Raw genomic sequence first — 129,865 nt, 5'->3', positions numbered from 1 at the left:
ATTTATTATAATATTTATTGTTGTAACATGCTGCCTCTTCTTGGAGGTGCTGACACAGCAGCAAAGGGCGGGGAGGACCCCAGGTCCAAAATGTGTGTGGCAGAGCAGGGAGGGCAGGACCTGCTCCTGTCCCCAGGGCTGGCACTGGCACTGCCAGCTCCAGGGGCTTTTCCAGCCCTGGGGAGCGGTGGGCAGAGCAGTGCATCCCTCCTTGGAGTTTCTGCCATTCCTTCCAGCCTGGAAGAGGCCACACAGCTCCAGCTGCTCCAGCCACATCCCACGGGACCTGCAGAGCCCCCATCTGTGTGCAGGAAGGGGCTGCTGGGAATGCAGCCCTGAAGGAGCTGTGCTCCCTCCCCAGGCACTGAGGGATGTTCCACAGCAGCTCCCAGAGACCTCCTCCCAACACAGTTTGTGCCAGCAGGGCACTGCCAGGCTCACCACACCCCACGGTGTGTGCAGCCACTGCCTGGCTCCAAAGGGTGGCCCCAGGGCTGAGGCTGCCCAGGGACCTGCCAGGACAAGGTGCCCAGGCCAGGCTGTGGCCACACTTGGCCACTGGCATCAGCCCAATGCCACGTGCCCACCCCGGGCTCAGCCCCCCCAAGAGCAGGCACTTCTGGGGGTGGGGGGCCCTGCAGGACCCCAGCTCCCATCGACACCCAGAGCAGACCCAAGCAAAGCAGCCTGAGGATTTGTCTTGCTGGAACATGAGTCACTCTGGGGATGAAGGCTCCCAGGGCAGCTCTGACCCTGCAAAGGAGCCAGCTGCAGATGGAGGCTGCCTCCACACGATTTCCCCTAAAAAACCCTATTTCGTGAGCAAGGCAGGGGCCCATTTCTCCATCAGCCATTCCAGCAGCCCCTCTGCAGCCTTGCCTGCAGCCTTCCCCAAGAGCAGCCAGGACACAGTGGCACGGTGACACTGCTGGCCTGAGCCAGCCTTGGGCAGCCACACCCCCGGGTGTTTATGCATCCTTCAGAGAACTTAAAAAGAAAAGAAGCAGGGAAGGATCATGTGAGCTGCCCTCGAGGAGGGCTGGCACTGCCCAGCACTGCCAGGGACATCACCTAGGGCAAGGTCACTGGGCCCCTCCAGTCCACCCAGTAACTCTGCCCTGCTCACCCCAACAGAGCTGCAGCTCCTGGGGCCCCATGGAACCATCAGCATCCGAGGGGTGCAGCTGCCTGAGCAATTCTCTCTGAAGATATCTGGTGCTGTGCTGTGCCTCGGAGAGGAGGGGGCCTGTTCTCCATCTGGGCCCTGGATAGAGCTGAGAGGAGCTGAAAAGAGCTGAGGAGGAGGAGGAATGGAAAATCCCTTCACTGGGACAAGGAGACCTCTCCAGATCCGAGCAGCAGCTTTGCCCACCTGGAATGAAGCAGGATCTTGGCAAGCAGGGGCTGGAGCTGCTGCCCAGGACTCAGCAGGAGGTTGGAGCTGGAGCATCCAAGGCAGGGTGCCTTGGCCTTTGCTCAGCGCTGGCCCCACGGCTTTGCCATCAGGGCTCTGTTCTGCACGAACACCCCCACGTGTGTGCAAACCCCTCACTCCCAGGTGAGCACGGCCCCCCCTTTATCCCAGCCCTTGTCTGAGGCTCACCCCTCGCCGTGCCCCCCTCCCTGGCACTGGGGCACACATTCTGTGCCATCTGGAGCGTGCCACGGCGGCAGCAAGTCCAGTTCGTGAGCCAGAGGATTGCCAAACACATCTGGCTGTGTCAGGTCACCCCGCACCGCTGGCGCTGTCACACGGATCCGGGACAAAGCCTCGCCTTTGTTTGCTGCTCTTTGGGCATCACAGCGGCCTGGGCACTGGGGGGTGGCAGCTCGGGAGCGTGAGCTCACCGTAGGCTCGGTTTGTCTTCATGCTAAACCCTTCCTGGAGATGTCAGCTGCCAGAACGTGTCATTTCTGCTTCATGGCGCTGCCCCAGCGCCGCGCGGGTGTGACAGAGTGACAAACAGCAGCATCCTCGAAGGTCTGGATGGCTCTTGTGTGAAACAAGCGGGAGCTGGGCTGGGCTGAGCCGCTCACGGTGACTCTGGAGGTGGCCGTGGTGGGGGGGCCGGCTGTGAGCTTTCCTGACGCAGCCTCGGTCACTGGGACGTGCTCCCACATCCAAAAGCAAGGCTGGGGCTGTCACAGCTCGGTGTCACACCCGGCAAGTGCGGCGGGATCCTGCCCTGCCACCCTCCTGGGATGCTTCCTGCCCCTCTCCACATCCCGGGTGCTCCCTGTCCTGCTCCACATCCCGGGTGCTCCCTGTCCTGCTCCTCATCCCGGGATGCTCCCTTCTCATCTCCACATCCCGGGGTGCTCCCTGCCCTCTCCACATCCCGGGGTGCTCCTTGCTCCCCTCCAGATCCCGGGGTGCTCTCTGTACTCCTCCATATCCCAGGATGCTCCCTGTCCCCCTCCAGAATCTGGGATGCTCCTTCTCACCTCCACATCCCGGGATGCTCCCTGTCCCCCTTCACATCCCGGGATGCTTCCTGCCCCTCTCCACATCCTGGGATGCTCCCTTCTCACCTCCACATCCCGGGATTCTCCCTGCCCCCCTCCACATCCCGGGGTGCTCCCTGCCCCTCTCCACATCCCGGGGTGCTCCCTTCTGATTTCCACATCCCGGGGTGCTCCCTGCCCCTCTCCATATCCCGGGGTGCTCCCTTCTCATCTCCACATCCCGGGGTGCTCCCTGTCCTGCTCCACATCCCGGGTGCTCCCTGTCCTGCTCCTCATCCCGGGATGCTCCCTTCTCATCTCCACATCCCGGGGTGCTCCCTGCCCCTCTCCATATCCCGGGATGCTCCCTTCTCACCTGCGCATCCCCGGGGTGCTCCCTGTCCCCTTCCCGGGCTCCAGTGACTCACAGCACATTGCCCTGGGAAGCAGGATGGTACTGGAAGGGACTGGGTTGCTCCTCTCCGTGCAATGGGCAGGCTGGAATGGCAGAGTCAGCTCTGGGAAATGAAATCCTGGGGGGTTCTATCTCTTGTATCTGTATTTATGGTGCTCATGGGGTTCTTTCTCCCTGTCCATGCCAAGAAAGTGCTTCCCCAGTGTGAGCCTGCCCCCAGAGCCCCCAGCACAGCCCCTGTTTCTGGAATCACAGGCTGGTTCGGGTGGGAAGGAATCTCAAAGTTCATCTAGATCCAGCCCTCTGCCAAGGGCAGGAACACCTTCTGCAGACCAGGTTTCTCCTGGAATTTGCCTCTCTGATCCTCCCTAAGCTGGAGCAGATTTCCCAGAGGTGCCAGTGCTGAGTGTGGACCAGGGAACCAGTACAGAGCTGGTCCAGCAGGTCACCCCTCCTGCCCCCAGCAGGTCTGAGGGATCAGACATCACTGAGGGATGTTGGGGGGCACTGAGGAATATTGAGGGGCAGTGGGGTCCAGCTCCTGGGGACATGTCTCCACTGCAGCCCAGAGAGCAGCTGGCATTTTGCAGGTTTACACTTTTACCTACAGAGAAGCTGCTCCTGGAGGGGGGGACACAGCAGTGCTTTGCCCTCCTTGCCTCAGTTTACCTTGTGAAGACAAATCTCAGCTCTGTGCCCATGCAGAGGTTTACCCTTGCTCTCGCAGAGGTTCTTAGCAGCTCCCTGCCCAGCCTGCAGCACTCGGCCAGAGGGATGGAGCTCAGGAACTCGAGCTGTGGATTGATTGTTGATTTTCCCTTCCCACATTCCTGCTGTGAGAGCAGAAGGAACTTGGCCAGCACCAGCACCAGCAGCCACATCCATCAGCACTGGGTAAATACAGCCAATTGTTCCCAGCCCTGCAGGAAGGGACAGGAGGGGAGCACAGAAGCACCCACACGGGTCACTGCACGAGGAAAACACTGCAGGGACATTGGGAGGGCCTGGCTGACCCGTGGCCCCGCTTGGGACATGGGAAGAGGTATCCAGGTCCTGGTGTTAGAGCAGCATCCCCTCCCCTCGTGGTGCCACTTGGGGCCATGCTGGTCTTGACAGAAATGAGACCCGAATTTGAGCACGAAGCAGCTGCACAGGGTAACTCACCCCAGCCAGTTCTCTCTGTTTCACACCACTGCTGCAGAAGGCTGATGGAAGTGCACATCATTCCCATCTTCAGAGCCAGGGAAGAGCCACAGAGCTGTGCTCAGGCACCTGGGAACAGCTCTGATGCAGCTCGCAGCCATTCCCTCCAGCCCTGCAGGGAGGGGACACTGAGCCCCCATTTCCTGCCATGTCCCCAGGCTGGCAATGTCCCCTGCTCTCCAACCCCCTCCTGCAATTTTACTCTGGGTTCTTCATCTTTTAGTCCCAGAACATCACCTGCTCAACCTGATCTAGTGGGTGGCCATGGCAGGAGGTTGGAACGAGATGATCTGTAAGGTTCCTACCCACCCAACCCATTCTGTAACCCCATGGTTCTGTGATTCCGTGGTCCTGTGATTCTGTGGTCACCTCTGGCTCAGCTGACAGCCTGTCCTGCTGGGGACAGTCCCCAATGTCTCTGCTCACAGAGGGACGCCCTTGCTCAGTTCCCAGTCACGGGAGGGGACTGGTGCAGGTTTACAGGTGACTGCAGTGTCCTGCAAACCTGAGACATGGCACAGCTCATCCTTCAGGGCAGGGAGAGCCCCAGCCCCAGGCAGGCAGGGCAAGGTGCCATTTATGGCTCACCAGCACCACTTTGATTCCTCCCAAGCAAAAACCTGGGGAAACCAAAAGCTCCAGAGCTGTGTGCATGCCAGAAGTCGGGAGCCAGCTTGGAGCCGGGCTCAGCAGGGTGGTGCCCCTGGGCACGGCCAGGCCTGGCTGCTGCTGATCCTCCCCGACAGGAAATATGTCACAAACATGAGATGTCCTGACAGGCGGCGGCTGCGCCGGAGCCCCCGGCAGAGGCTGCGGAGCCGCGACGGCGCTGCCCGAGCGGGGCTGTCAGGAGCTCTTAGGGTGACAGTGGCTCCACTGAGGGGCTGGTGGGGACTGGGGGTGGGCAGAGACTTTCTCCTCTGAACCCAAAAGAGGAGAGGTTTTGGGGGTGGGCAGAGGTTTCTTCCTCTGAACCCAAAAGAGGAGAGGTTTTGGGGGCAGCCAGACCAAAATGCTGAGACTCCACAGCTGAAGGAGCTGTCAAGGACCTGCCACCCTGTCCCCCACACTGTGGGGCCTGGCACATTCACAGGGAGCATCAAACTTGCTGTAAAATGAATGCAAGCCTCATTTTATTTTAACCTTGCTTTTGGCTAGAGCCGTCCTTTGCTCCTGCCCTGAGAAGGAAGGAGCAGTTTGACCATGAATGTGTCTACGGCAATAATCGGCTCAGATCCAGGACAGACTGAGGTCACTTCTGCCCCATCATGTGAAGTTTATTTGGTTATTTAAGGACAAGAAGTCACTGGGGAAAGAGTTGGGAGCTATGCATGAAAGCCCAGGGAGTCAAGGCCATGCAGTGAGTGGGGAAGGGCCCCACGGGCAGTGACAGGCAGCCCTGGGCAGGCAGAGCACTGGGGGATGTTTACAAAATGACATTTTCATACACTCTGGAAAGGGAAAAAAACAAACAAACAAAAAAAAAAAAAAAAAACAAACCAGCAGTTTGTTTTCAGGGTGAGAGCATTGTGTCTGCCTGGCTTTGCATGGCATGGAGCAGTGCTCCCAGCAGGACACGGGCAGGGGAGGCTCGGCTGCCAGCACTGCCCTGGGCAGGGGCACAGCCCGGCTGCTGGGAGCTGGGCTGGGCCATGGGGATGGGAGCAGTGTCCCTGACAGCCTCGGTGACAGCCTGGCAGAGAGGGATCCTGGCTCAGTCCGGGCTGCAGAGTACCTTGGATGAGTGAAGAACCACTTCTGTGCTCCTGTCTCCCAAATCTGGGGTGCTGGGCATCTCCTGCCAGCACCAGACTCCCCCCCTGCACCTTCTGTTAATGCTGTGGATCTGCTGAAGGTCCCATCTCCATCTGACACTGCCATGAGAAGACACACACCCACTCCTGGCCCCCCAAATCCCTCCCAGCCATCCCTCGAGGGTGCCAGGCTTTCTCTGAGCCTTGGAGTAGCTCCTCTCCTGTCTTCGTATTTAAGTTTCTTGGACCCCATAGTGTATGTCAGGGATGTTCTTACCTAATTTGCCTTTTTTTTTTTTTCCTCCTGGAAATCCCTTGCCTTTAGGACTTGCATCAGTCATCCAGAGATGCATGGCCAAGTGCATCCTGCACCCCTGCCCTAGTGAAAGCTGTTACACTTTGCACATTTCTTTTCATGCCTCTCACATTCAGCCCCACTGATCCATCAGCATCCCTGTTCCCCTGCCTGCTCCTGGCTCTCCTCCCTCCCCTCTCCTGTCCTGAAGCCTGGACAGCAAGGTCTTGATTTGGGATTTTCATGCCTACAGTAGCACCAGCCAGACAGCCCAGAGCCTCCTGTCCCTGCCTGCACTGATTTAATCTCAGTGGCCAAGGGTGAATGGAGGGGTGCAGCACTGCCTAGGGGCTGCAGCCCCACAAGGAGGAGGCTCAGGTTTAAATCCCCCATGGAGGAGGCTCAATCCCACATGGAGGAGGCTCAGGGTTCAATCCCAAGTGGAGGAGGCTCAATCTGGCTTGGAGCAGCGTGCAGAAAAACAGCTAAAACTGGCTGTCCGTGTACCTGGTAACATCCCATCAGTCTTTACTGGCTCTACTGGCTCTCCGAGCAGATCAGCACTAATATTTAACCTTATCTTGTGCCTGGAGAGGTTAAGGCACCTGTCAGGTCTGGGCTTCCCTCCTCGATGCCGCTGCAGTGGGCAAAGCCAGGCAGAGCCAGGCACTGGGACCAGTGCAGCCTGCTGCAGAGTGGGGTGCTCTGGGGCTCTGCTCCCCCTTGGCACTCAGGGCTGCAGGAGACCTCGGCATCACACATTTCATCTCCTGATGGCTTGAGAGCTCTCTCTGTCACCCCATGTCACCCAAGGAAAAGCTGTGCTGGTGGCCTGAAGAGAGAGCTCTTTTCTCCAGCCAATAATCCAGCCAGAGCGAGATAAGAGATGTTATAGGAACTCCTCTGAGCCTGAGAACAGCTACACTAAATCCCTTTAGTCCCTGGCAGGATATTTGTTTACGGGGAGACCGGGTTCTGTTACCCGAGGTGGTTCAGTACAGGCTGTCCGTGGTTCCCTGCCCTCCCCCGGGGCTGTGACAGGGGCTGGGGTCAGGGAAGGGTTCCAAACCCCAGATGGCATGGAAGAGGTCATCTGGAGGAGGGAAGAGGGGCAGAGCACCCATGCCAGGGTCAGCTCCCAGTGCCCCTATGCCTAAAAGTGGGTGCCACAGCTGTGACCCCGGGGTCTGAGCTCCCGTGCTGGTGGCAGCACAGGTGACACTGATCTCCATGAGCACACCAGCAGGATGTGCCGTGAGGATTCAGTTCCCCGAAGTGATGAGTGATGCCAGCAGGGATCTCCTCCCACATCTCCCTTCAAGGAGGACCCCAAACCCAGCCCCACTCTCCTCCCTCCCCACTGACACCAAACCTCAGCCCTCACCTCTCACAACCAGCTGCTCCGAGCCCAGCTGGCACTGGGCTCACCAGGCAGGAGTTTGTGTGGCCCTCTCTAGGGCCGGCAGCCCCGGTGCCCCCCGAGCGGGGCTGTCCCCCCTCACAGTGGCAGGTGGCCCTTGCTGGGAACAGGAACAGGTCCGCGCTGTTCCAGACAGGAGCGGCATGTATGGCTGGTCCATCCGTGCATCCGGGAGGGCTGCGGGCCCCTCCGAGGGGGGGGCAGCCATGGGGCTCGGATTTCTCCTCTCACCTGTCGCTGAATCAAAGGCCATTTGGATTTAATCTCCGGAGAGGCAGGTTTAACCCTCTCGGGTGCAGATTGTCCCCACGCCAGGGGAGGACCTGCCTCGCTGACCCTGTCTCCTCCTCTGCCTCACACAGCCCAGGCTGGCCCTTTGCTCTCCCACACCAGGCAGCAGCTTCTCCTCCTCTCCTGTTTTCACCTGGCTCCCACCCAGGGCTCATTCCAGGCGGGAGAAGCCATGATCCACCCCACAGCTGCTGCTTGGCCACGGCCTGCGGTGAGGGGCAGCAGCTGGGGGCACAGCAGCAGTGCAGGTGGGGTTCCCATTGCTGCCACTTCCTTCCCGGCACCTCAGCTGGGAAACCCAGCTGGAAACACAGCCAGCCTCACGTCCACCATGAATTCATGGCTGCTGAGGAGCTTGGAGCACAAGCCCTGTGAGGAACGACTGAGGGAGCTGGGGGTGTTCAGCCAGGAGAAAAGGAGACTCAGAGGTGACCTCATCGCTCTCTGCAGCTCCTGAAAGGTGGCTGTGCTCAGCTGGGGTTGGGCTCTTTCTCCAGGAACTGACAGAACCAGAGGACACAGTCTCAAGTGGCATCAAAGGAAATAGAGGCTGGATATTAGGAAGAAGTTTTTTACAGAAAGGTGATAAAGTTCTGGAATGGCTGCCCGGGGAGGTGGTGCAGTCACCATCCCTGGGTATGTTTAACACAGACTGGATGTGGCACTGGGTGCCAGGGTTTAGTTGAGGTGCTGGGGCTGGGTTGGACTCGATGGTCTTGAAGGTCTCTTCCAGTCTAGTGATTCTGTGAATTCTGTGAATTCTCTAAGGAGAGAAGCAGAGGCAGGGGCACGAGTGGGGTGGGGTGGGAGCATCCACCCAGGCTGTGCTCACTGCCTGTGTGCTGCTGTGGGGTGCAAAGGCTGCTGAGGCACTGCAGCAGGACTCATGGCAGGACTCAGCCCTGCAGCAGCTCCAGAAGCTGGCTCAGGCTCCTGGGAACGCCCCATGGTGCTGCAGACTGCTCAGCAGCACACTCACAGTGATGCTTCACTGCCTGCGAGCAATGGGCCAGGCCAGGGCTCTGTCACCCCGTGTGTGACCAGCAGTGCTGATCTGGGGCACCGTGTCCAGGGCTGGAGCAGTGCCCAGCACCAGCAGCTCTGTGCTGAGAACATCAGAGCTGCTGTTCCCTCTGAGCCAGGACAGCTGGGCACCGAGGAGGAGCTCCCCAGAGCACATCCAGGCACAGCACGGGCTGTTCCTGAGGGTGCAAATTGTCTGGGAGCAGCAGCAGAGCTGGGGAGCACTTGGCCCGTGGGAAGGGGTGCTGTGCTCTGCTGGCTTTCCCCTCACTCAGTCACTTTCAGGCACCAGACATGAGCTGAAAAGCGAGACAAAATGAATGTTTGTAAAAGATGTCGCAAACCTTGTCAGGACATCAGGGTGTTTGTTGGGAGAGCTTCACTCACACCTCTCCAGCTCTGTGGGCTGGTTCAGGGACAGAAGAGGCACCACACTGTTCCACATTCCCGCTGGCAAACAGCCCTGTGAGGGGAGCAGATCCAGGGCTTCTCCTGGACGGAGTGCTGCTGGCTTTTCCCAGGAGCAGGGGTTCAGCCCCTTCCTCTGTGCCCGTGCTCCCTGGCCCCTGCACCAGCTCTCTCCCAGCAGCACATGGTGGGAAGCAGCAGCCCACACGCCATTTCCCAGCGTTCTGACCCAAACTGCCTTCTCCTGACTGCCAAAGGCTGCCCAGCCCACGGGGGCTTCGCTCAGGCAGGAACCATCCAGCACCCCAGGCTTGGCTGACGGCTCTGCCTGAGCCCTGGCACTGACTGGGACCCTGGGGACCATCCCTCTCCTCCCAAGGGGTACCCTCCTGCTCCACGGCTGTCAGCCCTGCAGAGGGTTGGCTTTTTTGGGGTAAGGATGACCACAGGCACCCCTTGCTCCAGACCTGCCTGTGAACATTGGGGGTGTGACTCCACCTGCCCCAAACCCACCCCACGTCTGACCCCTGCTCCATCCCAGCTCCTGCCCAACTCTGCTGTCATCCCTCCACCCTTCCTCCTGCTGCCTGCCCTCCTCCCTGCCCTGCTCAGGGCTCCTTCCCCACCCTGCTCCCTTGCAGGCAGGTTGCTGCCTCCCTCCCTCATTCCCTCTGTCCCTGGGGCATCACGGTCCCCTCTCCCTTGGGGACAGCCCAGGGCATGCTCTGGCTCAGCACTGGCAGAGGCTTTGCCCCTGGCATGCTCCAGTTCCTGTGGGTGCAGTATGTGCCCTGGCTGCAGGATCCAAACTCCACCTGGATTACAAAATGCCACAGATGGATCCTGGGCACTCCCAGAGCCATCTCAGCCCCACTGGGCAGGATACAGGGCTCTTCTGTGTGCTCATCCATCACTGTCCCCATCTCCAAGTGCCCATAAGTGCCATAAAGTCTTTCCCTGGGGGAAACACAGACTGAAATGATTTTTTTTTTTGGGGGGGGGGGGGGGGGGGGCAATACCTGACCCAAGCTGGCCAGCCTTGGAAAATTCAGAATTTAGGGACATTTCTGTGAGCACAAAGGGCCGCAGTGGAAAACAAGTCACTGTGTTCATCCTTCCCTGCTCAGTCCCCCGTGCTTTGCTTTCCCTGCTGTCAGGGGCCATAAGCTCATAGGGAACGAGCTATCCATGCAAAAGGCCTTTGGAAATATTCATTGCTCATCTCCTAACAAGATTACCCTGAAATCCTCCATTGCTCTGAGGGAGATTTAAAACCTCTCAGGCTCTCGGTAACCATAGCAGCACAGATGTGAGAACCGAGGGGAGACAAGTGATGTGAAAAATCATGGGGGCTGCAGAGCCTGGCTCTGTGTGACTGTGTGTGACTCTGGGTGTGACTCTGTGCCCACAGTGCCACGCTCTTTGTCTCAGAGCCCAGGCTGGCCCTTCACCCTGCCCACACCTGGCAGGACACTTCCACCTCTGCAGGAATGACCCAGACCAAGGACAGCAGTCGTGATGTGACCCAGTCCTGGCTCCCACAGTGCCAGGGTCCCCTTCCCAAGCCCAGCTTTGGAAGCCCTCCATGGATGGCATTGCTGCCTGGCATCCTTCCCTGGATGCCAGCAATAAAGGGGACGGTTTAGAGTCAGGATGGGGTGCTTGGAGCCTGGGGATCCCATTCCCTCCTGCCATGGGTTCCTCCTTCAACCTGGGCATCATTTCTGCAGCTGTGAGAGATGCTGGGTGTTGTGAGATTGAACAGATCCATGTTTTGAGGTCCTTTGGAATGAAATGCTGGGAAAACGAGCAGCAGCAAGGGCACCACAGCCCCCCAGCACACCCTGAGAGCCTGCAGAGTTTTGCTGTAGCAGCTGGGAGGGATTGTGGAAAACCCTTTTCATCTCTCTTGAAAACCAAACACAAAGAGGAATTAACCAAATTCTTTCCTATTAAAAAAAAATAGGGGTTTGGCTTTAAACAGCTTCGAAGGGCTGGCTTGAGATTACTTGTCCTGCCCTGCTGCCTTCAGTTCCTCGTTTCCACTGGCACCAAACCCCCATCACTGCTTCCTTCATGCACCCTCTGCTCCTACTTCTGGTTTTCAGCCTGCCATCAATCCTTCTGCGTCCCCAGCTCCTTCCAGCTCCCACAGCTCAGTCCTTGACATTTGGGATCTCCTCATGGCTCAGGAAGTGTCCCCAGAGAGAGCTTCATGTTGGTGAGGGAAGGTGCATCACCAGGGGATGCTGTGGGGCACTGGACACCAATCCCACTGTCAGTCCTGCTGGGGACCCAACCTTTCCCTTCTCCCAGGGCAGGACTCTGCTCTTCCTCATGTAATCTCTTGGCTCTCTTGATAATAAGATTAGCTGGGAAAGCTCCTAACATGGCTAAAATGTACAATAACTGGAGAATTAAAAGGCAGGAATAATTCCAGTGAAAAGGGTTTTGGAATCAACAGAACAAATTCATCCAGAACTAAATTCTAGAACTGGTACTTGGCTATGGAAGGAAAACCTGTGTTAAAAGCTCCAAAAACCCACAGATCCACAAATTTAGGTTAGAAACTTATTTGAACTTCTGTGCAAGTTCCCTTTGTGTTTGCACTTTGCATGAATCACCTTCTGAGACAGCTCCAGCACGGGATGGAAGGTGAGTGCTGAGCAAACACACCTGGATGGGGCAGCCTGCACCTCCAGAGCAACCCCGCTCCTGGGTCAGGGCCGTTGCTCCCCGTGGCTCCCGGCATCTGCTCCCGGAGAGCGCCGTGCATCGTCTTCATGGAGATTTTATTTCCCCCTGTGGTTAAATATTTCACAAAAATCACTGGTAACTGACAGCTGAATGAGGAGGTTATGACAGACGGGAGAGCTTATTTTCCCCCTCCAGCCAAATATTTCATCGCTTCACTGGAGACTTGGGCACGTTCGCAGCGACCCCGTCTGCAAACGAGTGCCCAGCCCCGGGCAGGCGCAGGAAACACCGCGGGTGCCACTGTCCAGCCCCTGGCCACGAGCCACGCCACGGGTGGGGATGGCCACTGAGTGTCCCCCTGCCAGCGAGCCCCCGCCAAGCAGCTCCCGTGGCTCTGTGGGGAGCTGGCGGTGCCGCACGGCCGCGGTGCCGGCGGCTCCCCGCGCTACCGGCAGCAATGCAGCGCTGCTGCTGCAACTCCAGGGCTGGAGTGGCTTCCCAGGACTGAACTCTGCGGATTGGCCCGGAGCACCCCGCTCTCCTCCCTCCCTGCCCTCCCTCCTCCAGCACCCACAACCCACAGAGATTGGACAGCTTGGTGCCACATGGCAGAGAGGAACCACGATAAAAAAATGAGCCGGACTTGGGGATTGTAGAGTCCACGGCAAAGCAGGCGGGAGAAGTTTGCGGAGCGGTGGCACCAACGTTCCCTGGCTGCGCTGAGTCAGTGCAGGGAGGACGGACAAACGGACACACCGGGGCTGCAGTCACCCAGGGACACCTGCGGGGTGAGCACCGGCTGCGGAGCATCCTGTCCCCTCCGTGCCAGCCATGTCCCTGGTGGTGAAGGAGAAGAACCACGTCCGGTTGGTTTTCCTGGGAGCTGCCGGCGTGGGCAAGACCTCGCTCATCCGCCGCTTCCTGATGGACACCTTCGAGCCCAAGCACCGGCGCACGGTGGAGGAGCTGCACAGCAAGGAGTACGAGGTGTGCGGGGCCACGGTCAAGGTGGAGATCCTGGACACCAGTGGCAGCTACTCCTTCCCGGCCATGAGGAAGCTCTCGATCCAGAACAGCGACGCCTTCGCCCTGGTCTACGCCGTGGATGATGCCGAGTCCTTCGAGAGCGTCAAGAGCCTGCGGGAGGAGATCCTGGAGGTGAAGGAGGACAAGTTCCCTCCCATCGTGGTGGTCGGCAACAAGGCGGAGAGCGGCGGCGAGCGGCAGGTGCCGGTGGAGGACGCGCTGTCGCTGGTGGAGCTGGACTGGAACAGCCGCTTCGTGGAGACGTCGGCCAAGGACAACGAGAACGTCCTGGAGGTGTTCAGGGAGCTGCTGCAGCAGGTCAACCTGCCCAGCAGGCTCAGCCCCGCGCTCTGCAAGAGGAGGGAGACGCTGCCCAAGGAGCAGGCGCTCAGGCCGCCCATGAACAAGACCAACAGCTGCTCCGTGTGCTGAGCCAGCCGCCCGGGGCCCCGGGGAAGGCACCGGCACCGGCTGGAAACTCAGGTGGGCTGGGTGGGAGAGGCACTGCCTCGGCCAAAACCTCCCCTGCTGCCTCCCACCCCTTCCCTCCTCTTCCCCACCCAGCCCACAGGAGGGTTGACAAGAAGGTGGGATGCTGGAAGGGATGCTGGTTGCTGGATGGGTGTGGGGAATTCCCAAAAAAGCAGGAGGCTCACCTGGGGAGCAGCCGTGGGTCAGCCGGGGCACTGAGGGGGAGCTGGCAGGCACGGGCAGGGGGGACAAACGCCAGGGCTCTGACAGATGTGGGCACCAGCCCTGCCAGTGCCACTGTCCCAGGGCACTCAGGTCCGGTGTCACCTCGTCCCAAGAACCTCCAACCTCCTGGCATGGCTCTGGCACCCACAGCACATCCAGTGTCCGAGCAGTCCTGAGTCTGTACCTGGTGTAGAGCATGTGATAGGGTGGTCTGTGCATCAGTTTGGTTTTCTCTGTTCTCTTTCTGTTTGGGGTTTTTTTTAAGCATTCCCAATAAATTGTTGCAAAGTGGAGCTGGAAAATGTCTCGGTTTCTTTCTCCTGTATTTCAGGTGCTGCAGTGCCTGCCATCAGTGTTTTATGCTCTTATCACTGCATTTTGTCTTCCCTCCTTTGTGCTCCAGCCTCATGTGGAGTGTCCTGGCACTGGAGGAGCTTCCCCTGGCAGTGCCAGGACATTCAGGGTTATAATTTTACTAATAATTTACCCACACTGAAGTTTTTACCAAGCAGCAGAGACCAACAATAAAACACCTTCTCACCTCTGAGTACAGAAAATAACACCCAGCCATTAAAAGACAGCTGATCCACTGAAATAAAAACACAAACATGTTAAAAGGAGATAATAAATGGCACAGGGGGAGGCACAGAAGAGCCGTGTTTGCTGTTCCGAGTGTGCCCTGAACTGATTTACCCTCCCCTCACACAGCCCAGCCTGGCTGTAATGAGCACTTAACCTCAGCAGCCACACACACACACCAGAAATAGAGATATCAAAGCTTGATGGATTAAAGAGCCACCCCCCAGATCCAGACCCAAGGGGGACGAGCACTTTGGAGTCTGCAGCCTTCAGAAGCCCAGCCCTACAGGATGGTGGGTCCCTGATCAGCTGGGGAGGCACCTGGGGATTCCAGCCCCTTCCCAGAGGAGCAGGTGCCAGCAGGGAGAGCCCATCCTCCCCGTGGGCATCACTTGCTGGGACACCCTGCTGCCACCTCTCCCGTGGGCACTGGAGCCACGACAGCGACCTCCAGGCAGGCAAAACCCTCCTCCTGGGGTCTGGCGTGGGACGAGGCTGGGGACAGCCAGTGCAGGGACAGGTCAGGGGGGACAGGCAGCAGAGGGGACAGGCAGGTGCCACCAGGACCTGCTGTGGTGGCTCAGGTTGCCCTCACCTCTGTCTCAGAGCCGTGTACCTCGTGCTTCCACCATGACTCTGCCCAGGTGTGTGGCTGTCCCTGCCCAGTGTCTCAAGGACACGCAGAGCTGCTCAGGATGGAGCCTTTCCTGGGGAAAGGGGGCTCCTGCCTGTGGGAATGAACAGCAGCAGCTCACTCTGGGCAGCTGACCCGGCGTGGTGCCCCCCGCCCGCAGCGGGGCTGGGCTGTCCCTGCCAGCCCCGGCCAGGGGTGCCACAGCCACGCCGTGAGCCCACCTCTGACTGACCAGCCGGCCCTGCAGCAGTCCCGCACCTCCCAGGCCGGGTTTTGGTTCGGGTGATACACAATCAGGAGCACAGGGCCCTTCGGTTCACAGCATTGTGCTGGAAACAGAAGGAAAATCTCTCTGCAGGGTGAAAAGAGGAAGCTGGGATGGGCAAGGCTGGCTGCCAGCCCCTCCTGTGAGGTCCATGGTATGGCCTGGAAACTGCTCCTCTTGGGGGTCCCAGCGGCCTCCCCGGGCTCAGGCTGGCAGAGCCCCCCGAGCTTCTCCCCTGTGCCCCATCTCTGCCTCCCCTGGGCACAGCAGGAACCCCCGGGGGCTCCAGGACCCCAACTCCCAGCCAGCCCCAGCCCAAGACCTGCAGGGTACAGCAGCCACTGCTCTGCAGATGGGATCCTGACCGAGATGCTGCAGCTGCAACAGATGCAGCAACAGGGACGCTGGAGGTGCGGGAGATGCACAGGGAGGTGCAGGAGGTGTCGGAGCTGCAGAAGGAGGTGGTGGAGCTGCTGATGAAGGCGCAGGAGCTGCAGAGGGACATGCAGGACATGCTGGAGGTGCAGAGGGACACGCACGAGGCGCAGGAGCTTCGCACGCAGGTACTGGACCCTCTCCACGGGCCCACCTCCTGCCCCGCAGCGCCGGGCTCCAGCAAAGAGCGGAGCCATTGGAGGAGCTCTCCAGCGCCCATTGCCCCTCGCCCAATGCCTGCCAGCCTTGTACAGCCCCTCCCGCCCGCTCCCGGGCCCCCCAGGGCCGCCCCCAGCCCCATTTCCTCCGGCCGGGCACGGGCTCGGGGCAGCGCACGGGGACGGTGCAGGGATAAAGGGACGGTGTAGGGATGGTGTAGGGACACAGGGATGGTGCAGGGGTGGTGCAGGGACAGTGTAGGGATAAAGGGACGGTGCAGGGACACAGGGACGATGCAGGGATGGTGTAGGGACACAGGGATGGTGCAGGGATGGTGGAGGGACACAGGGATGGTGCAGGGATGGTGCAGGGATGGTGCAGGGACACAGGGATGGTGCAGGGATGGTGCAGGGACACAGGGATGGTGCAGGGATGGTGGAGGGACACAGGGATGGTGTAGGGACACAGGGACGGTGCAGGGGTATAGAGATGATGCAGGGATGGTGCAGGGCTGCAGGGGGAATGGGGTGCAGGGATCCCCAGCCCTTCAGCCCCCACCTGCACAGCCCCTCTCTGGGCACTGTGGGTTTGGGAGAGGGGGTTTCATCACTCCCGTGAAACGCTGTGGCAGGGGTGGCTCTGCTGGGGTTGTGCTCACCTTGCTTGGACCTTGGGTCAGGCAGCTCTGGCCGCGCAGGGCCGTGGTGTGGGGCTGGGGTTGGCCATGGCAGGACAGGACCCTCGGGATGCCTCGTCCCCAAGGCTCTGTGTGAGGTGCAGGGTGAGGCTGGGCTGCAGGGGGCTTGGAGAGCAGCTCCAATATCACAATGCCCCCAGAGCAGTGCCTGGGGCCCATCCCAGAGGATCTGTGCCAGGCTCAGCGAGTGTGAGCCCTGTCCCAGCCTCTGTCTGTGCCCATCGCACTGCTGGGGCTCCTTCTCTTGGCAAGAGGTGGCCCTGCGGAGTGGGGTTAAAATCAGGCAGGTCCAATGTCTCCTGGCCCGAGGGGTCTGTGTGTGACCTGTGCTCAGGCTCTGCTTTAGCAGGAAAGTGCAGATGAGGGAGGCCCTGGGGTGACAGGGAGGGTAAATCCCCTCTGGTGTGTGGAGCCAGCTGTGCTGTGTGTCTGTCCTGGAGTGTGCTGAAGGGCTGAACACCTGCAGTTCCTGTTTCCACAAATGGCAACAGGTGAAATGGCTTTTCCTTCCCAGACACAGAACCCAGCACAGCTGCAACCCAGGGCATGGAGGGGTGGCAGCTGAGCCCTGCACTCACAGCTGTGCCTGCTGACATCACACAGCCACAGGCCTAAGAGAGGAGCAATATTTGCCCTTCTGCTTGCCCCAGGAGGAGAGGGCAGCTGGGATTTTGGGGGAAAGCCTGGGGAGGGCAGGATCCATCCAGACACCCAGCCAGGCTCCCCCTGGCTCAGCTCTGCCCTGAAGCACTCGGTTGTCCAGAGGAGTTCTCTGTAACCCTGGGTGCTCAGGGTTACAGATAACCCAGGGGCATTCCCCTGGGGTCTCTCCAAGTTTTGGAGGACGCAGCCTCCTTTTTATCCCAATTTCCCAGCTGCATTTCCCTTCTCTCTTTCCCCATCGCCTGAGGTACTTGAGAGGTTCAGACTTCCTTAAATGCCTGATACCAGAGATTTCCCTTTAATGTATAACCCTCCCTTTTAATTGTTAATTTTTATGGAATTTAGGGTTTCCCCCATTGTTTCTTTCATTTTACAGTATCCAAATTGGCTTCCCAGAACACCCGATGCCAAAGATTTCCCTCTAATGTATAACCCTCCCTTTAAATTTTTAATTCTTATGGAATTTATGGGTTTTCCCCATTGTTTCTTTCATCTTTCAATATCCAATCCCATTTATCAGCAAACCTACAGTTTGTTTGTAAAGCCAAATATCTTTTTTTCCATTCATCACTCAGTGGAATCCTTCCCGCTGTTTCTTTTATCTCTCCGTGCTGGTTTTATCTAGCAGCTTGTTTGTGGAGACGGATCCCTCATTCCTCTCAACGTCGTGTAGCACATCCCATCGAAGGGCCGCGAGATGCTCGCGCTTCATTTGTGTGCACAAACAATCGTGGGGACGGGGCCGGGCCCGGCCGAGGCAGGGAGCAGCTGCCGCCCGGGCTCTGCCCGCTGCACTTTGCTCAGCCCCTGATTGATGGGCGGCCTCGGCACCGACACCCACGCCGAGGACACCCGAGGGCAGAGCAAAACATTTTAAAGCCCAAAGCGGCACTTACTCGTTGAGGGGGTGATTAAGGGTGTTTGTCTTCAGGAGATTTGGCCGAGCGAGGCGCAGCGCCGGGGAAACGCTGAGTGCTCTGCAGAGAGCAAACCTCATCACATGAGCCCCATTAGGGCTCTCCCGGCGGGCTGGGATTCGGGGAATTGTGGAGTTGTTTAGGTTGGAAAAGGCCTGGAAGGTCGCCGAGTTCCCTGCGCTGGAGGGGGCAGCGGGAGCATCCCGAGCTGCAGCCCGGACATGCAGCACCTCCCGGCTTCAGCCTGGGAAACGCCTCCGAAGAGGCTGGGGCCGGGGGAATCGGCCTCTTCTGCCAGGTAACAAGTGAAGGATGAGAGGGAACAGCCTCAAGTTTCTCCAGCGGAGGATTGCTCACCTCAATTCTGAATTTTAGGTGGGGTATTGGGGAAAATTTCTCCTCCAAAAGGTTTGTCCAGCCCTGGCACAGCTGCCCAGGGCAGCGGTGGAGTCACCATGGCCGGAGGGATTTAAAGGATGGGTGGATGTGGCACTTGGGGACACGGGTTAGAGGTGGGTTTGGCAGGGCTGGGTTGACCGTTGGATTTCATGGCCTTGGAGGTCTTTTCCAGCTCTGATTCCATGAGTGGATCCAAACGCGGCTCACGGCCCGGGCTTGCCCCACTCTCCTCAGCTCGCCCTCTGCTTGCCGTGGAACCAGCCCGGAGCAGCGCGGCCCCAGCACCCCCTGCTCTGCACCCCTGCGGCAGAGCAGCCTCCAGCACACGGAACTCCCCCGAACCCAGCCCGGGACACAGAATCCACCCGGAATTGTGTCCAAGCGAAGAATTTTATAAAGAACCGCCCCAAAAACCGGGCCGGGGCTCGGAGCGGCTCCCTGGCACCACCCTGTGGGCACACCGGGAATTGCAGCCGGGGACAGCGGCGGGGGCGGGACTCGGTGACCCCGCGGGCCTCGCGACAGTGGCTCCTGTGACCACCGAGCCCTGCGGCCACCGAGCCCTGCGACAGTGGCTCCTGTGACCACCGAGCCCTGCGGCCACCGAGCCCTGCGACAGTGGCTCCTGTGACCACCGAGCCTGTGACAGTGGGCTTCTGTGACCACCGAGCCTCGCGACAGTGGCTCCTGTGACCACTGAACCCTCTGTGGCCACCAAGCCCTGCGACAGTGGGCTCCTGTGACCACCAAGCCCTGTGACCCCTGACCTCTGTGACCACTGATCCCTGGTACTCCTGACCCTTGCCACCATCAATCCCCTGGGACCACTGACCCCTGGGACCACTGACCCCTCTCATCAATGACCCCTGCCACCACTGACCACAAGATCATCAATCCCCTATGACCACCGACCCATGTGACCACTGATCCTTGTGGCCCCTCTGACCGCCAACCCCTGTGACCACTGATCCCTGTGAACACTGATCCCGTGAACACCAGCCCCTCTGACTGACTCCTGTGACTGCCAGCCCCTCTGACCACCAGCCCCTGTGACCACTGACCACTGTGACCACTGACCCCTGTGACGTGCCTCAGGCCTGGGGCCACTGCAGATTTCTTCCCCAGACAGAACAGATTGCAGGAGCTCAGGGAACCACCCACTGCAGGGCTCGAAGTGTTTGCAAAGAGGATTTACAGTCCTTTGCCTTTTAATTGACAGCTCAAAGCTCAGCATGCTGAGCTTTGCTTGACACAAAGGCTTTTCAAAACCAAGAGGCTCCAGTGAGGAGCCCCAGCTGCTCTGCAAACACCTGTGCTCATGCCCTGCATCCTTCAGAATATCCAGGCAGCCCTCAGGAGAGCTCTGGTCCTGTAGCTCATGGTTGTGCCTTCGTAGAACAGGGCTGCTGCAGAGAAAGAGAGGAAAAGTGAGGTTTGTTCCCCTGGTACAAAGCTGTGCCTTGAGCTGTGGAAGGGCAGTGCCCCTCTGAGCCTCAGTGGGCAGAGTGGCTCCTGGGGCTGGGCAACACCACCAAAACCACAGGAATCTCCACTCCAAGCAGTGACTGCCCAGCTTTTCACTGCAGAGCTGCTCATCCCCATTCTGGCTCTGGCCTTAATCCCAGGGCAGCAGAATCCAGCATTGTCTGCGCTGTAGAAACCCTGATGTCCCTCATGCTGCAGCCTTGGAACCCACGGGACATGCCAAGGTGCTGGTAACCATTTCTTGTTTTGCAGTCCATGAACTTTCAGAGATTTCCATGACAAATATGTAAAAGTAAAAGACTTGCTAAACCCTCTGATTTGGTATTTCTGCTCTCAGGTCCCACACAGGACAGCAGCAGGACACACAGCTGATCCCTCTGTGGTGACAATGAAACCAGCAGAGTACTTTTAGGAATGCATCAACTCTTGCTATGCCAGGGCAATGCTGCACTTTAGATGTCTTGTATTGACAAGAACTCTAGGAATAACCCCATTTGAAAAATGTGGTATTTGGCCTCCTAACTTTGTTGAAGGTCCAAATAGAAAAGGAGGCTTCAACCAATTCCCTTTAGACTCACTTCAGAAAGTTTTCCTTTCTCATCTAAAGACGGTGCCCACAGTGGGTTCCAATGTCCTAGAATACCTGAATTCTCTAAAACAGATCAAAAATCAGTGTTTGAGCTGCAAGGGCATAAGGATCACTATCTCTGCTGTGAGATGTCTGTACTTGATGAAACAACCTCTCACCTTTGTACCGGGTCCTGTTATTTTTTAATAACTTTGCTTTTCCTTCTGTCCTGCCCCAATTAAGGACAGAAGCAAAAATTACCTACACTGTGTCTTAAATTTTGTATTAGGAGGGTTTGGTGTTTTGTGCTTAACTCCCACTAAATAAAAAAAAAATAGTTTTGTGCGGCAGACAGAGTTTTAAAGCTTTATTCTCCATTAAACCCAGTTTGAGTCTCTGAATGTCTGTGCTCAAAAGCAGCACCAAGGGGTGTCCAAAGACTTCTCCTAGGCTGCATTCACTGCTGGTCCCAAGTGCCCAACTTTGTGTCTTGTGTTTCAGAAGAGCCCCCAGAAAAGGGATTTTTCCAAGAAAGGTGCTGAAGCAGCCTGGGGAAATGATTTTGAAACTACTCCCAGCTGTGCTCCCAGCCAGGTTACTGTGGAACCCATCATTCACAAACCAAGAGGCACAGAAAGCTGAGGAGCAAGAAATAAAGGACGAGAGTCCAACACAGTGAGCTGGACACAGCTCCAGCACCACCTCACTGCATGCTCATGTTTACATTGTGATACTGTAGGGAAATGCATCACTCAGCCAACAGGGAAACAAATGCTTTTGTTTTCTTGTGGGTTTTGCTGTTTTGTTTTGTGTTTTTTTTTTTTTTTTTTTTTTTAATTTGAGTAATTTTTAATTCTTTCAGAAATGAGACTTCCCTATAAATCAGGCAATCCCTGTGCAGTTCCCTCCAGCCCTGCCCCTGGGCTCTGCATCCCCCTTTGGATGCTGCAGGCTCAGGCAGCTGGGGAAGTGTGCTGGGAAACCCAATCCTGGCAGTTTTTTGGAAAATACTCATCAATAAAGGCATCACAGGGTGATCAGAGCTATTTGCAATCTTTTCCTTTAGGATTTGTGATTATCCCAGCAAAGACCTGAGGGTTGCTGAGCTGTGGGGGCTGATCTCAGTCCCCTCCTCTGTCTTTCAGGTATTTTCTGCTTCTGCTCAATCTCCCACTGGGATTACAGTTCTAATTAGGCAACTTCCAGACTTCACACAGGCAGAAGCTGCCATTCTTTACCTGTGGAATAATCACCTCCTCTGCCTTTATCAGAAGTTCCCTGGCACCTGTAGGTAGGGAAGAGATGGGAGGGAGAGAGACAAGTGACAGGAAAAGGCAGAAAAGTGGGTCCCGCTTGAAATGGGATAAAATAATGAAAAAACGTGAGCTTTTCCTGCCCTTGTGGGGTATTCCTGTGAGTAAAACATAATTGTAAAGCCTGAATATTGCAACCACAACAAGGAGGCCTACTGCAAAAATGGAAAGAGGATCTGCTCTTTTCTAACAGTCACACAAGTCTGCAGCCTGCCTGAATATGTTTTCAGTATAAAGGATGAATAAATTCAGATAAATTAAGAAGTGGACAAAGGATGCAGGAGGTGGAACAACAGAAAAATTACAGAGGAATCTGCCACAGTTGTAAATATTATCAAGACCGTCCCTTGAACAAAATGAACATTTAAAATCATGAAGTATTGACTCAGGACAGACAGACGGGACACACACACCTCTCCCAGGAGTCAGCAGCCCCACAGGTAGGTCAAGGCACACCCCTTTACTAACAACCACATTTATTGAAAGCAAAGCAGCTTATCATGTTTTATACCATTTTAATAACCCTGAAATCATGACTGCACCGGGACCACGTTTCCATTTACAAGCGACTCGTTTCCAACGCATGGGACAGCAAAGAACGAACACGGGGGGCACACACAGGACACAAATCGTCTCCTCTCGATGGAGCATCCTCCCGCAGAGCGGGGCCGGTGCGGGCACCGCGGGCTGTCCGTGCTGGGGCCGGGGCTGGCACAGAAACCTGAGCGATCGGTGCCACCGCGGGGAGGGAAAACACCTGGAGCCCGCTGGAACATGGGCGTGAGTCCGTCCTCCCTCAGCGGAGCTGCGGCGGGTGGTGCTGGGTCTCTCCCGAGCTGCGGGCCACACGGAGGGCGTTCCTGGCAGCGGGCTCGGGCAGGGGGAGCTGAGGGCACAGCACAGCTCCCGCAGGTGAGCTTTCACGGAGGCGACACAAGGACGAGGGGTGACAGTCCCGGCGCCCGCGGGGAGCTGCCGGTGCCGCGGGAGCCGCGGGCGCTTCCAGCGCTGCCGCAGCCGCGGTGGCCCCGGGCGGGTGACACCGGGTGGGTGACACCGGGCGGGTGACACCGGGCGGGTGACACCGAGAGGTCCTCGAGCTCCGCTCTGCAGAGCTGCCCGGCCCCGGAGCGGACATTCAGAGCAGCACAGCCGCACGGGGCTCGGCAGCAGCTCAGGTGCGACATCGGGGGATGCTCGGCTCACCTCGCCTCCGCTGGCACAGGTGAGCTCCGCGCTGTAGCTGCCCACAACCCAAATCCTAAAATGTTTTCCAATTCCATTTCCAGACTCTTCCAACTCCAGTAATTCTTAACATATACAGATAGCCATATACATTTTTTTTTTTGTTGTTTTTAATTAAAAAGCTCCTTCACATACACAATCATATATTGAATTAGCAAGAACAATAATATATTTCTTGGAGAATAGCAAAACATCTGCTCTGCCAGTGCCACCCACAAACTAGACAAAGAACTAAGAAATCTGACAGTTTCAGATCACTTAGAAAAGAGAAATTCTCTTGGCCTAAAGACAGGGAGCCATGCGGTGAAGGTGCCATGGAGGGTACAGCAGATGCAATATACAGAAAACCACAAAGTGTTAAAAATATTTTCTGGTAAAGATTCTGCAGCCAGAGGGAGAATCCTGATCATCAGGAGCTTTCTTTACAGTTTAAATTTAAGAAATACTGGATAGCATTGAAGCAGAAGAATGACACTGAAAAAAATAGAGCTACACAAACACTGAAGGATTGATTTTGGCCAGAAGCTGAAATTTCCTCTAATGTGTCAGGAGGGGGTTTCTGAATTTTAAGAGTGCATCTGGTTTAAAAAAGCTTGTTGCTGCCAACCTCATGGAAGAATAAAACATCTGACTCTGTAAGGGACTTTGTCTTGGCAACAAAGCCCAGAGACACCAAAACTGAAAGCCCTCCTTGCCAAGGACAACATGCCCAACAAAACACAAACCCAAGAAAGAATCCGAGAAGGAAAAGAAAAGGCAACTCTCTTTTAAGTTTCATTACAAACACCTGGAAGAAAGGGAAAAAAAAAAAAAAAAAAAGAGGTGGGAGGGGAAGCAGCTTCCAGTAAAAAACAGCTGTGTGATTTTGGGGCCAGATCAATCCAATTGGCAGAGCAGGCTCCAGACTGGGAGTTTTTGCTGTTTCCACAACTGAAATTACCACCAAAGCTGGATTGGAGTATTTTAACTGTATTATATCAGCCAGCACAACTCAGACCCAACTGCCCACTGGGTCTTTCCTATGGAATTCCAGCTCATGGACAATCCCAGTAACAGTTTTTAATTTAATCCCAGTAACAGTGTGGGTGGTGCTCCAGGGCTGGAACAACTCTCAGTAACCCAGCTGTTCATGCCAGATTCTCCTTCCCAAATGGATGGGGGGGAATGAGCTCCTCTGGACAACCTCACACCCCTGAGACCTGTGGCCAGCCCTGCTGAGCATCACCCCCAGCACCAGCGGCCCCAGTGCCAGCGAGGGCTCAGGGACTGGTCTGGGGGAGGCAGGAAAACCCAGGGAATGGAGCAAGGCTGGGATCTCTCCATGAACCCACAGCCCTGCGCCTCCTGTGCCTCAGCTTGGCATCTCTGGGGTAAAAGAACCTTCTAGTGGTGAACATCTTCCTAAACTCAAACCCTGCAAGGCCAAACATTAAAACATTTTGCTGTTTCTCTCCTTTTTAAGGGCTATTGCTCACCTCAAAAAGATCAGTGAACTGGCACTTTAGAAACTGGCCAGAAACTGGGGTGGGGCTGGGGGAGCCCCCAGCCTGGCTGGAAGGGGTAACAAACTCACCCACTATGTTACTGAAGACATGGATAAATGAGAAAAAAAAAACAGAATCTGAAGGCAAAAATGGGTTCTGCTGCTCCTGGATGAGATGTGCAAAGCGTTGATGGAAAGCTCATGAGTGTCACCAGCAGAGAGCAGAGGGGTGACCACAACAGGAGGGGCTTGCCTGTCTGTACACGGCAATTCTCATTCAAAATTAAAATCCTTCCATGAAATAGCTTCACAGATTTAACAATATATATATATATTTAGTATCCCCTGCATAAAAGAAAAATACACATTATTTCAACAGCCAAGAAAAAACTGCAATTTATTAAGTTTCAAAGAATCTTCGTACTCTTGAAAGCAACTTTCGGTGCATGTTCTTTTAACAATCACATTCTATGAGGAGAATAAACATTAAAAGCCACAATTGTTGGTTTTCTTTTTAATCTCAGAGTTACAGACATCTTTAATTCAAAAGGAAAGGCAAAAAAAAAAAAAGCCCCTAAAAACAAAACCCACCCTTTCCCCACCCCCCCAACCCCTCCAACAGAAATTTTCATTCCCAATTTGAAAATATCAGGAGTTTTTCTACAACTCAATGCTAAACTTCAGCATGGAAAATTGTATGTAAACACGCACATACACACATACATATTTTATATAAGTGTGTGTGTGTATATATATGTATATATAAAATATATATGTAGGAGGCGTGTAATGGCAATGAGATGCAATTACTCTGAGGAAAGGTTATTCAGCTAAATACACTACTAAAACTTGAGGAAAAAAAAAAAAACAAAAACAAGTCTTGAACCCAGTTTGTGCATAGTTCATGATCCTCTATAAAACCAGCTTTTGTTAATTTGCAATCTTGCAGGACCCTTTAAATCTGATAAAACCATTAAAAAGCTAATCTTCCAAAAAAAAAAAAAAATGTAATGCACAAGTTTCCTGATCCAAGCAGGCAGGGAGCACAATGTTCATATAATTTTTAAAACATACTTGAAGTGTATGTTATTCCATTGTCTTTCTTCCTTTCAAAACAATCAAAAACATTGATCTTTTTTTAAACATAAAGCGATTTTTTAATATATAAAGCACTCTTCAAACATCTATTTCTTTTGAGTCCATTATTTGGTAAATATGTAACTGCTACACATTAGATTAGGTATTTTCTTCTTTCTTACTGTCTTTTTTTTTTTTTTTTATTTTGTTTTTTAATAATATCTTCAGTGCTAGGAGTTGGGTTTTAAAAATACATGAAATGGTGTGGAGTTGCTCCTCGGGAAACCCGGCTTTCCTGAGACATCTTCCACCATGTGCAAGATAGTGATCACAAAGTTTTCGCCACTTTGACGAAGAGGAGGAAAACAACAACAAAAATAGTACACAGCAATGGCCAAAGAAAAGGATAATACAACAACACTGTTCAATCCCAGAGCTCTGAAGTAGCATATCTTCATTCTGAAAATAGTTTTCTTTACGATGGAAGTCTTTTTTTTTTTTTTTTTTTTTTTTTCTTTTTTTTTTTTTTAATTCCTTTTTTTATTTTAAAGTTTGAAGGAGAAAAAAAGGTCTGTAAACAGGTGGGAGCCAAAACTCCTGGCTCCTCCAAAAGCAGTCAAAACTTATGTCCAAGTGCTTGTTTCTGTTCCTGCTTGCAAGGGAACTATCAACTCTTTACAATTATCTATGGCCACAGTTCAACAAGAGTATTTTTTTTTTAAACTTTATATTCCGAATGGAAAAATGGTGCAATACTCCGGTAATAATTTTCTTGCATTAGTCCACAATAAAAAGCCGCTAAAGGTAGATATACATATTATTCTCCAGAGATACACACTGTAATTTTTAAAATGCAATAAGAGTCCTTGAGTAAACATTTACACGTGAATTGTCGCCGGCCCCTTCTATCAGTTTCTTTCCTTTTTTTTTTTTTCCTTTTTTTTTTTTCTTTTTTTTGTTTTTTGTGTGTTTTTACCATTACAGGATTAGCTACAAGAAGGGCTGCGGACACTCAGTGCAAAGTTAGAAGCTAATAACAATTAAACATTTGACCAATGAGCAAATAAAAAGCATATACTGAACCAAAGGAAACAACTTCACACGTTGAGTTAAACCACACGTGGGCACACGCACGCACACACGCACACACACACTCACATCTGTCCCAACAAAAACATAGAGTCTGAACTTTTAAAAGACAAAATTCTTAGAGCCTGTTTTTTGTGTACTGATGCTGACCTGGAAGTGTAATAATTCAACTTAGAAAGTGTTCACATTTTGTTATTGGCCTGCTGGATTCAAGTATTTGCATGTTGATATGGTTTGTTGCTTTTTTTTTTTTAAAGTATTTTTTTTCTTTCTTTGTTGATTTTTTTTTTTTTTTTTTTTTTTTTTTTACTTTTTATATTTTTTGGGATTAAAAAAATGACATGAAAAAGTAATGAAACAAGGGTAATGTGCATAGGCAGATCCATGGGAGTAGTGGACACAGAGATACCCCAACCCTGCCCTCCCTCCCCCCCTCTCAACCTGTACAGTCCAGAGTTGCCACTCGGAATCGTCACTTTTCTGTACCAATGGTAAAATATCACACTTCACCCTTTCTGATTATTGGGTCCGCCTCTGTAATGTGCATAATAGTCACAGGCTCATTTAAATAGGCTTTCATTTCCCCTTCCCACCCCCCCCAGTCGATAAAATAACCCTTTCCAGCCCAAATTCTGAAAAGTGCCCTTCATGATAGACCTATTCTAAGCAGCTTTTATACTTGGTTTTGAAAAATCACAATACAAACATAAAAAGACGACACAAAACAAAACAAAAAAAAAAAAAAAGCCATGAAAAAAGTAAAACCTGTCATTAGCATGTGACACTGACCAAAGGAGCCCCTACTGTTTCAGGAACAGTTCACAAGGACTTCTGCAGTTTCAGATTCAATATTGGACAGAGGTACTAAGGAGGGCTGCCAGTCTCATGGGTTAAAGCTGGATTCTTCATCAAGCCCGGGACTGGAAAGGGTTACCGTTCGTTTTTTTTTTTTTTTAATTTTTTTTTTTTTTTAATTTTTTGTTATCCTTTAGTGCTGATGATTGTTACTTCCACTGTGTCTCCTAGATGGACTCCCCGCTGAGCAGATCCCCCGGCAGGAGGGTGTTGAGGGGCGTGGGGCTCCCGATGACTCTGCCGTCGTCGGCGCTGGGGGGTCCCCAAAGGCTGCTGGAGTACTGGGGCACCCCCCCCCAGAGCAGGTCGCTGCTGCCCTTGCCCCCCAGGCACGGGGGGTTCCAGTGGCCGGCGTCGGGGCGCACCAGCCCGTGGGAGCTGCCCGAGGAGCCCAGGCGGCTCGGGGTGGATCCAGTGTTGGACTGCCAGCTGGAGGTGGGCGGCAGCGCCTGCCCCTGCGCCAGGAAACGGTTCACCTCCTCCTCACCAGCAAACTCCGCCAGGATGGTGGTGTTGCCCAGGACGCACCTGAGGGCACGAGCAAGATGTGAGGTGTGGGGTGTAAAGGGTGGCTTTTGGTGGGTGTTGTGTCAGGGAAGGCTGAGGGAACTGGGATTGGCCAGCCTGACCTAACTGCAGCCTTCCAGTGCCTGAAGGAGCCTCCAGAGAACGTGGACAGAGACTATGGACAAAGGGGGATGGCTTCAGCCTGACACAGAGCAGGGTTAGGTGGGGTATGAGGAAAATATTCTTCACTGTCAGGGTGGGGAGGGCCTGCCTGGCACAGGGTGCCCAGAGAAGCTGTGGCTGCCCCTGGATCCCTGGAAGTGTCCAAGGTCAGGCTGGATGGGGCTTGGAGCAGCCTGGGATAGTGGGAGGTGTCCCTGTCCACGGCAGAGGTGGCACTGGATGGGCTTTAGCATCCTTCCCAACCCAAGCAATTCTGTGACAGGGATCCACCTCCCCCCAAGCGGCAATCAAGGTGAACATTTCCACCACATCCACTCACTTTGAGCAATCCCCATCTCTTCAACCAAGCCTGCTCTGTCCTGCTGTCTATCCACCTTTCTACATCCCCACATGTGGAGACCACCTCCCCTAACTGACACATCCTGGAGCCTCAATTCTCTTCAGGAATAAGGACAGAAGCTCTCCACCCAAATGATGCCCCCGCTGCCTCAGTACTTTCATTATGCTCATGCTATAACCTCTTGATAAAGGGAATTGCTTTCCAACTCTAAATACCCAAGTAATTCTCCTGAAACATCCCTCTCTGTATTCTTCATCCTGCCCAGTGGCACTGATTTTACCACTTATGCCCTTATGCCAATTAGTCCCACTGATTTTAAAGCTCCTAAAAAGCAGATTTTGTTCTCATACACTTCTCTCATAACTCCTTTAAAAAAAAAAGTTATCCACCATGAACACATTCCTTATTTAGCATTTAGCATAGAGTTTTACCCTCTCTGTTTCTCTCTAAAGCTAAAACCTTGTCCTGTGCTCTCCCTGAGCTTCCTTTGGAATCCTTATCAAGTCCTACAACTTCTTTGTGGCCTTACAGGTGACATGTCCTAACTGAGGATATTATTTATGCTGAATAAAGTTTTCTAATGCCCTCTTATTCAATATCTACCCACAGTCAACTTTTTCCTCTCTCATTAGGTAATCTTGAAAATCAAGACTGAAGTAACTAGTGGTCAGTTATGCATAAGAAAATATTTTCTGAGCTAGAACTGGCTTTGTAACAAAAGAAAGAGGGAGCAGGAACGTACATGTGCAGAGACTTCTGGGCCTTGGCTGCTTCCTCCTTGGAACTGTATCGGACCACAGCATTCCCTTGGGTCAGGTTCAAGTGGAATGTGATGAGAGGGCCGTGCTGCAAACACAGTGTCCGCAGTGTGGAACCATCGATCTGCGAGGAGGCAAGGGCAGCAAAGGTTACCTGTGCTGCTGTCATCTTACCTTAAATGCTTCCTTAACAACTGTTCAAAAGCTAAAGAGTGAGCACAAGTGAAAGGAAAAAAGAAGTACTTAATGACACACTTATTGCTGTCTTCATTGAGGGAGATATCCTGTCTTTTTAAGAATTCCCTACAGTCCAGAGCACAGATTTTCTCCATTTAGGTTATACAAATTATATTTATCATTAGACATTCATAGAAATCAAGAAATAAGTCAAAGGGAAAACACACTTCATAAATGTAATTATATTTTCCCCAAGATTAATTTGGATGTCTGCATCCAAGGCTTTGTGGCTAATGCTCTTCCTTTGGAATGACACTGTAGAGGACAAGTAGAGGATGTGACAGACACATGAGAAGAACCCAAAAAACCCATAGGAAAATCAGATTTTACATCTCTGTCTGTGCTTTACAACATCATTCACCTCCAAACCTCCACACACAGAAATGGTGCCCACCAAATGACTAATTACAGGCTTGAAAGTTCACACTTGATTTGACAGCACTTTGAAAGCTTAGCAAATTCCCTGTAGAAGACAGATACTTGCAATAAATGCAGAATACTTATTCTTCTTTCAAATGAATCAAATGGCCAAGGCTGCTAAATGTTGTTCTCGTCATCTCTTAAATTCAAGTGTTTTTTCCTGCCCAGTTTTGTACAACTGCAGTTACCTGGGGGGTGAGGTTCCGAAGAACCAGCCAGCTGCTTGTTCTCCCTGAGCTGTCAGTACTCCATGCAGAACCTGCAACACAAATTCCACAACAAAACATTTGATCACAGTCTCTGGAGAGCGCCTTACAGGCAAATTTATCTGGAATCACGACACACTAACAAGCCTCAGTGCTGCTGAAAACAAATCCTACAGCAGTTTCCTCACATCTTGATTTACTGCCTCCCTTGGAAGGAAAGGTTGCTGAATGAAAAGCTGCTCTTGTTACATTTCAAAGATCTGTGGCATTTTTCATACTCCCACAGTAACTATTAGGGGACTGACAGATGCAGGTATGGCACTGCAACAACCTGGATCCTCAGGATGCATTAGAATTAATCTGGAAGACACATTTTCAAAGCAGTTCTGATGTCCAAGCTCAGACTGCTGCCTGCTAATAAAGATTTTTATAGCACTGCAGCACTCTGCTCTCTTGTCAGTGACAGATTAATGTGTATGACTTATTCAAAACAGGTATTTCTGCACCGACAGTGTCCTGATTGAAGATACAAGGACATAACCAACAAAACCTGCCCTAACAACCTCAGCCTGGTGGTTTACAGTAAGAAGCTGCACAAGCTTGGTATTTGTGAGTGGCATTTGAGAATCACAGTGCATCCTGAGTGCTCCAGAGAGAATCCTGGGAGCAGCTTTATCTGCCCTCCCAGGAGGGGGTTTGGTGAAGAAACAGTCAAAATAAATGGCAGGAAGAGGGAAGAACATTTAATTCTCAACTTAGTGTAAGCAGATTATAAAAACAGCTTTGTAAAAAAGCAGTACTATCTGCATATATATATATCTATATTTATACTGATAGAGATATCTAAATATAGATATATATATATTTAGCCAGATCCATGGCTTCTCATATTTGTATTAAAGCAAACAAAAGCATATGAAAAAATGGGCCTGCATGAAAAAATTCAGGCATTCCCTGAGGACCCTGCAATGCCATCACATCCTTAATGCTTCACATCCATGTGTTCCATATTAAATTCCATGGGCTCCTTTTGGAGTCTTAGATCACACCACAGAACAGGACACATGTTTGAAAGACATTTTTAGAAATTAAGGAACTGGGGAAAAAAATCCTAGTTGGGAGTTAAAGAAATTGGGCAATTCCTATGTAAAATCACTACCATGACCAGCTGAAAGATGCTTCATTTACTACTTATTGAAAGTGAAATAAAGACACAGGAGATGCATCCCCAGCACAGAACCATTCCAGCTGTGTTAAAGCTCTGGTTTCTGGAGCCTCACAGGCAGAGTGGAAGCAAACAATGCTGAAAAGAAAGCAGAAGAGAGAGCTGTGAGTACCAGAGGAGTAAGAGCTGGTCCAGCCCAGGGGACTGGCACCCCACGTGGAGGATGGCTTGGTGTTGGTTAAGCCTGGAGGAGGTCTGGTCGGAGCTGTAGTGTTTCTGGGTACCTTCCAGAGCTCGTGGGACAGAGAGGCTTGGGTGTGAGAGATCGGGCCAGAGGACCACGTGGACTTGATGTCTGACAGTTTACCTGCAACAGAAAAGCAGTACATTTGGGTGTTCTTCACTAATGGGCATCATGGGCTACATCCTCCCAGCTTCTCAGGAGGAAAAGAACAACTTTCTGTACCACCCAGTGCTATAAATCCTACATTCTTTGAACCTACTTAAACTACTGTTCACAATTTTCAGTACATTTGTGTTTAGTGAACCTCACACTACCTGCTACATACAAGTTCCCTTTTGAAAATCTACTGTTTTGTTTTCTTGTAAAAGATGATACATGGAAAGAAGTCCAGAAAATGGACGTAGGTATTTGAAATCTGATTTCACCAAGATTATAATGAAACACTTCAAGATTGTCTCTCTCAAAGGTTTAACACTCCTTCTTGCACAACTCATTTTACCTAATATAAAGAATTCAGTATATCCATATGTTCTTCTGATGTATTATTAAAATTCTAAAGATCAAAGACCAAGAAAAACTTTATTTCTGAATATTTGAAGTAACCTATATTCTTTTTTCCAAGTATCTTTGAGAAAAACTAAGTCTTCAGAAGATCAGACCACACCACAACCCTTCAGTCTTTATAACTTTCTGCTGTTGCTTGTTCTTTCCCTGATCAGTTTTCAAACTCTTACTGCTGTTCCAGCCAATTCAAAGTTTTATACAATAACACAAACCCAAGAACAGCAGACATATTACAGCATTCAGAGGGGAAGACTGAATTGATTTAAATAATGCATAACAAAACAAATCTTCATTCACCTTTAGCCTTTCCCCTTGATACCAGCATGTGCTGTGCAATTAGAGCCCAATTTCCCAGTCACAGCTGCTGCTGTTACCAACACTGGCAGCACAGGGAGGGCTGGAATGGACTGAAAGGGACACAGTCCTGCATCTGCTGCCTCAGCAAATGATGCTGTGACTGTGCTGCCCTAATGTTTTAATGCCGATTGCAGAGAATAAGAAAACATTTGGTCTGATAAAGTCCAAGATGCAAAGATCTTGTGAGTTTTTCTAAAACTAGAACTGGCAGATTTAAGTTTATACTGGAGCAGTGCTTTAAGACATCAGGCAGGCACTGAGTGATTTTATGAGTCCCAAAGCCAAATTTACCAGTTGCAAAATCCCAGACTCAGTTACATACACACACATTCCCCAAATTGCCTCCATTTATCTAAATCATTTAACTCAATTATTTCATATTGAATCATAGCAACTTATGTGAAAGGGCAACCACTCTCCCATCTTCTGGCAGATTGTAGCAACAAAAATAATTTGACAATGACAATATTAATGAGTGTAAAATGCTGAGAAGAGAGGAGGAAGTCTGAGTTAGAGAGCTCAGAGCAGCCCAGCCTGTGATAGGGCACCCAATGCAGGCACAGAACCACAGGCCAGGTGTTGCTATATCACTGCTTCTCATGGGGGTAACACAAACATTAGATGACACTGCAAAAACAACAACAACAAAAAGGCAGAAAATAAAGCAGAAATGCATGGCAGATAAAGAAAAGCAGGCCACTCCTTTCTTTTCCTTTCACTGGAGGAAAACATCCCAAACAAGTCCTTTTCGTTTTGCATTCTGCAGCCTTACCCAGAGGCTGCACCTTCAGAGGAGTGGAGGAGTTTCAGTGGATCAGCATTTTCTTATCTAATCCACCTATACAGCCCAACACAATTTTATAATGGGACAAACTGCATATTTAGGCAACTAGTTTTCAAGCAAAGTTTCCATGTTTTGCAAAAAGAAGCTCCAGAATTTAGAGCTCAGTAAAGAAAATGGGGTAATTATTTAGCTCACCCACAAGCTCAGCCATATAGGGGAGCATGAGGCTTTGGCTTGACTATTAAAAGACACTGAAGAGCCCCAAACCCAACCCCCAGAGCCATGCAAAAAGTACCCCTTGGAGGTCCTACTGAAGCTTTTTCTGAGCTGAAGGTGTTTCACTTTTAACAGTGAGTACTTTTACACAAATTTCACATCAGCTCTTCCTAGAAGGGTCTGTTCCTGCTGAGGTCCTGGAAAGTGTTCCTCCCCCAAAGATCTCGATGCCAGCATTGAGTGACACCAAGTGGAATAAATCCATTTTTCCTCAGCACAATCCCAGGCTCACCATCCACCACTCCCCACCGCAGAGCTGCCAGGAGAGCTGCCACCTAGCACAGGGCTCCAAACGCACTTCTGCCTGGGGCAGCACTCCTGGAAGCACTGGGAGAGCACTCCCTAGGGCCTTTTCCTGGGAATGCAGAAGCTGTGGAAGCAGAAAGGCCGTACCTGCAATGCTAGGTGCAGATGCAATGCTGCTGAAAGAGCTACTGTAGCCGGAGGCACTAAGCGGCCAGGCACTCGATGAAGGCAGCGTGGCATTCTGAGATGATGTTGGGGATGACCCTGCAGAACCAGCAGAGAAGCAACTAAGAAAGATGGGCATAATGATGTTTGGTGTGACATAAGCAAATCTGTTATGTGCAAATACAAACCATGCAAGGCATTCTCCTTAATTAGCCTGGTCTCTGAAGTCTAGGAATGAAATGTTGCTGCAAGAGTGATAAAGTGAGGCAGAAGTCTTTAGAAGGAAAGAGAAGAAAGCTGGCACAGGAACAATTGTAGTGCAGGAGGTAAATTCTGCATTTCCTTTAAGATACATGACTCAAAAAGTCAGTGTTAAAGTGTTTAGTCTCAGAGGAACAGGCTTAATTTATAAAGGTTCTCTGCCAGCTGACTTAGGCAATGGCAACTGTAGATGAGCAGAGATGTGTATGATAAACTAACCTCTTACCACGGGTGATCTGTCCTAAATTACTCAAGGTAAACACTTCCCCTACATCCTAATGCCCACAAGTATCTTTAAATTTTTGCAGACTTTCAGTAAAAGCAAGGATATATTTCAGCAATCTCTTCTCAAACTGATAACATAAATGAAATAGCACAAAACCACCTCAGTAAATCATTTACAATCTGAGCAGCTATCTAAGCACACGTACAATTTCCTTACTGGCAGCAAATGAAAGAAACTGAACATAAAATCAAAAATCTTCATTGCAAAGACCAGGAGAGCTGGAAATATTCTCTCTAGCCACCAACAAAATTAAGCGTGTATCCTGGGTGATTTATCATTCCTGACACACAGCGATGGGCTGTGATACTGAAACATCTTTAACTGACTAATAAAAACAGGTGAGCTCTGTAGCAAAGAGCACTGTGTTGAGCTAGAAGGGAGGAAGTAAAAGGACAATCTCATCCCTCACAGCTCAATAAAAAACACAGGCTTTGTTTTCAGCTGGAACAACAACCAACCAAACTTCACCTTAACCAGACTCCCTGTGCTCCAAGGGACACTGATACTGACATCAGTTTCGAGCAACACAACTCTCTATCAGGCCCTGTCTGGAAATAATCTATTCCCCAGGCAGGAAATATGGAATTATAGCAGATTCAAAAGCCCACAGAACTGAAGATGGTCCTGATTCCTCATGGCTACAGCTCTCAGCTCATAGAAGCTGACCCTCCAAAACTTCATTAGCAAACAGGGTAAAGCAAAAATTGTCCCTAAAGCTTAAGTTTTACCTGCTTTTAAGTGCACAGGGCAATGACAGCACACCCCACAGCCTGACCCTCTACCTGGGGAGCAGCTGTGTCTGTCAGCACAAGCTCTATGCTTCAGGCTGCAGTTATACAAGCATAAAGAAACAGATTCTGCAACTATAGTTTTTATTAAAATTCTATTATTACCAAGCTAAAAAACTAATGAGGAAAAGAAGCACACACTGACCCCCACAGGCACTGCTTTTCAGAAGATCTGACCTCTTGAGAGCCTGTTTACTTAGGCTAAAATCATCTCTGCAGACCTTCTCTAAGGAGAGGAGTTATTCCTTCATTCCACAGGCAGATTATGCACCAACAGAGCTAATGTTCCTTCTCTAAAGCAGCAAGACCTGTAGTGGATATCATCTGATTTTACAGGTAGAGCCCTGGAGGTTTAGGCTCCTGGCCTGAGGAGTATTTATTGTGTGCACTGGATCTGAAGTGTCACTGAATTACATCTTACAGCTCTTCTTTTTATAACTTCAAACCTGCCTGTCACCTTGGAAGCACTTTGGAGTCACTAGAAGTTAATTCAACCTTACTCATTACCCAAATACTTCATGTTTCAGCTGAAAGAAAAGCTACTTCTTGCTAAGAGACAACTAAAATCACTGCAGGCAATCAGCACTCTGCATTCCTTTCCCTTATGTTTCACATCCCTTACCTGAGGTAACAATCCCAGAGCTGGACCCCCACTTCAAGGATAGCCCTGATTTACAATCTGTGCCGGTATCACAGATGTAACTGTTAAAACAAACTCCACATTTTTAATCCTGACAGGTCCTTCTGGACAGCCTGGTAGTGCTATTCCTGTGCCAACTGCAGTGCTATGGCAGAGTGCAGATAACTTGGCTATTTTGGCACTCAGATCACAATTAACCAAGCCACCTTTCCCTTGATCCACTTCCAGCACGTGTAGCTAACAAGCAGCACAGTCAGAATGCTTTCTTGTTTTACAGACTTCCCTTTTTGTTCTGAAGTAAGCACTGCTGAGACAAAAGGAATGGAAATAGCACTGGGAAATAGTACTTTACTAGTCAATTCCCGATTTTTTTCTGTTATGGTTTTGGAGATAAACTAGTTCTAATTTATTTTGCTTATTGATCTTCTAACAAAGCTACAATTAATTAGTGTGCCAGAAGCCTGCTGTCTCAGCAACAACTGTGGAACTCTTGCATTCAGTCTTCTGAGAATTTTATGAAGTGTATGGAGGAGGGTGGGCAGTGTGGAGAGCAAAATCTTGTTCAAAACCTTATGATACAGGTCAGAAAAACTTCCAGTGACCGAAGAAGTTTAGATTACATCTCACAGCCTTTTCCAATATAAAAGTATTTACATTCCCATGGAAAACAAGACACTTCTTAATCCCTTCTTTTAAAACAATTATTTCTTGATATTCAGTGACAGTTCTGAGCAGATACATTATTAGATTAGGAGCACATGAAAAAAAATATATCTGTAATAAATGAGGTCAACCTTTTTTGGAAGGGAAAAGAAAGAATGCACAGATGTGGAAGCAGTTTGTGTGTTTACCTCCACTCTTGAGCAGATAGCGATTCACATCCTGGATTGTGGTGTTTATGGTAGGCCCAGTTGGAACACTGCCAGGAGTAACATCGGGGTCATTTTCAGGATCAATATTCTGCAGTCCTTTCCATGGCACTCCTGGGTGAAACTCTGTTTCCAACACAATAAAGAGGGAAGTGTGTGAGGTCGTAATTCTCCAAAGCTCCTGTGCATCAGAAGGACTCAACAACGCGTTTGAGGGAAACCAGCCCAACACCAAGGCTTTGAGGGACACCAGCCCAACACCCAGGCTTTGAGGTAACACCAAGGCTTTGAGGAACACCAGCCCAACACCAAGGCTTTGAGGTAACACCAGTCCAACACCAAGGCTTTGAGGTAACACCAGTCCAACACCAAGGCTTTGAGGTAACACCAGCCCAACACCAAGGCTCTGAGGGACACCAGCCCAACACCCAAGCTTTGAGGAACACCAGCCCAACACCAAGGCTTTGAGGGACACCAGCCCAACACCCAGGCTTTGAGGAACACCAGTCCAACACCAAGGCTTTGCAGTGAGTTACCTGGTGGCCAGTTGATGCTGGAGCCATTTGAAATCTTATCACTATCGGATTTGGCACGTGACCAGCTGTGAGGAACAGCTACGGGTGGGCTGGCAGGAGACTCGCTGTTCTGGATCAGATCATAGCGGCCGTAGGAGTCATCGAGGGAGGACTTTCCCGGAGGACCAATACTCAAACCTCCAGGGATAGCACCTGCAAGCAGTGAAATGGGGATTGTGGGGTTGGAATTTCAGCACGATGTATTTTGTTATTATTTGCCTTTTTTTTTTTCTTTCTGTATTACAAAGATAAAAAGAAAACTAAAATGCAAACACAGTAAGCCAAGCTTCCTGGCATCTGAAGCCTTAGCAGGTATTACAGCTGAGAGACACGTTGCTGGTACAATCTAGACACTCAAGTTAAAGCATTCTGCATTAAATTCCTGCCAAAAAGAGACTGAGTAATTCAAATCATCACACTGTTGGTAAATGGGAACTTGCTGAGACAGCATACCAAGGAATATCCCTCATCTCATCCTGCCCATGGCATTCAGTGCTGACAGGATGGATGATTTGAAATGGCTGCTCTCATGTTCCTACAAACTATCAAACAACAATTTGGCATCAGCAGTGCAGCTACTTGCAGAATAAAAACTGGCTGTAGAAGAAGTAATTCATGCTGCTCAGAATAAAATCCAGGATATAATAAAGTTAACAGAGCCCCATGTTCTAACAGAATAAATTTGATACAGGAGATAAAGGAATAACTGGCTCAGGATACTGGATAGGGATAAAGGTGTTCAAACAGATTAGCAATCACTTCTGGAAAAGTAAGAAGTTTTTGCCCCTAACTCCAGGCTGAGTAACTGTGTAATCCATCATACCTTTGTACAGGGAGAGGTTGATGATACTGGAAAAATTGTGGGAGAAAGCCAATGTAAAGTTTTTTTGGATTGAAGGCATGCAGGTCTGGAATAAGGGGAAGATTGTGGGACTTGTTTTGCCAACACTAAAGGCTTGTTTTACTTGAACTCCATGTTCTTAGCAACAAAATCCAACACATGAAAAAACATTCCTACACTGCATGCAGGGAGTGACAGCTGCAAGCCCTTCATTGCAGAAATCACCTATAAAATCTCACGGGCTCAGAGGTGCTCGGAACCAACCATTTGTGAGCACTTACACAAAAAAGGAACATGAGAAAAATAACTGCAATTGCACTGTGGCTGGAATCACCAAAAGCCAGGCAGGCAGGGCGTGCCAGGGGACATTACCGTGCTTGCTGGAGTTCTGGTCAAGAGAAGAAGCAGCACTAGACAGATTATCCATTGAGTTGGGGTGTGTCCACTGAGGAAGGCGAGACTGGGACTGAGAAGTGTCCTTCACTGACAAACCACCAGTAATGTCCATGTTATTTACATTCATGTTCGGGTTCAGTCCAGCTGTGGGGGGAAAGAGATTCTTAGATATCCATCATATATTGAGGGATTGAAAAGCTGGGTTTGAAATCCAGCCACAGGAATTACTCAACATTGATTTTCAGGTATCTGTATGCATGTGTGGCATTTTCAATGCACATTTTCAAGAACTTTTGCTTTTATGGAACACCAATAGAACTCCCATGAATTCAGAAAAAGTTAAAACCTTGCTAAAAAAGGGGGGAAACAAGATATAGGGATAATATTTTAAAGCTGTCAGTGTTTCTACTTGCAGTCTCTTCACTTGTCTCAGAAGAATGCACTGGAATGTTGAGTTTAAACCAGTTTGCACTATTCCATGGCTAAGCCAAAATATTTCTAATGTCTTCCCAGCACCCCCCAACGATGTCTGCCACTTCATTTTGCTAAAAATCCCCCTAAAAAGGAACCAATTAAAGGTCAGACAAACAGCTGCTGTTTATCAGAGCAGGTTCTGCACTAACTGGGCTTCTATTTTGTATACACAGAACACAATCACTCATACTGTTATTAAGGGAATGATTTTGAAATGCTTCTGTGACATGAATCTGGGTTTTTCTTGATATATAATCCTGAATGTTAGCAGATCACAGAAAGCTGAGATATCATAAGAACCTCTCAGACATAGGCCTTTAATTCACAAATTTTTTTGCATTCTAATGCTCCCAGCCACAACAGCTCACCACAGCAGTCAGAATTACCTTCTTAACTGCTGCATGGCAGATAAAGCTTGGCAATACTATTGTATTCAGCATAAAGAGAGTCACAAAGAGATTAAATTAATTCTTTTATGTCAGAAAGGAAGCCTGTAGCATATATCAAACAATCACAGAGCAAACAGGTCTGAAAGGTTGCTCTGTTCACACTGTATCCAGGCCCAATCAATTATTTTGAGTTCAATCATATTTGACAGATCTATGTCTCACCTACCATAAAATGCTGGTGAAGATTTCAGGAACTTCCTAGGTAATTTATTCCAGTACTCTACTCTGCTTAAGCCAAGTGATCCTTAATGCCTAACTAGATCTTTTAATAAACTTAAGTTTATTACCTCTTGCATTAGGAAATGCAAAAAAAGCCTTCCTAGCTCTCCTTTACATTTTTGAAGATTCCTGCATGTGTCTTAAATCTTCTCTTTAGACTGCTGAGCAGAGGATTTCACTTCTTCCTTACCAGTTGTATTTTTGAAACGTTTAATCACCCCTACAATCTTTCTGCACTCCTTCAAACCGATCCACATATTTCTTGAAATACATTGACCAAAACTGATGTCTCACCAGTGCTGATTACAGCAGAAAGATGACTTTGCACAACTTTTACCAGATGATATTCCTGTTTATCAATAGGACATTTGTGAATTTTACAACATGACACTGTTTATATTTCATTCATAAACAGCAGCATACATAAATAGTTAATGAGGCAAATTTGTTCTGATGTTTGTAGGCAGAACACAGGTGAGTAGGTAGGTACAGCTACCAGATAGGCACGATTTTGTTCTGTGATTTCAGCACTATTTAATACATAAACAAACAAATATATAGATATAAAATAATTATAATTATATATGTTTCTCTCTCTCGATATCTATATATATATAGAGAGAGAGAGAGAGAGATATTAGATATATATATACATATATCTGTATTTGTTACACTGTGGAGCAAAATATTGAGGTGTGAATCAAGGAGATGGACTCCCTGTGTGGAGCTGCTGCAGGAGGACACTCACCAAGAGGGTAAGGAGCAAAGGTGTTCGGTGAAGACTGTTGCTCTTTGGTCTGCAGGTCAGGAAGGCCGGGAGCCTGGGGATGGGGTGAAAAGCTATCCATGGCTGATTTGCCTGCAGAGGGGTGCAAAGATAGATGTGGAGGGGGAGGCTGCTGCTTCATAAGCAGGGCCTGGGCCAGCTGGCGCTGGTGCTGCTGGATCTGCTGCTGCATGTTATTGATTGTACGTGCAACCTGCAGGGAGAGAGCCAACACACACCTGTCAGTGGTCAATCCACAGAAACACACTGCATTTCTCTGCCTTTCTCACAGTGAAACAACACACTGCATCTCCTTACAAGTACAAATTGACTGTGTAAAGGGCTGAAGAGCATTCCTCCAGCAAGGCTGTGGATCAGCTTTATTTTTTATTTTATTTTTACTCAGCACCTTCCCTGTCCAGACCTCAACCCATGCACCGCATTCCTGATTTAAGGATGCTTCAGCTGCTTTGCTGTAATTTCGCTGAGCCTCTCCAAGCTACTGAAACCAAACCCTAAAGCAGAGATTGAGCTGGCAGGGACACCTACTTGCTGCTCCTGTTGTCTCATGGGTCCGGAAACGTTACGCTGAGCCTGTAACATCTGCTGCTGGATTTGTAAACGTTGGTACGCCTGCGGGGACAGGGACAGTCAGACACAGCACACACAGCAAGCTCAACATGCTCCTTCAACTGCTCTGCTGCACCACAACACAGAAAAAGCCAGCACTGCAGTGTTCTGAAAACACTCCACGAAACAACAGTAATAATCCTGTTGCAAATGGACTTTATAATACATTTGCTTAAGTCCCATGTTAATTTAAAAAAAAAAAAAACAGTACTACCTCCACGTGGCAAAAAGTGGTCATTAATAAAAGATAGGAACCTACTTTTTTTCTGAAATAACTGTAACATAATGCAAAAATTAAAATAGAAGTTTGTGATATCATACAAATACTATAAATACCAATTGTTATTTTTGGTTTGGCCATTTTGAGTTCTGCCAACACTTTCTAGTTAAATCACTTGTGCTGCTTTATTCCTGCAAACAAAAATCCACATTTTTCAAGTAGCTGGCTCGACAGCAAATTCTTTTGCCAGGTAAGTTTCTCTGAAACACTTTGATGAATTCATCAACATTTGGATGAATTCAAAATCCAAATACAGGTATTTTTCAAGTAGCTGGGTATCGTTCAATTATTATGAGAATAATGTTGTGCTCCTCAAAACTATAGAAAATAATCAGAAATAAGTAATAGTATCAAACACTGAATAAAAAGAGTTTGACTAGCACACTGAGATCAGCAACTGAACTAATCTGTCATTTGTAATTTTATGTTTAACCCTGGCCAAAACTGAGTTCACAGTATTTCTTTTTAAAATACTCTTAAAATCCAACTAAGTATTTTCATATACATTAAAATTATAGATGCAAAATTTGCAAGCACAGCAAAAGTACACAGAAGAAAGCAGTTCTTATCACATGATGTGTTTAATATGCACCCCATTAATTAAAGGAAATTCACCCTACACTTTATTTTTCAGTGAGGCAAGTGAAGATGTTCTGTAGGTAACTCAGGTGACCAGCACTGCCAAGATCCCTCTGTTTCTGTTGTGACACGTGTCCAGTTTAATCTTTACTGACATATAACACACAGGCCAGTGCTGTTTGAGAACACCAAACAGCATGTTATTCATACCAGTATGAAGACAGCTGATTTTTAGTTCCACTGATCAGCTGTAAAGGATAATTATTCCACAAATGATTATTTATAAAGCCCGAGGCAAAAAAAAAAAAAAAAAAAAGACTGTGTTTCTTTAAAAAGAAACTTTATCAAAGAAATCAGCGGCTGATTGTTTTGAAGATCTGTCATGTCATTTAAAAATTTAGTCATTCTCCTATTTTATCTTCATGCCTTCAATTCTGATTTAGAGCTTATCTGCCACGTCTTTTAACTTACCAGCTGCAGCTGATAGAGCTGGTTCAACATCGTCATATGCTGAGGATTATTAATTGGCGAGGTTAACTGTGCAGGGCTGAGACCAATGTTTTTTGCTGCAAACTGCAAAAGCTGTGCTTGAACCTAAAGAGGAGAAGAGTGTTAAACACTGTACATTTACTTTTAACAGTGGCAACTGTGTGAGCCATTAATAAGAGTCACATCAGCTGGAAAATGTTATTATCACCAGAAGTAATACCATGAACTATCAAAAAAATTAGCAAGAGGCTTTAATAAAATCATAATAACTGTACTCAAGTGTTCATTTATAAAAAAAGAGATGAGAACAAACGCCTCAGAAACACCATTGTGCAAAAAGGAGCACAAGAACGTGCTCCCAGAGGTAATTATATGATATGCATGTGAGAACACCTCAGCCATGCCACATCTTCCTGCCTAGGAAACAAACAAATAACACAGACACAGCCAGGCAGCAGCAGCTGCAAAGCCTCAGGAGCATGACAGAGCACATGGGAAGAGTTCCAGGGAAAGGGAAAACGTATGAGTGAGGTGTTGTCTGACCTGAGGGGATAGAAACTGAGGCACTTGAGCACGAAGACTAGGCTGGGATGAATTAAGAGGTTGCACTGGCGGTTGCTGCGGCTGTTGCATGGTCCTGGCTTGTGCTGCTCCGCTATTGCCAAACATACCCAGATTGCCACTCGGTATCTGCAGCAGGACAAGAGTGACACAGGCACTTGGTGACACCCCTCAGCACATAAACTGCGTGTTACCTGTCTCTGCAGGCTTTATTCTTAGTGATTATGACAGGCACAAATCAAGAGACCAGCACATGCAAAGTTTAGAATTGGGCAGGGCAAAGATTGCCGTGTACCCAACATCCCACACCCCCCAAACTTTGTAGAGTTGCCTGAACAAAAGGCAGCTGAAGTTGAAGATGGCTTTTATAAGGATGCAGAACCCTAGAGGGTCACAAGAGGAACAATCAAAAGTACTTGCCAAAAATGTTTGCATTTGTATAGCAAGGGACAGCAGAATGGATGCATTAAACTCCCAGTAACCCCATCCTCCAGCTGGCTAAGCAGTTTTTTTACTTAGTCATTTTACAAAGCTACTGATAATGGACATGCTATTAGTGGAGACTGCTTTGGAAAGATGTGCTTAATGGGCTGTAAGTGCTGGACAAGTATTGCCTTAAGAAAACTGACTTTAAAAGAATATACATAATAAAGAGCCACAACAGAATGATGAAGTTTTTCTGTGTTGTTATTTCGTATCTTTGCTGGGACTTCAGTTTGATGGCAAAAATAACCTTGCCACAATCAACAGTATTTAATGGCTTCTCACTCTCATGGTGGTTATCAGTTATCACCCCCCTTCATCTCTTCTCCTTTTCTTTCCCTCTCAGCCTGTTCTACACAGGGGCCAAAACACCCCCTCAATGGGATGCTCTACCTGACCCAGGTGCTGGAAGCCCAGTTTCTTTCTTGCCACTTGTTAAAACTCTGAGATGCTTTGACACTTGGGGCAGGAATAAAACAGCCCCCATCACTTCTCCTCCATCTCATCACAGAATAATTATACCAGCCAGGAAAGATGAATTAGAGCAATCTCACTGCCTTACAGTCTGGGACAATTAGCAATGCCTCAGAAAAAGAGATTTCTCATCAATGAAGGCAGAGCCACACCAGGGTTCAGGGGTATAAATCCACAACACTACAGTTTCTCTGGATGGATTTGTGTCATCAGCAGGCTAATTACAACTACACAGTTCTTTTATGTCCTGTAAGGTGAAATGTTTACACAGCAGATACTCGTCTGATATTTCACATGAACAAAGCTGTTGCACTTCCAGTTTAAACCAGCTTTTCCTGGGGAAGAGGCTGACAGGCACTAGCAGCTACTCCAAGAGAGCCAAATTCCCCTCGGGATCTCCCCCAACAGCCTTACCTGTCTAGAAGAATTCAAGTTTTGCATGCCCAGCCCTGAGGCAATCCCGCCCAGGGTCTGATTAGGGAGTGCACTGTTTGAAAGGGGGAGCTTCAGGCTTGGTGAAGGCAAAAATGGTGAAGTAGTGGGCTCTTCCACTAGGCCGCCATCCTGATTGGAGAAAGAAAGGGTGAGCTGCGTGCGGTGCCAGGAGCCCACAGCCACAACACAGAGTCCCATGGAGACAGAGAAGGGTGTGGATGAGTAAAAAGAGAGATATAAAAAAAGGGATGAATAACAGGGAATGGAAAGCATGGAGTGAAGGGAGAAGAAAGAGAGAAACAGGATTAAGGTACTGTTTTTGGCAACTTTGTTGTACTTAATCCCCAAATGCACAATCACCCTCACCCATCTTTCCAGAGGAAAGGAAGGATTTTAGCAGCTGACTGCAGAGCTATCATGTGGCCACTGCCTCCTCCCCACTTAGATTTTCTCCTTTCTTCTCCACCAGACTGAAAGGTGGAAGGGGGAGAGGCCCAGCACATTTCAGGGAAGCCCCTCTGTCTGTCTGGAAAACTCCAGCAGCAGAGCACAGACATAAACCAGCACTTTAACAAACCCAAAACTTGGGAAAGGCCACATCAGCTTATTTGACACCAGTCTGGATTTGGTTCCACATCATAGCTCTGCTCTTAAAAAAGCATTTTTGCATTAGTCCCCTTTCCTAACTGAGACACACAAGCCTCTTTTAATATTCACATAGCGCTGAGTTATTAATACCCCGCTCTGAAACATTACACTGCAAGGCAGCCAATGAACACAAACCATCAAAGCCAGTAATGACAATATCAGCTGGGCAGCCTTGCTGAACATCCCCAGGAGGAGGCAGATTTTAGCAAGGCAGGAGGAGCCCTCTCTGCTAACTGGGCTGTGAGGAAGCACAGCTGAGCGTGGATCTGCTGCACAGGAGGCAGCTCCCACGGGGGGCAAACAGCAAGGCAGAAAATAAAATAAATTAGAGAACCCCCAACCAAACAGGTAGATCTCTGCTCATGTTTCAGTGGGGCACTGAGTTCTATCTCAAACTGTGCTTTGATGTCTGGGAAGCCTGTGGTAAGCATGATCAAATAACACTGTGCACAAAGTAGGGCTCCAAAAAAACAGGCAGAGAGAAAAAGCTTTAATTTGCAATGTGCTGGGTTGGTGTTTTTCAGGCAGTATGATCATTGTAAGGAAAGGTTTTTTAAAGAGATGATGAGGAGCTAGGTTATTTCAACCAATAAATTCAGTACCCCAAAAGACTATGAGATATTGGTGAACCTCCTTTGTTGAAAAAGAAGCCCAGTCTGCTTGCCACATACCCAAACAGATGACCTAATGCAGCAAGCATGCTCAGTGAATTGTAAGTTTTAAGTCAATCCTGAAAAATGCATTTTCTACAGCTCTCCTTTGATTCAAAGGAAAAGTTTCTTTACCATCAGGCAAAGTGACACTTGACATCCTATCTGACTGTCCTGAGGGGGACATATATCTAATGATATCCCCAAGGCCTTTCAGCTTGAGATATTTTACATTCTACTGGACATCAGTCACACTCCACAAACAACTGCAGCTTGCATGACAGTAACAGGTTCAAGGATTTCTCTTTAGATCACAGACACATGTTTACAATTCTACCCTTCCCCCTTCAAAGTGAAAATAATTTCAAGCTTGGTGCTCACTCTCCCCTTCAGATGCCATTGTTCCCTATGTGAACAGACCTTCTGACCATGAAAGACCCTCCCTGCCCCCAAATTTATTCAAGTCTTGCCTTACAGACACTATTTTTTCTCAATTTGGAAATAGGCAGTGCCAAGGATGGTGAAGGACAAGCACACTGGAGACTCAGGCATTTCATTTCCAGACTCCTTCACAAGTGTGTTCCTTGGCTGAATTGCATCAAATGGCTTTGTGTAAGTTTGTAACATTTTATTCATATTCACCTGGTTCTATTTCATTTAATTTGAACTTGTTGCACTGTGCTGCACAAATCCGTGCTCTGTAACTGAACTGCTCTATAACTGAACTAAAATCAATTCATCTAACATGAAATATTTCAGCTGGTCAAATTAAAGCACCCTTCAGCCATTTTCAAGCCAGACTAGAGGACAATTTTACTGCTCACAGTGGTTTCTGACCCATCATTTCTCAGGATCTTTTATGTAATAATTGTTTCCTGAAGAACAATCTTTTCTACCTAACCTTCCCTCTTCAGTTATTTTCTTACAAATTTATGTTACACTTCTTCCTCAGGCTACTCAATTAAAAATTGAATCATAACATTAATGCTCAATCCAGCACTGCTTTCAACTTTTTTGAAGGGACTTGACACACCCATAAAATCCTACTGGTAGCAGTGTTTCCTACTACAGTCATCTTACTCTAAGCACCACACTGGTGTTTTTTAGGATTTTGGGAAGTCTCTCACAATAGTCTCACATATCAAATGTGACAGAATACAAGTGGAATTACTCAAAGGTTTTTAGTTCTATGAGATATGGACAATTTAGCAGAGGATGCCTGGACACTTTGGCAGTCACCTGCCAACAACTGCCACTTCATGAATCAAAATGTCTCAACGGGCAGATGAGAGGCTGATGAATCTGCCAGATTCTTTGTATAAAGACAAAATCAGTTACAGAACTACCTGGCAGAAAATACACACTGACTTTTTAAAAAAAAGATTGAAAAAAATTCCTTTCCTAAAATAGGAAGTTAAAGTAATAAAATCTCATCTAAAAAAAGTTATCTTCAAGTCAAACAGGAATTAGGCAAAAGAAACCTGGAGGAAGTGCAATACTCAAAGAAGTGCTCATCATACAAGGGGTGATGAAAATGGTTTCAGTCATTGGATCACAGGTGGCAGAGGTGGAGGAAAGAAGAATTTTAAAGATAACTTTAAAATCCTAGTGATCATTATCTAATTGTAACATCTAAAAAAAAAATTCTCCATATTAATACAATATTCTCCTTGTTGTCCCAAAGAAGAAAACCAATCTCAGCCTCCAGAGATTACTGGGCTCAGAATGTGAAGGAAGAGGCTGAAAAAACCCAACACACACTACGTTCAAATCAGGACCAAGGAAAAGTTCTAGTGAGAAGATTTTTGGAAGAACAGGATTGGAGCTAAGAGGAATCAAGGCTTGTAGAGCTGGATTTTGCAGTAGTAGAGAAGAGGAGCTGATCACTGACTATGGGGGTAGGGGGAAAGGACACTTCCTTTGCAAAGTGAGAATTTCAGAGTCCCAGGCAACTCTACACTTGAATAAAAGATCCCTTCTCTAGGCTTATTTCTGGTATTTTAAGGATGCTTAAAGGAAAATCTGACATGTTTTTCTAACAAATCTGATGGCTCCAAAAGGCACCAGGTAACATCTTCAGGCAAACCTGACACCTAAGCACAGCATGTCTGCCACCAAGTGTGACATAATGTGGCTGAGATCACGTATCAGGGCTGCATCTTTATTCCCTCAAGGCCACTGGATATTCTCCCTTGTCCTTTTATGGTGCTACAGGTCAAGATAACATCCTGAGAAATAATAAATTAACAAAGCACCGAGTGCTGAAGATTGACTCAAGAGTGACATGGAATAAAGAGCACCTGCAGCAAGCAGAGAAAGCAAACACTCAAAGGTGATGTTGAATTGCACAGACCATTCCTGATGCAGAGAGAACAGGGAGTTCAGTGGGTCCAGAGGCAAATGTCAGGGTTGGGAAATTTCCCTCCTCAAATATATAAAGTTAAAAAAATATTAAGTACTGGCTTTAGCTGTTTAGAGAAAAATGATGGTGTCTCAATGCAGGCGAGCTGAGAGTGTGGAAACAATGAGCACACCACCTCAAACTACAACTTCATGAAGAGGAACCTTGCAGAACTTATTGAACACTCAGCAAAGCCAGCAAAAGGATGATTACTTACTGCTATAAAGCAGTAAGTAAAACAAGGAATGCTGGCTGGAGTGCTCTGTCCAGCCGTGTGGAGAGCTTGTTCCTCACTGAGGATGACCTAAGCAGAAACAAGACAGCTCCAGACTCATGCCCTGAAACAGCACCTCAAAGGGCAAAAAGGTTTTGGAAGAATTGCTTAATTAGCATGAGCTGTAAATCTGGAAAGAATTTCTTTGGAGGAATAAAAACTCTGTGTTCTTAGAGTAGAAACTATATTTATTTAATTCACTTAGCAAGTTGCTCAACACTGTGATAGCTAACAAATACAGTGTGGGATTATTTCCTTTGTTAGAGCCAAGTCACTGTGACAGATTATGCCTAGACTGATAGATTTTACTTACTGTATGAATATTAATGATTTTAGTACTCCCTTCTCAATAGTTGTGTTTAACATATGTTTCCAGAATTATGCATCATGCTGCACATAATGCACCTCTCTCTCTGGCAAGAATTTTACTGCTGAAGGTATTGTTTTCCAAGAAAAGGAAAGGTTAACTGGCATGCATGCATCTTTTGTGGCCTTCAATTAACACATTCTTTAAAGTCTGCCATGGCAAAAAATGAGCTTTATATGAGTGGATATCATTACTGCCTCACAACCTGTACACAGCTCATGTGAAATGAATTGGTTTCAGCACAGTTTCAAAGCACTGATTTCTGTGGTCAGAATCCTCCACCACCCATCTGTATGAACCTTTAAATACCCTGTGAAATACAGAATGACATCTGAGATTCTTCTTTACTTATCAATAATTTTCAGGGGGATTCTTAGGTGATTTAGTAAGTTTCTGCAGGATTTTTTGTCAAGGCTGTAAATCTCATTTCCTATTGAAGATTTGGCTGCACTTTTCCATATATTCTTTTCTTTAGTCACGTTGAATCCTGGACATCACAAACTTCTGGAGCCTTTTCCTCAGTCATTAAATAGTGCTGGAAAATTTGTCATATGTGATCACAGAAAGGGAAGCTCTTTGGAGAAGCTATTTATGACTGCATGTCTGCTCTGAGACTTAACAAAAATACCTGAACTCCTCCTTTGTATTTAGGTACTGAACTTCCACTGAAATTTCTTAGAAGCTCAAAACTAGAAGAAGAGAACTTAAGAGCCTAATTCTTGGAAGATTTTGGCCTTGGTCCTGCCTGATTGTGAATTTGGGCAAGGGTCACTGGCTGCACTCTCACAGATTGCTGTGCTTAATTTTTTTTCTCTTTTTTTTTTTCCATTTCTAGTTCCACTGTGTTACTGATTCCTTAGAAAGTTTTCAAGTGTAAAACTGGGGATGATCATTCTTTATTTCTATGTGAGAATCAAATCATTGCTCCTTTCCACAAGGACTGAAATCCTCACAAGACTGAAAAAATACAAGCAAAGGAACAAAGCCATATCCATCACATTTCCTTCTACACTTTCTAAGCAGACAGTGAAAATCATCAGCATTTCTACACTGTGCACACTCTGACTTGTGCACCATGCTCCTGTTGCTGAACTCACCTTGTCAAGGAAGGTGGGGCGGTCCATGGAAGACTCTTTGGAGATTGGTGGTGGGCGGCAGCCAAGGGGTTTGGTGACCATTCCATTATAGTCGGTCACTCCCATTCCACGCTTGTCCATTTCCACCTTCTTTTCCAGCAGAGCACCTGCACAGAAAAGGGAAATATATTGGAAAAGGTGAGGCAGAGGGAGTAAAGTTGCCAACAGCAGTTCAGAGAAATTCATCTTGCTTACAAAAGCAAGGCAAGAAAATAAGTATTATCCAACTGGTCTGAGTATAATCAAATGCTTATAATCATGCAGGGTTCCTGTGTTGCTTTAAAGACAAAAAAGTTACTTACACAGATACTTACTCATGGCCTGATCAAGATTCATACTGTTGCTCTTCAAGGCCTCTTCCGCTGGCTCTCTCTGTCAAAAACAAGAATTATGTTAAGAGGAAAAGTAATCACATTCATGTGATTTCAAAGTAACCTGAGAAAACAGACACATCTCTTAAATCCTGGGTTTAATGTTTACTCAGCAGCCTAAGTAATGTCTTTGTGTGTTTTTTTCTGCTCTCAGCAATCCCCACAATTCAGGTGTTTCAGTTTGTCAAGGAAGTACTGGCTCTACAAGGTGAAACACATTGTTCTGTTTAAACATCTTCCTGTTTTCCATTAACAACTCAAATATCACAATGATAAGACTTTCTCTAAGACACAACCCAGCTATACTCTCATTTCACCTGTTTAATGAAAAAAGAGGAATGGGAGGGAATTATTACTGCAGTTCAAAGTAATACCTGTTGTTATAAAACTATGAATGTCAAAATATTATCCCAATTAATCTCAGAGCATTCTATAGGTTTAGAGCAGATTTCTGAAATCACAGTATGTGTTCAAATGCTGGTTAGAGCTACTTCTTGGCCTGGAGACTGAAGATCTTGGTGTAGCTACAGTCTGAAACAGCCACAGTCAGAAATACAAGCTAAAAGCTAAGGCACAGTGTGCTGGCTGAGCACTACTCACAGGGAAGCCCATGTCTGTGAGCTGTTTTATCAGACGGTTCATGATCCAGGCCTCATCCTGCTTGCTAGATGTCTTCATGCCCTTAGTAAATAAATGGGAGATTCCATTAATGGGCTGGTTGCCACGTTCATTGTAGTGAGATGTACATAAAAGAAATGGTAAGTGGTTTTTATTAATAGCACATGCTACTGAAAGATGTATTAGTACATTAATTCAGAAAGTATTGAAGAACCCTCCGAGCAACGCAACTACGATTCTCTTCCCCCAAAAGTGTAAAAATTTATCTCAGCTGAATAGGTGTTCAGTGTACTATTTAGTATTTGATTTGCTGGCCACTGAATTAAAGCCACCTTTGAATTTACGTATTTCATTTTAATCCTTGGCAGAAAAATTATAATGAAATAAAGCTGAAATAGTACAACACTTCCTGAAAAACATTCCCAAAAACAAGTTTGCAACCTTGAAGTTAAGAATGTTACTCAGTGTATTTTCTTAAAAACAAACAAGAGCGTCTAGATAAACACCTTTAAAAGATCTCTGTGCAGCTTTTCTATCACAAAATCCTTAAGAAGTCTCTTCCTTTCAGTTCTCCAGAAAGTACCAAGGGACAAGCGCGGATTTGTTTTGGGCTGCGGACAGTACAAGAAACAACCATACTTGATCAAATCACCGGCCTAACTGTTGGCTAATGGATTAACAAACAAAGTGGCTAAATGCATTCCCAATTCCTTTAAGTTACAGCCTGGCCTTGTCCTGAAATAAAGACTGTGCAATGGAAAATTTCCTCACACAATTGCCTAGGTTCTTGGTTGAGTGCAGCATTAACACAAGTTCGCTTTGTTCTCACACACACACACACACCGTCCTCATAAATAGAAAACAGCTTTTTGTGTTAAACAACTCCATCACAAACTACTGTTTGCTTTTCCACCACCATGGGAAGTGTCTGAAAGCCCCCTTAACACCTTCTTCTCTTTCTGTTAATACATTATCATTTCTTTAGAGTACATGGAAGCTTATAAAATTTAGAGAAAACAAAGGCAATAACAACAAAACTCCCGAAGCTTCTGACATGCCTAAATTCAAAGATCTCCCATTTTCCCCTGGAAACAAGGTAGGCTGTACTTGAACCACTGTAGTGGCAAGCTGTGCTTGTGTTCAGGCGTCAGAGGTTTAATTTCAGGTGTAATGCACCAGCAAATTTGTGACAACTTATTCTACAAATGTTATGCTAATTCCACTCTTGCTGGAGAGTGTCTTTATTTTTGTATTACCTTTTGAAGTCCTTTCTTCGGGGCATTCCCCCAGGAATTACAGGAGGAGCTGCTCTCTTGTGAAGCAGTATTATTCCACATATCTCCTTCTTCATCTTCCCACTGACTAGTACTGAGATTCACTTCATCCCCACCACTGCCCCAGCCTTCTTGCATAGATTTTGAAGCTGGAGAGAAAGTGGGAGAAGAAAAATCTTACTCAGTTTCCTGCAAATTTTACAGAAATAGCCTTTAGTGCCATATCTAGTATGCTAACATGAGTATTTTCAAGAGATAAAGAGGTTCATCAAATATCTTAATTGACATTAAAATGGTAAGAATGTCTTCTTTGAAGCTAGTAAAAAAAAAAGGCAAGTTCTCTAAATACTCAGAGACGAAAATATCCAGCAACTTCCAAGTCCTGCTTTTCCCAGAACCAGTAAGACCTGTGGTCATGGCCAATCCACTCTCGTAGGAACAAGGAACCAAAGTATGAGCACACGTTTGTTAAGTGCTTTACCTACCACATTCTTCCATGAACAAACCAAATTTCAAAGTCATTAATGCTCAGACACTCATTCCTATCTTGAAGAATCGAATCTGAAAGGAGCTCGTGGGCTGCAGGGAATGCTTCATACTCAGTGATGAGGTTGTGTCACCTCAGTCTGTTTTACTCTGTTAGCTCTGCTTGAAGCTGGGATTACTCATCTTAAGAGCTCTCACTCCCCCTTGTATGTTTTCTGGGACTTCTAACAACATCTCACAATGGTATTTTGCAGGAGTGAATCTCTAGGCAACCTCCACAGCCAAGAGGAGAGTCTAAAGCAATCACAGTGGCCCTCAGGACATTCAGAGATGGAGGATATTTATTAAATACTATGAGTTAGAAATCACGAAGCGGGAAGTAGTTCAGAATGTTCCTGAACCTGGCAACAGTTTTAATGGCTGAAGAAAACACCCACCCACTCAGTTTAATCCAACATGAGGTTGTTATGCTTATTGGTTCTCAGGTGTTGCTTTTCCCACCAGAATCAATTCTATCTTGACTGTTCTCCACTGCTTCTCATCCCACTACAGGTTTCCTTTAGACACCAAGGGTTGAAGTCCTAGTCACGTTCTTCTGCATTTTCACAGTTTCCTGCACCTCTGCTATGCTGCTTTTCAAACACACAAAACTACTCTCCTTTAAATTTCCAGATGGATGCACTATATTCATATTTTTGAATTAACTGGGTATTTGGATTAACGTGGCCTTGTGACAGCTAACACAGTTTTGAGAACGAAATCACGAAGGCCGCCTGTGAGTGAAACGCACGGAAAAGCAGAAGAGGCAGAAGCAAACCCCCTCCCCTGCCAGCACAGTGGCAGCCCTGTGTGTACCTGGTTTGCACAGTGCTGGGGCAGCAGCTGGAGCATTTGTTCTTCCATAGGTCCCTGCTGGCTCGGCAGGATTCTCTCCCCACCCGGTGCCACTGCTGGGGGGCTTCCCCCAGGCCGAAGTGCCATTATCAACTGCAGCAGAAGGGGAGGAGGGCTCTCCCCAGGAAGCTTCGCTCTTGGTGTGGACAGCAGGCATCTCTCCCCAGCCTGCTGGAGCAAGGCAAGGAGAACAGTGATGAGAGAAAAGGTTTCTTCATCAAATCATTCCAAAAAGCTTTAAATTTTACTCCAGAGTTTCTCTGGAAAGAGCATGAATCAGTAAGTACATACAGTGATTGCAGTTAAGTGTGTTTAAAACAATCCCTTAAATTTGATCTCAAGGGTTCTTCCTTAATTCAGTACTAAAGCCAAGTTGTCAACACAGAAAGAGGATTTTTCTCCACAGCAGGAGCAACCAGGCTGCCAAGTGAGCACCACTTGTCCCAAGAGCTGCCCAGGACCAGCATTCTGGAGACCAGGACTCCAGTCTGAGTTGGGCCTTGCTTCACTGTAAGATCTTAACCTATTTTAATTCCTTTTCAGTGTTTACAAACTATAAAATCTCTTTTTTCAAGCCCTAGCAGTAAGATGCTGTTTGATTGTTCCCACTTTGAGTGAAGATTATCTGTGCTGAATGTATTCCTTAGAACTTTTATTACAATTCATGGTTACCTACCTATCCCTCATCACTGACCCTCTACATTATAATAAATATTATTTTAAGGGGAATTAATCAAGACTGCAATTAGGATCCATAATCAAACCACGGGGAATGGCAGGTGGAAGCCATTGTTTTCCTACAGAGTATTACATGAACTCACTGGAAGACGTAAGCTACTCCAAAGAAACAGCCTTAGTCTGGCTGGGCTTGAATGTAATGCTCTTAAATCCATCTGACAGGATTTTAGCCCTGCAGCTGAATGTGGGAGCAACAGCCACAGGGCTCCTGAGCCTACAGAGCAACACTGACCAACACAGCAAAAGGGTAAACTGAATTTACAGCCATTGTTACCAGAGATTTTCTGGAGAGAGGACTTGGATCACAGATGGAGTTCAAGGTACTTTGTAAACAAGCACAAAGAGAGGCACAACAGGCAAGAAAACAAAATTCTTACAGACAACTGACACTAACCTATTTTTCTACAATTGTAAAAAAAAAATTACATCCCACTACATGACAGCTGAAATTTTCACAAATGTTGTAGAATTCGGTCTGCTTAAAACTTCCACTGGTAATTAGGCTGCTAAATCAGGAACTTGTTCTCTTTTCATTGGAGATGAATGTTATTGAGTATTTTGTAAGTGAATGACCAGATGCTGCTTTGCCACAGCATTATTTCCTTTTTTTGCTCCACAACGGTATCTGTAAAAATACTGTGGAAAGGTTGCAAAAAGCAGGAACAACATTTTCTCCATAAACTGACATCCAGAATAGGTAGGCAATGGCAAGGGAGTGTCTAAAAGTACCTTGAAATGCACTGGAATAACCAAACAATAGTGGTTCACTGAGCAACAAGCCCTTGCAGAACTCACTGAATTCTACAGAATTCTTGTCACCTGAAACTGCAGCAACACCCATTGCCAGTAACAACTCAAACATTGCCTGGCAGAGAGAACAATCAAATAGATGGGCCCAGAGCTGTGCATTGCTCCCGTGTTCCTGCATTATACATTTATTTTAGGCTCTATTCCTTACAGCCACTGCAGCTCTCTCAGACACTGATACAAATGCAGATGGCACAGTGAGTGTCAAACTCTCCACTGGTGTGTTGCAGCTTCATAAAACTTCTCTACCAGCAAGAGACACTGAATTTAAAGCAAGGTCCTGCAACAACCCAAAATGTCACTCTTTCGTTCAAGTTATTTCCATTTGAAACAAAAATACCATGGTTAGGCCCAATCAATGTACCTTACATTTCTGGTTATTTTAAGGTGTGTAAAGAAGATAAACTGCAAGATCCACAGATGTACCTAAATGAACCTGTACTTAACATGACAGCTTCCTTGGTGTTGCACCTGAAATGCTTATTTCAAGGTTCCTGCTTGTATGTTCAAGCCAACTTTATTTAAGGGAGGCTTTATTTGAGTTTCTGCCTCACTGCTCAGGAGGCAACTGGCAGACAACTGCGTGTATTAAATCATATTGGCAGCTGAAAAAGATTAACTGCAGGCAAATGAAACAGAAAACAAAACATCTCCACAGCACCAACCAGACTGCAAACAGGGACAGTGCAGAGTATCAACATGTCCCTGACTTCATGCAACCTCTACTGGAAACTCTATCTAATTCAGTTTATGAAATCACCCTTAAAACATAATTAATGTATTAAAAAGCCAAAGTGTGCTACGTTATAGAATAAAAACCTCAAAAAAAAAACTGGTTCCTCTGTTGCTCTTAAAAATTCAACAACTTCAACTAAAGGCCACAGATGTGTCATGTCCAAATTATTTATAAGTGCTTTTAAATGCACTGAGCAGGAAATAATATGGGATTACAAATAATGGGGGAACTGCCTTTACTAATAGAAAATAGTACAAGTACATAAAAGCAAACAAAATAAATCAACAAAAAGTTTTCCAAACTATCTTAACAGATAAAATTAAGTGCAGGAAATTAGTAAATAGAACCTGAAGGCTGCTGGAAAAATAAACTTTACACTGCAAAAACTACCCTGTCTGTGAATTCTGGAGCACTTCTCAATTGCAAACCTGTTTCCCCTCTGTGTAAACACTGCTGTCCCAATGCTACTGTCTCTGTAGCATTCCTATGACTCCAAATGATTCTGTTTTAGAAAGTTTAAAGGTGAATAAAGTTACATTTTTGAATGAATGATGCAAAACTCCCCATGGCTGTTGGGAAGGCAAACCAAGATGTTTGAGTAGTCTCAAAACCTGAACCTGCCAAACATTTTCAAAAGTTCTGCTTGAAGAAAACTTCCTATTTTCTGATGAAAATGATACAGATTTAGGCTCTCCTGGTAAAAAGCTCCTTAAAACCCACCCAGATCTGCACAAATGTTGTTTCACAACAGAACATGCTTCATTTAAAGGCTTCTTTGGCAAGAAAGAGAGGTTTTAGTACTTAAGTTTTTAAACATTGTTAGAATTGCAAGAAATTAAAAGATCACAGTGAGTGATAAACATGGACACATTGGCAGAGCTTTGTTTTATAGAAATAAAAACATAATTAACATTGGGCCAGAGCCAACAGGAAATCCTCAAGGGAAAGTGAAATGTTAACTAAGCTGTGGCAGGATGCAGTTGTTTTCCCTCAAAATAACCCTATAGCTATTTGGATGGCAGAAATTGTTTTCCTTCAAGTTGTTGGTCTGTGATAAATACCAGAGCACATGAGCACAATACAGGCAAACCAAAAGTTAGAACCTAGATTTAAAAAAGAAGATATTAGGCAGAAAGAACTTGTTTACTAATTACACACTAGTTATTCTGGGTTTTATATATACATTTAACAGCCACCTACAAGCCTCAGTCTTTCAAATCCTCATTTTCTGAAAGAGATTCCAGTTCATCACTGAGCATTCAGAAAGCTCCAGTCTGGGTTTCAGCAGTGGCATCACCCTTGTGTGAAAATTGAGAGCATCACTTGGCTGTCCCCAAAAGCTGGCTGTTCATGGGCTGAGCACCCACCAGAGGGTTTTAGGTTTTCACATGAGCACCCTAAAGGAGCCCAAAGCTGAGTTGCTTTCAAATCCATTCTGATGGAAGTTCAAAGGAAGAAAAACACTGCCATGTGAGCTGCCACTTAGTGGCACAGGATTATAAAATGAACAGAGATGTTTGGAGCTTTCAGAACTTAGACCCACTTCAGGTTTTTCAAACTTAAACTCCTCATTCTCTAGTAACCAAAAAGACTTTAATTTGTGACCTACAATCCCCACAGGGAAACCTGTGTTATCTTCTGTTGTTTCTTTTCTCAGCTGGAGGATGCTGGAACCCTGCCAGGCTCTCCTGATGTAACAAGAACAGCAAGGCATTAAACCCACTCCTCAGCACTTGGAGGGAGGATCTGATGCTGTTTGGGAACCAAAAATCTCTTTAAATCATTTCTGTTTGCAAAACCTTTTCTCACTTCTTATTCCTCTCATATCAAAGCTGCATGAGTTAGAAACGCTAGGAAGAATTATGCACAAGTAATTTAGATTAAACCCCAAGCTAACTCAAACCCACCAGCTTTCTGCTCCTCTTTCTAAGTAATTCACCAGTGCCTTGAGAACAAGCTCCTATAGCCAGCAAGGACTGTATCTATCACATTATCTATCCCATTCCCCACTCTTTTTTCCCCCTTCTTTTCCAATGGAAAATGAAACTCCTTAGAGCATTCTTCATTTTCATCAAGTGTTTACCAACATCTGCTTCCCATCAATGGCTTTTAAGTTCTGCCTTCAAAGGATCTGGAGAACTTCTGGGGATGGGTGACAACTTGAATAACAAGACTGTAACTTGGCCTCTATTTCCAAACTAATAAAGCATACACTTCAATCCCAAAAGGAACTGTTAATCCTTTGTGAACCCCTAACTAGGGCTGTGCAGAAAAATTAAAATCCACTTCTTTGCTTGCAGGACACGTGACTGTGACAACTTCAATTTGCACCACTCCTCCCTACTTACATAGGAATGGAATCCATGATTCCTGATTAATTGTATTCCCTGAAAGTGACTGGCAGAGCCCGTCATGACCCACGCAGGTGACAAAATGCCCATGGTTACTACAGAGTTCAAGAGTGGCAGGTTTTTAGATGAGCACTAACTGTGCCCTGTGGCACAGGCTCTAATAACACAATCATGCTTTGCATGGAAAAGAACTGCTGCTGGATGAACTTTTGGTTGTGGATTGCAGAAGTCTCCTGGTTACAGGGCTCTCTGCAGAGGCTGGAAATGCACAGCTGAGTGGAGAGGGAATTGGAGTAGGAAAAAGAGTTAAACAGCACAACTCCAAAGTGCAGGGCCCTGTCTGCGTGGGAGGCAGGTCACTCACTGCTTGCTTCCCATGTTTTGGCTGTCCCAGATGGGAGATATCTGTAGATGTCTCAGGTCTGTGTACAATTCCACCCAGAGCACGAGGACGCTGCTGTGCAGCTGCCACGTGCTGCCTGCGCTGGGAAAAGGGGGCCTCCTGCACTCCTGCCTGCAGGGAAGTCACTGGGATCCCTTGGAAGTGCACTGCTGCTCTGTGTGTGAGAGAAGCACAGCAATGGTCCCTCTCTGGCACGGCCACAAGTAAACACAGCAGAGCTCAAGACACAAGGGACTGCTCCTCGTTTCCATTTAGACAAAAATCCTTCAAAGTATTTCCATGTTTGACCTTTATACTTGTACTGTACTAAGTGTATGGAGCGAAAATACAAAACATAAGGCTTAATTTATGCCTGCTACAACTTGATCTAAATTTTAATGGCAGAACTATATTTTAAATTGTCTTCACTGTTACTCATTTTGTACTTTCTTGCACACTGACTTAAGTATATTCTGAGAGCTGGCTTTAGTTATCTTGGAAAATTAAAAAAAGAGAGATGATCAAAGATTTGTTTATCTTAAAAGATCTTAGAATCTTTCTAGCTCACATTTTTCAAGCAGCCCAACACTCACTTTAACCTGGTCGGGGGCAGCATGAGCAGGTTGGTTACGTGTTCATAGGCAGCTTTCTGAATACGTAAAGATGCTGCTTCAAAGAAACCCTTCCTTTGCTGCTATCCATGCTCCAAAGGAATCACTGCAGATTAACACCAGCTTTTAAATTCCATTTTCAAAATCTGAAGGGCTCAGGACTGTTAAGTTTTCCTCTATAAGGTGTTAATTATGTGAATAACATTAACAATGCATTGCTGTGTATGAACAATTTCACAAGCACCAATGTAATCACCCAAAAATCACCTTAATGAAAAACAAAACCTCACCCAAACCCAACCAAAAATCCACTTTCATGATACTTTTATTACAATTCAGGAATCTGAATTCTTGTTTCATGGGTAAAGTTTTAAATATGGATTAAATAAGTTAGTCACATATGTTGGGCTGACCATATACAAAGCCATTTAAAGATTTCTCCTTCTGAAGCACGTTATTTTATTAAAATAGGTACCCTCTACTGTTAACATATTTGACCAGAGTGGGGAACGTAAGACTATTTTTATACAGACATTAAAGCAAATTTGAATCATTCTGAAACATCAAAGAGAAATAATGGGAATGGGAGAACAAATCCCACTTGGAGAAAAACGTGGTTAAAAAGTCAGTATTTAGCCATGACCATGATGAAACAAAAACTTGGAAACAAAACTCAGATGGAGGATTTGAAAGAGAACTGCATGATTAGATTTATTTTGGAGAGGTCAGTGGTCATGATATAGCTATAAGGCTGCTAGTGTAGCTCTTATTTAAATATCTCTCTTTTAAGCATTTTTCCCATTTTTCATGCATTTTCATTCCTTGCTGCTTGTCTACAACAGCACCTTGCCTTTGATTAGAAAAATTCCTAAATGCCTAAAACCTTGTCTTTGAAACACAGCTGAAGTTAGGATAACCTAACTTCAGCCACCCTGAATATTAACACCTTGAATCAGTCCTGCTTTTTGAGAACCACATAAAATCCAGGATGCTGCCTGTGCCCGACCCCTGAGAAGAGAATCATTTCTTCATAAAAGACAACAAACTGGACAGAGAAACAGCAGCTGCCTAAATTCATTCAATTGTTAACAAACATCTGTTGCCAAGAGATGCTTTGCAGAAAAGAAACAGATGCAGACTCTCTAAGCACACCGAGCCTGCGCAGTGGGGACAGCAGACAAATAACAGAAGAAAGGTTTGCCAAAAGCCCCCAGCCTCTCAAATGGCTGAATTAAAAGGTGTTAAATAACTGTGGAAGAGATGGTAAAGTAAACATGGATCCACAATCTAAGAACCTACCACGCTATTGACCAAATATTGTTTCAAGCCTTTCTTACATTCATTTCAATCATGGAAATTTGTGTCAGGTTCCATGGATTCCTCCCTCAAGACAAGACAGCTTCAGAGTAAAGGAATAAACCTCTTCTGGACATAAACACAGGATTTCTACCCAACACACCGACAGAACAGACAGCATTCAGCAATTGGTACTGGTATAACGTATCTCTTAAACCTGTTTTATGAAGTATTTCACAAAACTGTTGTCATACCTGGGCCAAGCAGCGGGGACCGGTTCGGCTGGGCACTTGACTGGTGCGATGGCTGAGGTTCAACCATGTTGGTGTTGATAATGGTGCTAGTGGTGGTGGTGTTGGTTGTGGTACTGCTCTGAATTATAGGATTATTTCTATCCCACATGTTTACAGTCTTGTTGTTGTTGTAATTTGGGTCGCCCCAAGCTGAGGTACCATCATCGATTTCCATCTTGCGGCGAATGGACGGTGGAGATGGCTCTTCCCAGCCAGTTGCCTCACAGTTCTCTTTTTGTTTGGCTGGCACTGGCCCACCAACCCACCCTGACCCCGTCTGTTTTACAGAAGCAGCTCCTCCCCAGTTACTCACATTGTTGTCCTGGGGTTTATTAGCCCAATTTTGTTGGGGGCCTGGTTTTAAAGATTCCCCCCAACTTGTACCTGTATTAGCCTTGCTGTTTGTGCCATTCCCCCACCCACTGGTCCCAGACTTTGTGGAATCATTCCAGCCAGACCCCGATCTATTATCAGAATCCCATCCAGATCCATTCTTCTTCCCATCACCCAAGTGTCCAGGAACAGATGATGAATCTGTCCAGTCTCCACCTCCTGAAGTCCAGCTTGGATTTGATTTCTGTCCATCTCCCCAGTTTTGAGATTTGGGTTTCTGAGGTTCACCCCAGGTAGGTGATTTGTCCTCCTGATTTGCGGTCCCACTCCAAGCGTGGCCGCTTTTGGCAGCAGCAGCATTATTAACAGTAGTAGAGCTTGCTGACTCTCCCCACCCCCCTGGGCCATTTGGTGCTTTGTTGTTATTGTCTCCCCAACCTGTATTTGTTGGAACAGCTGCCGGTGGAGAGTTGACCCACCCAGATACTGAAGAGGTATTTGTACTGTTCATGATGGACCCATCGTTCTTCCCCCCTGAGTTTGAAGATTGAGTAGCTGCACAACCCCAGGCCTCAGTTCCATTGTCATTCTTCCGTTCAGACCTTGGGGACTCTTCAAATTCCCAGGCAGTGTTTTGCTTCACAGGGGTCTGTCCCCACCCTGTATTGGACAGGACCCTGGGGTCAAGGTCATTTCTTGGCAACTGAACTTGCCCTTGGTCTATCATCCCTTTGTCTCTCCTCCTGCCCTCTCCAGCCCCCTCCCTCCCAGTACTGCCTTCATTTTGACTCCCACCGCTGTCGTTGCTTCCTTCACTAGCCGTGGTGCCAGATGCTGCAGCTTTGGCCCAAGAGTTCATTTGTTCATTGCCCTGCTGCATGGCAGGATTCGGACTGGCAACACTCGAGCTATCCCACCCTGTTGATCCTTTCCCATTGATGTCACTATTGGAATGCTGGTTTGGGGGTTTGCCCCACTCCCCGTTGACACCGTTGCTGGCGCTGCGGTTGGGGTGGCCCCAGGCTCCAGAATGCACACTGCCAACCCCGCCGCCACCCCTGCCCCATGCCAGGACCCCGGGGCCGGAGGGAGGCCCCGAGTCCCATGCGTTCGCTCCGTTTCCTTCCTTTTGCACAGCACTGCTGGATCCGTTTTGTTTAGCACTTAATGCTGAGTTCACAGTGTCTCCATTCCCCTGACTGAACCCAGAATTGCTGTTTCCTGCGGCAGGATTACCTGGGGACATGCCCCATACTGAACTGCCCATTCCTTCACCACTGCCCCCGCTGACTTGAGAAACCGCTGTTCCGTTAGCACCAGGAAGGCCTTGCAGGTGGGGCGGGATGATGGCCCCCATGCCCACGGCCATCCCCCAGTTCGGCAGTCCGTTTGTCTGCATTGCATTGATAGGGTTTGGTGAAGAGTTCATGGGGTTAGTGTTATTTGGTCCATCAGTGTTAAGGTTCTGAGGTTGTACGCTGAAAGACACATTCTGAGAAGTGGACGTTTGTGGTTCTGTGCTCTCTTGCGGCAGCAAGTTTCCCCAAGCACCTAAGGTGCCTGTTGGGTTCCCATTCTGGTTGCCCATGTTCTGACCTATGGCACTGACTGGACTGCAAATACTGGAAGGGTTGCCTGCTCCCACAGTTCCTTCATGTCCAAGTACAGGCCAGGCAGCTGGATTGGCATTAGGGTTAAGGTTAAGATTAATGCCAGCATTCGAGTTGGAAGCACCCCAGCAGTTCTGACTTCTACCGTCTCCCATCATGTTGTCCATCTTTCCATCCCCACCACTGGCAGAGCAGTGAGCTAGGCCAGAGCTGGAGCCCGCAGCCACCCCCCACACCCTGGCCGAGCCGCCGTTGCCGTTTGCTCCACCAGCTCCAAGGGCACTCTGGTTAGAAGTGCTTTGGACGAGTGCTCCGTTGGCGCCATTATTGCCATTAGTTTTCTTTGTATGTCCAGTGAAGTTGCCTTGGGCACTCCCTGTAGCCATGCTACTGTTCTCTGAGCCACAGTTGGAGGCAGAGTCAGTGTCTGTAGTACATTCTGAGGCAGACTCAGTCTCAGCTCCGGTAATGGAAGGCCACGCTTCCTTGTCAGTCCTGTCTATTATCACTTTATCCCAGCTGCAGTTGCCTTCACTCCTGAAAGCGGGCTGCTGTCCCCAGTGGGAATTCTCATAATGGTCTCCCAATCCACTGTGGCTGAGATCTGAAAGGATCCAAGGTTAAAAATGAGTCCACTGTTCAAGCACCGCAAAAGTCCTCTATTAAAAGCACTGTTTTACATCACTAGTTACAACACTACATTCTGCTAAAATTTAGAGTACATTCTCTAACATAATACAGCAATTTTCCTCACTACAATGGAGCACAATGCTCGTATTAACTTGTTTGGTTGCTTTTTTTTTTTTTTTAATCTGGCAAAACTCTCAATTAAAATAACTGAACAATTTCATTTTAGAATACAGCAAGTGTTTTGTAGCCCCCAGTGTACCAGTAAAAATAATAAGCAGGCAATAAATAAGAAGAGCAAATATACTAATCTCTGTGAAAAGTCTAAAAAGCAAATTTGGAAAAAACACAGAAGAGTACCTAGCAGACTTTTACCATTTATTTTGACTCAATTTTCATTCTTCAGAGAAACACAATGAAAGAGCATCCAATAAAAAAATGTAAAATGTCAGCCTGCCCTGAGATATTACATACACACACATATCACAACACACTGAATTCATACTGCATTTAGGTTTGCAACTCTTCCTGGAAACAAAGAAACAAATACAGACAGCAACCTTTACTGTTAGGTGCCAATTATAAACACCACCAATGTATATTTTAGCAGAGAACTTGGGCATCTTGAAAAAACTGACAGTTTTGTCAGGAAACTTACCTCTCACAGGCTTTACTTGTGGTTTATACATCATTTTGCATTTGTACACACAATCCCCTGTGTCCCCAGGCCAATGAAAAGTGATGCTGTGCCTTTTCAGCACTGTCACATCCTCAAGCACAAACACTAACCCAAAAAATTAACCAAAAGCTCTCGAGCACCTGCTTGCTCACCAGGGTATGACAATAAACTGGAAAGCACAACACGTCTCACGTTAAGAACTCAAGCTTTGGTCAAGGTTTTGCTTTTCCTTTCCATCCCAAATGCTCTGTACAAGATTATTTATCTTTCTTTTGATGGGAATTGGATAACAAGTATTTCAGTCTGATGCAAGAGGTCTGTATGGGAGACAATCTGCAGAAGAACTCCTCTTAACTGCTTGCACATATCAAAGTAACCAATTTTGGATGTCAATTATTTTTACTTGCTTTAAATCTGCTGAAACATGGCTTCTACTCTTTGTGATTTGTGAATAAAATGAATATTTTTGTGGGGAAGATGGATGCAACAAATCCCCCAAACAAGTTGTTAACAACAAATGCCTACTATGAATTAATTTAAATCACAGATATGTTGGTGTGATTAGCTCCTCTAATTAGATGTGTTCTGATACTGCCAGAATTACTCCCAAGATTAGAAAAAGCTCTCTCTCTCTGACAAAGTCTTGTTCACACATTTTACCTGTAGCTTTTTAAGGTGATGACTTGGTTGCCTTATGAAGATTTTGCAAGATGAAGAAATAACATGCTAAACCAACCCAAATTGCTTTTTTAAAAAAATTAAATTAATTGCAGTAGAAGAAAGGATTTTAGAGAAAGGAAAAACACTCTTAGTTCATCACCTATCTTCTCATGATACCAGGAAAAAACCTGTATCAGAAAAAGACCTAAATAATCAAAGAAAATAAAATTGCTTGGGTTTGAAGGGACCTTAAAAATCATCTCATTCCACCCTCTGCCATGGGCAGGGACACCTCCCACTGTCCCAGGCTGCTCCAAGCCCTGTCCAACCTGGCCTTGGACACTTCCAGGGATCCAGGGGCAGCCACAGCTGCTCTGGGCACCCTGTGCCTTTCCACCCTCACAGGGAAGAATTTCCTCCATAACTGGACAAGCACATGACAAATGTGAAAGAATGTGAACAGAACCACTTGGATTTACCTGGATTCCTTCCTCTACATGCAATGGCTGGAAAGGAAGAAAGCATCCTGTTATTCCTGGGTACAGCCACTGCTACAGCACAGAGCTGAGGGAGCACATTGAACATTTACCTGATCTAGATTTGCTACACAGGTGTTAAACAGAGACCAGAATCCCAGATAAGACACTGAAGGGGAAGGCAGGCTGTGCAAGGACTTAATAAGGGTCAGCAGGGTCAGAGAAATGAGCCGAGGAACATTCTTAGCAGAGCAGGAATGAACAAAGGGAAAAAAGCAGCAGCAGGCCAGGCCAGAAGATAAGAAGTTGAGGCAACCAAGGAATCAGATAAGAGGAGTTATAAGAGATTTTTTTCAACCCTGTGGGTGGTGCGACTCGGGGCTGCATTTGAGCCTTGACAGAAGGATTTGAAAGTGGCTGGAAATACAATTTTCCAATGAAAGGTCTCCTCAAAGCTGAAAACTCAGCTCTGTGTGTGGGTGCTGCCTGAGCAGAGCCCGGCAGGGCAGGCTGGGGAAGGAGGATCAGGAGAGCGCCCAGGATGTCTCCACACTCACAGCAACAGCACCACGGCTCACAAGATGAGATGAAAGGGAGCTGCTTGTTTAATCAGTTCCCTTCTCCTCTCCCCCAAAGACGGTGGTTAAAGCAGTGCTCAAATTTGAGAGCACTTAGGAGACAAAATAAAGGGAAGGGGTGGGATTGAAGATGAAAAAATAGCTTAGAATGATTGCTGAGAGTAGGGAGCAAAACAATTTGTTAAATAAGAGACCAGATCCTCAGGAGCAGTAAGAGAAGCCAAGAAGAAAAGAAAATTATGATGGAGAAGAACTGTAAAACCCAACAGATGTCCATATTAAGAGTAGAAAATGGCCAAGTCCCTGGGCTTGGCCAAGCACAGCTTGGCAGGATCCCACCAGGAATGTGCAGCTCCAACCCCTGGGCTTCCCAAGGCTTTGCAAATCCAAGTGCTCCCTTTCCTGTCTCATCAGCACAGTCGTTCTTCCCAAGGTTCAGATGATTCCCTCAACAGTAACCAGTGGCTAATCTGGAAGTGATGACTTTGGTGGGGTTGCAGTAATTCCATGGAGGGGATGTGAACTCAGCGATCCCCTGCGGAGCAGCAGCTCCTGGTGCTGCGCCTTCCCTGCTCCGCGGGGAGCAGGATCCTGCTGGCACCTTCCACAAGTCATGGTTCAAAAATCAGAGATGAAACTATGCAGTAACCTCAGAGTGTCCAACAACACCCACTGGAACAATCGGTCGTAACACCAAGGCTGCTGTCATAAAGCTCGCAAGAAAAAGGACAGATGAAGAAAATGGGAAAAAAAAATTCACAGCATGAACAGAAACCCACAAAAAATGGGGCTTAGCTGTCAGACCAACCAGGAGTTTGAATACGGATCTTGAGGAGAGTAAGTTTTATATTCTTGCCTCTAGAAGCAATAACAAATAGGTGTCTTTCCATTTTCTTTTAACTAAAAGGGGCTTGTTGCTATGAAATAAATAATGAGTAGCACAGTCTTACTTAATCTGTAACCACCTTAAACATTTGGGAAAAATAATGAATGCAAAATATTTCATATGATTAAAGCCAGAGAACTTTTCTGTTTGTTTGTTTTTTTTTTTTTTTTTTTGAAAATGCAGATTTCCTCCAACTTTCTAGGAAACTAACTCTTCACAGAAATTCACAGTATTTTCTTTTCAAAGTTGTTAAGATTGAAATGGGAAACCCGTTTCAAAAATTCTTAAGAATCGGTTCCTCTTTATATATGCAAAGATGTGAAATTAAAACACCGAGTCCACCAGAAGCATTTCCATCCCTCCTCTGTGAGCTGAGCAAAGACTGTAAACAAGGCACAAGGAACAGGAACCACAGGTATTCCATGTTAGCAAATCCTAGTGCTGAGACACCACAAAGTGAAAACTATTCTTAAATTAATACTTTGTGTTTCAATATCTTAATTATGCATATTTTATAAAATATCGTTCCCCTGATCAACAACATTTCCTTAGCCATCAGGAAGGAAATATTAACTTGAGGATAATTGCTCAAATTTGTTTTTAACAAGCACAGAACTTCTGTCCAACTGCAACCATACACATGCCCTGGAAAATGCACAGCTCTGAGCAGTATAACCAATAGCACGAGGGGGTTGTTTTGTTTTGGACTGCTGTGTTTTTACATAATATCCTTAATGGGGTGGGAGGAGATTGCTGGTGTTATTACGTACTGTAGCCAACATACTTGACCAGCTTCAATTCAGTACTTATTAAAAACAGAAAACATTTTTGGCTGTGTTGGGTAATGAATAATTAGTTGCAAAATCAGTTTTAATATTTACATAGATTACAAATGCAAAATATGAGTAGAGTGAAATGGGAGAAGCTGTTGCATGCATTTCTTAGAAAAGCAAAATAATTTGCCTGCACAAGCAGTGGACCCCAAACTTTCTTCCTCCTCTAAAAATCTCATTTACAATCATTCAATTTTTTTTTATTCAGGTGAGTTGAAAGTAACTGTGTCTTCATAGCTTCCATTGCAATAATTAGTTCAAGTGCTGTGCAGTAAAACCCTGTCTCCCCAACTATAACACAACATTCAGCTGACTTTGGAACCAAAGTACGGACAGGGTACGAAATGGCAAAGCCTGGGATAAACTTTTAATGGAACATTACTAATAAATTGTGCTCACCCCATTTTAAATCAGATCTAACAGCGACTCTTCTCTTATTACTCGTTTTATTTTTCAGTCCACGTTCGTCACGTAACAACAACCAGACCCCCTGGCCCGCCCTGTGCTGCCCAAAGGACAGATGACAGACGGTGCTCCCTGCTCTGACATGCAGAACACAGAAAAATCCCAAGGGCCACTGACAGTCCCACTGGGGATTTTCCTTGGCTCACAAAGGTTAGTGATCCTGAGTCAGAATATGAGGAAAAAATGGGCAAATTACTTTCTCTCCCCCCATCAAAATATAGTTTTCAATTCAACATGAGCAGATCTTTAAAATACTATAAATGAGTTTTTCCAAATCTGAATTAAATAGGAATTGCCAGGAACATTTTAAGTCCTAAATCAAATGTAGCCTAATTTCATAAGGAAAACATGACATAAGCATCTGTTCTGAAGCACAAAATATAATAAAGCAGAAAATTTGGGCATTGTAGTGCTACCATTTCAGGTTACCTGCTATGTCTCTAGGCATAGAGACAGATTCGAAAACTGGCATCTATCTGAAACCTCTAAAAAGCTCACTCACAAGTCTCATGGATTGAGGAAGCTGAAATCTTGCACAGCACACATAATGTGGAAAGGCAGAAAAGAGATGGAAGCATTGAATAAAGCAGCTTTATTTATTTTAAAACTAAACCATAGCTAAGCCCACACGGGGGAAAGCCTGTTATCCCCTTTTCATTTTCTGCACTACGACATTCAAACGTAGTTCCTTCCCTCTGATGCTGAAAGCTTTCAAATGCATTAAGAAAACAAGCAAAAATAAACAAGATTTTTCATTATTAGTAGAGATTCCACTAAATGCTACCTCTCTGACACAAAAGCAGCAGTAGAAAACACCAAATCATTGCATTTTTCTGCTCAGTGCAACATATCTTTACAAGCAGCTCGCTGCAAAGACGCCATTTTATCAAACCTGAAACGCAGCCAAAAGCTCAGGACGCTGTGCTGCTGCTCTCTCGCTGAAATGTTATGTAATAAATTGATTTAACAGAAGCAGATGCTATTTTCTCAGGGTTAGGGTTACTTTCTCTCTTTTTTTGGCTCTAAAAAGGGCTGATGGGTAATAAAATACCTGAAGAAAGGAGCCGCCCAACCATCCTAGGAGACGCTACATTGTGTGCAGAGCTGTTTCTACTCCTGCCTCTACGTTCTCCAGGGCTCCCGGCTTCAATATGTCGGCTGTGTACAGTGTAAGCCTCATCCTGTAGAGCTGCCAAGAAAATCTCTCTGTGCGAGCGCGCGCCCAGACAACCTGCGAGCTCGGCCGGGCCTCGGCTGCACTGGCTATGGAAATGCCCTTTCCACGCACAGCCCTCCTCCCCCTTCGCCGAGCTCCGCTCCCCGGCTCTAGGTGAAGGTATCAACAGAGCAGGATTTTTAAGCTTTGATTATCTAATTGCAGCTGACACTAAACCGATCTTCCTTCCTCTTTAAATTCTTTCAACTGTCACAAAACATTTTCACTTCGGGACCCAGCTACAATTAGCGCCCGTAGCTGCTTTTCTGCCGCTTTTGAAAGTCAGCCAAGAGAAGACGCGGGCGCTGCCGAACGCCTGCCCCGGCTCCTGCCTCCTGCCCAGTGTCCTCCTCCTTCCTCCTGCCCCAGCTCCTGCCCAGTGTCCTCCTCCTTCCTCCTGCCCAGTGCCTTCCTCCCTCTCCCAGTTCCATCTCCTGCCTCTTGCCCAGTGTCTTCCTCCTTTTCCCAGCCCCATCTGTGCTTCCTGCCCAGTGCCTTCCTCCTTCTCCCAGCTCCATCTCCTGCCCATCACCCTCCTCCCTGCTCCAGTACCAGCTCCTGCCTCATCGTTCTCCTCCCTGCCCCGGCTCTTTCCTGTGCCAAGCGTCCTCTCCCCTGCCCCAGCTCCCGCCCGCCGCCCTCCTCCCTGCCCCAGCGGCAGCTCCCAAGTCCCAGATGTACCCTGGACTGCTGCCAAGCCCTTAATGACTTCCCTGCCTCTATCTAAACCAGCTCTAAGTGGCAAATGCGAGCGCATTAATCAGCAGCGCAGTTGTTTATAGAGGCAGGGAAGAGCTGCCCGAACAATGCGGCAGCAGCGGGCGCTGGCTGCGCTTGCACAGCGGGACCGACCATCTTGGAACACCCTGGGCTGGGAGCCTCGGCTCCCTCCAAGGCACGGGAACACACAGAGTGAGCAGAATGGGGTCAGCTTTACATTTTTAGGGCCTAGAGATCATCATAAATGCTGAGATTGCACGTAGAGGGCTGTTATCAGTGCCCACATGCAAATCTCGAAGGCTAATTCACACAAACTTCCCAGCATGTCCAATACACTCCTTTATGATTATCTCCCCTCCTACCTGCCCCAAATACATATTAATGATGTGGTAAATGGGGCACGTTTCAACTTTGCTGTTTCAGCTCCTGCCAGGGGCTCATCGGAGCGGTGTTGCCCCTCTGTCCTGGACCTCACCACAATGGCTCTTTAGAGCTTTGGCCACACTCTCAGGGTCGCTGCCACTTCACCACCGAGGCACAATCGCTGCTGCTATTCTTGGCTCGAGAAGTTCTCCACTGAAGGACTCCTGAAAATAGTTGGTTTCCTCCTCAGTGACTGTTCTTTTTTTAACACATTAATCAAGTTTACCCTGTGACCAGCCCCGTTTTTGCATTGTGAGATCCACACGTGTATTTGGGTACAGAGTTGCTCTGGCCAAAATAAAGAAACTTTCATATTTTTTTATTTCTTACCCAATTACACAGTAGTGTCACCACTATTCCATACTGTAATTTTGCCTTTCTATTCCCTAGCACTCCTCTCCAGTTGGTCTCGATCTAAAATTTATTGAAGGCTGTTGTTTAACTAACCCCTTTGGCATAACCTGCTCTCCACAAACCCCAGTGACTCTGCATTTCTCTCCTGAAAAGTTCAACATGCACAGAAATGGCTGCTTTGGGGTTTTTTTCCCTAGGATCATTCTAACAGTTACTCTGACTGATTTACAATTCCTTAGTTCTAACCTTCTCACCTCTTAACATTGTTTGGCTTTTTTCTCTTTTGTAGTTTTCATACTCTTAAAGTGACCACATTGCTCCAATCCATCCTCTGCTTAGTCTGCTACATGCTGAAGGATGCACATGATGCCATGCCATTATTTCCAGACAACTGGAAACTCTTATTTCCTGAAGTCTCTAACTCACTGCAGCTTTAGTTCTAAGTTTACAGATGAAAGGGAAAGGTATTTAAAGTATTCCTCATACCACCCATCAGTGGTTCCCTCTGTCCCACTGACCTTGCTATTACTACTGACTCACTTATGAAAGAGTTAGCTTTTTGTTCTTTGGGGCTTCCTTTCCTCAAAACTGCTACTAATGTCTTTATTTCTTTCTAGTAGCATTGTATATAATTCCTGAGCTGTAAAAATTCAGCTTTCCTGTAATTTTCACATGACCTTAGCATCTGGGACTTTCTCCTCTTCCCCAGGACTGAACTCCCACCTATCCCTGGTCACTTTGACCATAGTTTTGTTGTACCTTTTATTTCTCCACCATCAGGACAGGTCCTGCTACTTGGTCTCTTCACGTACTCTGTCAGAAACTGCCACCTGCACATTTGACCACCTTGCCAGGCTGTTTCCTGACCTTTCCTTCCTCACAGACACCTGGGCAGTTCCTGTCCCTGGCTGTCCCTGCAGCACAGCCATCCACAGGGAAGCTGTGAGATGCAGCTCTGCAGCTCCTGAAGCAAAAGCAGCCACTTTTGAGCCATCAAGCTTTTGCAGAGCCCCACTCTTTGAAACTGAGGACAGCAAAAAACACCTCAGTTATTTATCCTTCACAAATTTCTATTTTTTCTTTCTCCCTGTGCAATACTCTAATCACTGTCAAAGAGATTTGAAGCAGCAGATTTATTTTTCATGCGCTGCTGCCTGATGTCAGATAACATCCACAATACAGAAAAATTTGTTCCAAAGATTAGTTTACTGATGAGTTTTTACCATAATTTTCATTCCTAATGCCTGTATTTGGGCTACACAGAGATTGCCACTTCCTTGTTTTCAAAGCATTATAAGGAGTTTTTGAAGTTTTTGATGGGAGACAAAACTCTAAACTAGCTGAGACTCATTTCCCACAACTTTCCTGTCACTGCATTTCAGAAAATGTTCCTCACCCAGGAGAAAGAACCATAGGTGAGATCCCTTCTCTGTGTTATCTGCTACATTTATGGCCCTGTGTGATGTTTTAAATTCCTTTTGTCTAAACCTACACCTGGCACCAGTGACCTTTGGGAACACTGGAAATCCCAGGGCCACAGATCACACATCAAGTGCTACCAAATGCTGAACAAAGCCCTGAGAAACAACATGAGAAGACAGAAACACAATCACCTCCTACACCTGAATATTCCCTTACAGCACTAATTGAGTGAGACTTGTGCCAAAAAACGTAAACAAGCAAAATTCTTGATGCTGGTAGTTTTTCAAATTTCTGGTAATTTTTCAAATAACCAGAATTTGCCAAATTCTGCTGATTTTCCCCATGATTTGATCCCAGTAGTAGAAAACTTTCCCACAGCCACGTTACAGAAATGTGTGTACAGTGATGTACAGTGGACTGCTCTGCAAATCGTGGCCAACAGAGGAGTGTAAGGATGGAAGCTGTCAGGAGTTTCTTGCAGGATGGAATTGTGTTTGTCATACACAGTCACCTTCCACTGAAGCAGCATGAAGAGCCAATTCCTGTGTTTCCAAAGGAACATCTCCATGCTGCTTTCTTCATTTGAGATCAACAGCCATGACACTGTGAAGCACAGCATCCAGGTTATTATGGAGAATTTTTTTTACGTGTATTTTCTATATAAAGTATGAAATTATATACATGGGAAGTGGGCAAACACAATGAACGATTACCTAATTTCTACTTTAAAGCTTTTAATGTTTTAACTACTACATATTAAAAACTCTGCTCTGGGAGATCCAGAATAAATCCATTTTAAAAGTCTCTGGTTTTAATTGTGTAACTTTCCAACTAAAAGCAAAAACACAGTAATGTTTTGCCAGCAAGGATATACTGCTAATGGAATTGCAGAATATGAGCCCAAAGAGGTGAAGTTCAGCAAATCATTTCCATAAAAGCACTTTTCACATGGGCTTTGTTTGTCAAAGCTCAGCCTGTTTGCAATGCCTCCAGGAGATCTAGCTAAATCTTATTTCAGACTTTTGAAATTAAACTTTATTAATACATTTCAGAACCGCTTTGGCACGTGCATGCCTTACCTACAGCCATCACAAATCACAATGAGCTGAACTGCTCAAGCTGAATTCTTCAAGCATGGCTTTAGCAGAAAGGTCTCCATTACTTTGCTGGATCTGATGAACAACTGTATGTCAAAGCTTAGCAGTGTTTTCCAACTATATTGACTGAAGGCATGATAATCCTCTCTCTAAAACTTTTCTCCAAATTTGACTTAACAACCATATAAAATTCTGAGGGAATTCTGAAGTAACTGCACTTAAAAGATCGGATGTTTGGAATGCGTACTGTCAGGCATGATTTTAACAGTAATCAGCATATTTTAATCTTGCTTGCTAAAAAATTATCAAAATGAAAGTTAATACAAAGAGATTATAAGAAGAGTTAACCTGTCACAGAAGAGCACTCAGCAACTTCCAGCTGCCCACTTCAGGGTGCACACCACACCATGCCATGAGCATGAATCTCTCAACTGCAGCTAAAGAAATCTTCAAATACAAAATAAACCTTCCAGCTCCAGAGAGAAGAAGAATAAAGTTCAGCACAAAATCTGGCATCAGCCCACACATGGAAAATAAATCTCTGTTTCTAACTGCTGTCAAATTTTCACTTCACAACAAACAACAGATAGAACAAATTAAGAGTGTAACTCGAGTTCCCACAACACTTGTGTGTTTACTCTTTCTGATTTACTGCAGGAGTTACTTGCTCTCATTTCTTTCTGGACTTTGGAAGCAGATAATATGGATACGTTCTGCAAAATACTCTACTTGCCAATAAAAAGATGGGCACGAGTTCCACCCTGACTCCTGCAGGATGTGGTAGGTTGCTTTTGAGTTGACAAATGGTGGTTTCACATTGCTGAATTTCAGGAAAGTCAAAAGCATCTTGGAGGAGAACTGATTACTGCTTTTGATCTCTGTTCTAATAATCATCAAACACACTGGTTGCCTAGAGACTCCTATATAAAATTCACCATTTGTAAAGAAACTAAGGAATCTCTAGTACTTGTTATTTTTAATCTCCCATGGTAGCTTCCAGAAATTATCCAAATGCTTTTAGATAACGTGGCAAAGGCTCATTGCAATAATTCAATTAATAGGAAAATGCCTCACACCTTAATGAGGGAAGTTAACTACTCACCAGTTCAGTGGAGTTAGATGACAAAGTGGGGAGGGAACAGATAAAGAGTCACAACTTTTAAAATAACAAACTAGACTAGATAATAGAATATTACTCATAAATTAGAGATACAGCTTTCCATCAGTGTAATCCTGGAAAGGATTACAGAGGGGGCAGGTCAAGAACAAGCTCTGTAGCTCAAGACAGACATTCCAGACAAATAACTATTCCACTCCAAAGTGCTTCAGAAAACAGTTCCATAATTGTTAACAATGAATAAAAGACTGCTTTCAAGGTGTAAGATTTCTAAAATATTCTATGCAATTAGAAATGTTTTCATTTCATAACAGTTTGTCTGGTTAATGTTTTATAGATTACCTTAGGAGAGAAACAAAAAATCCCTACTCCCATCCACTTCACTGATACTTCCAGGTGATAAACCTGACAAAGAATATATTAGTGACCATTAATTCCCACTTGCCTTACATTGGCAGAGCATCCTTTTTAATTCATGACATTGTAGTTAAGTTCTGATAAGTGTTTTGGATAGGCTGAGGCAGTAGATAACAGAGGTTGCTGATAAGAGAATAAAGAGATAAAATAGTGTGATTTTTAGAGTGGAGAGACTGGCAGTGACTCTCTAACAGTATTCCTTGTACCTGGGTAGTTATAAATAAGGTCTGAAAGGAGAGTGGAGGCATAATTACAAATTAACTCTGAAGGGATATGATGCTGTAAGAAGAAATGCTACAGACATGAACTCACATCAAGGTGCTCATGTAGGGCAATCCCGACTCTTTGATTACACCAGATCAGCAATAAAATGTGTTGCTGTGGTTCATGATGAGCCTAAAGAAGCCAGCCCAGGTCTGAGGGGCTCTGGGCAGGGCAGGACAGGGAGGGAGCCCTGAGCACAGCTGCATCACTGCCTTTACACCCTGAGCATGTCCAATAATGCTCCTGGCAGGGCTCTCTCTCCCACACTTCAGGTGCTGCTCAGGCAGACAAAATTCCTCTTCCCATGTGGCTCAGGTACCTACACCAACTCTTCTGGACCAGTTTGATTTTTTTTGTTCCTTCCCATCATTTCCCCAGTGAACTTTTACCTGCAAAGACTCTTCAGTAAGTGAAATACCCAGGGAACCAGAGACAGACATTTAAAGGAAAACAGTTCCTACTGATGCTAAGAGGAGGATGGCAAAAAAAAACCTTCCTTTCAATAAAATATTTCTTATTGAGAATTCTCCTGTTTAAAATTATTCATTTTCATATTCACAAAAACATACCAGCATACCAGTTTGAGTAAGATTTCTGGGAAAATTCTCATATGTACAGGATATAAAATTCCCTATTTTTTCCTAAATCTAACAGTCACTCAAATCCCAACAGCTGAGATGAAAAGGCTTTGGTCTTCCCTGGGTACTCTTCCTACTTCTTTGCTCTTTATGCTCAACAAGATGAAAACAAAAGCCTGTATGAGAGACTGAGTAAGAATGTGGATATGTGCAATTCATGGCTACAGAGGTCTCTCAGGAGAGAGATACTCCTCCCTTGGCCTCCCAGGGCAGCCAGGCACAGAGCTGCTGTCCTTATAAGCTGAGCTGGACATTTATTTTTTTCCTCCTGTGCCTGCAGTCAGTAAATGAGCTGATGCTCCACCTGCTGGAAAGAACTACGCGAGCTCCAGAATTCAGCAAGTTCCTTCTGTGTGGAAAAGGCCATCACTGAAATCCCCAAACACCACCTTGTGTCAGCAGACAAAAAGGTAGCCAAGATTTAGCTTGTTTAAGATCCTGTTCCAAGGGGTCTGTTCAGTGTGCAGATCCCGTGGTGACTTTGAAACCTTTTGTTTTGACTTTTACAGAGTAAAGAGCAACAGGACAATTGTGGCACTATGGACAAACTGCTACTGAGCAATTAAAACTGCAGCTTTAGATTTGAAGCGAGCAAGAAATTATTTACTCAGAGAGTGGTAAGGCCAGAGGAGGCCATGGAAATGCTCCAAGGGCTGAAGCACCTCTCTCTGCTCTAGAGCCAGGCTGGGAGAGCTGGGAACATTCACCTGGAGAAGAGAAGGCTCCAGGGAGACCTCAGAGCCCCTTCCAGAGCCTGAAGGGGCTCCAGGAGAGCGGGAGGGGGACTTGGGACAAGGGATGGAGGGACAGGACACAGGGAATGGCTGTAAGCTGAAGAAGGGTAGGTTTAGATGAAATATTAGGAAGAAATTTTCCACTCTAAAGGTGGCGAGTGCCAGATTGGAGCAACCTGGTCTGGTGGAAGGTGTCCCAGCCTGTGGCAGGGGGTGGAATGAGATAAGCTTTAAGGTTACTTCAGCCCAAACCTTTCCATGATTATGATGCTAAGTAACACCTTCACAAAGAGTTTGATCTGGGTTAACTTGTTTGGGGCAATAATATAAAATGAAGCTGAAAAGCTGCTACACTGTTTCTTTCCCTCTCATTTCTACTAACCTTTACTGTCCTCTGAATTTTTCCAATGGTAACATAAAAGAAGCAAAAAAAAAACCCTGAATGAATTCAACAGTGTAAAACATCTGCTGAGGGTTGCCAATACTACATATATAGCAAGTTAAAATAGGAATTGGGAACAAAATAAAGCCTCAAGGTAGAAATGCATCTGGCAAGATCAAAGTCAGCTCGTACTACACTCTTACAAGGAAAGTTCTTTTATGAGTTATGTTATGATTTACAGTGGCCTTTGTTTCATTAAACTCAAACACAGATGCTTCGTATACATCTACAAGGATGCCTGGAAGAAAGCTCCTGACCCTCAGGCAGCCTGAGCCACTGCAGTTGGCTGCTCTGTGTGTCTCACATAACTGATGATGAGAGGGGCAGCTCCAATCTCTGCTCCCCAGGACCTGAGGGAACGGCTGGAGCTGGGCCAGGGGAGGTTTGGGCTGGATTTAGGGAAAGGTTCTTCCCCCAGAGGGTGCTGGCACTGCCCAGGCTCCCCAGGGAATGGGCACAGCCCCGAGGCTGCCAGGGATGCCCAGGTGGGGCTGTTGGGGGGTCTGTGCAGGGCCAGGGGCTGCACTGGGTGACCCCTGTGGGACCTTCCAGCTCAGAATATGCTATGATTTCTATGCTTCCAGAGGTCTGAAAATAAAATAATAAACATATCTTTGACACAGAATGTTAGTCTGACAGTTAACAAACATTTCCCAATCCAGAAGAAGCCAAGAATGTCAGAACCATCCCTGATGAATTGGGATTTGCAAGGAAGATTGCTGTCAGAAAAGTTAGAGAACTGCTGGGAAATGATTACTTTCCATCTCACTAAAGCCAAATACTTGAGAATACAGAAGCAGAACCTCTTCCCTTCCTAAAAAAGAACCACTTTAATAAATAATAAATTATTTCATTTTGTCTGTTCAGTTTTAGGTTTCTGGGGAGTAGCTGAGTGAGATTTTCAAATGTATTTCAATAACCATAGAAGCTGTAGTTTCAGAGACAGATTATTCTCTTATCTAACTAAAACTTCTAAGGACAACACCAAAGAATCTTCTCTGTTGTAGTTCTGCTCAGCAGCAAAAATAGTGAAAAATTCACGAATGCCCAAAGCGAAAAACTGCAGACAGTTCAGATCCAAATTTTGTGATGTTTGACAGTGCTAATGAGTGATAATGAGCAACACTTGAGATCACACAGAAATGACTAATATTCAAGATATCAAACCCTTCCTTTATGATTTAGTCCAGATCACTTTTTTAAGCTATGGATAACTGCATGACAGAACAGCCCCTGCTTTGCCTGACATCCACACAAAGCAGAGATGGAAAAGGGGATGTGCACCACTGAGCCCATCTCCACTGCAAAGCTCACACCACCTCTAGCACAGAAGGGCAAATAAGAAGAGAGCAGCTTATTTCCCATCCGCAGCTTCAGGAAAATGAAGTCAGCTAAGAGACTTATTCCTCAACATCCTAAATCCACCAGCCAAAGAAAGGCCCGTGTGTCTGTCTGAGAGCCCACCTCCAGCACTGTGTCCAGCTCTAGGGCTCCCAACATCAGAAGGATGGAGAGCAGGAGAGAGGTCAGAGGAGGCCATGGAGATGCTCCAGGGCTGGAGCCCCTCTGCTCTGGGGCCAGGCTGGGAGAGCTGGGGGTGCTCACCTGGAGAGGGACTGGGGATGGAGGCAATGGCTTCTCACTGGCACAGGGCAGCATTAAATGAGATATTTGGATTAAATTCTTCCCTGTGAGGGTGGTGAGGCCCTGGCACAGGGTGCCCAGAGAAGCTGTGGCTGCCCCTGGATCCCTGGAAGTGTCCAAGGCCAGGCTGGATGGGGCTTGGAGCAACCTGGGACAGTGGAAGGTGTCCCTGCCATGGCAGGGGGCTGGAAATAGGTATTCCCTAATGTCCCTTCCAACTCAGACCATTCTGTGACCTGCAAAGGACAGAATAAAGTGCTAGAAAGGCCTAAGACACTCAACTACTTTTCCCAAAGTATTCTTTTCCTAAGGTTAAAATAATAACGGAGAGCATAAACAAGCAAAGGCATAAAATTATTATAACAGAACATAAGTGAAGTTACTATTCCTTATTTACAAACTTGCAAACCACTGTTCAAGGAGCATCAAAATTATCAGAATGATAGATATAACTTGTTAATACCCAAATTAGCAATGCTTCTGTAAGAATCACCACTAAATATTTACACTTTCTGAAGATCCATTATAGCTACCAGAGAGACACAAGGGAAAAAAAAACAAACAGGAGAAAGACCCCACAGCAACAATAAAATCTTTTACAAGTGGATGCCAGAAATGGCACATTTTGCCAGAATGAGTATATAGCCAAGGATTAGGAGTAATCCTCAAATATGAGGATATATGAGTAAGATTATGAGTAATAGGTGAGGATTGGAATTTGAAAATGGAATTTGAAAATGGCATTTGAAAACAGAATTTTAAAATGGCATTTGGAAACGAATTTTAAAATGGCATTTGAAAATATCATTTTAAAATGGCATTTTATATGGAATTTTAAAATGGCATTTAAGAATTGAATTTTAAAATGGCATTTTAAACAGAATTTTAAAATGGCATTTGAAAACAGAATTTGAAAATGGTATTTGAAAATGGAATTTGAAAATGGCATTTGAAACCGGAATTTGAAAATGGCATTTGAAAACAGAATTTGAAAATGGCATTTGATATGGAATTTTAAAATGGCATTTTATATGGAATTTTAAAATGGCATTTAAGAATTGAATTTTCAAATGGCATTTTAAACAGTATTTTAAAGTGGCATTTGAAAACAGAATTTGAAAATGGCATTTGAAACCGGAATTTGAAAATGGCATTTGAAAACCATCCTAGCAGTGAGGGAGGCAGCCCCGCACGGCGGCAGCAGCAGCTGCTCCCCCGCCGCGCTCTTACCTGGCTGCGCCTTGCCGGGATGCTGCTGTCCTGCTGCTCCCTGCTGAGGAGGAGGAGGGCTGGCTCCCGCTGCTGCTGCCGTGCCCGGCGCCGGGCCGGGGGCGCTCAGAGCCCCGGCGGGCAGTGGCTGCCCCCGCTTTAGGAGCTGCTTCTGTTCCTGCTGGCGGAAGCGGGGAGGCACCTCTCGGGGCAGGTATCGGGACGCCGCAGGCTGCTGCCCGTTGGCAGACGCGCGCTTGCCATTGCTGCTGTTGGTGAGAGTGCTGGTGGAAGTACTGGTACCGGTACCGGCAGGTTGGGGCTGGCTTAAACTGGTCTTAATAGGTTCTGGCACTAGGACAAAAGAAAATAATCATCATTGGTTTAGGATCTGAAAAGCTATCAGGTTGGTTTTTTTTATTGTAATTGGTAAACCGACGTTTTGCAGCCACTGAAAAGTTGGCCGAGTGTGTTAGTTTTTGCGTAGGTTTACTTTCTGTGGTGGTACTGGAAGCTTTTATGTCCTACTGAAACAAATCATCTGTATGGTTTAAAACAGGAGGGAGGACAAAAGAAAGATTTGACAATTCAGTGTGGAAGAGAATGCTATTTTCTGCTGCATCCACCTTGAGCCTCCACTGCCTTTTTAGTTCAGCAGTTTTGGGGGCGACCTGGCCAATATTAACATCAAATCCCAGGGTCTACAGCCATGAAAACAAACACTTTCAGTCTTCTAATAAGCTCCCAAAAAAACAAGCTAAAACACCTGATCCACCAGCTTATTCAGCACTCACACAAACTTTGGGTTTCTTGTGGTCTTTATCCAAACCTTTGCATCAAACACTTAGGACATCTCAGCCACCAACATCTGCACTCCAGGCATACATCTGATACCTCCCATGCTAACCCAGCCTGCAACGAGCCAGCCAGGCCACCCTGGAACGTGCCTGCACGCCTGGCACGAGTGACCAGCAGTGCCAGGTCCCAGGGACAGGCAGGAGGGAGTGGGCACGGTGCTGGAGGATGGAGTGGTGCTGGAGGATGGAGTGGTGCTGGAGGATGGAGTGGTGCTGGAGGATGGCAGCCCTGGCTCAGCTCACCTGGCAGCAACTGCCAGAGCTCTTTGGCCACCCAGAGAAACTCTTTGAGCTTCTGCAATGAACAGAACCAAGCACTGCTCCAGCTCATCACAAGCCAGGTCCAACAAGTGCAAAATTCCAGCTCATTCAGTCACAGAATATGCTGAGTGGGAAGGGACACACAAGGATCATCCCCCAAGGGCTGGCCCCACACAGGACCCTCCCCAGGAGTCACACCTTGTGCCCAAGAACGCTGTTCAAATGTAGCCTGAACTCTGTCACAGCCACCACAAACCCACACTCTGCCTCTCTCCAGGCTCTGACACACCTAGAAAACAGAACAACTTCTACAGCTGCAGCAGTGAACAGCACCAAGGGAATGCCAAGGGTGGGTTCAAAACAAGCTGGGACTTGACCAAGCAAAAATAGGCCAAAAAGTCTGGCACAACCATCAGCACTTCACTTCTCCAAGCTATTTGTTTTGGAAGCCTAAATAATTTCACCTGTGATTCCATCTGAACAAAAAAGGAACTCTAAATATATTTAAAATTTTGAAGTACTACTAATACCTGAAGAGCAGAGAACAAACCTTCCTTAGCTTTTCAAAATACACAATCACCTTTGGAAACAAACAGTCTATCCTTACTTCGAAATTTAAAAAGCAGATATAAAGTATTGTGGAATACAGAATAATTACTTTCGAATACCAAATCTGCACAATCAACATGCATGTGAAAATTATTCTATTTCCACAATAGAAATAGATCATTCACCTGATAGAAAATAAGTCTGACTTCATTGTAAAGGGTTTATTTTAGCTCCTACTGCTTCTGCTACTACTGTTACAGCAATGTAAGCATTTACTTCTACTACCACTAGCACCACAGAGATGCAAACATTTACAAACAGTGAGAGCTCAAGGACTCAGGATTTCTGCAAAGTCATTTACCACAAGGTTCACCCAGAGCACTGCAGACACAGGCTGATCAACCAAAAATAACCCACCATGGCAGCCAGGGAGCTTCTCCAGCTCGGCTGACAGACCAGGCACACACCCCCTGGTGCCAGCAGATGAGAGGGAATGCCAGGGAAGAGGAGGAAAAGGACAAGAGAATGGAAACCACTCGCTGGCACGATGCCAGCAGAGCTGGGATTTGTCTGGCCCCAAGATTTTCATGAGGAATACTAATTAATTGGAAGCATATTTTAGAGAACAAGACAGGCAGCTTTTTAAAAAGCATTATAGTCTCAATATTGTGTATATATAAATCATATCTGATACTTCCAAAGAGGTGTGCATATAGATATATTTATTTTTTAAAAATCACTAATCACTATTCTATCACTAAGTCATAGAATAGACAACACTTTTCACTTTAATGTAAACTAACAAAGGTGTTTCATCCCAAAGGTGAGGCCAGAGAAACCCAGTGATAGAGGCAATGTTCCCTCTACATATCTGAATCACAGATGAGAGAAAAGAACAAAGAAAATCAAAATATCGCTGTACTTTAGAATTAAAATATTTCTGCATATTCATGCTACTGTTTTTTCTCTAATCAACACAGCAAAGTAATGTTTATTTTGTACATCAAAATCTCTTTAAAGAGCACTTAAATGGAAGCTCTTGCAAGAATACTATGTCTACAAACCATGGTAGCTGGAAAAGAACTGTTTAATTATACCAATGACAGGGAATAAAGCAAGAAGAGTGAACAACATCACACGAATGGGATTGAGCCCTAAATTCCAGCTTCATACCAGACTGGAATTTAGACTTCAAACACAGCAAGAATACTTATAGAATATATATTACAAAGGCAATACGACTGTGTTCTGAAAGCCACCTCAGCAATGTTTAACCAGCAATTTTCACTTGATATGCACTGTGAGAAATACCAAATGTTCCGAGTGTCTGCCCCGGCTGTCCTAATTCTGAACTGCCGTGCGACATTGGCAATAAACACATCTTTACAAAGCCTCCAGCCATTCCCCTGCCTGCAGGGCTGCACCCTGCCACCGTGGGTGCCCCTTGCAGAACCCACAAAGGGCTTTCTTTCCCCACTGTGGGCACAGGGGCAGAGCAGCAGGAGCCTCTCCCACTGGGAGCTCTGCTTTAATCAGCCCCAAGGGCTGAGCTGCCAGCCCACGGAGAGCCCTGGCAGCCCCAGGAGCAGCCTGCCCACCCTTCCACCTGCAAGGAATCCACTGTCACTGCTAATGGCATGTGGGCAGCTGCTGGAAAGCCAGGGATTAAAACACAGAATTTAGCCATTTTATGGCTAAATTTGCCTGCATGCGAAAAATGTTGTTTAAATCGTGTGGGGGAAAGGATTTAACACCCAGTGGTTTTCATAACCAGCACGTGATTAAAGAACTAAAGCAAAAAACATTTAAGTGGAAAGGCTCTTGCAAAAATACAATTAAAGGCGTAAAATGAAAGCCTTGAGATTGCTTGCTCTTAAGATGTTTGTGATGGGTATCTGCTTACTCTCCATTCCGAGCTGTACACACACTAAACAATGAGCTTGCTTGTAATAATTATCAGTACTTAATGGTATCTAAACTTCTTAATCCAATTTTACCCAAACAAATCCAATAATTACTCCATATGCTTTTTGATGATTACAATCTCGGGAATCCCAACTGCATAAAAAAGTGTTACAAGCAATTGTAGGTGGATTTTATTAATATAATGAATAGGATCAGTCTAACAGATTTCAATTACAACAATAGCTTTTAAGTACATTTCTATGACATAAGGAAAGAACATGCATAAATGAAAGAAACTGGTTAAGCCACATAATACTGATTTATGGCAGCTTTTTCCTTTCATTCACCTCATTAACATTTCTCTGTATTTCAGAATCCCGCACTCCAGCTCTGTAAAACTTGCATTTCTAAAGCCTTCGAGGACCAGACATTCCAGAAGAGAAACAGTTAAGTCCAGAAATGCATTCTTGGCTGCTACTGTGACAGGATTTATTTACAGCTTCTATTAAACACAGCAGCTCCATTACAAAGTGCTGGATGTGAGGAGAATTTTTGATTATACAATGCCAATGCCTCACTGCGTTAAACATATCATGCCAGTGTATTATTTTTTTCCTTCTGCAATTCGTTCAGGTCATTGTTTGATGGGTTTATGAATTCATTACAGGAAACAGATGGATCCCATAATTCAGAGCTATTCTCCCAGCCAATCATTTGGGCAGTTTTTTTTCCTCATCTTGCTCCCCCCTCCAAATCAACCTTAATGAAGCCACTTCCTCCACGGCCAGTTCCCTGCACACACACACACTGCAGCACATCACTGCTGCTTAAAGCTCCCTCCAAACGCTAAAGGCTTGCCAAATAAAGCTGAGCAGGAGCACAATCCCACAGACACCCCCTCCGAGGTCACACAGAGCACCAGGAACTTACCCAAGTCGGGTGAAGACAGCCACCAAACACAGCATTAGAGTGGGCAAAACCACAAGTCTCATTAGTGAGAAACCCATTTTTATTTGCTCACAGAAGTCTGTTGCAGGGAAAATATTCTTGCCTCCCCCCCCTTCCCCCCAATCTACTTTCAAAGGCTGAATTTTCATTTAGCAAATTACCTCCTTTGTCTCCTAAGTGCTGGGATTTGCTATCCACAGTGACATCTGCTGGCAACAGCAAAGGTGCTCAGAACTACTGCATAAAACCCACTTCTAATGTTTTTACACATAGAATGCCAAATTTTCTGCCTGGATCATCCCTTCCCCCAAAATCACGAACTTCTGGGGAGAAAAAAAACTGCAGTCTAATGGCAAGATAATCCCAAAACTGATAATAGCTTTAATAATGTAACCAGAAGCTGCTGTTTGACATCAAAACCCACACTGAGAGATATAAGTAAAAATACATGAGTTATTGTGGCTTTAGAAAATTGTCACCATTTATATAAAGAAATGCCTTGACCTTGGGCTAATTCCTGATGATAACATTTATCTAATACTCAGAACAAATAAAGTCTTTTCCTGGTTTAACTTCATTCCCCCCCTCACAGTTGACCATGGTGCAGCTTCTTCTGCTTCCTCTTCCGGACATTTCCTCTCCACTTTCTTTTCTTGTCCTTTACAACATTTCCTTCCTTAGTCTTTCACCACCCCAGTTCAAAAATCTCATCTATAATCCACTTCTCCTGACAGACTTCTCACTTCTACCAACTTGGACCTTCTACACAGAACTTGAGTAGGAATTAACAGAAAGCTGCAAAGTTCATGGAAAACGTCTAGATCAGTTATTGGAATTTCTGAACAATAGAAGGTCTTATGTTCTTAACTGCTGGCTTTATGCAAAGGTATGAAATAGAGAAGCATTGAGGACTTCATTCCCCACCTCTTAAAGTAATGTATCCACAAATCCAGCTGACCTCAGGCGCTCCTTTGTTCCCCCCTCCCCTCAGACCCTGTCGTTCACCTCAGTTCAAACAAGTTCTGTTTGCCCACATTTCCCACCCATGTCCCACCAGCTAAAGCTCTGTGTATCTTAACTATGTCATGGCTGCTGAAATGACACTCTTACTTGATAGTGTCATAAGCAAAGTGGGGAAATGGGAGCAAAATGTGAAATTGGTTGAAATGTTCTCTGGGAGAATCAATGGCTTGCTGTCAAAACAGAATATGTTTCAGGAGAGATTCCACGGGGACTTGATCCGAGCCTACGCTGTTCAATATTTCCTTAACAGCTGGATGATGGACTAGAGAATATCCTTATTAAATCTGCAAATGACACCAAGATGGGAGAAGGAAGATGGGGGTGGTCAGATCGCTGTGTGACAGGATCAGAGCTCAGCAGTGAGGAACTGGAGAAGCAATGTGACAAAACTACAATTCAATAAGGAAAATCACGTCATTAGCAGGAGGAATTAAATGAAGAATAGCAAACATCTCGCCCCACAGCACTTCTGCAGAAAAAGAAGCAATGTTTTAGCAAATCATAAACCGAAGAGGAGAAAAAGATAATAAGAAGATTGTAAAAAGCCAGTTGGTGGAATGGGATAAACACCCAGCAACCCATCCACTCAAGCCTGGCATCACAAAGCCTTCCCTGTCTGTTCCCACAGCTGAGCATCTCTCTTCCAGAAGGAGCTGGACCACCTGGAAAGGGCACAAAGGAAATGGGAATCTGGAAAAGGGAACCACCACAGCAGGCAGAGGTAAGGGAGTAGTCAGGCTACAAGACACTGGGTACACAAATTTTTAAAAATACAAAGAAAGAAGACTAAATAATTTGCTCCACTCCACAGTGAATAAGACAAGACTTGCTGCTTTAAATGGCAGTCAGGGAGATTTAGACTTACATTTCCAGCAATAAGGATGATCAAGGGTTATCTGCAGACACGATACAGGTTTGGTCAACTTGTCTCAGGGCAAGAGGATGGAATAAATGACCTCTCAAGAACCTTTAGAGCACATTTTCTACCACTGTACATGTAAAACAGAGCTCCAAATCCATCTTACTCAGTTCTCCCACTTCACTCAGCCATGACAAAGAAATCCTTTTTCTCTCAGGCTGATAGTCCCAGCACTCTCCCCAGCTTCTGCTGGATTTTAAATAAGTTTCAGATGTGGCCTTTCTTCACCAGCCCTACATGCAGATCCTCTCCATTTTGTTCTTGATTAATGTAAATTTGAAATTGTATCAATCCCGAGTGACATTTTATCCCTTCACCACCACAGTGAATGCTCTGTGTCAGCCCAGCACAGCCCACCCTGAGGCAGAACGTCTGTGCAGCAAAGGGTCACAGCACAACTCTATTCACAAACTGAACTTTTCTTAAGAGCTGGAGCAGTTCCTAACAAAAACATAGATTCTTGAGTACTTCAGAGCTCAGACACAGGATTTTGTTTCCCTTTCTGGAACAGCATCTACATTTTTTCTTTCAGATCTGTCAGCAGAGATGGTGACAAATACTTCTTTTGACAGAAAGATACAAAACCTGTTTTGGGTGACTCAACATGTATTTTTAAGTTTTTTTCAATCCTATTCTACATTATTCAGGTCGGTGTCACATGCAGCAATCTTGTGAAGAATACTTATACTTTTAACAGTTTTAATATTTTCCTCACTGCTTTCCTCCATGTTAGCACTGATTATAATTTTAATTTTAAATTCACAATTAATTAGCTGTGCCATTAAAAATGGTACAGCTAATTAGGTTGATAGGTTGTCATCAACAATAGATTGATAATCCAAAGTAAATATGATGCTCTCCCACTGCAAGCCAAACTCTCTCATGTTTATTGAAAGCTCTGAGTGCACACACATGGGGTTTGCCATCAGCTAATTGATGAGCAGAAATTGGACTGTACACATCAGACCTCAAACTCAGCAGCCCAAGCGAGGAACCAGGGCTGTGGAGTGGGCAATGGAACAGTTAAATTCACAGAGCAGCATTCCTGCAGGATAACAGATGGTAACTTTCAAGACTTAACAATTCATCTGTTTCCTTTCAAGCGAGAGTTCTCCAACAGGCAGGTGCTGGGAACTCCAATACCAGCACTAATCATGGACACCTCTGCACACAGACTGCCCAAATGCTACCCCCCGAAAAGATAAATAAATGAATGAATTCACCTGACTAGAAGCTGCTCTCTGTCCTGAAGCCTCTGACATCTCAGCACAGAAGTGTTTCCTTTAACATATCACACATTCAACTTGGAATTCAGACTCCTGCAAACCCAACTCCCACCTCCAGAGCAGGGCAACACACTGGCCTTAGAAAGAGAACTTGGCTATTCTAAAGGAAAATAATGAAGCTATTAAAAGTTTTTAATCACTCATATTAATAATGTCAAGAAACAACAGCATTAACAACTGTCTGAAAAGGACAGGAGGGAGATAAGAGTCATTGCTGAGATGAATTAACTGGTGCAGGAAATACTACTGTGAAATTTAAGTGAGAGGGCAGCTCAGAATTAAGAGAGGGATTCTCAGCAAGTGGTTAGAAATGCTGGCAGCATCTTTTCAGGTTTCGTAAGACTTTCCTATAGAGTGTTCAGAACTCTTCACCAAGAATTCACATCTTGTATTCCTTCCCAGAGTATTTAGGAACATCTGAACTCCACCAACTATAAAGACCCACTAGAGAAAACCAGTAAGTTCTATCCCACCAGCAGCACATGAGAGCATCACAAACACAATCCCAACAATTCAGGAACACAGCAAAGGATGTCAGGAGCCAGCCACGGGCATGTGCTCCCCCTTCACTCCAAACCCTCCTCAGTGATGCTCCAGGCAAGGTACCCCCAGCAGGAACTACACAATAAAAGAGTCAGAGAAGACAGGAAACAGCTGAAAGTTAAATTACACAAAACCAACACTATCATCACTGCAAGTGCCAGTGGGAAAATTCAAGCATATAATAACAGATTAAATAACTTCATACAGAGCCACATAAGAAGTCTGGGCAGACCCAGGAAGTGAATCCTTCCATTTTAAACTGACTGTGTGCATTTAATCTCATTAGACAATGTTTTACAGTTTTCATATGCAAAAGAATTTTTTAAAAACAAATTTACAAATGGCACAGCCATCACACCAGACATGTTCTTCCTCCTTTCCACAGAGCACTTCCAGGCACAGACTGAGGAGTAAATATTCTTTACAGCAGAAACCAAATTGTTAAGCCACACACACAAACAGATAAATATGCAAATTCCCAGTAAATAGTACATTCCTAAGAAATTGAAAACGAGGATAGCCTCAGTATCCACTGATTTACTGGATACAAGAGCCTGAAATTTCCTTCGCCTTGAACAGTGATGATACACACGTACAGCCCACTCTTCAGCTGGGGCTTGAAGAGTGAATCCCAGTGTAAAGGGGGATTCCAGTTTCATACAGATGTGGCTGGGTACTGTAAAGATACCCCATATCCTATATCCCCATCATTTCTGCCTGGGGCTGCCTCTGCAGAGACCACTCAGCACTGGCACACAGTGCACAGATTCTGTCACCCTTGGAATGTGTGCTGTCCATGCAGGGTGGGTGTTCCTGCAGTTTCCAGGGGTCCCAGGGCACAGTCAGTGCTGGCATCCCACCCAGGACAACAGGGAATACTAAACACTCATGCCACAGCAGGTACAACACCTCTTTTTCCACTTTGACTTTTGAGCTGGAAAGAAGGTAAGGAGTCCCTGGGTGTTTTCTGGAATGCCTGGAAATTGCCAGTGTGTATTTATGGATCAATATCCTAATGTGGATAGAGAGATCAATGAGTGCAGGACACCTCTGGGCTGCCAGGTGTGCAGGCAGCCTGTGTGACTTTTTGTGCCCCAAATCAGTGTCCAGGGAGCCCCAGGCTGGGGAGTGTGGACACAGCCTGGGCCCAACAGCCCAGACACATCACATCACTACACACAGGCACATTTTTCTCCTGGAACGCAGAAATACAGCTCCTCCAGGTATTTCATTTCTGTTTTGGGGGAGCAGGAGCTGGCTGCATTGATATTTAATTCCTTCCAGACATGCCCATGGAAGCAAGCTGTGACTGCCTGCAGATGACAGGGCTGCTGCTCAGATGGGAAGTGTAATGTTGCCTGACACTGCCTGTGCTGCTGGAACCATGGGACTGGGCACACATGTCACACTGACTAAAGGCCTGAGCAAACACAAAGCTTCAGCCCTCCTGCCATGGACATTTATGGTACCAAATGAATATTTTATGTGCGACACTAAAATAGCAGCAATTCTGTGAGCAACCAGAAACAGGCCTCTGTAATTTTGGCATAACCCTTCCAGTTCACATTCTATCTCAAAAGAAGACTTAATATGTTTATACTACAGCTCTAAAGATAGTGTAGAGCTATCTGAGCCATCAATTTAAATCAATCAGCAGGAAAAACTGAAGCAGAGCCAACAGAGTGTCCAGCATGGACCAGCTTCCCCCTCTCCTGGGCAGTGTGGATTTATTCCAAGTTTCAGGTAGCATCACCCTGAGAAATTGTGCATGGAGCCAACTCAATGAAAGGTAAACCTGAAATATTTTGGCCTTACATATTAGAATCTTGTGCCCTTATTAGGATAACTGAAGATGCGTTCATTTGTATTTCATATAATTATTTTGAAAATCATTGCTTTGAGCAAGTGGGTCTTTAACATACAGAACCCATAGGGACATCATTATCACTTTAGGGGACTGTAATAATATAATTTCACACATTTTCTATCATAAAAACCTGTTTGGGGTTCTACATCCTTCCCTTGCCTTCAGAAAGGAGCAGTGAGAAGAACTTGAAGCCCAAAATGAAGAGTGATCCCTTATTCAGCTAAACCAAATTAAATTAAAGTCGTGCTCTAGAGATGAAACAAACAAATGAGTGTTTAAATCTGCATACAGATCTGCAGTGGGGGGAGAGGAAGAAAATGCACTGAACTTAAAAGTTATATTTCAGTTCTTTTAAAACTTCCTTTTAAACCTAAACATGACATTTCATATTCAATAGTGTTTTTCTGAATGAGCTTCTCAATGCTGGCCTCTTTCCTGGAAGGTTTTTGTTTGGAACTCTGAGCTCATCTACCTGACGGTCAAACCTGGAGAGTCAGAAACAAACTCTTCATTTCTGATTCAACATCAAATCTGAAGCAAACTCTTCATTAATTCAGTTATAGCTGAACAGATTTTTTTATGTCTCCAGTGCCATTGTGCATTAATGCCACACATGAAAAACAGGATTTAAATTGTTCAGAAATGTGAAGAAAGCACTCCAGCAGTTTACACACGTTCTGTTCAGGTTCCTTGGGAAAATTTCTTAAAGAAAAGCAGACTAAAACCTGATGGGGGGCTCAGCAAGCATTTCCCTGCAGATAAGGTGGAAGCAAAGGAAACTCCAAGTGAGTTCATTCACGGAGCCCAGCCTGCAGGCCAGCCCTTCAGCGAGCAGTGCCCAGGGAAGCTCTTCCCAAGACTGCACACCCACACTGAGCAGGAAGAACAAGGCCAGGGGAAGCCCAAGGATCCATCCCATGTTTCCAGCGGGGTTGTTGTCCCAGTGACAGCCCTGTGTCACCACAGCAACCTTCACCAAGAACTCACAATGCACCCAAATGAACCCCGAGCTAAATTAACTTATTGCATGTCACCAGTGAGAAATGACTGTTCAGAGGTAATTTTCTGTACTAATATGTAATAGAGTTAACTCTCTAAATTGAATTAAATTAATTAAATGCCACTCCCAGTAAATCAGATTCTATTACATGAATGTTAAAAGAAATTAAAGATGTTTTAATAAAGATTACTAATAATAACTTAATATTATTACTTCATTTTAATTCAAAAATTCTGCTCAGTTTATTTTAGACACATGTCTTCCCCTCACTAGGAAGGAATACCTAATTACTCCACATGCATTTCATAGAAATGGGCTTAGACTTAGCTAAAAGAAGTAACATCAGCACTTAAGGAAGAAATACAGCTTGTTTTAATAAGTGACATCCTAAGATTCTTCCTCCCCCCTCACACTTTGGGTAAACTCCACACTTTCAATGAGTGTGTCCAGTTTCCAAAGGGTTTCGTTTCTGCTTTTTTCAGAAAAAAAATGAAAATGTCTTGCAGTAAAGCCAATTGCAAACAAAGAGGAAAACAGCACGTCTGCCTAGGCAGGGTACAAAAATAACAGCTCTTTAAAGGCTTTGCAGATCTATCCAACAATGCATTACTAAGTTTATTTTTTAAAGTAGATTCTTGACTTTGGAGGACAGACAGCTGTGAGACAAATCTATAATTCTCCCAGTTTCTCATGTAAATAAAAAGTGAAAATTGCCAGCTGATGGTGTTTGTGCTGTCCCACCACCCTGACTTTAACTCAGAACACACCAAGACACTTTGGCAAAAGCAGGGGCTATGTAACAATAATCACTTCTCAGAATTATGAGAAGTGATTCCTTTTTATCCATTATTTAGGTTTCAGGAAGCAGCTGTGCTTGTGCTGAGAAGGCAGCTGGTGACAGCAGAGGGAGCACACCGAGCTGTCACTTCTGCCACTGGCCACAGGGTGACAATGACATCAGCCCAATCACCAGCTCAGCTCAACACCCTGAGGACAGGCAGCACTGCCACTAAAAGAATATGGTAAATATGGTAGAAAGGATTAAAACATTCCCTGAATCTCCAGCAAATGTGAGTTAAGGCAGTGACAACCCTGTGGGGTAGAACAAGATGAGTTTCAACATCCCACCTACATTCCAGGTATCAGTAAAATGGGATTATAGATTTAAGTGTTCAGTGTTACTATGCATCTAAGTTATTATCCACAGATTTTAAGCTAGAATTTTATCTTTTTTTTTAAAAGTCTTAGTAGCTGTAATAAGGCAGCAAATCACAAAGTTTTCCACAGATCTTTTCTGGGAAGGAATAGCTGAACAACTGAAGAGGCTGAAGACAACTTCTCGCCTGATTTCCCACAGTGATCACTGGACAAGATTAGAGATAACTATACAACAAAGAAAAAAAAATTAAATTATTACTCTTGGAAACGGGCAGGAAGATATGGAAGCTGTAGCAAGACATGAATTACGATGGAGCCTATGTCAGAAACGTGGCACTGAACACATTATTTTCTTCCTGTTTCACTCTGAAGACTTTCTCCTGTTGAAAAAGGAAATGCTAGGTGCTCACACGTACAGCAGGAAAGAACTGCCAGTGCAGGACAGGACAGCCTGACACCCCCAGCACCTGCAGGAAGGGTTCTCATGGTTTGTCAATCAAGCCTAAACTACTGCAGTGGAAACTTTGGGGAAATTAAAGCAAGGAATATATTTAAATGTATACTTCAGGGAACTACCTGCAGGGGGAAAATGGGTAGTGATTAAACAGGAGAAATGGGGAGTGAAAAAGAAAGTGCACATTATCAAATCGAGGTCTTTATGGAATAAGGTATCTGAAACTTGGGAGTTTTTCATAGCAAACCGAGTTTAGGGACAGAAAAGTAAAAGAGAAGAATTAGCACTGCCCTGGACAGCCTGGATTACAGAGCTATGCAATGGGGTGAGCCTGAAAGGCACAGAAAAATCAGTTTTATTTGTAAACAGCAGCAGGTTACTGTCCACACGCTGACTCAAGGGCTTCTTAGTAACTCTCCAATGACAGTGCACAGGTTTTGGCTGGGACAAAGTTAATTTTCTTACAGTAGCTGGTGTGGGGCTGCTGTGGTTTGGATCTGTGCTGAAAACCCAGGGTGTTTTCATTACTGCTGAGTGGTGCTCACAGAGAGCCACTCTGCTCTGCTCCTCAGCCCACGCTGCTGGGGGGACTCCAGGAGCTGGGAGGGGACACAGCCAGGACAGATGACCCAGCTGAGCCGAGGGAAAATTCCACACCAGATGGTGCCATGAGCACCACATAAAGCTGGGGAGAAGGAGGAAGATGGGGGTGTTTGGAGTGGTGGTGTTTGTCTGCCCCAGGCACTGCTCCTCTGATGGAGCCCTGCTGTCAGGGATGGCTGAGCACCTGCCTGCCATGGGAAGTGGGGAATCAACTCCCTCTTCTGCTTTGCCTGTGTGCATGACTTTTGCTTTACTTATTAAACTGTTTTTTCATCTCAACCCACGAGTTTTCTCACTTTTACTCCTCCAATTCTCCCCACATCCTGCCAGGGGGGAGTGAGCCCCAGCTCCTGCCTGGGGTTAAACCACGATATACAGATACTGCATTTTAAAAAAATAATTCTCCACTAACTGGAAGGATTTGCAAAGAAGAAAAACAAATTATCATGGTTTGAAAAACAGTCTGAAAACCGTAGCACCAGGGAAAACTGGATGGGCTGTTAAGTAAAAAAAGGAGACACAAAAAGGCCTCTGCAGTGGAGGGGAAGATCCACTCTCCTGGGCCAAGCAGCCAACAAAGAGGGGCTTATGTTATAGGAAAGACAGACTGAATATGAAGGTGCCTTTCAAAGAATAATCAAAACATCTTTCAAGAATGCCTGTTGGGCCTGTGTGAGAGAGGGGAGACAGTTAAGACCATCCCTTTTTGCTCATCTAAAGGGATATACCTAGTGCTGTGGTAGTAAGACCTCAAGGTGGCATTTGAATTCTTAACAGAGTTGAAGAATCATCAGTTCTCTCAGTTAGTAACTCATGTGCTTCAAAACAGAAGTTCATGAGAGCCTGTCTGGCTTCCTAAAGGTGAAAAGGTCTGGTTTATAAAAAAAAAGACAGTAACAGTAGCCAGATCAGAAATTATGCCTGAAATGTTAAAGAGTATCCTGGTAACAGGAGGACAGGTCTTCAGGAGACTCTGCTAAAACAGAGAACAACCTCTGTTCACATGGGAAGAGGCCACCAGGAGCCTGAGTCACACCAAGTTCAGCTGTTCCCATGGGGCAAGTGACAATAGCAGTGGCTGCCACGCCCAGGGCAGGATTCGGTGCTGCTGTTAAAGACAGGTCCCACGACAGAGCTGAGTGTGAGCCACTGCTGCCACCCCACAGGGGCAGGATGCCTGCAGGGAAAATCACCTCCTCTCCGGATGCTAATGCACACTGCAGTGCCTGAACCAGTTCAGGAAGAACCTGAAGGATCAGGTGCACCACGCACACCTGAGCAGAAGCTTTGGAGCATTTACCAGAGTGTCAGCTGGTTAAAAAGACATTTTAAACAGTCCTGTAGGATTTGTAAAGTATGGGCTACCACTTTTAACAACTCAGGAGAAACAATGAAATAATTTAGCAAAACACAGGAAGCCAAGGGTTCTCAGAGTAGAGGAATGTCAACACCAGATAGTCAACAAGAGAACACCAAGGTCCCTCAGGCCAAACGCTTCACACACAGTGTAAAAGAATCAAAAGCACGTTTTCATTCCCTTCCTTTTCCAAGATAACCCTCTGCAGCATTTGTACAGTAACTATTCCAGGAGCACCTACTAGTGTTACAGTTCAAAGTGGATTTCATCCTTCCCAAGGAAGGGATCAGGTAACTCTAGAAACCCAGCGTGTATCTCAAAACAATCATTACCAAAGAGAGCTAATGCATTTCCTGATGAACCTCTCCTCCAGCTCACAGTTTGCAGATCTTATCGACATTATATTTATATGCCTTACAAGCCTCCTCCAGGTAGCAAGATGATAATCTAATAATGAAAAGTGGTCAGCACGCTGCAGATAAATCAAAGCTGATGGGTCATTTTTTCATGGGGGACTGTTAGCTGCCTTCTCCATGAAAACACGTGTGAGCCAGGCCTCAAGACAGAGAAAAAACTGACTTCGTGGACATGTTTCTCTAAAAGAAGAATAAAAGTGAAGAACAGACTACAGTTCAGAAAGTAATGGGAGAAAGAAGCACACTGATGAACAGTGTGCTTATATTTTTGCTATAAAATCACTTCCAAGGAAACAAAGCTCATTCTCTGCAGGGTGGGGAGGAGATGTGGGATGGGTGCTTGTTACTATCAGTAGATACAAAAGTGGCATGTTACAAAGGAAATACTGGGGCATGTATGCTCTGATGGGGGGCAAATATCAGACAACATTCTATTTATAATTGGAAAACAGTTATTTTACAAGCAGACTGACAGAAGAATAGAACATTTGCCAATGCCTGAGCTGCTGCAATGCCAAAAGAGCAGCAGTTTGACTATTTCACAGCCCACATGCTCCACACACTGCACTGGGGAACAGCAGCAGGGAGCAAAGTACTCACTGTGGGCAGATAAATACCCATAACCCAGCGTGCAGCTTGATCATAACCAACACCATTATCACTGTGCAGCTGGGTTAAAATTTATCTATTAAAATACCCGGTTGTCCACAACTGTATTGGCAGCTTTGCTGCTGGGAAAGCAAACTGGGATTTATCTGAGAGCACTTCCCACCAAGGGCCACCCTGACAATTCGTCTAGGCTAGAAAAGCCTAGCTGGTGTTACCCAGGCTGTGCTTGCTCTCTCTTCAAAGGGTATTCTTGGAGAGATGATGTCCTAGGCTAGAAATGCATCTGACAAAGGACCATGTAAAGAGAAATCTGATGATGTACATGTTGTCCTGCTGCCTTCAAGCAGGGTTACCAACCCTTACAACCTAGAGCATTTGAAAAGTGCTTTTAACCAACTGTGTCTAGTGCTGGAGAACTCCCGTTTTTATCTTATTCTAGAACTAATTACTTGCAGGTCAGGTTCTTGCCATCTTCAACCTGATAAATCCAGATCATTCCTAACTGAGGAACCAGAAAAAGCAATATTCTGCCTGTATTTATATTATGAGCACATGCCTAAATTTGCATAACAGCAAACTACAACAGACAATCCCCAAGGAGAATAAAAACTACCTGAGGAGCACTAGGAGTATCTACTTGAGCCCTTACCTGCTTTTCCATTCCCAGATGAGGAATCTGCAAAGCTCACAAGGCAATCACTGACCAGTGATGCCTTAAGTTTTAGCTCTCACATTTTTCAGATTCTGTACTGCCTCAGTGTGTGACTCTGAACTTCACATAAAGTGTTACCAAGTTCTCCTCATAGTTTAGTCAGACAAAACAATCCTTGTCCAGCCAGAGAACACCGTTGGAGCTTTTGTGCTGTTTCAGGCCCAAAAAGTATAAACAGCAAACTGAGGAGAGCAGTCTGGGAGGATGGGACTTCATAACCTGAAGCTGTAATTGGACAATTAACCCCAACATGGAAATGGACCAAAACTTATAAAAGTGTGAAAACTCGTGACACACTGTCCATCTTGGGTAGAGCCATGGCTGGGCTCTTGTACTGCCCCAGGTGTATCCTCTGAAGGCCTTTTAATAAATCCCTGTTTTATTCCTTTAACTCTGTCCAGCCTCTGTTCCAGGGAGCTTCTCAAGGCATCACCAGGACTGGAGGTACAACTCCAGGCAAGGACATCAAAGCCCCTCTGAGGGGGCAGCTGTCCTGTAAATCCAGCTCAAGCTTGGTGTAAATTAGGAAGAATGTATTTCATGGTTACCTCTTTTATTTTCAAATAACCCCAGAGTTATATGTTTGTTTGTTTTTCTTTAAGAGATAATTTTTTTTTCCCAAAAACCTGTACAAATTGCTTTGGTGTGTTGTTGTCTGAACAGAGCATTTCTTTGAAAGCTGGGCAATCTATAGCTTCCCAGGAGCTACAGAAGATTTAAACCTTCAGAAGTGTCAGTGCTTGCTTGCAGGGCTCAGGCTGTCCAGCCCTGACAAACTCTCTCTCCTGCAAAAATTCCCAATGCAAATCTCTCCTTGGGCACCTTTGACTTGCAAACCAGCAAGACGCACAGAGAAAGAGCTACAAACCCAATTAAAGTTCAGCAAAGATTATTCATACATTTACTGTTTACCTTGTTCTCCTTCACTTCACAATGGCAATGCTGAAGATACTCGTAATATTTCTTGTGTGAGAGCAAAAAGCTTATTAAATACCACTGAACTACTGCCTGTCACAGTCACTCCAGCTGAAAGAAAAGCAGGTAGGAAACCAAAGTTTTTTCTTTAGTATTTTAACTGCAATTCTCCCAGCTCATCCTTCTTGCTTTGTCTCCTTGACTATGCAAATTGCTCCTCCTGTTTGCTTCGATCTTTTTGCATTTTCTACTCCTCTTCACCCAGTACTGGACTCACAAATTACCTCCATCCTCTATTCTTTGCAGGCTGTAAAATGGTAATTATTCCTCTGTCAGAGAAGTGATATCTCAGTGGGTTTTATGAACAAATTCATGTTTGTTTAAAGATACTTATAGTAGCAGAACACCCCCATGCTAACATTTATCAAAAAGAAAACATTTTTGTGTTACAAAGCCCTAATGTATGGCCACAGGTTATCATTAAGTTATCAAGTGACTGCATATTAAGATCTAATTGAAGAACTTATTGCAGGGCTCCCCCTCCTTCTGCAATGATGATTTATGGCACATTTTGTCACTACAATGTGCAGCAGTTCAGTACAAACACAGCACTTAACTAACAAGATGACAGAGGCAGATATTCAAGCACAAGCTATAAATACTCAAATGAGTCAGAGGTTGTAAATCTGTTGTAAATCATACCTGATTTGTAGGCTGGAACACATTTTCTAATCTTATGGAAAAAGCCTCTGCTGGTTCCTACAATAATATGACACGAACCAGAAAAACTCAAGACTTCTTTTTAAAAAATACTGATTGTGTCACATACTGTCATAATTCTATTTAAAATCCTGATGAGATTCTCTAAAAAGTTTCATTTTCCCTTTTTTCCCTATGGAACTACCACTAAACATCAGTGACATCTACCACAGCCAGAAGGAGCACATTATCAATAAACACAAACTTCATTTCTGTATGAGCAGAATGGAGGTTACACACACACAGGCAGAGAACATTGTAACAGTCCAATTGGGCAGGATAAGTAAAGAATCAATTTAAAAATATGCAGTAATCTGCACGGCTGATTTGGAAATGAAAATAACCCAGCTTTGGAAACAGGTATGCTGCAACTCCTGCCATCCCAACAGAAATGCCAGAGCAGGGGATGGGATCTCAGATATTTTCATCCATTCTTTTTTTTTCCTTTTAACTCCCTTTTCTACTAGAGCAAACCATGTTCCTCCAGGTAAAATATACAGCTCTGCCTGTGGGATAACAGATAACCTGAAGGAACTATGCCAACATTTGTGACACCACAATGGTTTACCCAGCACACTGTTAAATGTTTTCTGTTCAGTCCCCCAAAATAAAATGTATGAAAGCATAAGTGTTGGCAGAATAATCTCCCAGTCTGCAGACAACCTCCCTGACTCTGCGAGCTGCATGTTAAAATCATCACACACTGAGGAGTCCCAAGGCTCACAGCCCAGACAGCCTGGGGGAGGGGACAGCTCCTCACCAGACCACAGATGGAAGGGAATGATGCTCAGCTCAGGAGCCACTGCAGCACTGGGACAGAGGACAGGCAGTGCTGGACAGGCTGCTGAATCCCAGGATCACTGCAGCCACTCCAGCTTCTGCAATCCTGCTTCATCATTCCCCAGCAGTGAGCTGAAATTCCCATTTTCCCCTTGGAAAGCCCACCTCTCCCTTCCTGGTCCCTTGCCATGAACATGCCAGACAGACCTACAAGGATCATGGAGGTCCAAGAGGCACAGATTGACCAGCTCTGCTTTACAGTAAAGGGATAAAAATATTTTCCAGCTAACATTTCTAATCAAAATATTTACCAAAATACTTTCTATGTTAGACTAACTGCAGTATATAGACTTAACTGTTTTTACTTCTGTTTGCAGATTTAGCACTTACCTTTATTTCATATAATGCTGGAGGGTTGTATGGATACTTTGCCTTTCAATTACCAGGGTGGATGTTTGAGTAACAAACCACTTAAGCTATTTTGTATCAGCTTTAGACAAATACATTCAGCAGAGGTGGGAGTGAAGCAGACAAGGAACTGATCACCTGTGCTGACTAAAGCTGCTGGAGGATGGCTAGAGGAGAAGCAGGCAGCAAAACCCACCCTGATAGTATTTATGACAAGCACAGCTCCCTTAAAGCCCCTGTAGTTATTAAATAACAGCCATTCCCATACTAGTGACCCTTTGCCATACAGAACACAGCTCACAATCACAGCTGAATGTTTTCATTAGAAAAGCCCTTATACACAAAGTTTCTTGATCAAGTGCAAATAAACTGGCAAGAGTTTATACATGTAAAATAAACACTAATAGCCTGTGCTCAATAGTCCTGCTCTCAAAAAAAAAAAACAAAAAACCAAAACCATAAAAGAACAACAACTTGAATGTGCAATAAAAACCTGCTCATTTCCCACCTCATCTAATTCTGCAGTGCTTCTCTCCAGCTGAACAGGAAGACTACTTTCATTTGTTTTTAAGTAATTCAGAAACATTTCAGGTCTTTATCAGCTCTCCAATCTTTCTTCTTTTCACATTCCCTAGAATTGTTGCCAACAGGGTATTTATAAAAGATCCAGCCTCATAAAAATACTCAGGCAAACAACATTGCAGGGGAAAAAATAGAAACTAAAGGAGCTGTTATGTAGAGAAGATTTAAAGGGTTGGATCATTGTTAAAAAAGAGAAAATAATTTGTTTCAGTGGATGCAAGAACTGTGTGAGGGAGCATTCCCAGCCCTGGACTCCAGCAGCAGCCACATACCTTTCCCCTAAGGGTGGAAATACGTGTTTATTTTGGAAGGGTTTGTGCTCCACATCACAAATGGAAACATTCAGCTGGGGCTGAGGCCTCGGAGCAAGACTGAACTGACAACACACCACAAACACACCCCCACAGGAAACCTCCTTCCTCTTACTTCCCTTCTCTGTCCTGAGGCCCCACCAGCGACTGAGCCTGCAGCAGCCCAGATCAGCTCAGAGCTACACGTACAAAACACACGAGCTCATTACTGGCCAGGACAGCAACTCCACACCTCTGTCACAGACACATCCATGAAAAACTAGCTATTAATCAAAAAGAATTAGACCTTGGTCACAGGTTTCTAGCACAGAAGAAGTCAACCCACAAGACAACCCCTCCCTCCCTCTCAAGCCTCACCACCTGGCCCTTCCTACCCACTTCAGCAAAGTGCCTTCTCCTCCACAAACACTGCTGAGAGCAAAGGGGCTGTACAAACACCCTGCCCCAGTCAGCTGAGAAACAAACTGAAAAACCCTTCCAGATCCCACCTGCACTTGTATGATTTCTTTTTCTCCACTAGGACCCAACTAGTGCAAGCACCTCTCACTGCCATGGCAACCCAGTTGCAGAACTCAGTGGCACACACATTATTTTTTTTTTAAGTTACCACAAAGAGCTCCATTAAGGCATATTTATAAAGATCTCACCTACCAAAATCTACATTTTGCAGAATGTGCAGTTTCAGTCCAGCTTTAATCTCTGATTTAATACATCCTGCCCACTGGCATGCTGCAGTCCATTCACTCAGTTTTACTGTGCCATCCTGTCATCACAACAAATTTAATTCCTGTGTCCCAGATCGGAAATAAATTTACTAAATTCAATGATAATCCCTGTGTTGCTTTTTAGTTCTAGTAGCACATGTCCCTTATCCTTGAAAATGTATCCAAATAAAGCACTTGGTGCAGCACTGCAATAAAGTTTACAGTCAAGTCTGAATATCGTAGGAAAAAAGTTCAGATTTTTCCTCTCATTAATTTTGTACTAAAATTTTCTGTATTTTAAGAAATTCCTGCTACCTCTCATAAGCTCATGCACATCCCTCCTAAAGATAAATGTAAGGAACTGCACTATAAAGTGGAAATAAAACATTTCCACAGAGCAACCTGAAAAGCAATGAGCATTTGCCAGACAAAGGAAATTCAAAGAAGGGTCACTTACAGGACTGTAAACAACCCCTGACCCTTCTCCTGAGCATGAACAGGAGGTTTGGGCTCTCTGCAGGACAGGTCCCCCCTTCCACCGATGCTGAACCACAAAAAGCTGCACCACTGCTTCTGACAGATGAAACAATAAACACCAAAGCTGCTTAATCTCTAACATAACTATCCTTATCCACTGCTGTCTTCTTCCTGATCCATATTTTATAGCAATAGAAGATGTTTAAATACATGGATAATGAACAAAAAAAAAAAAAAAAATCAACAGATGGAGAAATGCAGTCCCTAAATTTCAAAGAAACAAACTCACAAGCATACCTGAAAAACTGAAGTTATTAACTAGAAACTTAAACGTGGCAGTTTCCAGCAATTACAAGCAAAGCTGTCACAATACAGACAGAAATAGTAACATCCCACAGAGGGAAAGCAGAAGGCTCTGTGTCTCACTTGTAACAGAAATGAAGAGCCACTGCATTACCACGTGAAAATGAATTTAGTTACCCTGACAGCAAAAACATCTGCTGCTGAATTGTGATATTAAAAAGTCATTATAATCCATTATAGAACAGTGGAACCTTTTCACACAGAAATGAGCTGATACAGAGAACAAAACAAGCAATACTGTGAAAACAGAAATATTCCATTTAGATAGAAATTGTTCTTATGTATCATAATTCCAATGTTTTTTATGTAAATAAGTTTTGGTGGGACTCACATACCTCTGCTCCCTTCTCCTGAAAGTAAAATCGAGTGTTAGAAACATGACATGTCACAGTGCAGATGCTACAGAATTCAAACTAAAAACATTCTGACCTCTCCCTTTCTACACAGGAAAATCTTAGAAAGAAAAGGACAGAGTTTCAATAAATTAGTGTTACAGAATCTTCATCATGCAGCTATTGCTTTATTTTCCTGAATTCATATTACTGAAGTAATATTTAATTTCTGCTGTATAAATCATAAGAAGTGTTTGAAACATAAGTTGTTTAGTCCAGCCCTTATGTTAGGCTTGGCTCTTCTCTAATTCAGATTCTTTGGGACTCTGGGAAGCTCCATTTGCCTGTCTATCACCTAATTACCCACCAGTAAATGACAATGCATTTGAGCTGGCTCAGAAGTGAGACACAAAAACATCTGTAAGCCATCAGTTGCAGTAGAAAGACATTACCTTGCCTCTCTTCCTCACCTTTCTGAAAGCTACAGCTTCATTAATTTTTCTCCCAGGGAACCTGGCAGCCCACTGGCCCCGAAGGGGAAGGCATTCCTTACCTCTGCTGCTTCCTGACCCTGCTGCAAAGCAGCTCCACTCACTTCCCAGGCAGAAAACCCACACAGAAAGAAAAACAGGCAGTGGTGGCAGCGGGGGAAATAGTTTCTCCTAAGCTCCATGAATTGAGTTTACACAATGAATTGAGTTGAATTGTGCAAGGGGAAAGGGGCAATTACTTGTCTTTGAAACAGATAAATAACTACTAACAACTAAATGGAAAACTGCATCTGTCTTGACAAAAGAGATGACACATGCTGTGTTATGGTTCACAGAAAATTAATCCATATATTCTTGTCAAAAGGCTGCCATAGAATACCCAGCAAGATAAGCCAAAGCTTATGCTGAGAATCCCAACAAAACTTTAGGAACATAACAATCCTAGTAAGATATACTCCCCTCATTAAACAGACAGAATGAATAAAAAGTACAAGCACATTTTTTAAACAAGCTCATAAAAATAGCAAACATTTCACAAAGAATAAACATGAATTTACCTTTGGTTTTTTGTTCAGCAGCCTGAAAGAAGAGAAGAACAAAACAAATCAACTACTTGTCAATACTGCAAATTATACCTAATAATTATAGGGCCAACTTTTTGCAGAAGCTGCTAACATAAATCAGGCACTGGTTTCATTTAAGGACTAGAGAATGTTAGTTTAACTCCATGTGATAGGAATGTGGGAATGGCACCTCTGTCTGCCTGAAGCCAGAAGCAGATGCCAAAGAGGAAGTGTAAAGAATGACAAGAGAGGGCAGCAGCCCATCCACCCTCCTGAGGGGCAGAGGCTTTCTGGACCCCACTGTGTGAGTGAACCCTTGAGCACCCAGCAGAATTAACTTCTGTGACTTTGTCCAGCATCCCTTTGAATCCACCCACGCTATCAGCTTTCTCAGAAGACCTGTTTATTTTTTAATCTGTTTGGAATCCATGCATTTTTTTTTATGATGCCTGATTTTTATACCACAAAAGACAGCAATCAATTCTTATTGCAAATTAAAACTAACTGCGCAATCCAGAAAATGAGGGAGGAGAATGCCCAGCAGTGGAAATGAGCCTGGGATCGCAGAGTGCCTCCAGCACCTGCTGGGACTGATCCAGGCACTTCTGGCTGAGGAGTGGCCACGGGAGCCAGGCGTGGAAGCAGCCCCTTCCCAGCAGGGCACGGTGGGCACGGGCAGTGCCAAAGCCCTGGCACAGCTGCTTGGGCAAGGATTCTGTGACCACAGCCTCTCCCCAAGCCAGTGGCAGTGGTCCAGTGCCAGGCTCACTCCCAGAAGTGAAGCTGCAGCATCAGTACCCACACTCACATTTAAAAGTGAAGGGATCAATTACAACAGGAACACGAACAAACCTTTTTCTGAGCACCTTCCTTCTTTTTCTTTTCTTCCTGCTTTTTCTTTTTCTTTTCTTCCATCAAATGTTCCTCTTCTTGTGTTTCTTGTTCTTTCTCCCTGATAAAAACAAATGTTAGGAAGAGCTTTTCAGTAAGATGAAGTTTCACTAGGAAGGTGAATAATCCATATTTGCATTGCTAACTTTCTACATCTCGTGTCTAAAAAAGGCTGCTTCTAATGCTGCAATAAAAGCACTAAAAAAGAGCTGTTCCAAAATTGAAACTCACAACAAATAAAATAGCAGGCAGTGAGAATTCAGAAAGGATAGATTTTATTTGGAACCTCTTTCCACAATCACTCATAAGTGTTGCTTAATATTAGCATATTCTAGGGAAAGTTTGAAACTGGAAAAAAAAGGAACAAACCCAAGTAATTAATGCAAGTTCTGCTGGCTTTCAGCAGCTGTGATTCACAATATACCTTGAAGATCATGAGCAAGTACATTACTTTGCAACTATTTTTCTCTTTTTGATCAAACACATGCTGCATTAATTTTCCATACGCATCAATTTTGTTCTCAAGAGTTGTAAACTAAGGCCCAGATGAATTCCAATAATCATATTTTGTGCTCATCCTATAAATTCTAGCTGAAGAATTTGCATTAATGCAAAACAAGACTGTTCCAGTATCATCTTGATTAAAAATTAACCTGAATCGTTCCAAATCAAGAAGAAAACCTATCTGAAACCTTTTCTCTGCTTCCTGTGTCCATCACTGAAATAAATGGTTAGAGCAATGACCCTGCCCAACATCCTTTTCAATAAATACCAATGCAAATAATTCATTTACTTCTCTACAACTGCTTTATCTTCCTTGACAGCTCTTCAGGTCCTGATCATTTATCAGCCTTACACATCTTCTGAGAAGGCTGTTTCTGATGGGCTGAAGACATTACCATCACTATTATTAGATTCAATGTCTTCCAATTACTCCTCAAGACCACTTTTAGCCTAATTTACTATTGCTTTACATTTAACTTGCCAAAGCCTGCAGCCCCCCTCCCCTTTGTTTGTTTGGATCTTTGTTGTTGTTTAAAAAAGTGGTTTTTAGTTACAAAACTATTTTTGGTCACAGTCTGTCAGACTGCTCTTTACCTAAAGGAGAAACCACTCTTCAGATTTTGCACATTGTGTCTTCAAACATTCCCCATGAAACATTTTGCCTCTTAACAAGTTTGCATTTTCCTACATAGTTTCCCTTTGTTATAAAAAAGGGAACATTGTAGCCTTCTGATATTTTTGGTGCTGAAGGGCACTCTGGGATTTGGCTTTTTCGCTTGCCTGAAAATACCGATCCTGGCCACTGCAGATGCTTTAATGCTTACACAGATCCTGTGTGGAACTCCAGACTAAATTAAAAGCAGATTCCCTTCCCTTGTGTCACCCCAAACTATAAACACTACAGAATGCAATTCACAGCTCTCAACTTAGGTGTTAGTGCCTTTTTAAGGCACTTTACAGCACTCAGACTATTTACAGAAGTGAGAGATATGGCAAGACCCAGGGTCTGGAATAGCAGCCAGAGGTTGGGCACATCTGGGAACTCTTGGTGCACCACTGGAGGTCCAGACAGCTGAAATGGCATGAAGTATCTGTTTTTTAAATACTGATTCACCTTCTGTCATGGCCAAAAATTCACCACCTGCTCAGCTTATGCCAGTTCCAAAAGGCCACCTTTTAAACCCTGTACTCTAAACTGAGGTTTGGGAAACACCTGCCCTTAGGAACTGCAGGTGGGGATTTGCACTACACTAAAAAAAAGTTAAATCACACTTAAGACAAAGGTGCTTGAAATTGTACTTTTAAAAGGCTTCTTGTAGGACTTTGCAAAAAGTGATGACTTAGGTTGCCAAAAGAAACAGAGTTGAAACTGTGATAGATTTGCCTTTATCCCTGTTAGCTCAGTGGAGAAGAGAAGTCCCCAGGACCTCAGAAACTACAAAGAAACAACATCCAGTCCCTTCATTTGCTGTGCTCCCTACCCAAGTCACAGCAGACTCTACAAAGGCCCTGTTCCAGTGAACTCCCCCAAGCTCTCACACTATTGCCAGAGGAAGTTCAGCTTTTTCTGGTTTTTGAAAGCAGGTGAATGAAACAAGTCCATGTAAAATGAGAAACTTTTTGGTTTCCTCTTGTTAGTACTTAAGAAACCCCATGCCATTACAGCAATTCCAGAACACCACAGTTACATTTAAATCCCCTTCAATACTCAGGGCAGTATTTAAAAACAAAAACAGAAAACCACACACAAAAACAAACCACCACCACCACTTTGCCTAACATGCAGAGTTTTCTTTAAGCTATAAAAGTATATATTACCCAACTTCCTAACAAGGAAGTTGGGTAATATAAGATCAAGTTCTGATCTTGTATTTTAAGATCAAGTTTTTTTCCTAAAATACCAGGTTGAAAGGGATCTTAAGAATCATCTGGTCCAACCTTTCTTGGTCCAGCCAAGCCTTTAAAGTGTCCAGCCCTGGAGATCAACTTTCTGCCAAAATTGTTCCTTACACTGGACTCCACTGTCAATTTTTGTTTCCAGGCAATGCAGTGGAATTTCCAAATATTCCAAATTTCAGGTCAGTGGATTTTCCAAATGGAAGAAGAGCGAACATTTTGCTCCTCTATGAATACAACATACTTTATTACCATATTAGCACAGCAATTACAACATCAGAGGTAGAAGTGCCACTCCTCACAAAAACCTGAGGTTTGGTTGTGGGGTTATTTTTTCATTTCTGAGATTAAAATAGCCTTGGATTAGCTCAGAAAATGATACCGTAATTTTTAATGGAGCTCCATTTTCAAAACTGATTTACATAATGACACTTCTGAATACGTGTGCTTTAAATATGCTTAAAATAGAAATAAAGCTCCAAGCAGCCTCTCAGATGGCAACTCTTGCTGTCACTTTTAGGCAGAAATTAGTCATCTAAGAGCAAAACAAAAGGAAAACAATAAAAACATGGCTATATAAAGTTTGATTACGTTGTCAAAGGCACATGTTGCAGCTTTACTTCCTGAGCGACAATTTAATCTTTATTGCAGGAAACAGGCTAAAACATTTAAGAATACAAAGCTCATGTTCAAAAGCAGGAGTGTCTCAGAATATCCCTGTAGGAGTTTGCCTTGTTCTTACATATGGATCTGAATGGGGAGGGGTTTTTATGAGCAAGGAGTTTTACTACAGAATGAAGTGGTGTTTTCACAGATTGCAAATCACTTATGAAATCCAAGCCTAACCCGAGGTTATCTTTAAAGTGCATGTGCTTGAGAGCTCTCTCAGAACAGGAAAGCAAGAGGAGCTGCAGGTCATGGCCACAACAACTCCAGCACTGTGGCTCTGGCCTGTCAGTGCCTGCTGCTGAAAGGTTTATTAATACCTTTAAAAAATTAACAAATCTAGGCTGATTTTTTTTTTTAAGCTAAGTAGGAATTTGAGTTTTCTAGTTGGATTGCTTCCACAGCTTAAGGCACAGCTGGTATTGTGGATCAGCACTGAGGGGACATTCTGGATGCATTTTGCAATGTTCCTTTTGGGAATAGTGTTCTTCAACAACCTTCAGATAGAGTCTATTTGTATAATTGCCCATACAGTGTTTTAGAGTTCAGAAGTTCCTGCAGTAATTGAGGGCTAAACACAGACCTATCTCTCTTGTCATTCTATGTCACACTGCTCCTAACCTCAACAACCTCATTAATTTTGTTGTATAAGCAAGAAACTGAAGGTTTATTTAATAACGTAGGAAAACTGCCTTTTCAGCACAGCATTCCTAATCTTTGCCTGCAGATGCCTTTGTCTGGTTTAGCAACCAGACTTTAATTCCAAGATACCTCTTGCACCTTAAATCCTACTTTATGCTGGAATAAACTCCCTTGACAGTTGTGGAAGTTGCTCTTACTGACAGAAATCCTACAACTTGCACACAGCTGCTCAAGCACTGCTCTGGTTTTGACTTCCCTCACCATACAAGAAGCCATCGTGCATTCCTGCACAGGGACTTTTCCTAACAGTGATGATAGGAAAGGAAAAAAATGGAAAAAAAGAAAATCTTGTAACTAGAATTGTAAGGAACTGGCAAATATGCACCCAAATGCAGGCTGTGCAGGTTTTATGGAAGGAATTAATAGATCCATGCATTGTTACAGGGATAACAGAGGGTTTGGACAGCACAGACATGAGCTCTCAAAGACAAGTTCTCCAAATCTGGTATCATACAGTTTCAAACAGAAAGGAAGAAAATGACTACTGAGGAAATTCTTCAAGATCTGACTGTAAGAAAGAAGTGGCTGAAATCTTGAAGGTGGAAAAGAGCTTGAAGGGTGGTGATGAAATGGGATCAAAAATAAACATCAAAATAAGAGCATCAAACTCTGGAAAGGCAGGCTTTGATTCCTTCAGGACACCTGAAATACAGACCCATATGAAGAGGCAGGTGCTGTTTCTTGGAAATCACCAGGAATCTAAACAACAGTGCAGATACCCACACGTACAGCAGGAATCCTACACCGAGCAAGAGTCACCAGAGCATCTGCAACCCTTGTTTTCACAAGTGCTGGAACAGATAAACTAAAATTCTGTATTTGCCTATTGCTAATTTTCTTTCCCGCTTTGTCTTTACACAGTCCAGCTCTGTGACCTTTCCAGAGTAAATATGGGTGAAGGGAAGGAGCTGGTGTGACTGTTAAAGTGCCAGCTTTGTTCCCTTGATATCCAGGCTCAGTCATTAATCAAAAAGAGTCAAGCTGGTCCCTAATTACAAGCTCTCCAATCACCTCAAAAAAGAAAACAGCATGCAAAACTAGGTCAAATAAATAGGAAGGAAACATGAAAAAAAACAGCTCAAACACACAGGGACAAACTGAGAGAAGCCAGAAAAATATGAGCACTGTGCGTGTAAAAAGCAACAACAAATCAACCTTTAAGTGCTTCATTAATATGCAAGAGGAAATATTAGTTTTGATTCTTGGTGGGAAGGGGGAGCAGTGACAGATGACCCTGGGAGGGCTGAAGTGATAGTACTTTTCTTCCTGCTTCAGCCCTCCCTAAAGAGGTCAGCAGGGAACAGATGGCCAACAACCGCCGGCCCTGGTGCGAGCCGCAGATGACGACACTTCTTTCTCCCAGGGATTTCTCCCCGGGATTTCATGGGGCTCTGGCCAAGCTGGTGCCAGGGGCAGCAAAGCACCCACAGCCAGGCTGCTCCTGCCCCACCTCCACCCCTGCAATGGTCCATTCTGGCTTCCTTCCCAAAGAGCTGCTGAATACAGCTCCAGGCAAGACCCTCAAGATGTGCTTAAAAGTCCCTTTGCCCAAAATTTGAGATGATCTGGCTTCTCAGAAAAACTCACATGAAATGGCAGGGAAGAAAAGGAGATGGAGCTAAACATTTTGCTACCACTCCAAAGAGGAAATCAGGCCAGCAAAGGCAAGAACAGCTTATAAATTCCTGAGAGAAATGGGATGTTCCCCCACTGGCTGGGCTTGCTGTCATTTTACCGTGTCTAAGTCATTGCAGGTTACCTCAAAGCACGAGCAGGTGGATGGATGGCACTCTGGAAGAGCAGCAGATGGCAAAGACTGTGCATATAACTTACAAAGGAAGAGAGAAAAACATCAACAAGAGCTAACATGGATTTGTGGAGGAAAAAAAAAGCCTGATTTTTTTTTTCTCTACAGCACAGTCCCATGTTATTTTTGGAAAAGATGAAAGAAAAGCAACCAAAGTACATCATTGACTTTTCAATCCACATGGAGATTTTTGTTAGTAAGAATATGATTGCTTTATTATTTAATAGTATTAAGAACAATTATTTGATAATTTTAAGGTATATAACAAAATTACAATAAAAATCCACAAAACCCCTCCCACCTGATGAATTTATGTTGCAGTGTGCCACATGCCCAACAGCAAAATTTTTATTAACCACCTGACTGCTGGAAAAATGTTACTTACTTAGTTTCCAGAATATATCAAGTCATGGGGCTGGAAAAAATTAAGGAGGGACAATATTCAGAGCATCCTGATGAACTCAAAATGCAGAAAAAAAGCAGAGAATCAGTGAGAAAAAGCACAGGGTACCATGTTTGGCAGGAAAAATCCTATATAAATACAGCATAGGGAACAAGTGGCAGAACATCAGTTTTGGGGAGACAAAAAAGCAGGTGCTCCTGTGGATTTCACTCCAAAGGCAAACAGTGTCACAGATGGTCAAAAGCTCTTTAGCTGATGTGCTGGGTCCAGTTTGGGACCATCTCAAGAGGGACACAAGTCAGCTGGAGAGAGCCCAGAAAACAGCACCAAGGAAATCAAAAAAGCACAGGCCCTTGGAAAAAACTTCACTTAATCTGAAGAGATGGCAACCCTGTTATTCAAAAAGGTGTTAAAGACAGAGGTAGAGAAGCACCGAGTAAAATCTTTCTCCTTTAGCTGTAGTAAGTAGCACTGAATTTAAATTGCAACAAAGAAGATTTGGATTAGGTAAAGAAAAATCCTCCACACTGAAACATTTTAAAACTCCCAACATTAAAATGTATACCAAGTCTTTATAAATATACATTTGGAGAAGAAAAGAGGAAAAACATAAAAAGAAAAGAAGATTTATGTTTTATGAAGCAACGTTGATATAAAGCCACACCAACCCCTAGATACAAAAACAATTAGAGAACTGGAGGCCTCTACCCATTTACAAAGTGAAATCCAACAATCTCCTTTCCAGGGAATTAGTGGGGGAAAAGCCCCCAGTCACACCACTGTGGACAAGATAAGTCTATGGAGGAGTTACATGTACAGTTGTGAGCACACAGCTTGAAACTACACCCTGTAAAATTTGAAAGTCTGGGCATAAAATTTGTTCCTAATGTTCATAAATGAAGTTCAATGAGAGTTTTTGTTTGACCTCCATTTATGATTTCTTGATCCCATGTTTTGGGGTTTCTCACTGTCCAATTATGTCCCTGTCCTGCAATTAAGCCTCATTAACAGACGATTTGCCTTGACAGGAGATTCCTTCCTCTGAAACATCAAGATATCATCCATTTTAACAGACATGGGCTGGGACTTTGATACCTCCAGTTTCTAGTGAACTTATCTTGAAATGTCTAAGACAAAACTGATCTCCTGAACAGGGGCAGCAGCCAGATTCCTGCAGGCCACTTAGAAATTCCACCAAATCTGGAGTCTCTGCAGGAGCAGAGTCTAGCGGCCATTTAAAACCAACCAAGAACATCACAGCATTAGCTGATGTGAAAAGCTGATGAAAAGCAACACATTCAATTGAAATTGATGAAAACTAGAGGCAGATTTTAGGTTGTCCAAGAGATTAAATTGATAATCCTGCTCCTACAAAGTGTAAAATAGAAATTCCAGGATCAAAAAGAGTTCCTGTGTTCCATGCTCTGGAACACAGTCTCAAGGCTGTGTTTCCAGCAGTAGCACACAGTGTTTCAAAGATGCCACTTTGGAATATTGGCTGAAGAGCAATAAAATCCTGGCAGGACCCCAAAGAGTGAAAAGGAGAATTCCAGCTGGTGTGTGCTGCAGGAGCTGGGCTCCCACTGGAAGTTTCCAGCTCACCCAGTGTTAACTTAAAGTGACCCTCCTTTGTGTACACATAAGGTAAATAACCACTCAAGCAGATTAGATTAGAACAAAAATAAAGCAGAACAGGTAGTTACTATAATTCAATTCAAGATATTTTTCAAAAGCACACCGACCTGCCCTTGTTTTAGCTTCTACTGGTTATTACCAATGACTGGAAGAAGGGAGAAATTCCAGAGAAATTTTATAAACTAAAGATGCAGATGAACTATGACTGATAAATCAGAAGTTTGAAGAGCACATATCTGAGCACTGCCAAGTCCCAGTAAATGTTTGCAGGGCTTGGAGTTGTTTATTTTTCATCTAGAGACTTCCTTTTGGTTTTGTTATCCACTCCAGTTTCTCCTGGTGTGTTAGCTGAGAGGGATGGGTACTGATGAGAGCACTGGAGTAAAACCAGGGATATTGCAGATGTGTGTTACCCCTTCATTACTAAGTAGTGCACACTAGAGTGGATCTGCAGAGCAAAACTGTCACTGCAGAGGATTTCCTACTCACACCATCCCTGCTTCAGGTGGAGCCTGGCTCCAGTCTGCTCCCATGCAGCAGGAAAGCATTAACTGCACCCTTGGAACTCATCATCCAGTGACATTTTATTTAAAAGGAATCTGATAACTGCACTCCAAGACACATGACGCCAATCAAAGCACAGCAAGTGGGGACAATCACCTGATCAATCATGGAAGTTCCAATCCAAGTGAAGAGATTCATGTAGATAATCCCACAGGTTCATCCCCTCTCCTGTGGAGGTGTTGCTCTCCACAGTGCAGGGTTATTAGTGTACATACAAGCTCCAATATGGGGCAGCTTAAGGAGTCAGTAGGTAAATCTGGGCATGAGCTAGAACTGTACACCAAACCTCAGCCATTTATGCATTTCAGGCATGAACCAAAACAGAATTTGCTCCCTCAATCTGCTGACAACACCCCAGGTGCTCTACCATGGGCACCACTCAGGCTACGCAAGGACCAAAAGTAAAAAAGCCCCACAACCCCCCAAGAAAAAGCTTGCATTAAATTCATCACTCAAAGCAGGCTACAAACAGCAAGAAACATGCTATGAAAAACAACTCTCCTCCCCAGCAAACATGGACTGATGGAAAAATTAAGCTACACACTGTGAAGGGTGCAGATAACCAGATTTACATTCCCAGCACTGCCTCCCTCCCAGGCCTGATGATAATTACCAGCAGTTGATCTGGCATCTGCTCCACAGCTCGTCCCCAATCTTCCTGGGACATAATGCACAAAGGAAAACAGCTTTGGAATCCAGCAGCTCAGCAAGAGCACAGCATGTTTGTCTCTCCAGATACTGTTGGCTATTTTGGTTTCTGTGACTACTTCAGAAGATGAGAGCCCTGTGCCAGTCCCCCTCACTGACCAAGTGTCACCCTTTAGCTGACCCAGGAGCAGAAGCAACCCACAGACAAGCTGCTGGCTCTATTTAGCTGAACTCCGAGAACACTTTAGAGGAGCACTGCTTCCTGGGGCAGCTGCACAGGGATACTGCAAGGTAGGAGGCCAGGAAATAGGAACAGGAGCAGCAGCTCCACAGGATGTTTTGCCACGCAGGCTCAGAGCTGACCACTTCCAGGGACGGAGGCTGGTGGAGCCAGTCAGTCACCTGTCATCCTGAAGGGACAACGGGGTCAGGAGGGACAGGCCACAGCTGGGAGCACTGTGCAGCAAACCTTCAGAGCCCTCCAGCAAGCACAGACAAGCCTTTATGCTCCTCTGTTGATAAAAACTGAAAAGCAAGTTTGTGTAACTACAATGATGCAACGTTTTGCCTGTAGGGATTTCCAACACGCCTAATCCTCCTTTCCCCTTCCATCACAGTTAGGTGCCAGTACTCAATTACTTCTGAGCCCAGTCACTTTGTCAGCAGCAGATGAAAGCATAGTGAACTTATTTATTGCCAGAGCTGAAGACCAGGTTGGTGCTTTCACACAAGTGGGGCTGGACAACAAAACCTACAGCACCAAAAAAAGGAAACCGAATTTACCCTGAAGACAGTGTTTATGGTGCTGCCCTTTTGCTTATTCTAGGAATAAGGTGGTGCAAATATCTTCAGCAAAAGATCCCCAGCTTACAGCAGCCACAGGCACACAGGTCCATTGTTGGTGTCCACATTCATGAGTGGTTCCAGTGTGATTACACAGGCCCAGGAAGGTGAGCAACACCTCCCCGTAGGCAGAGGTGCCACAGGCACAGTGGAAAAATGCACACACACCGCCCTCATTCCTAGCCACAGGCAGGGAAGCTGTAGCAGGCATGTCCAAGAATAACACCAGCACACCAGCAGGACAGCGAGGAGCAGCAGAGACCTGACACACACACATGTGGCACCCGACCTGAACACTCATCTGCCCATCTGAGATGACCTAAGGTCCCCTCCAGCCTCGGCTTTCCTGTGATACTAAAATCATTTCCTAATGTGTGGCAGAAGCTGGAGAAGCCAGTCTCTAGGAAGACAGGGGGTGGGCCTCAGCTACCCCAGCACTGAGATCTCCAGGTGCCACCCTGGAGGCACAAGTGGTGTGAGGTGCAGGACAGGGCTGCAGCCCCCACTGCAGGAAGCTCCCGGAGAGAGCTGGGCGGGGGAGTCAAAGGACAGCAGCCTGACAGGGCAGGGCTGTCTCGAGAGCTACAGTCAGGAAAAAATAAGGACACTGTTCCTCATGCTGTAGAGCCCAGGGTGGGAAGGATGAGCTGCTCTGTCTCCACACTGCCTTGGGAAGCTGAAGTCCCTCTGTGCTGTGTCACCTCATCATACCTGCTCCCACGTGGACAGGCAAGCTGAACGCACAGCTCCTGACACAACAAGGCAAAACAAGATGAAAAAGGGAAAAGAGATGTCAAAAGAACTCCTTGTCTTAGAAACCAAATGGGAAATACACTTAAAGCAAATATGATTACAAGGATCTAAGTTTTTGTAAGATGTTTATTCTTTTAGAAGATGTCAGAATACACAAACCCATAATTTCCTTCTTCTGCATTTTTAAATTTGCTGAGTGAGCTCATTGAACATTCAAGCTGTTGTCTTCAAGTTTTCCAAATACCATTCTATTTAAAGGCACTGTGAATAGGGAATTCAATTTATCAAATGAATGAAAGAAGAATTCTTAGCAGGAACCCTGGTGAGCTAATCAAGAGTCACAATAAAATGTCAGGGGTCCTGGAATTCTCGGCAGGAGGTTAACACCAAATTTGATCCCAGTCAAGGAAGACAAAACACGCTATAGACTAATAAACTGTACTAAAAGTTGTGCATTGCAAATTTCTGAAAGTTTAAACACAAATGAAGAAAATCTACTTGGTTTGTGCACTTTATACACTCCGAATATTTCACTACAAAAATCAAAACACACTGTTCACCATAATCATGTCATTTAACTTCAAGAAAATATACTTCTTGAAGCTTTTAATACATTTTGACGCTTTTAAATTTTTGTTCCACTGCATCTTCAGCTGCAAGACTGTTTTGAAAATTAAGATGGCAGCATAATTTGAGTAAAATAAGAAACAATTACTCTGTACCTATCTTTAGGCTGGAAACTGGATTCAGTTAAAAGTTTATCCTATCATCCAAAATTAAGGAAACAGCATAATCCACCCACCTTTCCTTCCACAAACCTACCAGAGTTTAAAAGATTAGCTCTGCAGTGCTGAAAGGGCAATCCTTAAAACTTGATGAACTTAATGGAAATAAACTTCTCTGTTCCTCTCTTCACTTTCCATTGTAAAAGCATAAATTAAAATATCAGACCCAGCATCAGAATGGGCCATCATCCATTTTTCAACTTAGCAAATGAATAGCAGCTCCGTGGGGGAGGAGAGACAGGGTAGGGGAGAGATGGGGAAAGGAAATAGCCATAAATGATCTTCCAGGACAGGAAAACTAGTTGCAGTAAATACCACTTTGGAAATCAATTTATGGTCAATTATGATCTTAGTAATAACTATTTTATGCCTTCATTTAGTGCATGAAATGCCCAGGGGAGCAAATATTCTCAGAAATATATCCAATATGTCTCCACGTTATCTGATCAGTAGATGCAGACAGAATTCCAGAAAGAGCAGCTCTTGCTTGTCTGGATGCTGACTGAGGAACTGGGGATGGGGCAGGATGGAAGCACAATTTCAGTGCAGTTGGACTATCAGTGTTGCAATATCACCCAGATAAAAATAGATTGTATCTATCAGTCTGGGTTGTTGGCTTCAAAAGCAATGAGTTTTGTCATCACTGCAGTATTTCACCTAGAAATTGGTGAAGTACATTTCATTCTCACAAATGTAAGAAGAAATTAAAGGTGAGGGTCTTTTTTTTTTTTAGGCAAATCATTATGTAAACATCCATCCACTAAGCCAACCATTGCTTCATTCAATTATTACATGTAAATGTGGTAGCAGAGTATAAAGACTGACATCTCTAATGCACTGTTGGTGTAATGAGATTACTCGGACCATTCTTTTTTCAAGTGAAGGAGTTGAGTTCTAGGAGATTGATTAGAAGAACAGAAATAGTAAAAATTACATATTCACCAAGCTCCAGCAAGTCCCAGATAATAAATCTTTCACCTGAAACAGTGCTATTTATACAGAGACTCTGCTCCTTACCAGCAGCAGTTCTATTACTGTGAGACACCAAATTTAGCTGCACATCTGGATCAGATATATATTTTATTATGATCACACTAGAAAACATTAAATAGCATTTAGTTTGCTACTAGTCTCTCCTCCCTCCTTATCAGAGGATGCTCCATCTCCCATATTAATTTATTTTTGAGAGATTCAAGATTAACATACACTTCATTATAGTTTACATCAGCAAAGAGAAACCAAATCATTTCATAGGTAGGAAGATGTGAACAGCACACGTATGCCAACAGGTTATTTTTAACTAAAAGCATTTTTTTCTGCATCACAAAACAGGAATGAGTACTGGGCACTTAACAGCATTCCACCATAAGGAGATAAGGATGATTACATTTGCAGAGATGGAGCACCTTTTGTAAGAGAAAGAATTTCAAGGCAGCACCCATTTCAAAGCTGACGACGTGGTAAAAATTCAGACAACACAAACACTGGAAGCAATTCTACTCTGTTAAGTAAGTTTGTGCACTTGGTAAGCGCAATTAAAAACACTGAGGGAAGAGGAAAGTTGTGCCCTGCAGATGGACAGAATGATGTTAGCAGAGGGACAGTGAGGAATCCTGCTCCTGCCTTTGGTAACACACTCGTGTAAAGAGACTTATTTGATTTACACACACACCCCATTAGGTTATGTCTGCAGTGCTACTAAAGATTTTAGTTTCATATTTCATGTGCAGGATCACCCTCAAGACTACTGTGAACATACACTGAGTTCAAGCAAAAACATGACAAACACCACCAAGACCACCTTCTATGATCTATTAATGACCTTGTAGGAACACAGGAAAACGGCAGTCAGCACTTTATGCATGTGTACAGCTGATTTTTTTTTTTTCCCTTGGCATTCTCCCTGAACTGCTCCTTTTTTCTAGAATGGTTTGTGTTAAAGCACTGGGCTGATGCTCTTTTGTTTACCAGTAACCAGCTACTGTTTAAAAACAAGGATCTCCATTGTCAGCACCAATGAATGACGTGAGCATCGGCCATGAAAACACTTTGGAATTCTGAAGAACTAAAAGACCTGAGAGTTGGAGGCTTGAGCAGGACTGAAATGACACTGACACAACACAGATATCTGGCTCAGCTCAAAATAGATTTGGCAGAAGTCACCCTGGACTAACAATCGATCCGTGGACACACTGACCACCCAGAACGTGTTCAAGCCATGGATAAGCACTCCCTATCCCTCCACCAAAACAAACAGCTCTCCCACTTCCCATCAGGAAGCTTTGGAAATGTGGCATGAGAGAGAAAACTGTAAACTTTGTGTATACAGAATACAGGAAGGGAAGAAAGGAATAGGAAGGAAAACAGCACATTGAGAAAAATCAGGTAATGCCATTCTAAGAGACTCCTCTTGGGCAAGACCATAACAAAGGCACCATCCCTTCAGAAAATCAGCATGGGAAAACATGCACAGACCCCAGGAACAAGAAGCTGGAGGAGAGAAGTAGAGGGAAGAATGGATCTCCCCCTGAAAACACCCATGGGCAACAACTAAACATAGCCCAGGGTGGTTGTTTTCCTTGCGGTGGAAAGGGGGTGGCTGTTATCTTTTCCTAAATGAGCCTATAGCTGGTAGCTGCATGATAACTATTTTGAGATATATAAACATATTTTTCTCTGGGGCTTAATTACCACAAAGGACGCCAACCAATTTGACAAGTCAATTTTTCTCTCAAATAAAAAAAAAAAAAAACCAAACCAAAACAAAAAAAACACCTGAAAAATCTCATTGTCTACCCATGCAGAGCTTTTTTTAACAGTCAAAATATCCAAGGGATAAATATTAGGCATTTTCAATACAAAGCAATAAGCAATTGTTATAATTTCTCATCACTGTGTTCCTAAAATGTAGAAGTTCCAGACTGAAATCTAAGTAAATGTACATCTAGTTTGCAATTTTTTAAATGGCTGTACGTTTCAAACCCCAGAAAAAGCAGGCTGCAGATAGCTGTTTATTACAAATGACTTCCACCTCCTCCACAGCCCTCAAAGGCAAACTATAAAGCTGTGTGCAAAGCCAGACAATCTGGGCACCCAGCCATAAACCATCACTGCTGCAGCACAGATAACTGTTCTCCCTCTCAGCCATCCTTGGCTGCAAACCCACGGGGAAGAGCTCCAGAAACCAGACCTCAGGACCGTCAGAGCTTCTAATATTTTATGAACTTGAATTACAACTACGTTCGAGACCTCAGCACTGAAAAATTACAGCACTGATTCACACCTGGTAGAGACCAAAACTCACTCGGATTTGCCTGGTACCCTGAACCTCGAGATGCAAGAACAGCCAGTTATTTTACAGCTGCCTTCAGTGACAGAAGCCTTTTTACTGGAAGAAAGAGAGAGACATGCTACTCTCTTCAAAAAAACAGACAAAAGAATCAGATGCATATTTTAGAGTAGGGCTGCATTTTCCACCATCTTTGACATGACCTCAAAGAGCACAGTGACTGTTCTGTGCCAGAGCAGGCAGTTTGTTTGTGATCAAATCCAGACATTTGTATCTTGGGCGGGAGATTTTAAAACATGTTAGTGACAAGGTAGGAAGGAGCACAAATGAGGTTTTGGAAAACACAGTTGTAACTGCATTTGGGAATCCACAGTGAAGTTAACCATGATTAAGTAATGACAAAATAAGCCTAAGTACATCTCCTTCTGGCATTTAAGATGTACAACTTAGCCATGCTTTCAGTTGACAATTTTCCTAACTAGCACAGATTCCTAAAGGGAGATCAAATAATACTTTAATTCCTCTGCTTTCATACATTAAGAATAACCATCCTTCATTTTACCAACAGCATTTGCCAGTGAAGAGACAGCACAGAGAACATAGATCATTTAGTAATGCAATTTACTGTCACTTCTAGATCATCTCCCCATTCAATAAAGTATACTTCTCTTCTAAACACTATTTGCCCTGGCTGACATCTTCTTAATACAGCTGAAAACCTCAAGCCATTATCACTAGAAGGCATCAGCTGATCCTAAATTGGCTAGACTGCAGCGTCACAGGCATTTAAGAGGTTTCCTTATCATTCATCTTTAATACTGAGGGATCGACACACTCCTACCTGCAGTTTCTAGGCCAAGGGGAAACCTTCTAATGGTATTACCATTATCTTGTAATCTGAATTTTAAACAATTAAAACAATAGCACTTTTGTGTTGCAGGTCTCTACTGTTACAAAGATGATACATTTTTTATCAGTTGTCATGTTCAAAGGCTTACATAGAACACTGATTTTTTTAAAAAAAAGCAGAAATATGCACTCTGCATTGAAACTGATGAACCTTCTAAGAGAAGCAGCACTGTAACAAAGCACACTTAAATTTCAGTCATCAAGAGAGGCCATTTGGTTTACTCAGGAAAGGTTTGGTCATTTTATTTTAAATCTGCAGTTCTTTTAGTCAATACGATCTGGCAATTCTTTCCAAATGAAAGCCTCTTTTTACTGAAGCAGGGGATGGCTCCACCCCTGACCTCCTCCTTCAGCTTGTTTTGGAAAGGGGCCAGATGACAGCATTTGGAAAAGCGCATGTTTATCTCGGCGAGGCCAGCTGCTAAGTTAACATATTACCCGTTCCCACATCCCCCGCTCTTGGTTAAGTCTTCACAGCTAAAACTGAAAGTAAACGCTGCCATTGGGCTTTTAATAAATGTAACACGAAAGAGAAAAGGAGTCTCCACGGCATGGAGCATCTGAGGGGCTGCAGAGGTCTAGGTCATTTTGAGTGAACAGCAGGCAGTAACTCTGTCAATAAAATTCCTGGCCTTTCTGAATGAAGTGAATGAAAAACTGAAAAATAAGCGGTTTTATTTCTAGATTAATTTAAGGATATGCTCTCTTATAAGACTGCCACTCAGCAACAGTTTGCTCCACTACACAAGGAGATTATAAACCCTTAACAAAACCTTTCACTTTATCTTGTTTTATTGTTAGTCCATACTTGGCAAGGTATGGAACATGGGAGCTTTGAGAACTTCAACAAAGAATCTTCAGATTAAAAGTAGTCTTATGGCCAATTATATTTTTCTCATTTTTAGGAAATTCCATCTCATTATTTTCAAAGTCTTAAAAACCTCTTTCAAGCAAAAAGAGTACAGAATTACCTTACTTCCCTCAAACATTAGTGAAAGATCTCAACTTATCAAAAGCAGAGTGTGTTATCTTATCAGAAAAGACAATTCCTGGAGAAGAAACCAGAAATTCAGGTGGAGGTGGGGTTTCATTGATCCCAGCAAGGTCCAGCAGACTTTGCAATGGGCAAACCCATCCACCCACAGGTGGTCAGAGACAGATTTTGGAGGAAGCCAAGATGCCAAGGCTGAGGGCTGAACCCCCAAGTCCCCAAATGGTTTTTAGCCGAAGGGGAGTGTCCCAGAGCAAAGTCCACTCTGCTGTGGCCAGCGGGGAAATGGCACAGCCCAAGGCTGCCCACAAGGACAGTCCCAGGCACTGCGACTGACACCCTGCACCACTGACAGCTCCAAAATAACCCATGTGCTGCAAAGCTGATGTACAGCACACACAAACCACGCGTGTGTAACACAACAGCTCTTAGTCTGATGGATACCAGACTTAAACCTGTCAATATGGGAATCCACACATAGAACAGGAACATTAACGTATGTTAAATACATCCTGCTGCAATCCAGATGAGCTCTCAATAAAAAGGTTCATTGCTACAAACGAAACCTTTAGACAAAAGTACAAAACACTGCCTAAAATACAGCCCCGACTAATAGCCATCCCTCTCGCCCTGGAGCAAGTCCTGGCTGCAGCAGTTTTCCCTACGGCAGCACCTGTTCTGCGGGGGCTGGACTGTAACCAACCTTCCTCATCTCGGGAAGCCAGGCAGAAATGATCCGTTCCCCTTTGAAGATAAGGACAAAGCCACACAAGGCATTGTTACACTACTGCTGCTGCTCTTAAGCACTCATTTTCCCTAAAAAAAGTTGAAATTAATCTGATTTACTACAGCTTTTTGTTTTCACAGACTGTGAGTCCCGGGCTCGGAAGCAGCCAGGTTAGGTTATCCACCAGCCGGGCTTCTGCAATCCCAGCCAAAAAGCACCACAGTGCTCCCCAGAGCAGCCCGAGCCTCCAGAGGCTGGAGCAGCTTCCTCATGGGGTACCCAGGGCTGACACTGATGTTTTCACGTTCTGGAAAGAATTCCAGAAGCCACAGCAGGGACGCCAGCGCATCCGGGGGCTGTTGCTCAGCACACCATTTTGAGCTCACAAATAACACACAGGAGCAGGCAGCCAGACATCCCAGGGATTCCTGAACCCCAGGAACCGCGGCTGCGGGAAGGAAACTCCGTGATATGCTAAGCACAGGTTGCACCCACTGCAAGTCACCTCCTATTTCCTTGGAAAACACCAGGGGAAGCAGTGAGAACCCGTGTGCACCTTCCCACTACCTTCTCGAAATTATTATTTTATAAAAAAAAAAATGTAATATCCGAGAGGAAACTCGTTTTAAATTCTCAGTCGTCGGGGAGTCCAAAAAAAAAAAAAAAAAAAAAAAAAAAAAAAAAAAAAAACAACCAAAAAAAACCCCCACCCACCGCCGGGAACGAGGGCAGGATTTGGAAGCCATGCCAGGCTCTCCCAGCGCATCCAGCAGCAGTGCAGATGTTCTCCTGCTCCTCCGCTCTGGCATTGTCCTCAGGTCCACAGCACCACCGACACCCACCTGATTTAAAGCTCTGCACCACCGGCCAGCCCACTAACAGCGGGATTTATTGGAATTTTAATTACCTTAACCGGCCTAATGTCCACAGCAAATTTCTGTACATAAATTAGCATAATTCGCCAGATACATACATATGCAAACGAGAGGGAAAAATATGCAACAGACACGGCTATGACGTCCCAAAGATTATTTCTAAATTTAAACTGGCTGTTGGAATAATTGAATAAATATCGTCTCGCAGATACACTCGAGTTGTAACAGAAAATAAACTACTCACAAAGACCTGCAGCATTATTTTTAACGGGAAAAGAGGGGGGGAAACCCAATTGAGTTCAATAAATCCCATAATTGAACCTTCAACTAATTACATATTAAGAAGATTAACCTTTGACACAAACTTGTGATACAAACAAAGAAGCCTCGAACAATTAATAAACTTCCAGTGTTTCAAGATTTCTCAGGTTAACAACTGAGCCCTCCCCATTTTCCTCCCCTTCTGCGTCGCAGTTAAAGGAATAAACTCTGTTTAATATTCTCTCTCCCCCTGGACATTCCAGGTTTAGACGAAGATCTCTCTGTGAATACTCAGGAGAAAATTACCGCGGATCCTCACAATCTCATTACGCGGGGGGAAAAGAGGAAAAATAACCCAAAGCTAAATATTTTAACTTTTAAGAGAAAGCAGCCATGAAGGACAAAGCTGGGGCTCATGTGCTCGCCCACAGGGCAGCACTGCTGGCCATGCCCACGATTTCCCAGCCCTGGGACCATTTCCAAGCCGCTCTGCGATAATTTTCACACGTGTTAAGTTTTAAAGCAAGAGCACACGGTCATGCCTTGCAGCAGAAGCTGCCTTCGTGTCATGTCTGAATGGCACAACATGCTCACAAATGGCACTTTCTGCTCGCTGTTCGTGGCGAAACAGCGATTCCGGACAGAGAAAAAATACCGAATTAATTCTACCATTAAAAAAAAAAAAAAAAAAAAAAAACAAAAAAAACGGAGGTTGTTCACATTTTTAAAAAATCGTATAAAAATAAAAGGGATTTCGAAATATTTGGGGGTGTTTCTTGCTTCGCTGACTAATAAGCAGTTTAAAAATAATAATAATCTAGTTTAGAGTTGTGAAAAAGGAGGAATGCACCGGCTCTGCAGGTCTCTTCCCCTGCTAACTTCTACCGTGCCCGGATTAAGAGAGGCTCTTACCCCTTCTTACCTTTTAGTCTTTTCTTTATGGGGCTCTTTGGCAGCTTTCGATTCAGTCTTGCTGTAAGGAAACAAGTGAGTATTTTGTCTACCGTGTAGGGGTCTTTCTGACGTGTTCCTTTCTTATTTTTAATGCTTCTTTTTTTTTTTTTTTTTAATTTTTTGTAAATGTACCCGTAATTTCACGAATATGAATACGAAAAAAATCTCACACGGCCAAAAAAATCAAGTTTTTTGTTGTTGTTGTCGTCGTTTGTTTACCCCCCTCAGGGAAAAAAAAAAAAAAAAAGTCTGCCACACAGGAGATGAAAAAAAACCCAACAGATCAACAGGAAAACACTATCCAAGTAGAAAAGCAAAGAGCTTCAGTGTTATCCAGCCCAGAGGAGAAGTGCAGCAAAAGCAGGTCCAATTCCAAAACAAGCTTTTGATTTCCAGTGAAGCAAAATAAAATAAGGGAAAAAAAAAAACCAACAAAAAATAACCAAGACCAAGAAACCAAGACAAAATACACGTTCAAGTCCCCAGCTAAATTTCTGCACGAGTGTGTCTTAAATACAAGTTTGCTTTCATGTGTTGCAGCAAAACCCACGGAAAGCCAGGATTTGGAGTTGATCGGGATGAGTTCTGGTGTGTGTGTCTTGATGGGTTCTCAGTCCACATGGAGGAGCATCTGAGGGGTTTTTCAAAAAGTGCAAATCAAAAAAAAAGAGAAACTGGGATCCAGAAAAGAGAGTTTTAAGATGGATCCCCCCTTCAAAATAAAAGGAGGAGGGGGGTGGAAAAAAACCTAAACCACCACGGCGGAGGCACGGGGGGGATGCGGAGTCTCACATGGGGCTGCGGGCAGGAGGAGGATCCCGCCGGGAGCTCCGGGGGGGCGGAGGATCCAGCGGCGTCTCTGCCAGGGGAGGAGGGTCCGCGGCTCCGCAGGGACCCCGCGGGCGATCCGGGGCGGGAGGAGGATCCAGCGGCCGCTCCCGCAGGAAGGAGCGAGCGCGGGGAGGGGATCCGGGGAGGAGGATCCAGCAAAGTCTTTCACGGAGGGAGGAGGGAGCGGGGAAACCCGACGGTCGGCGTGCCTGGCTCGCAGCGGGATCCGCGGGCAGGCGGGAGGGGGGCGATCCCGCGGCTCTCTCCGTGTCCTCCGCGGGGATCCGGCAGGGACCCGCGTGGGCGGCGGGGAGCGGGGCAGCCGAGGCGGCGGCGCGTCCCCGGGGAGCCGCAGCAGCGCCTCGGGCAGGGTCGGTCGGTCCGCCGGGGTGCAGAGGGGGAGGGGGGGGGGGAAAGAACGCAGCGCCGCTCGCCGTCTCTCCCGCTCGCTCTCGCCTCGTCCGCTCGCAGGGCAGGCGGTGCCGGGCTCAGTGCTGCCGGGCCGGTCCCCCGCTCCTCCCCGCCGCTGCCGCCGGTGCCGCCCTGGGGAGCCGAGGAGCCGCTGCCGCCGCTGCCGCCGCCGCGGCCATTTTGTCGCTGACTGACAGAGCCCCGCCAGGCAGCGCGAGACCGCGGGGCGGCTCCGCGCGCGCGCCCCCTCCCGCGCCCGCCGCCAACAGGAAGTGCCGCGCTGCCCCCTCCCCCCCCCCAACCCCGGCCCTCCGGCCACGTGACGCGGGCGGGGAGGCGGGAGGGGGGGGAGCCCCCGCCGATATGCAAATGAGCGCGGCCAGGCCGCGCGCGCGCGCGCCCCGCGGGCCACGCCCCCTCCCCCGCCGAGGCGCGCGCGCGCGCGCCCTCCCGCCAGCGCCGCGCGCCGAGCCCGCGCCCCGCGGGGGGAGGGGGCAGAGCGCTGTGCACCCCCCCCCCCCAAATCGAAGGGGCACAGGGGGGTCACCCCCACCCGAAAAATGAGTGTCAGTGCTTTCACACACACACACACACACACCAACCCCCCTGTGCCAACGGCGGCGAACGGCAACGCACCCCTCCCTCGCACCCCCCCCCCCATGGGTGGGGGGAGAGAGGACGGGAGAGATGCGTCCCCCCCAAAGGGCTGTAGAGGGGCTGTGTCCCCCCGGAAGGGGTGCACAAGGGCTCCGCATGCACGCACACACACTCCCGTGCGTATGGGCGTCGCAGCATTCACCCCTCCGTCGCACACCCCCGCGGAGGGGTGGGGGGGACGCGAGAGCTGTGCCCCCCACCCCCAGGAGGTACAGAGGGGCTTCACCCCCACCCCCGTGCAAATGGGTGTCGGTGCATTCACACACACCCCCGCACACCGGCAAACGGCGCTAGGTGCGCCCACCCCCTCCTCACAACCGCTGGGAGGAGGGCTGTACCCCCCAAAGGGGTATAAAGGGGTGCAGGGGGCTCCCCCCCACCCCGTGCTAATGGGGGTCGGTGCCTCAGCCCCCCTCACACACCCCTGTGGGTGGGGGCTCTGCGGGGGCTGGTCCAGGAGTGGAAAGGAGGGGTTAAACACATTCCTGCTGCACCCCGAGTTGCCGAGAGCCCCCCCGTCTTTCTGCCAGCTGTGAGCACACACCTGCAGGGACACACCTGGCTTACACTCCCGGGGTACCCATGGAGGGCTCTGGGCCGTCACTGGAGGGGATCCCCGTCCTACCCAGGTGCCTCCAAAAATAATCCCGGTATTTTAAATGCACCCGTGGCTGAGCAGGCCCGGGGAGTTGTGCACGTCGGGCAGGGAGATGGAAATGTCACATTTCAGAGTGGCAGCGGCTGACTTGTCCCCCACAACAACCACATTAACTCTTTCTGTCAGGAGAAAGTCAGGATCTGGTCTCAAAATACCGCGGGAAGAGTGGAATGCAAAAAATGAGTCCTTTTTTTTTTTTTTTTTTTTGCTAAAAATTGTTGTGTCTGGGTCTTTGAGCAGATCTTCTCCGGTTCTCTCTCCTCTCCTGTTTCCTCTCCCCTTTCTGCAGCGAACGTTTTGGGAACTGCAAGGAAATCCAGAGCCTGAATGTTTATCTGCTCGGGCTGTTCCTCTGAAATCTGAGTGGAACGCGGCTCACAGAGCAGGGCTGTCACTGCTGCCGGGGGACGGCACCCGCAGCGGGGATTTGCGGGCAAACAAGCACAGTCCCGGGGTGATTCCCGCTGGCATTTGTGATGCCAGCCCCAAAGCCACCCTGTGCCAGCCTCTGGGCAAGCGACACCAGGAGCCCGGAGCCCCTTGACCACTGGAGGGAGCCCATATTGTGCCAGAATGCAACAGAAACACTGCGGGGAAGACACACACACGCACAAAAAAAAAAAAAAAAAAAAAAAAAAAAAAAAAAAAAAAAAAGACTGAAATATGAAATATCAGATCATTGTAGTCAGAACAAAGTGTCTTCTCCAGGTCACACCGTGATCTATAGCAATGCAAAATGTTATAAAAATCAGATTTAAATGTCCCATTGTATTTCATCAGCACAAAGAATAGAAAGAATTATTAAGAACAAGGCTCTTTTTTCCTCCCCCCCATATTTTGAATGTCAGTCTGGCACCTTTCACCGGGAGTGAATTCATACGCCAGGATGGTGACAGACCTGGCTTGCAGGGAAAATGCCCTTGTGTCATCCCAAGGGCCAGCTGAGCTTCCCCTCACTCTCCTTACTTAAATGTAGGTCAGCACCTATAGACTCCTTCCCAACCCACCCCGGAGCTGCAGCAGCTCGCCACTGCTGCTTTCCAAGGAGATTTTTTGCTCTCCTGATAAGCCAGCCACTCCAGAGAGGCAGAAGAGAAGCCACACGCCATGCGTATGGCACAACATGCACCTACAGGAGGCTGCCCTGCACCAAAATCTCTGCTTGGCAATTGTGCCGAGGAATGTTCCTGGTCCCCTACATTACGTGTTGTGAACATTGAAATATTTGTAATTCAAAACACACTTTTAACACACAAATATTTCTGGCTTCGCAGAGTGATGCCAAGTTGCTGGAGACCCTGAAATGTCAAAATGGAATAAAACTGAAAGTGATTTGTGTACTAATCTCTTTTCTTGGCCCTGGAGAAATTGCTATCAAAAGCATGATATAACCACAGCCCCACAGACACAGAGAGCTGGTTGTGTTTGACACCCCTGTTCTAAAACACTGTCCTTAACAGATAAAAACACATTCTAGTAAACTTCTCCTGTCTTACCTGAGCTCTTTTACCATTGAATACAGGGCTTTATCCAACGTAATTTTTTTTTTTTTTTTTCCCTACTTTGGTCTCCCGCTGGGGTTTTGCCCTCCCACTCCCCTGGTTGTTCTCCCTGGGGGCTCGCACAGATCCGGGTGGGTTTGGCCCCCCAGCACCATCAGCTGAGGCTCTGCAGCAGCTGGTGGCTGCTGTCACCACGCATGGTACATCTGTCCCCGCATTGCCCTGAGCTGACAGGACCCTGGCAGGGCACAGGCTTCTCCCTGAGCTGTGTTTTTCCAGAGCTGCTCCAGCACAGGAGCCATCGCTCCAGGCAGCTGCTGCTGCCTTTGCAGGCTCTCCTTCCCCCCAGTGCTCAGGTAGTGGCTGTTGTCACACGTGAGTAAGAACAGATGTGAGCTGGTGTGAAGGGGAGGCAAAGGGACAGATGATGCCAGCGCTTGAGTGCTCGCAGAGCAGGAGGAATTCCACTGCTGCCTTGTAAACTTCCACTTGCCCAGCCTGCCTGAGTGTCAGGGAAAGGGCTGTGACCAAAGTGTCCCCGGGGTGTGTTGAGTAGGTGGCGTTGAGCACGAAGAGCCAGGCACTCACACAGATACAGCGTTTTCTCTGCTGAGAGTGACAAAGCCCAGCTAAGCTCTTCACACCTTCAGGGCTGTGTTGGGGTGGCTCAACCACACCCAGGCAAAATATTCCTCCACCTGTAGACTTTAGAGATGTCTCTTGGTTGGTTTTGTATCATCCAACCAAGCACAAAATTGTCACCAAGCACTCCTTGCACTTCTTGCCCAGCAATAACGAACACACACAAAATTAAAGTCAAAGCCCAGCCCGAGCACTGGCCATGCTCCAGTGACACAAACAACCCCATTCCTTAAGGAGAATCCACTCTCTGATGCTGAACAGGATTTCCCAGAGCCCACACAAAGTGAAGCTACAGCTCCAAGGCTCTCCCTTTCCTGAGGTGATGCTCAGAGGTTGGATGGGCAGGATCACTCAGGGAAGCCAGGATCCAGGACACCACAGGCTCTTCTCAAGTTTTCCAAGGAAAATATGAACATGCAAGCCATTTGTACAAAGTCCCTCTGAAGATGCATGCACATCCCTCCTGGCCACCCAACCACAAATGGTGTCTAAAATAGAATCATAGAATTGTTAAATTGGAAAAGACTTCAAAGGTCTTTGATTCAACCATTCATGAGCTGTACTGAACTTATACATAATTTTTTATTGGAAAAACTCACTTTCATAACTCATGTCTCTCCCCACATTTTCCTCCCACTTGCTGGGACCATGCCCTGCTGTGGTTGTACCCAGCTATGAAATGTCCTCTCCATGGCACTGGCACAAAGCAGAAAGGGCTCCTGAAAACCTGGTACCCCATGTTCCCCTGATGTCTGGCACAAACATTTCACATCAGCAAACCCGCTGTGGCGAGCGTCATCACAGGAGTCTGACAGTTCACCTTTTACCCTGCACTGGATGAGCTGGTTCCCCTTTTTTTTTGTGTAACAACCAAATACTTGAAACATTTGACCAGAAAACACAACATCTGGATTCAATTCCCTCCCCAACCCGAGAGTCTCCAACCTGTATTTCCCACGAGACAGATGTAGCACGATGCTAAACAGCAATCTGGCAGGGGGGAAAACATGGTATTTTTTATTCTTGCTCTCCAAGCAGAGCTATTGTACAAACAGGAACACAAGTGTCCTGAGGCCAAAAAGCGAGCAAGAAGCACATGACTCCCTACCCTGCCTGCCACAGCAGCAGTGATAACACGTTCTGCTTATTATCAATAGCTGTTTTACAATAAATACATAATCTGCCCTGAACAGAGGGCTCAGAGCCCAGGATTTGATTGTCCCATAGCTTACCCCATAGCTTATTTTGGGGGAGAGGAAGCAATGGTTTAGAGGTTGGAACCTGTGTATGTGGCACCTTGAGTTAAGTCTATAGGCTGGAGGAATGTGCAAAGATGCAAATTTCCCGTTGTACTTCTGAGAGCAAAATTATTGCCATTAATCAGCCTCTCCTTCTCTCTTTTTTAGGTCATCACTTATTGGTACAAGGGGGCTGGAACAACCAGAGGGAAGACACAGAGTGTTCCAGTGGCACAGACAGTGCTGATCATCCAGGCATGGCTGCAAATATTACAGAAAACCTTGGTTTTGCACAGAAAACCCTTGCTGAGCATGTGAACCCCCAGTGAAGTACTGGAGTTTTCACCTCTGGCACTGACAGGAGCACCAAGCCAAGTGTTTGTAATAAAAATCCTGCAGCAGAAAGGGAAAAAAACCCTGATTACCCAACATTTCAATGAACTGGGAGGAAGCTGCCAGTGCTTCTTTGCTGAAAAAAAGCCTTTCCAAAAAGTTTTTTCCAAGTCTCCTTCAGCTTGTAGATTTTTATCTTCACCCCACACAGAGCCTCCTGCACATATGGCAAGCACTGGAGCTGTTTTCATGATGTGCTCAAAAGTCAGGGTGCTTTTGGTTTTCCTACCTGTTTGCAAGTCTCTCACCCCAGTGGGAAAAAAAAAAAAAAAAAGCAGATTTGGAGCCACAAAAAAGGTTAATTTGCTGTATATACCAGCCTGACCTTTTTTGGCAGCTCAAACAACTGCACCCAAGCAACAACTAAGGGATGAAAATTCTCAGAAACCAGGGCAAGGGAGAATTTTATTCTAGCACCCCACCAGCCATTAAAGCAGTGGTGAAAGAACTCGCAAATACTTGAGTTAAAAAATAAACCCCAGTCCTCGGGCCAGGCACTGCTCCCACTCTGGTTTGTGCAGTGCCTGTGGCAGCCCAACACCATTTCCTTAGGACAAACCAGCCTTTGGTGGGGTTTTGCAGCAGGACTTTATAATATATGTCAGTCATCCAGTGCTG

The 129,865-nt window shown here is 45.5% G+C and overlaps 2 protein-coding genes across 11 annotated transcripts; one reads left to right on the top strand and one right to left on the bottom strand.

Annotated features, from left to right (window-relative positions):
- Positions 1 to 12,622: 12,622 nt before the first annotated feature.
- Positions 12,623 to 13,958, top strand: LOC128797684 (GTP-binding protein Rhes-like). Its single transcript, XM_053960465.1, has one exon. The coding sequence runs from the start codon at positions 12,783 to 12,785 to the stop codon at positions 13,407 to 13,409; it is 627 nt and encodes a 208-aa protein (XP_053816440.1). The 5' UTR covers positions 12,623 to 12,782; the 3' UTR covers positions 13,410 to 13,958.
- An 11,820-nt stretch (positions 13,959 to 25,778) lies between these two features.
- On the bottom strand, positions 25,779 to 124,103 carry TNRC6C (trinucleotide repeat containing adaptor 6C). Of its 10 annotated transcripts, none has more exons than XM_053960090.1 (24): positions 122,884 to 124,103; positions 103,665 to 103,764; positions 102,807 to 102,828; positions 79,682 to 80,014; positions 60,778 to 63,363; positions 53,564 to 53,773; positions 52,205 to 52,371; positions 51,455 to 51,559; positions 50,931 to 51,011; positions 50,274 to 50,331; positions 49,921 to 50,066; positions 44,463 to 44,636; positions 43,074 to 43,220; positions 42,513 to 42,635; positions 41,102 to 41,185; positions 40,535 to 40,766; positions 38,621 to 38,788; positions 37,369 to 37,560; positions 36,815 to 36,958; positions 33,971 to 34,087; positions 31,525 to 31,719; positions 30,170 to 30,240; positions 29,309 to 29,448; positions 25,779 to 28,064 (listed from the first exon to the last, which is right to left on the bottom strand). In XM_053960090.1, exons 2-24 carry the CDS (start codon positions 103,725 to 103,727, stop codon positions 27,704 to 27,706), a joined length of 5,919 nt encoding a protein of 1,972 aa, XP_053816065.1. In that variant the 5' UTR covers positions 103,728 to 103,764; positions 122,884 to 124,103; the 3' UTR covers positions 25,779 to 27,703. The 10 variants fall into 10 exon arrangements, with proteins under 10 accessions (XP_053816065.1, XP_053816067.1, XP_053816066.1 ...); XM_053960092.1 differs by having other exon boundaries at positions 44,463 to 44,612; XM_053960091.1 differs by having other exon boundaries at positions 53,564 to 53,770.
- Between the last annotated feature and the right edge of the window lie 5,762 nt (positions 124,104 to 129,865).

Source organism: Vidua chalybeata, chromosome 19 (assembly GCF_026979565.1).
Source record: "Vidua chalybeata isolate OUT-0048 chromosome 19, bVidCha1 merged haplotype, whole genome shotgun sequence".
NCBI lineage: Eukaryota > Metazoa > Chordata > Aves > Passeriformes > Viduidae > Vidua > Vidua chalybeata.
The sequence above is the reverse complement of the archived record's forward strand: the minus strand, read 5'-3'. Positions and strand labels throughout refer to the sequence as shown.

Bases quoted from the DNA above. Each gene is read 5' to 3' on its own strand.
- LOC128797684 (XM_053960465.1), top strand. From the start codon at position 12,783: ATGTCCCTGGTGGTGAAGGAGAAGAACCACGTCCGGTTGGTTTTCCTG.
- TNRC6C (XM_053960090.1), bottom strand. From the start codon at position 103,727: ATGGAAGAAAAGAAAAAGAAAAAGCAGGAAGAAAAGAAAAAGAAGGAA. The intron at 50,332-50,930 runs GTGAGTAGTGCT...TGTTTTTGACAG, and splicing joins TCACAGACATGGGCTTCCCT to AGAGAGCCAGCGGAAGAGGC. The intron at 44,637-49,920 runs GTGAGTTCAGCA...CACCGCACGCAG, and splicing joins GCCCCACCTTCCTTGACAAG to CTCACCCTTTCTTTCTCCAA.